The following is a 102,213-nucleotide window of genomic DNA, read 5'->3' as shown; positions in this document are numbered from 1 at the left end:
GCTGAAGGGAAATAAAAAAGTGAAATGTGCTCTTTTGTGACATTATACTCATAAATGTATAATTTAAAACAGCAAGAGAGAAATTCGTTAATTTCACTAACTCAAATATCACGCCTTTATTCATGAAAAGTGCTTTATCTGATCAATATGAATAGTTTTCAGAGGCTAAATGTCTCTAGTGTGGTTCTAGTGACCTTACCTGCATATTTTTCCAGTGTTTCAATATATAGTTTAGGAAAAAGTGACTTTGCTGAAGGATGAAATATATGAGGAAAAGACAAAAGTCAACAACACATTTTACTACATTTTATGAATCTGTTCAACAAAATGAAGGACACTGAATCTTGAAGAAATAAAAAAGTTCATTGTTGTACAGTGTGGTGTCTCATGATGGGACAGATGTTGCTCAGGCTGGATTTGAATGGGAAATCTCAATAGTCATATGAAGCTGTCTCGGCCCCCTGTGGCCCGCAGGTCACACTTTCCTCAGGAGTGCTCTGATTTGTCACATCCCACTGACCTTAAAGAAACTGGTCGCTGAGACTCGCAGACAAGTGACTCTCTTGTGCTCTGCAAGCCACGCTGGCTGTGAATTGATTAATTTCCAAGATTACACTCACTGAAATAAGCCTTGACATTATCCCGTTTTTCTTCTTCATCCACTTTCGTGTTGTGGTTTGTATTTGGTGGAGCGTTTTTGTTTTTAATGTCTGTCTTCTGCCCCACTTTTCTGCCTTGGATAACTGACTAAAATGTAAAAAGTAAAGTGGATTAATCTTCATATATATAGTTATATATTTATATATAATATATTTAAATTATATATTTTTTTATGTATTTATTTTTACTCTCCACTACGTGGACGCGCTCTCATCCAGCGTGATCGTCAGCCAAACGGAGAGAATGATCATTCAAGAAAACTTTCACCTTCCAGGGTTTCGTTGTACAGTCTGTTCTGAGAAAGTCATCTGCGCAATCCGCGGGTCACAGGCCGATCACATGCTTCTGCAGCCGGGCACGGGATGCAGCTTATCCCGCTGCAGGAACGCACATGAACGGACATCACAGGACGCAGTCGTCCGCGGGGCCTGTCTCTCTCTCTCTCTCTCTCTCTCCACACACACACAGGAATTTCACCTTTCCTGGCAGCGCAGTTCAGAACCTCCTGGTTGTGTTTCACTGGTCACATGAGATGAAGTTCTCGAGTCTTGAGTCTCAGCCTTATTAAAAGGAAACACAAGGGGGCGCTGTGACAGAGACAGACAGAGCGTGTGTTTCAGAATAGTGGTCCATTTATTGAAGCCAAACTAGAGTGCGCCCACATGATCATACAAGTCAGACTCTGGTGACAGTTGGACCATCTCCTGCTCCTCCACAGGTGGTGACAGTTGGACCATCTCCTGCTCCTCCACAGGTGGTGACAGTTGGACCATCTCCTGCCCCTCCACAGGTGCTGGGAGCTGCTCTTTGATCCTGCTCCTCCACGCCAGCACACCCACCACAACACACAGCATCATCAGGATCACAACACTCAGCTGCACCAACCTCAGCAGAAGGTGATCAAACTCTGGCTCTCTGAGCACCACCAGGGTCTCAGATCTGAACACACAGTGCAGACCTTTCATCACCACACACCAGAACTCTCCACTGTCCAGCAGAGAGACGTCCTCGATCACCAGACTCGTGTTAGACAGATGCATGTTGCCTGGTCGTCGATAATCATTGGCATTTACGACTTGACCTCCGGTCCTGTTGGACCTCATGAACCACAGAACGTAACGTATCTGATTCCAGTCGCCGCAGCGGAGAGTGAGGCTCTCCCCCACAGTGAAAGGCTCCATGGCAGGAGGCGCAGACTCAGGACACACAAAGAGGTAGTAATCCTCATCGTCAGAAACACTCAGTTCACAGGTGTAACTTCCGGAGTGGTCCACCGTCAGCGATGGAAACGTCAGTGTGGAGTTGAGACTCTCAGTCCCAGACCCCAGTGCGTTGTTCATCCTCCACTGGTGTGTTTGGGTTCCGTCGCCGTCAGAACAGTTCAGCTCCAGACTCTCTCCCACCGAGCGCAGGATCACCTCTGGTGGCACGGAGACGGAAAACCGACTGAGTAGGTGGCACCTGTGCTGCTGCTTCTCCAGACAGAAGTATTTGTTGTCCTCGGAACGTTGGCTGACAGTGAGCAGAAGAGAAGAATTGTTCTTCACCAGCTGGTGCTTGTTCCCTGGAGGGGTTTCATCATCAATTAAAATCAATTCACCTTCTCGGTCGTAGGCCCACTGAAGACTTTTGTTCTCTGTTCCCAGATTGTCACAGGTCAGCTCCACTGTCTCTCCATCTCTCAGGTACAGTCTCTCATGGTCTCTCATCTTCTGGTTGTCACATGTGAGGAGCGTGGAGTTGCTCTGGATGACCTCGATATGGACGATGGAGACGAGCGCCAGCAGCAGCAGCAGCACTCGTGTCAGAGCCATGTTGTCGTCTGTCAGTGAGTGAACGGCTGCTTTGTAATCTCACTCTCAACACCATCAGCTGCTTCATGAAACTAATGATTAGATCAGCAATACTTCCTCTTAGTTTCTTGAGGAGTGGAAATCAACATCAGCTCTTCATTTGAACAGAGAGACAGAGAGTCTGCATGTGTGTGTTGTCAGTCGGTGCCCAGCAGAGACATCCATCCTTTAATCTGACTGTATTTATCGTTGTATTGTTCAGTCCATCAAGATGCTGTCACAGATACAGCCACCAAATGCTCCACGGTGGTGTCTTTCCACGTTTTCTGCCTTGTTTATGAAGATAAATTGACATGTTTAGCCTGTGCAGAATGCCAAACCATCAGGTGCCTGCAGGTGTTTGAATGACCAGCCACCGTTCCACCATCATTCTCTCTACTGAAGGAAGTCTGTCTTTTCTTCGTCACAATACATTCTCGAGTCAGCCACATTACGCTGCGGGGACTGTGCAAGTCTGTTCTATTGAAAAGCTAATGTCCTGTTGTTTCATATCATATAGTGGCTAAAAATGCTCCTCCACTATTTTACTATAAATACAGCCCTTAAAAACAACTATTCATTGGCACGACCAAATGAGTTGTACCATCGAATCATTTATTTAATATCTATATTTAAATACTCTGTTTTTCATTGTATAGCACAATAATATAAAATAAAAAAAACGTTTATACAAATAGCTATATTTGAGGGACAAAAGATATTCACAAAAAAGCTATATATTAATGAAAAATGAGGTCGTGAAGGTCAGATTTTATAAATATAATGTTACATGCCCAGACAATAAATAGATAAAAAATATAAGATAAATCAGTCATTAACAGCAGAAGCATTTAAAAACAGCAATATTGACAAAAACTGGAAGCATTTCTTTCATTTCCTAAATACATATACAGCTTTGACGCCTGTAATGTGACGGCTGGACTAACTATGGGCTTGAACATGAGCACATCATCCAGAGTTGTGGTCATCTTTCTAAGGGCCTCTCCCTGCAAAGTATGACTAAATACCTCGACTTTTCCGGCTCTTTTCTACTTCATTTGATGTGATGAAGACAAAACAAAGCCCAAAGGCCTTCCATCACTGCGTAATGATATACGAAGTGAAGCGCAGCTGGTGCTGAGGTGTCAGGCTTCCAGAAAGTCAGCGACAAGATGACAGCTTGTCAAGTGGCGCTGACAGTTAACATGGCAACAGAAGCTTCTCAGTTTAAATGACCACGAGAGAGCAGCGGGGGAGTCGCGGGCTGCGAGACTGCATTGACATTTTATCAACTTCTCAGCGTTTAACCTTTTAATGTGCCGCAACGGCCGGCTGCCTTCCTTTCCTTGGCTCCTTCCCGCCGCCATCCACCCATCTCTCTGCCGGTTTCCATCCATCAATCATTCTTCCTTCCTTCCATCCCTCCATCTTTGTTTGTTTGCCTAACTAAATGACTTTCCTTGCGTCAATAAATCTGTGGATGAAATTGCTCTCCTTTTATTAGCACTTCGCTTGACTCCTGGTTGACTCAACGTCCATAAACTCAGCCTAATAATTCATTTTTTTTCTGACTAAACGATAAATAAACGCCTCCTATACTGAAGAGTGAAAGATTCACAGAAACGCATTGCTGTTCTAGCATTCAAAACAAACATGCTCATCCTAATTTTATGTAACTGATGCCATTTTTCCGTGGCTGTCATGCCCCCCATCTATCTGCCCTACTTAGAGTTGGACTGTCAAAGACTGTGACAAGCCTAAAACTCTTTCTATGTGTCTATGGCAACCATGGGTATCTACTGTTATTATGAAATGCCATTGAATAATTGATTTGCCGACTGTGACAGTGACTCTGTTGTGCTTGCGATTTGCGGAGGAGTGTGGTGAAGAAAGATTTCAGCCCTATAGATGCCTGTATGCTCATGTTTGTACACGACAAACGCACACTCTGCATGTATGTATGTATGATCGACTTAGGAATGACCACAATGTTTGAAAGAGACGGTTGCTATAGGACACATTCTGACGAAGCCCATGCACCAAATGGTGTCAGATCACATTCTTATAGTACATTATCGAAACAATATTACCCTGTAATAACACAACCCCAACTATTCTTTATTTCCCCACGGCATTGATCAGAGTTTGCTTTGGTGAATCCTGTGACAAACCACTGACTCTCGAAGCTAAGCGCTTCAGACAGAGTGTCTCGTACTATGAGGAGACAAAATAGTTGATTTCCTTTTTGTACAGAGAAGGGTTGTCATGGTAATGTCACCCCGGATCATTCCGGAGTCTCATCTGGTCCCAAAAGATATATTTAGAAAAATGAAAGACAGAATCTGACGTGACAGCACCCAGATCAGTCATTGACAGCTGCTTGTATTGGAACAATGGATGCAAGTAAGTTGTGATCAGGTCGTCCATAAACAAAAAAAAACAAAAAAACAAATAAAATAAACCAGAAAGGCATCCATAAAGATTAAAAAATAAATAAATAGAATAAACTAGAAAGGCATCCATAAAGATTATAAAAATAAAATAAAATAGAAATGCACTGTGATGACGCAAACCTCCACCAAACTGCTCCTATCTACTGTGTTTTTTTTCAACGCAGTATTATTGCCCTACATTTGAGCATATAATTCATGACCAAATGCAATGTGCTCAGTCGGGAAGCGTCACGGAGCTCATAGCGCGCAAATAGGAGACGTGAACAAGTGATCATGCTGCAGGAAGTGAATGAGAAACCTTCCAAACGTTAGTCAATCCACATAGTCACATAAAGGTTTCTATATAATAGTGACACAGTAGTATGATGTGTTTTATTGTAATGCATTCTCCCTCCTAAAAAGGGTACAGTTTCTCTAGTGAATCGCACCAGCCATCGGTGTTGCTTGTGTGCTTCCTGGCTCACTTCCACATCAACACTGGACTCAAAGCTGCACTAAACTGCGGTCGATATGTGATCAAAACGTCGGCTTTCTAACCAGAGATGGTCATGAGAAAAAGGTCATATTTTCAATGCACTTAAACCAAAACATACAGCCGACAGAGAGGAAGCCTGAGCAACACCTGCGAGTGACTAATCGATACTACAATAGTGCATCATTTATCTTTCCCCACTTGATGTCACTGGACCCAGTTGGTGCTCATAAGACCGTCACTCAATGATAAGTACATCACATGATCTAAAACATTGACAACGTGTCTGAAGACCTATTGATTAGATGCATCCATAGATGTGGCAGGAAGATCGACAGGGTCGATCAGATATGTAAATATCCACCCCGAGTCATTCAGGCCTGTCCCTCGGTAGAAGCACTGGGGTTGAGACCAAATGACAAAGTCCCACTGGCTCCTACAGGAGTGCATAACTCCATCATTCCATTTGTGGAATTATTGGTCCAATACGACCAGCTCAAACACAGCAGAGCCACTACACACCACCAGCCACCCGAAGAGGGACAGTGCCCCTCCCAGTCCTGAGGCCTCCTGCAAAGAATTGGACTGATCCAATGCGTTTGAGGAGCAGCTAGCAGAAGGCTATTCATTAGCATCAGTTAGCTGGTAGGAAGCTCTTTGCGGCCTGATATCAAAATGCATAAACTGAACAAATGTTGCAGTGTTATCCGGTTGGTTGCACACTTGTCCAGGAGGAGAGCTGCCAGCTTCTGTCCGACAGATCGACTGAAACTGGTTACAGTAGTTGAGGTGATGGGAATGTGCATATGTAAGCCACGCCCCCCGCTTTGAGCTGGCCTGTGATTGGTTACAATAATTCCAGATTATGCATCTTTTTCAAGCCTTGATCTTGCAGCCCACTTTGGCAGAACCCTTTAAGTACAGTATAATTTGAGAGTACAATAGAATTATGACTCAATGACGTGTAAATATTTGCATCAACTGAACCTCTAAATTTAGGTTGTTCTGAAAAGTTCTGAAAAATTCTTCCTCATAAACTGAATGATCCTCTGGGTCATTTAAAGAAGGAATGCCAAACCCATGTCCCAGAACACAATTCCATTCCATCTTTTATTAATCTCCCCTCATTCCCACGACCAGTGAGGGGCTGGTGAGGCTTCATGAAACAGTGTCACTTATTTTCAGAGCTCAGCAGGTTGAAAAATGATGGGAGGTTTAGTTGTAATTGTTGTTCATATCCGAAGGTTTTAGAATAGAAAGTGCCATCTAGTGGCTCTGAAAACAAGGACACTACGCTCTAAATCCCTATAACTGGCCAACACTCTTTCTAATAAAGATAATAAAAGATAAAGATCTGGAAGTGTAAAATGTGATCGAGACGCTCCAAACATTCCACAGCGATATATCTGAATTGACTGCAGGGACTAATAAGAAGTGTGTCAGCGTGAAACCGTGGCAGTTTCCTGCTCATTTGTTCAAAACAAGCAATGAGTGAAATGAACGCAATGGAGGTCAGGGTTAGTAAGGCTATCACTTCATCAGCTAAAGCTGCGTCCAGCCTGAAATTGTGTGGGAATTTGTCTGTGTCCTCGTGCGTGTGTGTCTATGCTCTTTTAATGGTCGACTAATCCCAAATGCATTTGGCTGGCAAATTAATCCAAGCCTTGTCAAGCTCTGAAATCCCACTTCTATCCCATATATTACCCTCTCCCTGTCTCTCCATCCTCCTCATGGCGACTCTCTATCACTAGCCATCTCCAGATGGTATCTTGGAGGTAGGTGTGATATCAAGAGAGACTCACAGAGAGAGGGAGAGAGACGGGAGAGAACTGGTGGGTGACCTGTGACGCGAAACTAGCTCTCTTATTGGAGCGCTTGGAGTCGGGAGAGTGAAAGAGAGAGAGAGAGAGAGGAGAGAGGGGGGTTCATTTGTTGCCATAGTGAAAAAGTAGATTAACCACCGCCAGCATGATGCTCTGATGGACGTGTGAGGGATGCTGTGTTTCTCCAAATCGCTCCACCTGTCCTGCACGCAAAGGTATGCAACTGTTTCTATTCGTCGGTGGGGAGTTTATTTTCTTCACGTGGCTGTCGAACACAAACACGGGCTCTGCTTTCTCCTCTGTCTGGCTTTGTGCGACACATTTCAATGCCTGTGTTGCCAAGTGTTCCATGTGAGACCAACTGAAACTGTTTGTATCTTGTTGATGGGCGTGAGTGACGGATGGAGCAGAATGTCGGTTAGCTGTTGATGTCGCTGGTGTGATCTCTGGTGTCGTCTTGGATCTTCTCTTCTGATGGCTATAAAACTTCAAAGGCTATCGATCTGCCCACCGCATCATTATCACAGCCCACCGTGTCACCGCTGAGCTCTGTTTGATCCCAAAGATGGAGAGACGCACTCTACCCTCAATGCACTCTGCTGACTGTCACTGAGAAAACCAATCGGCATGTATTAACCAAGCGTCTCTTTCCAGTCGATAAATCAGGATCAAGGGAGATGATACATAGACAGATAAACAGAGAGGGCTTTTAGACAAAGCTTGTCTATGCAAAGAGGTGGCTTTCTCATGTATTATTTTGCCTACTAATCTGTCACTATCTACTTCCTTTATCCAACTTTAGAGCCCGACACCCACCGCTTCCTCATCACAAAGGGGCAGTTTTTGTCTTAAGAAAGGTCATAGAAGAGGCTCCAGTATCTCAGCAAAGAAAATGTCATGTTTTGGCCAAACTGATTCTCTTTTCAGAGACTCAGAGTAGAGCCTTACATTACATTTGGACGTCATTTATTATCTTATTTTTAGGCTTCACAAAAAACGCACCTTCCAATCCAATAGCTGAGCGGACAGGACTTGGTGCAACCCTCTGTTATAAGACAGTCAACAGCTATATTTCACATAATAATATTATCATGAGCTGAACACGGACCCTGGGTTTGACATGGCTCATACAGAGACTGAATCATGGGTTCGGTACCACAAACTTCAAAAATCAAGATGCCAATTCGTGCAACACAAATGAATAATAATAATAATAATAATAATAATAATAATAATAATAATAATAATAATAATAATAATAATAATGGACATTCAATCTTGTTCATACAAAGGGAGATCAGGACTGTGATGGTTGTTGGGCGTTATGTTGGGTGGTACCGGGTATATGAGGTGAAAGCACCGAGTGTGTGTGTGTGTGTAAGTGTGTGTGTCAAAGAGCGGGGGGCTGGGTGGGACGGAGCGGAGAGGTGTTTGGAGAGACGCTCAGGTGTGCGTGACTGGAAATCGGAGGACGCTTTGGCGCTGCGCAGCGATCAAGAGCAGCGGCTGGGTTTGACATTGAACTCCACAGAAACATCCCGACGTGTCTTGGCTGCCATCGTAACTTGCCACCCCGCGTCACCAGCCGGACACATGAGCACAAACACGGTGAGTGCTGTTGGAATTCGGCGGGCGAATAGAGGCGTCTGAAACAGTCAATGGAGACAGTGTTGGACGGACTTGTTCTGAGCTATTTGTCGATGTTAGAGGACGAAGGCTCGTCCGAGTGCAGCGAGGGATCCACAGCTGGGCTTTTGACTCGGAGGAGCGTCGGTTTTCACCGCTTGTCATCCGTGCACGCGCTTGTCGAGCTCATTTCAGACGGTGTCTCTGTCATGGTTTCGCTCCATTTGCAATTACTCAACGCATGCTTGATGCTGTGCAGATGGGGACGCAGCCCAGAAGCGGGCGTCGCTGCCTGTCTCTACACAGTGAATCGCTCCTGGCTCTAAAAAGCGTGGTCGCGCGGGGAAATTCCGTCTATCAAGGATGTCGAGAAACCAGTAATCTGCCTCTCTCCTGTTGAAAGGTCGCACGGTAAAGTGATTTCAGGTCAGCGCTGTGCCTCTCTCTGTCACACCTTGTGTGACGCCGCAGCAGCAAGTTAAGTCGACACTGGTTCACACTGGTGGCGACAGTCCTTGTTCTATGTGTTGTTTAGATTCAAGTGAGGAAGAACATGTTCTGCCCTGTGTCGACAGCTATCTGACTTACCAGTGGCAATGATGACCTTTATTTTTGTTCATGTGTGACCTTGCAATAATAATAATATTTATTATTATAAGCATCAATTCTACTTTTCTTCAGTCACTATTTTGAACGTATGAGGTGGAGCTCACTGTGGACCAGCCACCAGTTCAATGTCCAGCAATATTTTCCATATTGTTTAAAGTGCTGATATTGAAAGGGCTTTGAATTAAAAAAAAGACATTTTTTGTGCCATATTTCTTGTACCTGACTAACTTTAACTTGCTTACTGCGTGAACGCTAATGCTTGCGATGCACTATAATCCTTAAGGCGCCAGTTTTCTTTTTCCCAATGAAATATTCGACTTTGATATTACCATTTCTAAAGGCAGTAGCTTGATAACTGATCACTCATCTTGTATATTATGACGTTTCTGGACCAGCCACCAGTCCAGAAACCAGTGCGAGACGTGTACAATGTAAACACACCACCACTCACAGTCGCACCTACAGACCTGTTTAGAGCCAAGAAATGAACCAAAAAATCAATGGACTTCATCAGTTTTGCTAATATTTTCAAACCATCTTTTATAGTGTTGCTGCATTGCCAACAGTTGTAGAGGAAACTGTCATGGTGCCTTATGTCACAAACAGAAACTCTGATTTTTTTGTTGTTTAAAAAAGTTGATTTGTGATCTGCATTGGAAAGTTTGAGGACTAACATATTTCCAGGTCCTGACTAAACTTGGAGTAAAGCACATAAAACATCCCCCCCCTATATTTGCATATACTGTACATTGATATTCAGATTTATGTCACAATATATGGTCAAGGTTCGATGGTGGAATTTGGGTATGTCATTACTTATTTGCATCCCACGGAATCTTGGCAGACAGACGTGTAGATGTGTGTGTTTTGCTTGCTAAGTTTGACGTTAAGGTGATTTAATGGCTGCTGCAGCGAATACCATTATTCATTTGGAAACATGCAGGTTTTATGAGCGGTCTTTTAAGTACGGCACATTCACTGCAGACGCAGATGAGATTGGAGTGGTTCACATATGTCTGTCATGAAACCAGACCTGACTCCCCCTTATGTTGATGCGCACACGTGCCATCTTTGTGTGTAATGACCCAATTTAATGTTCTATATTCTCACCCTACAGCGACTGCAGAATACATCACAATGAACATACTCGACCCATAATCGAAAACCTTCACCCACCGCAGCCCGGTCATTTGTGAAATTGGCAGTTTGGGCTTTGATGATAAAGAATAAATGAATGGGTTGTTGTCAAACTGTTTTAAGTTCATGTAAAATTGCAATTACTTGTGAAAATAAGAACCTCATCACTGGTTCCAGGTTCTAATGGTCCAGCAACATTTTACATATTTGGTAAAGTGCTGCTACTGGAAGGGCATCTGGTATATTGTGACATCACTGAATTACTTTTATAGCTTTTTTTCTGCTCCACTGGTGACACCGTTCCTCATGTCTCAAACAGCGTTTTGTTGCCTCCACTGCTAGATGCACTATATTTTTTTCTGCGTCTGCCGCCATTTCCCTGTTTTTTTTCTTCACATTCCCAGTAAGGAGTGTTTTGAGGCAATGCCTCTGCTACGTCCCCAGACAAGCAAAACTTAGACAGAAAAACGCCCACAAATATCTGCCATATATTTGCCGTCTGTGTGGGTAAACTACTAACAGCATCAGGCTTCATATTAGCAGCTTGGCTTGTTTAAATGCAGTTGCTTGCCATGAAGATGGTGCTTAAAGGGTTAATGTACTCTATTGATAAAGTCCTACCTGGAAATTTGAAATTGAGTAATCCAACCGATTTTATATCATGGATGTCATTACATAAAAACAACAAAAGTCGTGGTTGTTAAGAACCCAAATTGTGTTCTGGGCTTATTAGAATGGCCAGATTGTTCCCCTGAGACGTGTCAACATCAAACAGGAACCACCTTGCACTGAAAGATGAAGTAGCAAGAAGTAACTGTCCCATAGCTTAAGAATGTCGTGTTCTTACCGCAATTTTTCTTCTTAGCGAAACTACAATGTGATCTGAGTGTAGCACCTGCGTTTAAGGTGGGAAGGCTTTGTGCTCAAGGCCAAGGCATTTACAGTACTGTGGTGACTGTGGGTCGAATTCAGACTTGAGAGGATGAAAACAAAAAAAAAAAAAAAAGAAGCTTGCATATTTCCGTTTGCTAACATTCAGCTTCACATTTGCTGTCAATGGACTAGCCATGTTTCGTCACTCTCAAGAGAGAAGTGGAAGATATGTTGAGGTTTGTGTGCGTCTCTTTCCCGCTAGAAGCCTCCCAGACTTGTATTCTTCAGCAGTTGTGACATTTGGTGTCAGAAGTAGAGTGTTGTTGGTCAGACGTAGTGAAGGAGCCAAGGGAGGTGTTGCAGGTGGATGTTGGGACTTGCACTTGGGAGGAGACTGCAGTGTTGTGAAGATATCAATCTAAATCATGAACCAAACTAATGGCGCGGCTTATCGCACCTAGTTTCCAGACCTCTTGCCGGGATGTATTGTTTAACAGAGTGAATGAAGATGGAGCTGCGGGTCTTTTCAGCTGCTAATTTAGCGTTCTGTCACCCCTTCACTTGATTAGACTGGTTTACTATGCCCACGTGCTCAGTTAGGAACGGCACTGGAGTCCTAACAGCGCTGGAAGATGTTTGTTTAGATATTGGACGTTTGATTTCCTTTCAGCTGAAGTTAAAAGCCCACGCAGCAGCAGCGAGAGTCACAGAGGAGGGAGAACGACACAGAGACTCGGCATGGATGTGACTGCAAATGAAACTGTGGTTTTCTCTTTGGAGAGTGGGGTTGTGTAACATGGATATAGTTCTGTGTTCGACACGTGTGTTTGTCATAATTGGCTGTTAGCTCGCTGTCCTCTTGACACTGTCATGGTAATTACATTCAGCGAAACTTTGTCCCTTGTGGATGGATCATCTCACCATCTCCTGCTTCAGATCTTTCCCTCTCCGTCTTTCTCCGTCCAACTTTCCTCGTCTTTCACAGTTTTTTTTTCTGACCTTTTATGCCTTTGATCTTTCTCGATTTTTTTGCACACTCACCACTCACCATTTTCTTATCCCTGTGTCACCCCTTCCCCCACTCAGGCACCAGGCAACACCCCACTCACGACCTTGGTTCTGGTTTTCTTAAGCAGTGGATGCCGTACTTTCCCGTCTATATTGCTTCAGCCCGCTGCAGTGGACGGCCACATGCTTTGCTTTGTGTGACTTCACGCTTAAGCGAGCAATAAGACATGGATGCAACGGATTTGTACGCGGCGAGTTCAGTCAGGACGGTAAACTAATGTGTGGCGCATTGCAAAGCGCTATATGCCTTTAATAAGATGCCTCCTATTTGAATCATGAACTTGGACACACACTTTTTCAGAAGAAGATAATTTGCTTTTACATCACCTCTGTTTGCACTTCATTAAATGGATGCGCTCTATAATTTATAATAACAAGGCTCCGCCAATACTCTTCCCTCCGAACAAAAGGAATACAGAATGCTCTCCAATACTCATTTAATGCCTCGGGATATATGCCTCCTTTGTTGTCATGAAAACACTTGAGGAAGCTGGTGAACTCCCATCGGAGCTATTGGACAACTTTAAACTGATTTAGTGCAGACACATCTTGTTACGGTCGTCTGCTTGATCTGCTCCTTACTAACCAGCCATTGCATTCCACCATCCAGACATCATATTTTTTGGTCTTTCATCACGTGGTCAGACTGTTTTGTCGTTACATCTTTCCAAAAACGTTTATTATCACATCCTACTGTGCGTAAAAGTACTAGATTTAATCTGTGAAATGGATCTTAGAACCAAAATAGTACTTGGCTATCTTTTAGTAAAAATGTTGAACCTATTTCTAAGATATTTTATTGAAATACCGGCAGTTAAGACGAGAGTGTGCGCTCTGATAATTCTTCTTTGTGTGTTGCTCAAGCATGTTCAGGAAGGCTACTGCCACCTGCTGTCCATATTAGCTTATTTTAATTTAGCTGCTAATGCTACCATTTCAAATGCCAAAAAGTATCGGGTACTATAGATCGAACAGAGGTAAGCCATTTGATTTTGATCCGGTGGAGCTCACAAAGTGGGTGGTAAATATTTCCGCGGCGGAGGTCTGTCTTCTTTGAGTGCTTTTGTGGTTGTACATTTTCATCATATCCACAAGGTGGGATACAAAACTGAATGTATTTTCAACTCAGCACAGTGGACCTGCCTGCTGAGGGTCAAGTCCTTGACCTTCTAGGTCAAAGACCAGGAGCAGTTAATGAAATTCCAGGTTCTCTGTGTAGACTAGAAACATCACAGTAGACCAGGATCACATTCAGCCATGATTATACCCTTGAGTGGTACAAAAACAAAAAGAATCATGAGGCAAAGATGAAGAAATTCCTGGAAGTGAAAGCACAATGGATGCTGTGAAGCTGAGAGTTCAGTTCTGAGTTGGTTAGGTGTAAACTCGACAAACCTCAGAAGAAGAATGTCTTGGCGCATGACCAACGGACTATGAAGAAGAATGAGTAGTAATGTCTGAAGTCCTGTGTTTTTCAAGGAGTTGGTATTTGTGCTTTCAATGTGTCTGACATACATCTGACAGTACTATGATTATCATTGTTGCTGTGGTTATTGTCATCTTTTCTTGTGTGGTTGTGTACTGTATGTCTGAGACATTACATTTCACTATGAGTATTGTCCCTGACAGTTCTTCACATGGCCCCTTGGTTAAATTATTTTGCCCCGATTGCATCCTCTGCTTTAAATTCTTCCCTTAACTTATGGTCCGTTTCCATTGTATTGTTTTTTTGTCTTCCTATGCTGCTGCTGTGGCTGCTGACAACAGCAATCATGTGTGCAGCCAAAAAGCCAAATGCATTTGGACGGTTCTCATTTATGTTGCAGGGCTGCAGTCCAGATAGATATGTCCGCTTTAGCACCTCATATTAAAATGCCTTAGATCTCATTTAAAATGTCAAGGTTGGCTGAGACAAGTCCGATTATGCTTAGGACCAATAATTGATGTCAACAGCATCTTCAGATAATCTGATTTCAGATGTGAAAAAATACACTATTATAGTTTATGCTCGAAGGCAGGCTTAGCACAAGAGTCGCTAAGTACAGGTACCTCGGTTCTTGACCACAATCCGTTCCAGTCGGCCGTTCGAGAAGCAAATTGTTTGAAATCTGAATCGATTTTTCCCATTACAATGAATGGAAAAAGAGATAATGCGTTCCAAGCCTGAAAATAGTCTTTTGTAGGAATGAATGTAGAGTGTCAGCTGCAGGTGCGCTGTTCCTCTATGTGTGTGGCCGCTGCATGTGGGAGGGGTTGCAGAGTGAGTGACGTCTCTCCAGAAGTGAAGAGGTGCCCGGTGCGTGTCCAGCTCTGAATGTGCGCTTCTGTGCAGTTTGGCTGTGACAAAGTGATAAACCAAGTAACGCTCTGTCCCAGACTCGCCTCATCCCTGTCCCAGCTCCAGCCCACAACAGGACATCAAACCCTGGAGTGAGCGCTCCAGCCTCGGAGGTGTGGAGAGCGAGCACCTCCCCTGTGACACTCTACCAGGGTCCAGTGCGGAGACAGGAAAGGTTTTACACCTCAATATGAAGAAGAAACAGTCAGTAAATGTAGCTAACGGGACACGTCTGCACAATAACAAAGCGCGTTGTGGGTCAGCTGATCGGTCTGCGCACGTTATGTTTTTTTCTAGCTTTTTTCGGGGGGCATTCGAGTTCTGGATTTTCGTTGGAAATCAGAAGCAAAAAAATCTCTACATTTTTGTTCGAACTCCCATTTGTTCGAAGTCTGGGACGTTTGAAAACCGAGGTACCACTGTAGCTAACGTAGCTCTGTTACATACCATGAAATGACAGGGAATTCCGCTATTCAAGTCAATGCTGTTAATGTGAAGTTATTTTAACACACTTATAAGAAAACTTGAGATATTGACAATCCATTGACTTTATTGGATCAATATTTAAGGCTTAAAAATGTTTCTAAATCCTATGTGAGAACTTGATGTTCTAAATTTGGACAGAAATTTTTAGGCTGCCTATACTGTCAAATAGAGCTGTGTATTGGCTGGTATCTGGCAATGTCGGAGTGTCGGAGTGGTGATACGATATATCACAGTGTATTGCTGTACTGTAAGAAAGCAGACATTTTAGGTAAATAAATCCCATCCTATAGGAAACTAGCAATAATGTGTGCATAAAAATGGCTGCTCCATACATACATAATTCCGTTTGCAAGCTCTCCGCTTTCACTAGAAGCTGATGGGGGAAGTTCAATTGCAGATGCCTTAATACAACTGAAAACCACAAACGTGTATTTGGTAAATATCGATATAGGGCTCTTAAAATATGTATACAGCATTGTGCCATCAATATTTGAGTGCATCAATATTTTCTTCACACCCCTAGAATCGAGTGACTTTGCTTTCCTTTTTTCCATGCGCATTAAGTCATCGTGACTTTCCCTGTTTATGTGGTGGCTGCAACAAAACTGTTGTACTTATTAGCATCACTGTCAATAGAAATACATTATGCAGTCGTGTATATACAGTAAACGTATTCGGGCTTGTCCTTTTTTTGTTTACTATTTTTCAGGGAAGCAATTTCTCATTATTATTGGGGGAAAATACAGTCGGACTGAGTAGATTGTGCTTTTGTATTTCACAGGTGGCACAAGGGCAGCGATCGCATCAGCGGCACGGATGGTCCCTCTGTGAAATAAGAAGCAGAGAAAGACATCATTCCCAAATATCATAAAGAAATTGGAATTACTCTTACAATGGCCTGGAGAAGGCTTCTGGAAACAAGAAGTCACCTGAGACACTAACCTGAAGAGCTGCTTCTGCCCTGCTACCGTCCAGGACCATGTTTTGGTGGCTGCTTCTCCTGTCCGCTTGGGTCTGCCCTGATCCAACATGTGCTGCTCAGTCCAATGAGCGGCGCGTTGTAGCCCACATTCCTGGCGACATTATCATTGGAGCGCTGTTCTCGGTGCATCACCAGCCTCCGGCGGACAAGGTTTGTTTGGAGAGCTCTTAATTGTTAGAGTATATGTTTTAGCGCTGCAGACAAAGAGCCAAAGATCACAATAGTTTCCCGACATTGACATTTCTGTGAAGGTCTTTGAATATCAAACCTGCATAGCATTTCTAGCTCCTTGCTGACATTTCCACTTTTTCAGCTTGTTAGGTAAAATCACTCCGAGGAACAAACAAGACTAACAGCATTCCCTCCCACTGCATTAGCGCACTGTAACCAAGTCTTTTTCCTCTTCAACGCACAGGTGCATGAGCGCAAATGTGGTGCGGTGCGAGAGCAGTACGGCATCCAGCGGGTGGAGGCCATGATGCACACGCTCGATCGCATCAATGCAGACCCCAACATCCTCCCCAACATCTCTTTGGGTTGTGAGATCCGGGACTCCTGCTGGCACTCGGCGGTAGCTCTGGAGCAGAGCATCGAATTCATCCGGGATTCGCTGGTCTCCTCGGACGAAGCGGAGGAGTGGGGTGGAGGAGGAGCATGGGGCGGTGGCGGTGGGGGAGGTGGTGGCGCAACCATGAAGTGTTCTGACCCGTCTGCAACTCCGATGCGAGGAAAGAAACCCATCGTGGGTCTAATTGGGCCGGGATCAAGTTCTGTGGCCATCCAGGTCCAGAACCTTCTGCAGCTGTTCAACATACCACAGATTGCCTACTCTGCCACCAGTATGGACCTCAGTGACAAGGTGAGACTTCCATCTATTTGCAAACTTCAAACTGCCATTTGTATGATGACTACATGCGAGTGGGCCAGATGGTTTCAGAAGTCATCATCCAACCCCAAACTCTTGTGTCACTCTTCTGAAATTTGCATAAACACTCTCCTCAAGTACTCACTGCTCCCATTAGAAGCCATTCACTTCCCTTGAATTTCTAGCCGAACACATCGGACCTACAATCGCAGATGATCGAGTCTAGGACAGAGTCAAGTCCTTTTCAGTAAACCTCCAAATTGGTGAGGAATTACTTGACTATCGAAAAGAAAACCTGCATTTTGTGTCATCTTGAGACAAATCATAACTCTGTTCTGATTCACTGTTATGGAATAATAAGGTGCCACAAAAAAAAAACAAAAAAACATAACCACCTCATTGAAAGTTTCCATTTTTTTTTTCATTCATGAGTGAATACTAATACGGCACACAGTCTTGCTACTTTATTTCCCTTGGCACTGGATATCCACATTATTTACTGGCATCATTGGAGTATTTATGGCCTTTGGTTTATCACAATATAAAATATTCTCAGAACAAAAGGTTTTTAGCCAGTGATAGACTGTCCCTGACTGAAATACGGCACAAGCTTGGTCTTGCATCCAAGGCACGTAGTAAAGCTGCTCGGTTGATTAAGGATATGGTGTATTCTTGGCTCAACTGTCTTTGTTTTTGTCACTTTTCAGAGCCTTTACAAGTATTTCATGCGGGTGGTGCCTTCAGATGCGCAACAAGCGAGAGCAATGGTTGACATTGTGAAGAGGTACAACTGGAGCTACGTGTCTGCCATACACACCGAAGGTAAATTCTTATATCTGTTCTGACAAAAATCGATGGTACTGGGAGTTCGGAAGACCACATGTACCTTCCACCTGAGAATGCTGAATCACAGAAAATTGAAAAGAAAGTTGGTTATGGAAGTAAAACATTTTAAAGTAACAGCGCGTTCAATAGATTCTTGTTGCAGGGGTGTTTGAGAGCAAGAAGCATTGATTCTAAGAGGGTTGTTAAACTTCAACAGTTGTGTATGGCTGTGTGTTCTTGATAACATGCACTATTTTGCTCAAATCTGAAATGGAAGCACTATAAAATCTCACTGATACCTTATTTGTAAAGGCCTGTCACAGCAAAGGTGTCGCACTGTTACTTAGCTTCTGCCATCGGGAGGCGAAGGCAACTGATATTTAGCCACCAGCGCTCACCTGTAGGGGACTGTTTCTTTGAGTCTACTGTGGGATTTGGCTGCAGCTGAGGTGAAGCTTGAATGTGAAATTGATCAATAATAGAAGAAATGTAATTACAGGTTTACCTCTTTTGAAATGAGAGAGCCACCAAATTTTTTCTACCATTACTCTGGGCATTGACTGGAAGCTTGAGATCAAGCCAAGATACAGAGTAGAGCTTTTTAAGTCTCCATCACCACGTCTTGTGCGCCCTCCCTGGTCACTTCAGTTGTTGTCTTCCTCTCTATGTCTTGCCCTTTACTTTCATTTCCAACATTTTCGCCCAGGAATTCTCTACCAAGTCATATTCTATGTGAAATTGAATGCTTCGAGAAACCGTCAGCCCATTCACATAGAAGCCCCCGACTAGAGAAGCTTAGTGGTATAAGATGATTGTTAAATACACTTGTTTGTGAAAGTCTCCCAAAAACCTTTCTTGATTTCTCATTCTAGTAATTCCTTCGATTTCAAAGTTTCAACTAGTAAAGCGCTTATGAGGCTTCGCAAAACAGGGTCTTCATTTTCAGTGTCCACTAGTTGTAAAATCTTTAGACTTGAACTACCATTTCATTGGAACTCCTCATCATTTAAACCAAGAGCGCCACCTACTGAGCCTGGGAAGTCAGGACACTGTTTCATGAAGCCTCATCACTCAAAGGCCAAGTGTCAGCACTGAGGTTATAAAAAGATAAAGCTCATATTACTGTTGCAGTGGTGTTTGTTTGTTGCGGCTGGGTGGTCAAGAAGAAGCAATAAGCACTTGAAGGACTCTGACAAGAAGACTACAGAGCTACACGATACACTGAGGTATTCAGTTGCCTCTTCTCCACACTGTCGTGTGCCTTCACCGGTCGATGTGAGACGCCTCAGATAGTGCTACGAGTCCAGGAACCGCCGAACAATGAAAGTGTGTTTGTACATGTGTCTACTCAGGAACGGCTTTGTCTGTGATCAGAAGGGCTGAACACACACACAGACACACACACACACACACACACCTTCGCACTAACACACATTAGCCCACTTCTCTGTGGTCTGGCCCCTGGCAAGGCCTCCGGGTATTAGATCAGCTCTCGTAATGATGTATGAAATGTGCTAATGACATTTAATCTACGCAGCATCTGCACATGGCTTATTGATGCTATCTGCTCATTATGATGCAGTTATTGTATATTTTGCCTTTAATGAAGTGTAAACATGTCACATGTTAAACATTTTGTTATTAATAGCTCTAGTGGATGTATTTGTTTGCAGTCACTGTATACAACAGACACATACAGCAGCACTATAGTACTGTACAAATGTTTTCCAGAGTATTTAGTAAAGCGAAAAGACCCAGAAAATGAGGTGTTAAGCAGTGAAATGAGCTATTGATGGCAGTGTTTCTGGCCCAGCTTTCAAACTAAAGCTGGGAAGGTAGCAAGCTTGAAGTGGAGGTGAAGAGATAGAACAGAGAGGGTCATTAAATGAGGTAAGCAGGAGGCGCTAAGAGAAATTGATTTGGGTAAAAGAGCCTGTGGACTCTTTACTTCTGCATCGTTGGTTGCACAAACAACCTGCTACTCAGCAAAAACTAGTCGAAATGACATCTCCCTTTTACATGGCCAGTCAGCGGGATTCTCTTGAACTGTGGAGCCCCGCAGCACTACGTTCCGATGGTCACCATTATGTCAGTATTTCCTGAGGTAGATTTCTACTGCTCCTCTGCTTATAAAAGGATTGTCAACAGTATAGTCAACTGAAGGTCCTATAGAAAACTGGCCTATTAACTTAAGCCAACTTCTCTTAATTTGCATCTGAGAGTGTTGCACTGCATGGACATGTTTGCCAAAATATGCATCAGGCATATTGGCATATGGTTTGGCTCATGTCATAGCCCAAAAACATGCTTCGCTGAGGACTCAAAAATAGGGCTGTGCCGTGTGGCTTGGAAATGAACCACTTCACTGCAACGGTTTCGACTGCAGTGTGAATGTACTTCCTCTTTCACAGTACAGTGGTACCTCGGTTTTTGAATGTCCCGGAATTTGAACAAATCGGAGTTTGGACAAAAAAGATATTTTTTTTGCTTCGGATTTCGAACGAAAATCCAGAACTTGAACACCCCAGAAAAAGCCGGACCGACCAGCTGACCCACGACGCACTTTGTTATTGTGTATAACGCAGCCTCTGTATGCAGACGTGTCCCGTTAGCTACATTTACTGACTGTTTTTTCTTCATATTGAGGTGTAAAACCTTTCCTGTCTCCGCACTGGACCGTGGTAGAGTGTCACAGGGGAGGTGCTCGCTCTCCACACCTCCGAGGCTGGAGCGCTCACTCCAGGGTTTGATGTCCTGTTATGGGCTGGAGCTGGGACAGGGATGAGGCGAGTCTGGGACAGAGCGTGACTTGGTTTATGACTTTGTCACAGCCAAACTGCACAGAAGCGCACATTCAGAGCTGGACACGCACCGGGCACCTCTTCACTTCTGGAGAGACGTCACTCACTCGGCAACCCCTCCCACATGCAGCGGCCACACACATAGAGGAACAGCGCACCTGCAGCAGACACTCTACATTCACTCCTACAAAAGACTATTTTAAGGCTTGGAACGCATTGTTTCTTTTTCCATTCATTGTAATGGGAAACACCAATTCAGATTTTGCCACATTTTTCAATTGGAATGTATATTACTGAATCAAATGATGGACTATACATACATTTAAAAAACAAAATATTGTTTATTCTGCATCAGCATACTGCACACCCTTCAACTTTCTTTGGATAGCATTAACATTAAAAGCCCAAATCATTTTACAATGCATGACAACTATTAAAAGGTATTATATCCCATCGCACAGCTACAGAAGGTTTAAAGCAAAGTGAGTGATTGTAGTTGCTCCTTTTCACAATTCTCAAGTCCATTTTTCCTTTTGAGAGTGAGAACAAGTTTCATGTCTAGACGCAGTAATAGCGTATTGGAGATCAATTTAAGAGAGTTGTTAAATGGTCAGGCTTCGAGCGTCAAGCATTAATATTCTGAGGAAAACAACTGGGGTATTATAGTTTAGGCTGCGAGCTTAGATTTTGACTGACTTGCTGTGGTCAGATACTCAGGTGCTTTGTGTTTTTCTGTTTATTGACTTGGATAGTTTTATCATGATGTCATCAGTTAGTGTGTCAGATATAGTGCGGCCAATAAAAGTGTGTTCTTTAATGAAATGCCAGTCTTTTTTTTATTTCTATTGGCACTTTGGGTATAACTCATACCTCATACATTGGTAGAAGGTGTTTGCTATCATTTTTTTTTTATTTTTATGATTTGTTTTTGAGTGAGGAGGAAGTAGGGGAGAAGCTGGAGAGGTGGAGGTGCGATCTAGAGACAAGAGGAATGAAAGACAGTGGAAGCACATGACAGAGAGAGAGGCAGGAGGAAGGCTAAGGATGGAGGAGCTGTGAGTGATGCCTTTGTGTGTTTGGGAGAAATTGTCTTGAGTATTGATCAATAGTTGCAGAAAAGAGTGCAAGGGCGAGCAGTGTCTGAGGGGTCATAGAGAATACAAATTTGAGGTAGTACAGCTGAAGATATTCAGGTTCCCAGAGAGGAGTACGTCAGAGGGACATGGAGGCACCAGGTTATATGAAATATAAACACCAGTTTCTACATTGCTGTGTTTTCCTGAAGCGTTGACAGCAATTCACAAGACCGCTGTATCTAGCGGAGAATTTCAATACGTATTGGATTGAAGTCGTACTAAAATCCATAAGAGGAATTGATTTCATCAGCGAAACTGGGCGAAGAAATCAGCTTTGCAGCTTGTGAAATCTTGTTTTCAATGTGCAAAATATATCCTCTTGAGCTTTACTTACATGGATGATGGCAACAAGATTAAATACTATTCATTTCTCACTGGAGAATAAGGGCCAAGAGACACTTAAAATCTGGAAAAGGATGTAAAATCCGAACACTAGCCGGGCATTTTGTTACTTACTGCATTATGATTTGCAGCTTTTTCCTCTGTTTTTACATCACAATGGGTTTTCATTTGCAGCGTATGGCCGTTATGCAGTTACTGTTTATGGTGCAATGGCAGCGGAGGGAAGAAGAGAGCTTGGTAAATGAAGTTCCCACTGTGCTCTGTATGAATGAGAGGCAGTTGCTGTAAACAGAGACATTTGTAAGAGTGGACTGAATTGTGATGATGTCTTTAAATCCATCACAGCCAATCTGCAATTGGACAGTTAAGGTTTTTACTCGATTTGGCGCCCTGCAGGCAGTATCATTGAATGAGGGAGTAATGACTTTGACGGGCTGAAAAAAAACAAAAATAAAGCTCTTTTTTTAGGGCATCTGTTTATTCAGCTCCAGGCATGAACTGGATCTGTTCTTTGACTCAATATAAACGCAGTTGTTTCAAAAGAGCTGCGTGAAAATACGCCTTATTTCAGCAATAACATTTCACACAGAGCACTTCATGTCACTCAGAATAAAGTTTCAGTGGTAATATTTTGTTAGTCATTTCATTGGAACCAAACTAGTTTGATAAAAAGTAGCTGATGGTGCAAAGAGACCGGGGACCTTTTTTTAGTCATCGCTTTGCTTACATGGTGGTATTGACAGGAAGGATGTGGAGGGGGAGAACTGTGAGGCATCGTGTAATGGCATGTAACAGACCTCTGATAAGAGTGACAAGAGGATGAGGATGGTAATGGAGATGGATGGAGGAAGGCAAGGGGGGGGGTCTCTGAAGCCACCTGTCTTTCCACTCACCAACATGAAACAAAAACAGTGACGACAAAGATAAGCTTCCACACACACCAGCTAACATTAGGTTCATGTTAAGTCGGTGACTTCCGACGTCATGTTTTGATGTTTGTAGCACCAAGCGTCACTGTGGTTAGTGTCAAAATACAATTTCTGGACATTTATCATCTCTGCTTTCTGAAGAACACCTGTTGTATATTAGCATTGTTGGTGAGCTAGTTTCTGGTGAATTTTAAATAAGTATTGATTTTACTTTCAATCCAGCTTATAGCTCTGTAGCTCTGTTGGGCATTAAATTACTTCCTCCGATCTTGTTCCCATAAAGAGGGTACAGTAGATTTATCGCTGCATAATCACATTTGCCGACTAAAATAAATCAAAACAAGCGATCTGATTTGTGAAAATGGCTCTTGGGTTTGACTTCAGTCCTGTCTGTTTACATTAGTTGAGTTATTTAGAGGGGTGGTGTCCACACTTTCCTGGCTTGCAACCCACTTTTTAAAACAACACTGCCACCGTGATTTACCCAAACTCAAATACTTTTTAAACAACAGTTATTCTTATGCTGACACACACTGTTGTTGGATCAATGGGGTTTCACAAGCAGGGAGCTCCTCAGCCTTCACTATCAAATCAGGTAAAATATGTGTTTTTCAGTGGGAATAAACAACTACAAAAGGGAGAGTGAGTTGTGTAAACCAACAAGAAGCACTAAGGTGATAGTGAAAATGGACAAGGACAATAGTGGAAAGAGGAAGGTGAAGGATGCAATGCTAGCCGGAGCTAGCAAAGTTAGCCGCACTGATGCTAACCGTGACAAGTGGCAGGAAGATGAGGCAGCGGCTGATGTTACCGAGTTCATGGACGAGAACTGATACAAGTTTTGAGAAATAAAAGGCGTATTGGGTGCAAGTTGGTGTGCTAAGGTGAAATATATTCAAATTCTACGTCATTCGTCACCTTTTTTTAAAATGTACTTGCTTGTTTACATGGTCAGAAAGATGCTCAGAAGATGTCGGAGTTATATTCTGTGTAAATTTGCATTGAAATGATCACATTTGGGCTAGATTTAAAAGATTAAAAAAGAATAATCCAGACCTAAGTGTGAGGTGCAAAAGGAAACACCCAGAAAGGAGGGTCACTGAATGGACTGATGTTCATCCCCTAGTCTGAGGTTCAGTGATGCCAATGTTGTTGCAGAGGATTAGCTGTGGAATATAAATTGATACATTAATAAATGATTTATGTACAATAAAGATTCTTTTTATATTGTAAACTCCTTATCCTGATTGATTTATTAGAGCTGCACGATTGACTTTATTGATTCGCAGCTTTGTTGAGCTTCGATGAAGCTCGAGAAAACTCTTCCTTTTGAGATGTGCATTTTCTTCTGGAAAAAAGAAGTTCATGTGGGGTGCAGCGATCAGGAAAATAGGGCCGACTGACGTGTATTTGGTTGTAGCCTGCAGTCTTTCAAACAGTGAATGGGCCTGCGAGTGGGTGAGTTTTCGTTATGAAAGGTTAGGAGAATACTTTTATTTGTGAGTGAGAGCTTTTAATACAAGGTAGAATGAAGGCCGCTCGTATGTGTAGGAGAGATTTGGACGCGGGAGGTGAGCGATGGAGACAAATGGAAACGGGAAAGCAGAGCTGGAGAACAAAGAGGGAGGGAGAGAGATGTCTCACACATAAATCCCAGCTGGGACCGGAGTGAAGTAGGTTACAAGCGTTATCGATTTGGATGATGCGAAGAGTACGAGTGTTGGTGTTTGTGTGTCTACTGTAGGACTGTCTGTACCATCTGTCTCTCACGATGTCTTACTGAGACAGTTCTTACCGGGCAGCGCCGACGAAAATACACGTGTGAGCGCTCAACTTTCTATCACTTCACTGGTCATTGCTTTTTTTTTTTTATATGCCCTGGAGAGCTCAGATCCCGACTTCACTCCTGGAAAGCAGCTGCGCTTCCTCATTTGAAAACATCCATCATGTGTGTGACACACTAATCCAGCCTAATTGGCACCTATACTACATTTTTCATACCCACATTTTGTGCTCAGAGGTGAAAATAATCTTTTCATTAGTCCCCTCCCCAACACACGGCCCTCTTTTAAATCCTTTTAACTCCTCTGTCTCTCTTTAAGTAGAGCACAGACCAAAACGCTCTGAAGATTTTCTGATCTATATGAAAGAAGGGAAGACTCAAAAAAATACTATTAAATGACAGGCTACAAAAAAAAGGAACAATGAGGTTAGTGAAATATAAAAGGGGATTCCTATCATATTCCTTGCACGTCATTAGCATAAATTCCAGGTCACCCACTTTCTCTGGCAAGGAAATGGTTGCCACAGTGGGAGATGCTGTATCTCACTAGAGCATGAGCTTTTGTGTGTGGGGAGGAAAATCACGTTCGGAAATAAGCAGCTGAGTGTTTATATTATGTTTGGAGGCAAAATAAATTCAAATTCATCGCTCCTCTTGGTGATTTAATGACAGAGAACAGCTCCACCTTAACCTCTCCTCACCCTTATTTGTAGGCAACTATGGCGAAAGTGGGATGGAGGCATTCAAAGATATGGCAGCCAAGGAGGGAATCTGCATTGCACACTCGGGTAAGACATTTTTTCTCATAAAGCATGCTAGTAAATGGAAGAGTCTCCTTGAGAGCTCTGGCTCCTGTGGTTGTAAATTAAGCTAAGTAGGTCAAGAGTGGAGCGCCACCTGTGTGTTTCTTCCCAACACTTTGTTGCCTCCTTAAGGTTTTTTTTCAGTGTTTCACGTTCTCCACAGGCAAAATCTGGAGCAACGCTGGAGAACAGAGCTTCGACAGACTGCTGGAGAGACTCAGGGCTCATCTGCCCAAAGCCAGAGTGGTGGCCTGTTTCTGCGAGGGCATGACTGTTCGAAATATACTGATGGCAATGAGGCGGCAGGGACTTGTTGGGGAGTTCCTTCTCATCGGCAGGTCAGTAATACTACTGAATATACTTTGCTAGATTTATGTCCGAGTGCAGAGGAACATGTGTCTCTCACAGCGCTGAGAAAAAATACTGTCAAATCTGCCGGAATGTGCGTATCAGTCAATGAAAAGTTATAAAGCCGGTAGATATATTCAACTGTGTGAAGCGCTGGGGATTGTAGTCACTAGAAGATTTGGGGGGCAGATGGAGAAGTAAAGCTGTGTCTCACTGCTCTCTCCTAAAATAACCCTCTTATAGGAGCCTTTGATGATTATAAACCCACAGCTATTTCTGTGGAGAAATGAGAGCCAAAATATTCTAAACTCAGTTAGTGCACGAGATGCTCCTCCGGTGGCTGATTTGGAAATGCACAAACACCTTCAACGTACTTTTATTTGTCCAGTCCTGCTGCTTGTTCTCTCCCGTGTTGCTGTTTAAACTTCCTCCGGTGCTGGTGACTGACTCAGAGGCTTTCTTTGATCATTTCATCTGGGAATGAAAGGCTGGCAATCGTACTGTGCTCGCCAAACTTTGAAAGAAGTAGTCAAAACTCTCTAGTGCCACTGCGGACAGATAAACGTGTAAACTTTAATATGTGTTGTAAACATCTATAATTTAGAACGTTACTACAATGGATTTCATCTCACATCCACGGTGCCGTTTTCTTCATCTTTGCTTTGGTGCCTGTAGACTTTTATAATACGAATATTAATGCTGTCTGACCACGGAGGCCATTTCACTTTGAATACATTGTATAAATTACCATGTGATCACCGCCAACATGATTATTCATTTGAATTCTTCTCCTCCCACAGTGATCTGTCCTGTGTAACCAAATCATCGTTTTTTGTTGTCACTGCCACCTTGATGCTTGTTTTCATCCTGCCCACCACACTCATCATCTTCCTCTCCATCATCATCATTGAGCCTGAGGTAAAAAAAAGAGGAGCCTATCTCACACACAGTGTTTTGAAACATGTGCTCTTCTCCTGATCTTTGCTCAATACACTGTATGTTTTTGGTCTCAGTTACTGAACAGGGGTTTTCGCTGAGGAGCTGCTTACTTTTCTGCTTGAAAACTATTCTGTTACCTGTGATTGTAGCTAGTGAAATAGGTTCTCATTTTTCTTTATGGATTTATTTCATTTTATTATGAAGAATTGCGTTTGGTATTAGTCGCGGATGCTTTTTGTTTTTGTTAATATTAATTAATTAATTAATATTTAATTTTATTTTTATGAAATTTAAATTAATTAGACAAATCCAAAAAGGTTACTGTTCCATTTTTGGTCATAGTTAACTGACCTTCCTGAAAGGAAATATAATTTTGTCAGTTTTTTAACATCAAGGTAAAGTGGAATTTTTCAGAATTCTGCTGTATATTTGTATTGATATCAAGTTTCTGGTATGAAATACTATTTTTCTTTTTGACGTGGTCAACATATTGTTTACAGATCTATGTCACATGCATGTAACTATGATATAAAGACACTGAATTGCAAGGTATTTCCAAATACATTTTACTGATTTATTTGTAGCCACCAGAAGCAGTACAGAAATAGGGGTATGCTTTATATTAGGGTCTCATTTATTATGCATTATTAGTACATTCGTAAGACATCAGAATGCATTTAGAAGGCTTTTTGTAAGGTGTTATGTATGTTCATATGATGGCTTATAGCAATGTGCATTTGGTATTATAAGGGTTATTGGTCCACACGAACCAGGTTGTCGTGTCCCTCGCCCTCGACTGCCACCTAGTCCTCTTTGCACCCGACCCCTATGACTCCCTCTGCGGGTGGTGGGTCCACAACTCCCTCTGCGGGTGGTGGGTCCGCAGGAGGAGGAACCAGCTGAGGTGGCTCGGGCATCTGATCCGGATGCCCCATGGACGCCTCCCTGGGGAGGTTTTCCGGGCAAGACCGGGGAAGACCCAGGACTCACTGGAGAGATTATGTCTCCGATCTGGCCTAGGAACACCTCGGGAAGAGCAGGAGGAGGTTTGTGCGAATCGGGAAGTTTGGGCTTCCTTACTCCGACCCGACCCCGGATAAGCGGCAGAAGAAGAAGAAGAAGAAGGATTATTGGTTGTGAGTCTTTATGACAACATAATGTTAAGTCAATAATTACTTTACAAATATAAATCTTTTCATAAGTTATCATACATTCTGAACGTTCATAACGTGTTTTTCTGAAGCCTTATAAATGCATCATATCATATACAACTACTACTTCTACTACTACTCCTACTACTACTACTACTACTTCTAATAATAATAATGTATTATGAATGAGTGCTTAAAGCTAAGTGTTACCCAGAATACTTGCAAAATAAAATCTGTCTGTCACTTCTTCCTCGTCTGTTATGAAGGGTGTGAGTTGTTTCCAACTTAGTTTTGAATCAGTATATTTTTTAAACACGATAGATGACTAGCAGTAAATTTGATTGTTACCAGCTGTATATCAAACAGACAGATCATCTCAAAATCAAATGTAACATATCGACTTTCTACTTTCTTATAATCTTGCTATTGGCGTTTAAAATGGCCTCTGGAGGCTTCATGATTCAAATGAAGCCAGTCTCTTGTGGAGTTGTCCTTGAGCTTGTTGTACTTGCATCCAAAGAGGGGGGTGACAGATTTGGCTGCAGAGAGATTATTTTGTCTTTAGTTGCAAAAGATATTGTGATGCGTTTGCCAAGTTTATGTGGCTGAGGAAAGGGATGCTGCAGTCTGCTGTAGATAACCATCCGAAATGACATTCACACATCATTTTTCTGTGGGTATTTATAGAGAAAATGTTTCCTACACGTGGGTGTTTAATTCATTTGCTGGAATCTTTCTTGTAGCTACCGACCTGGTGAAAAATCCACCTTTTCTGGGCTGTTGGCGTGAACGGAACGTGGTTCGCAGGCTCCTTCGATGTGTTCTGGAAGCTGTCAAAGTAACTTTATAGTCATTAGCAGATGAGAATTACCCCACGAACAGCGCCCGCGTTCTTATGAACGGTTCCCACTTTGACCCAGATTTTGACATTCAGCTGTGTTTCATTGGCTTTAGATTCGAATGCATGTGGAACATTACGACAGCGCTGCGGTTTTAATAAGCCCATTATTTTCCCTCCTTCTCCCGTCAGTTGTACTTCAACAGTCGGTGCAGGTTTTGTCTCAGGGGATCCAACCATTTAAAGAGGCATAGATACATTCAAGCACTAAATGTTCATCATGAAAGAACCATAATAACTGAGTCACAGGATAAAAAGAATCCTGTTAAAAATACTGTATAGTTCCTGAGTCTTATCCAGAAACTATCTCATAATTCAAATCACCTTTCAATTCATGAAGCAAAAAAGACCTTTTTTTTAATGTTATATGAACATATGTTGCATCACTTCCTATTGTAAAAGCAATGTATCTTCATAGGTCTGTGACCTTCGGTGCTCATTGTGAGGCTGCAGGGATGTTTTCAAGAGGAATTGGTTGGAGTAGACTCTCGACACAAAAGCAATTACTCTGTCAGAAGTGAGGAAGCTTCTATTTCTGCTTTTAAATTCAGGAGAAGAGTTGTGTGGAATTCTATTCACTCCAACATAATAACAACAAAAAAGTCATCCATTGTTTATCAGCGAGATCCTCGGAGCAGAGCTTTCCAAATTACATGGGATCCTGGTGATGTTCTCCCAGAAGCTCGGTGCCACCTGGACTTGTCGTGTAGCCAGTGCTTTCATCAGAGTAGCTTGCAACTCTCAGGTGTCTTACTGAGGCTTCCACATATCCTAACATCGACCACGTGTTATATAAGTATTCAAAGCTGCAAGTTTGGAACTCATCCGGTTGAGTACGTCCTTTCTGGTATTTAAATGCATCCAGCATTCCTCCTGTTGATGGAAAATGTTCCGAGACCCCAAAAAACTTTCTTTTCACCCACATACACGCGAAGGGAGACAGAGTTTGGATTCTGGCTCTGATGGTATTGATCTCATCGGTCTCACTATTCCTCAAGGAACTCGCAGGCTACAGAGTCGGTAATGAAAAGCTTGGCCAAGATGAATATCTACTGGCCACGGAGCACAACCAGCACCTTTACATGGCAGCTCAGAAAACCGAATTACCGCGTCAGTCCGGCTGAGATCGGACTTTTATAATGCACCTTAGTCTGACTACTGGAGAGAAATCCGAATTTCTCACAGTTGCACTGTTAATAGCGCGACTAAGCTAGCATGTTGCCGAGTAGCTCAACGATGACCGGACTAGGTGATGAATACAAATACGTGGAATAATCACGGTCTAAAGATGTGTAATAACAACAAATAAATGGTGTGTGTAACCCGATGCAGTATGTGTTCATGGGTCTTAGCTGATGTCTGTCTCATTTGGTCCCCGTAGTTTGGTCTGACAAACACTTTTGCCTTCCGCACTATGAGTTGCGAACATAAGCTGTGAACGTTTGGTGTAAAACAGATGAAGTCATGAATTACCTTCACCTTCACCTTCTTCTGCCGCTTATCCGGGGTTGGGTTGCGGAGGCAGCATTCGGAGCAGGGAAGCCCAAACCTCCTCCAGCTCTTCCCGGGGGATCCCGAGGCGTCCCCAGACCAGACCGGAGACATAATCTCTCCAGCGAGTCCTGGGTCTTCCCCGGGGTCTCCTCCTGGTAGGACATGCCCAGAACACCTCCCCAGGGAGGCGTCCAGGGGGCATCCGGATCAGATGCCCGAGCCACCTCAGCTGGTTCCTCTCCATGTGGAGGAGCGGCAGCTCCACCCCGAGCTCCTACCAGATGACCCAACTCCTCACCCTATCTCTAAGGGTGCGCCCAGCCACCCTGCGGAGGAAACTCATCTCAGCTGCTTGTATCCGGTCTAGTCATGGATTAATGAAGTACTATTACTGACTAGTACTAGTACTAACTAGTAAGCTGTTTAAAAGTCTTTCTTATTTTGCAATGCAGTATCAGATATGGATCTTGTTTTGCATGCCATATTTGACAAATAATACACTTTAAAAACATTTGCCTAGATATGACAACTGTGTTTTGGTTTAAATTAAGATGAATTAAATCAAGAATTAGATTGTGAAAGCAAAAATCATAATGGGTGACACTGTAAAAGCCAAACAGGCCTTTCATGAATAACACCATTTTCCCCGTCATTATTTATCCTCCTTGACTAATTCCAAGTTCTTTTCCAGAGTAGCGGCGACTCCTTCCGTGTTGAAAGAATGGATTAACATTTGAATGAACTGAATATTCTGAATCAAATGTCAGGAATAAGGCTCTGTAAATCATCCCACACAAGTCTGTGCCCCTTCTGTCTGCTGTTGCCATGGCAATATCTGCAGCCATATTTGGACGAGACCAGCTGGGTTGAAATGTGGAGCACACTTGTGTGTTTACGTGTGCCTGTATGTGTCGGCGTGGGTGCACCTCGCTTGCTAATGTCACGTACGGAATGCTCATATCGAGGAACCGATAATTGCAGTCATGGCCTTTAAGCTACTGGAGTGAAGGTCATCTATTTTGCCTTGTGATCTCTCGCTGCTAATCTTGACCACAACTTTATTGATGTCATTTTTTCTTGCTGTCAGAATTCAGATAGAACCGTGCCACACATCACAAAGTATGAGCGGCACTCTGACCACCCTGGTGTCTCATCTTGCTGTGGTTTGAAACGGAGATACGTTTGAGAAATGGAGGGGTCAAGCTGTATCTTGTTGCAACACGTTCAAGTGACACCAAATGTCTCTTCACAGCCCGTCTTTAAAATTGATTTGGAGGGGGATGCACTCCCGTCTGCTGTTGAGAGGACATCAAAGATGTGGTTGAGTGGAGAAACCGGCGAGAATGTGCGCAGAGAAATAAGCTAGAGGAGGAGACAAGTGTCAAAACTGAGAGCCGGTGGTTAAGAGAATGACATATATATCAAGGATGAAAGTCGAAGATGAAAAAACTGCGGGGAGAAATGTGAGGTACACATCATTGTTTTCACCTCTGGGCTCGCTGTTGTGATATGTGTGTGTGTGAGATGACTTCGCAAATGTCCCGAGTGCCCATTTGGGAGTTGAAGTGTAGCTGTCTAATTTTCCCCTGCGTGGTTTTAATTTGATGTTGATTGAAGCAAGAGCTTGTCATTTCATTGTCATTTAATTGGGAGGAATAATGCGAATGAATCCGTCACTTTTACGACTTTGTTATCTTAGATGGCTCCTAATTATAACTCTTGAGATGTTCCAAAGAAATGGCGGTTGATCTGGGATGATTTTGAGGAGGCGGATGATGATAGACTTTAGCTGCGAATGTGCCGAGGGGCGAGCTGTTTTTTTTTTCTGAATTTATTCAAGCAGTTTTTCTGCCTTGACTCTGCGGGTTATTTTATCTGATGAGCACAATTTAAAGGACTAGGTTGTTAAAATAAATTGAATTGTGACTTAGCACTGCAGAATTTGACCTTCCATTTCTGCGGTAATATCAGGTGGTGTTTGGTCGCTGAAGCGTCCTCTCATTTTGTCAGTATGTTTACACGCCACTGTGGGCTCAGAGCTCTCCCTTACCTAATACTGTGCGCGTGTTTGTCGTAAACTGTGGCCCAATCCAGTCACGTTCGTGTTGTTGGGTGTTTTGTTCCATCGTCCCTGGAATTCTTCTGAGATTTCCGCTCCATCGCCTCTGTGAGATCATTATTTAATTAAAGAAAAGCGAAGGTTAATTAAATCACCACGGTTTCACTGTGGGCAGACTCCGTCCTCAGAGACTCTCATGGTATGTGCCGCTGTAGCTTGGACACATCTGGAAATATCCCAGCGGGTCAGAAGATGATCCGTCCAGCTGTCGGTGAGAACCATCCTTGGACAGTAGTTGAGAACCTTTTTAGCACGGTGGAGTTGCTGTATCTCTGTGGTGCAGTTGCTGTTTGAGATTATGCAGTTACAAAATTGTTGAGTTTTGTCACATAGAAGTTCAATGAGTTTGACATTGCAACGCTTCCGTCAAGGTTTACTCTGATCTTCTCTTCTTGATGTCATCAGTCAAAAGCAAATCAAAGCAGTGTTTCATGCCCCAACGTCGACGTCTGAGCCTGACATTTGTTTCACGATGTAAGGCAAGAACCTTCTCTGGCGAAAAGTACAAAGGCAGCACAGCTTACTATAGCTTTTTATATTTTAATTTCGCTGTACATGATTTTGTTTAGAGCGACTACCTGGAGCGCAGGTCATGGTTTGGACATGGAAGGCTGCAGAATCACAACACGCTCAAGATTTCATTCTCAGGCTCTCAGGGAAGACAAGAGCAATGCAATTTACCTAGGATCAATAAGGAACTGGAAAAGCGGTGTGGCGCAGTCAGCTCAAAATCAAGAGAGGGAGCTCAATTCCCTCGGCTGCTGGTGAAATTCCTCGGGCCTGAAGCTCCTAATTGCATGTGACAATGCGATGACATCCTGGAGCCTCTGCGTGAGAAGGATTGATAGACCAACTTCCTATCCACCTATGGCTCTGGTTGTGTAACAAGGTTTTTGCTGCCTGTGAAAAAAAAAAAAGAAACCTTTTCATTCCCTAAAACAGTCCACAGAAGCATTTAGCAGATTACTAAAGAAGTGTTGCAGCAAAGAGGTGGCCTTTATTTTATGTAACAAAGACATGTAACCCTATAAGCTGTGTTGACCTGGATTAGTGTGTCAAACATTTCTGTTAATTTCACAGGATACCCTGAAATGGAATTGGATAATTACAGAGTAATATCATTTCTGTCACCAGTATATGTTGCATTATTACTGCCACTCGATATTAGAGTTTTGATGGCATGGTTGTCGAACAGACCAGAACTTGGCTAGTAATACATTTTATGCTCCATTATATCTTGTCCTATGTATTCTACTTTAGAGTCGTTCTGCTTTAGAATCATAGTGTGGTCATAGTTCGAGAGGATATTTTGCAGTGAGGACAGTGCATTCCATTATCTTTTGAAAACTTGGATATATTGTTTTTGAGGATTCGTGTGGCAGAGAAGTGGATACCGCTCACTCTGTCAAGGTCAGTGCCGGCAGCTCTATTTTATATTCTGTGGTTTATGGGAGTTCATTTTAAATTCATTTTAAAAATATGATCATGAATTTACAAGTGATAAAGGAAAAACATACTTTTGTTGAATTGTTATTCTCCAAATTTCTGCTGCTTCCTGCGATCGGGTCTGTGCTTACTGACATTCTAGTCTATCGGCAACTTCAACATAAGCAAAAAAAAAAAGTGACATGTTCAGTGAACCTTTTCTCATTTTGAATGGCTGCTGACTGTGGTTCAATTCAATTCAATGTATTTTAATTCAGTGTTGTGGACTGAACTTAATTCATTTTCATGAAACTGTTCTTCCTTCCGATGTATTACTATTATTATTATTATTATTTTTTAATTAATTAACTTTTGTAATGCTAGATGTATGTAACTGGTCAAAAAATTTCATCTCTGTATATTGGAAAACAGCCTGTTATGTACTTTTTATTATTATTTATTTTTTTAAGAATCACAATTTTTCATGTGATCAATGTGAAACAGTACTTAAAATATGAATGAATGATTATTAATAATAAAAATATGTAATGGCTAAACTACCTTGGATTTACTCAGGACTAGCAGAGTGAATACACTATGACCAGGTGAAATCCTGAAGTGCACCTTCATAGGTGGACTTACAGAATACAGGACGCCCCACGCTTAGGACGCGTTTGCAAGCCTGTGAACTCGCAAGCATGAACGTGGCTAACAATGAGTAGCGAGAGTAGTGCAGGTGGACTTGCTACTCTCATGACCCACTATTAATGTTTACTTCCTCCAGTGAAATGCTCGCCCCACCACACCATCTTCAGACCCCGGGCAGGCCACACCTCAATGTCTTGTATGTTGTACAGTCGTACCAATGGGACATCCGCACGAGCAGCTTTGAAATTTACCCAGATTTGGTTGTGAAATGTGAGAATTTGTTTTTGATCTGGAGCCCTGTAACATGGCAGCTGTGTAGTTTACTCATGGCGTGATCATGAAATCAGATTGTGCAGCACAATACACAAAATAAAGTGGGGACCACATTTGGCCCGTGAGCCTTGAGTTTGACATGGATAAATGAGTGGATTGATCTTCGAGCTTGAAGTTGCGTAAAAGAGAAAAGCCAGTATTTGTGAGGTTGACCTTAAGATGCGAAGCTATTAGCTGCATTGTTTACTCGTTGAAACCTATGTGTAATACTGACACTAGTTTCATAGTTAACCAGGAGCGCGTTTCTTTGTTCACTTTCAGACGGACGCACGCTGAGTTTAAGTTGGACCGAATGGTTCTGCAATTTCACTGCTGTACTGTGCTTCCCGTTTATCTCTGTGCAATCCACTCCCCAATAATGACGGTTGGTGATTGCGGCACAGCGGAAAAGGGGAAACAGATTTGAAACGTCAAGGGCAAAAGAAGGAAGGGCTGGAAGTGCTGATGGTCCTGACAGCTTTTTTTTTTTTTTTCAATTTGAGAACCAATGATATACATGCGCGGACAACATGTGCAAACACAGCGATGCAGTCAGGCAGCGTACACACAATTACACCTGCAGTGATTTGCACATCGGCCGATCATGTGATGCACAAACAGCAAGCATGTTCTTACACACACACACTGAGGCAGGGGAAAGAGGCACACACACACACACGCTCACACACATACATATTCATCCTCTTATTGCTCTCCCAGGGAATAGTCTTATCCGCTTACAGCACTCCAATAGAAACATGGCTGGGAATTATGGAGCGTAGAAGAGAGGGACGGAGGGGCAAAGAGGGACAAAGCAAGACCATTGTGGCGCTAACTTCTGATATGCTGTCTCATTGTGTCCAGTATTTTTTTTAGCTGTGGGTGAAATCTGAGTTCAGCTTGTCGTTGCAAACAGGTCAAGTCAGAGTGGGTAGTTTATTAGAAGGGCTGAAGCCGAAGATTTATGAACACACTTGCGGAGGTTTTGCCTAAAATTTAAGGGGTTTTCTGTTTGTTTTTTATTCAATTTTTTTGTAATAATTGTCACAAATAAAGTCATGAATGTTATTTTATAGGCTAGAGCGACAATACCAGTTCTGATGTCCGGCCAGGAGATGAATCCAACTGAAGGTGAGATTTGCTTCACAATGACCCTTGCTGTGCCTCAGGTCTCAAACACCACAAAATGCTTTTCTCTTTTCCCAGCTTGTAGGGCTGGATCCATTTTGTAAAGATGGTTCTCTCCTTCCAAAGCTGTATGTCAGCATCACTCTCTTAGCTGGACTTTAAATCAATAGCCTCAGCAGACAGCCAGAAAGTCAGATTTTTTTTTTAAGCGAATATGAATCATCTTTAAGGGGCTCGATACAAATCCGGCAATGGACACAGATTTATATTTCTGCCAATAGCCAATTCATTTCTTCCTCGCTCACTCGCGTGAATAACAATCAACGTGCCCGCCGGGTGCTGAATTGTACATCTTCACACACAAAGGAGGATAAATACAGAACATATGAGGGATGATATAAAACAGGTTCTTACTTATATCCAGACCAATTATTTGCGTCACTCGTTCATGCGTAGCAGTAATTGGATCATCTCGCTGGTTCACTAATGGACTCTGTAATCTCTTTAAAATTGGACCAACGATGGAAAAACGCAATCATCTGTAACTTCTTCAGCACTTCTATCTAACTCACCTTGTCCTCCTTGGCCTCACTGAGCCTTCCGGAATCTAGTGTTTATCAATGTATCCTTTGACTGTAAGAGTTGAGCAGCGCAAGGTGTTCGCTTCTCTTGTTTCCATATTGTGACAGAACTTTCTTCTGACACTGCTGCATCGCTATCATCATAAAACAGGTCTGAAGCTGACTAGTATATCACTTAATGTTTGTCATGCTGATGTATTCTGGATTGAAATGCGCAGTTCTGAACTTTCATCATTGGTTTTACATTTATGAGTGCCACAAAAACACACCCTTCCAGATGCAGAAATGTGTTTAGCTTGTGAGATTTGGATAAAGTTCGCCACAGGTGCCGAAAAAACCCACTCAGCTGTGCTTCTATTCCCTCCAAACTGTCCGACACAAAGCCAAGTCATGCATTTTCAATGACGTATGGTTGAGGATTTCCTTCCCACAAAACACACACATGGATCCCTGTCACCTATTTATTCTCCGTCTCTCTTGTGTTCTCTATCTTCCGTGGAGCTCTGTGAGATGGGTGGATGTGTGCAGCTTCACAGCCCCCGCACAGCTTGTTACCATAGCAACACAGGAGACAGAGTGAGGAAGTTATAGAAATAGAAAGATTGAGGGTGAAAGTTAGGAGATGATAGATGGATGGTCACGTGTTTGTGAACTTGCTAGGTTCATCATCTGCAGCTCGGTGATTGGTGGCGGCCGCCTCTCTTGGAAACTTGCAAATGGAATTCTTGGTGGTGCAGGTCGCATTCATGGACATGCAAAGGTGTGTTGTTGCTGCCTGTTAAAAGGCAAACATGGTCACAGGCTCAGAAAATGATGTTTAACTTCACTTAAATTCTCAGTGAAGCACCGTGTCCTCAGCCCACTGACATCTCTATTAAAGCAGTAAGAGAGATGTGTCTTGAATAGAGAGTAGAACAGAAACCCCGGGAAGAAAAAGCACTAGATCAAAATGTCTTTTTATTTATAAATAATTAGTGAGACTGCTAAAGCATCCCAATCCTTGCAGCAGAAAAGAAAAATCTCTTTCACGCACACGCAGCATAATACCAGCCTTTCTGAAGCCAGATTGTCATGACCCCAAAATTGTGTGGAATGGTTTTATATTTTGAATAAAAAAATGAAAATAAATCTCTACTGTAGCTCCTGCATTATTTTGATCAGTTTTCCTCAAGTATTTTGTGTTGTCTCACATGAATATCGTTCACTCAAGTCTCCTTTTTCACACCACATTTTACAGTTATTCTGTCACTTATGGATTCCACTTCAGAGACAATTGTTTATCTTGATGTACGTTTGAGCGTTTAGTTTTGTATTATCGATCAAATCAATTTCATAACACTGTTTTTTTTTTTTAACCACAGTCCTTCCATGTTTTGTCTTTTTTTGGGGGAACGTCCATATCCATCTATTTACTTCATTTCTCCACAAATCTCCATACTTCTTTACATATTTTTCACTGAGTTTTATATACAGTGTATGTTTATGTGCAAGTATATCATCGTACTTTCTTTAACATAATACATGATCACAGTGAACATTGCAGAATTGAAGTTGACATTACTCATCCACATTTTTAAACTATACATTTTCTGAAAACTCTATGTATAGAACTGGGCTGTAGATTTTGTGTCATGACTTCTATGATATTCTCCTTTATTCACCCCTTCCTTTTCTATTCTAATGGATTACATATATATATATATATATATATATATATATATATATATATATATATATATATATATATATATATATATACACTTTTTTTTCTATTTGTTTTCTATTATTTGGATTTCAAAATAACTATAGTTTTCAACTCACTAAATAAAACTCCACTGGCTTCAATCCTTCAGTCGACAGCATGCTTGAGATAGACGGAGGATAGACATCCTTTTCCAGCCCCGTGGTTCTGACGACACACAAGAAAGTCTTTAAAGTCCAAAATACCATGCGGCTAATTTAGTTCAGATCCGTCTGGTACTTGCCTCTGACACACACACACACACACACACGCGATTCGGTGGGCGATAAGCAGGATGTCTGGTTACTGGGCATTAGCTGCACCTCTTCGCTCTAATCCCTGCTGTCACACAGACAGGCTTCTGGTATGTGTGTGGATGTGTGTGCAGCTAGCTGCCGTATAATTACTGCTGTAACGCGGCGAACAGCTCTGACTGCTGCTTCTGAGCTACGGGCCCATCATTAGGTTACACAAGACTGACCATTAATGGCTGTGCTTCCATTTGAACAAAGGCTGACGTCTGTTGCTTAATGCAAAATTAACTGATTATTTTTCATGACAAATTCAGGATCATTACTAGAATCCTTTCTCCTTTTTTATTTATTCTTATGAAACACACTTTTGCTTGTTGAGTCTGGAGAATATAAGGTTTAAAGCTGCTGTGTGGAAAATACAGTCGGAATAAGTGAGGTGACCAGATCAGTTTTCATTTTCAGACGTTGCAGAATATAGTTGATAGAGATATAACAGTACACACCTTCACCTTCCACCTTCTTCTGCCGCTTATCCGGGGTCGGGTCGCGGAGGCAGCATTCGGAGCAAGGAAGCCCAAACTTCCCGGTCCGCACAAACCTCCTCCAGCTCCTCCCGGGGGATCCCGAGGCGTTCCCAGGCCAGACTGGAGACATAATCTCTCCAGCGAGTCCTGGGTCTTCCCCGGGGTCTCCTCCCGGTAGGACATGCCCGGAACACCTCCCCAGGGAGGCGTCCAGGGGGCATCCGGATCAGATGCCCGAGCCACCTCAGCTGGTTCCTCTCGATGTGGAGGAGCAGCGGCTCCACCCCGAGCTCCTCCCGGATGACCGAACTCCTCACCCTATCTCTAAGGGTGCGCCCAGCCACCCTGCGGAGGAAACTCATCTCAGCCGCTTGTATCCGCGATCTCATCCTTTCGGTCACTACCCAAAGCTCGTGACCATAGGTGAGGGTGGGAACGTAGATCGATCGGTAAATCGAGAGCTTCGTCTTGTGACTCAGCTCTCTCTTCACCACGACGGTCCGATACAGCGACCGCATCACTGCTGCCGCTGCACCAACCCGTCTATCAATCTCACGCTCCCTTTTTCCCTCACTCGAGAACAAGACCCCGAGATACTTAAACTCCGCCACTTGAGGCAAGAACTCTCCACCAACCTGGAGAGAGCAAACCACCGTGTTCCGGTCGAGAACCATGGCCTCAGACTTGGAGGTGCTGATCCTCATCCCGGCCGCTTCACACTCGGCTGCAAACCGACCCAGCGCATGCTGAAGGTCCCGGTCCGATGAGGCCAGCAGAACAACATCGTCCGCAAATAGCAGAGATGAAATTCTGTGGTTCCCGAACCGGATCCCCTCCGACCCCTGGCTACGCCTAGAAATTCTGTCCATAAAAGTGATGAACAGAACCGGTGACAAAGGGCAGCCCTGGCGGAGACCAACATGCACCGGGAACAGGTCTGATTTCCTGCCGGCAATGCGAACCATGCTCCTGCTCCGGTCATACAAGGAGCGGACAGCCCCTAGCAGAGGGTCCCGCACCCCATATTCCCGGAGCACCCCCCACAGGACATCGCGAGGGACACGGTCGAACGCCTTCTCCAAATCCACAAAGCACATGTGGACTGGTTGGGCGAACTCCCATGAACCCTCGAGCACCCGGTGGAGGGTATAGAGCTGGTCCAGTGTTCCACGACCGGGACGAAAACCACACTGTTCCTCCTGGATCCGAGGTTCGACTATTGGCCGAAGTCTCCTCTCTAGTACCCTGGAATAGACCTTTCCAGGGAGGCTGAGGAGTGTGATCCCCCTATAGTTGGAACACACCCTCCGGTCCCCCTTCTTAAACAGGGGGACCACCACCCCGGTCTGCCAATCCAGAGGCACTGTCCTCGACTGCCACGCGATGTTGCAGAGACGTGTCAGCCACGACAGCCCTACAACATCCAGGGATTTCAGATACTCCGGACGGATCTCATCCACTCCCGGGGCCCTACCACCGAGGAGCTTACGAACAACCTCGGTGACTTCGGCCCGGGTGATGGGAGAGCCATCCGAGTCCTCAGTCCCCGCTTCCTGAGTGGAAGACGTGACGACGGGATTGAGGAGACCCTCGAAGTATTCTTTCCACCGCCCGACAACATCACCAGTCGAGGTCAGCAGTCTCCCACCCTCGCTGTAAACAGCACTGGTGAGGCACTGCTTCCCCCTTCTGAGGCGACGGACGGTTTGCCAGAATTTCTTCGAGGCCGACCAATAGTCCTCCTCCATGGCCTCTCCGAACTCCTCCCAGACCCGAGTTTTTGCCTCCAAGACTGCACGGGAAGCGGCACGCCTGGCCTGCCGGTACACGTCAGCTGCCTCAGGAGTCCCACAGGCCATCAAGACCCGATAGGACTCCTTCTTCAGCCTGACGGCATCCCTTACTTTCGGTGTCCACCACCGGGTTCGGGGATTGCCGCCGCGACAGGCACCGGAGACCTTGCGACCACAACTGCGTGCAGCCGCACTGACAATGGAGGAGGAGAACATGGACCACTCAGACTCCATGTCACCTACCTCCCTCGGGATCTGGGAGAAACTCTCCCGAAGGTGGGAGTTAAAGACCCCACTGACAGTGGGTTCCGCCAGGCGTTCCCAGCAGACCCTCACAATACGTTTGGGCCTGCCCGGTCTGACCGGCTTCCTCCCCTGCCAGCGGATCGCACTCACCACCAGGTGGTGATCGGTTGACAGCTCTGCCCCTCTCTTCACCCGAGTGTCCGAGACACGTGGCCGAAGGTCAGATGACACGATCACAAAGTCTATCATAGACCTCCGGCCAAGGGTGTCCTGGTGCCAAGAGCACTTATGGACACCCTTGTGCTCAAACATGGTGTTCGTTATGGACAAACTGTGGGTGGCACAGAAGTCCAGTAATAGAACACCGCTCGGGTTCAGATCGGGTAGGCCGTTCTTCCCAATCACGCCCCTCCAAGTCTTGCTGTCATTGCCCACGTGGGCGTTGAAGTCTCCCAGTAGGACAATGGAGTCCCCGGTTGGGGCACTGTCGAGTACCCCTCCCAGTGACTCCAAGAAAGCCGGGTAGTCTACACTGCTGTTCGGCCCGTAAGCCGCAACCGCTGTGAGACACCTGTCCCCAACCCGTAGGCGTAGGGACGCGACCCTCTCGTTCACCGGGGTAAACCCCAACACGAAGCTGCAGAGCTGCGGGGCTATGAGCAAGCCTACGCCAGCCCGCCGCCTCTCCCCGCGGACAACTCCAGAAAAGTAGAGGGTCCAGCCTTTCTCAAGGAGTTGGGTTCCAGAGCCCAGGCTGTGCGTGGAGGAGAGCCCGACTATATCTAGCCGGTACCTCTCAACCTCCTGCACAAGCTCAGGCTCTTTCCCCCCCAGCGAAGTGACATTCCATGTCCCAAGAGCCAGAGAATGTCCACACGAACCAGGTCGTCGGGCCCCCCGGCCTCGACTGCTACCTAGTTCTCTTTGCACCCGACCCCTATGACTCCCTCTGTGGGTGGTGGGTCCGCAGGAGGGACGGCCCATGTCATTCGTTCGGGCTTGGCCCGGCCGGGCCCCATGGGCAGAGGCCCGGCCACCAGGCGCTCGCATTCGAGCCCCAACCCCAGGCCTGGCTCCAGGGTGGGGCCCCGGCTGCGCCATGCCGGGCGACGTCACGGTCCTCGATGTTTTTGGTTTTGTCATCGGGGCTTCTGAACTGCTCTTAGTCTGACCCGTCACCTAGGACCTGTTTGCCATGGGAGACCCTACCAGGAGCATAACGCCCCCGACAACATAGCTCCTAGGATCATTCAAGGTACACAAACTCCCCCACCACGATAAGGTTGCAGTTCCAGGGGGGAGTAACAGTACACAAAAACACTAAATTTTTGCTTTGGAGCTTTTTTGTTACAACATTTGAACATTTGGTGTCTGCCTTTTCCTCTGAAGTGCAGCACTAGTAACCACGAAAACTTTTGTATTCCACCAGCTGAACACAAATATTTGTCCACTCTTCACATTGCTGATAATGCAGAGAACATTGCCACTGCTGCCTCTTCGCTCACTTTTATAAGTTTGGTGTCCCAGCTCTGTTATGTGGCGGTAACATCACTTGCCTGTCTGTTTTTCTGATAGAAGTACATGAAATTATTTCTGCGTGTACTTCTATCAGCCGACCGGACTGAAGGCTTGTACCAAAACTGTCCGTCCGAGAGTGTATACTGTTACACCCTGATAACACTGCTTAAAAGATACATGTGGCTATCATTGGTGGTTTTGGCCTGGAATCGTATAACTGATAACACAGTTAAAAATAGGTCATCGCTAAAATATGATCAGCATTTTTTCCGTATGGGGAGTTCATAAGTTTATTAACCTTGTGTGTTTCCTGCTGATTTCAAAGAGATGCATCAATGTTGGAAATGCAATTATTCTATCACTTCATTACTCTTTTTTTTCCAACATTGTTGGACTAATAACCGACCTGCTTTGTCGGTCTCTTTCTGAAAAACTTTGTGGCGGCACTGTGGGGTGCTGGGGTCTTTGTGAGTGTGTAATAGGAAAAAAGGGGAGTGCTGCGACTGGAGGAGGAGACGAAAGTGCAGAGGCTTGTAAAAACAGAAATGAGGAAGCTCTGGGAGTGAGAGACCGAAAGGCCACGGTGGCGATAAAGATAAAGAAGAAATAAGCGCAGCCCGCAGCCAGAGAAATGTTACATGGGTGGCGTATTACCTCAGTGGGTGATATAACAATGTCTGCTGAGCTGCATTTAAGAGCTGACACTTTTATGTGAGAAGCAATAAAGAGAGATGAGGCTGGACCAGGAGAACTGGACACATGGAACCTATGGTTAAAGTCTCATTTGTTGAATCTTCGCCGCTGACATCATCGTGACCTGCTGATTCGCACATCTTCACCTTAACTTCCTGACAGTGCAAAACAAGACGCAGAGCTGGGCGCCGCTAATGTCCACACGTTCCCCTGTTCTCATCAAGGCAACCTGTCGAGTTAAGATAAAGACAGCCTTATTCAGTCCTTTCTCACCATCTCAGTGCTTTCTCTTTGCAGTCTGTGATCAGTCTGCCTTGTGTGGTAATCCACAAGAATCAAACTTCAGCACCTCCGGACTTTGTGATGCTGGTAACCTGGGTGGTTTTGCTGATTTGTATCACTCCGTCCTCTGTTTCCTGCCGCGCTATGCAGTGCCTTCACCACAAACCCCCAAATTTCACACTGCTGATGTCAAATGCTGATCATATTGGGATATTAACACATTATTGCCTCCTCTTCTGTTGTACTTTGCCCTGCTTATTGTGATGAAGCTCTTTCTGAGGTTGACTCTGGACTAACAACCTAACCATAATGCCATAATGTTGTGGATCTGCATAACAACACAACTCTCTTTTACTCACTCTCACATATCCCCAGAATAAAACTGCTAGGTTTGTGTTTTTCTGTTGTCATTTTTATTTTATTTTTCGGCCCAATTGTGACCACCATTACTATTCAATTTCACACACTGTGTAATTCAGACTGAGGAGGAGAATAGGTGGAGATGACTGTCAGGAGTGACCTGTGTTCAAAGAGTAGGAGCTAGAGTGAAAGGGAGAGTACTAAGACCAGCCATAATGTGTAGGTAAGAGACAGTAGCTCTGACACAAAGACAAGAAGTAGAGTTGAAAGAGTTGAAGATGTTCAAGGTTTCATTGCGAATGACTTGAGCAGAAACAAGTACAGTGGTACCTCGGTTCTCGACCACAATCCGTTCTAGACGGCCGTTCGAGAAGCGAATTGTTTGAAATCTGAATCCATTTTTCCCATGACAATGAATGGAAAAAGAAAGAATGCGTTCCAAGTCTTAAAATAGTCTTTTGTAGGAGTGAATGTAGAGTGTCTGCTGCAGGTGCGCTGTTCCTCTATGTGTGTGGCCGCTGCATGTGGGAGGGGTTGCCGGGTGAGTGACATCTCTCCAGAAGTGAAGAGGTGCCCGGTGCGTGTCCAGCTCTGAATGTGCGCTTCTGTGCAGTTTGGCTGTGACAAAGTCATAAACCAAGTAACGCTCTGTCCCAGACTCGCCTCATCCCTGTCCCAGCTCCAGCCCACAACAGGACATCAAACCCTGGAGTGAGCTCCAGCCTCGGAGGTGTGGAGAGCGAGCACCTCCCCTGTGACACTCTACCACGGTCCAGTGCGGAGACAGGAAAGGTTTTACACCTCAATATGAAGAAAAAACAGTCAGTAAATGTAGCTAACGGGACACGTCTGCATACAGAGGCTGCGTTATACACAATAACAAAGCTCGTCGTGGGTCAGCTGATCAGTCAGCACACGTTATGTTTTTCCGCCTTTTTTCAGGGGCGTTCGAGTTCTGGATTTTCATTTGAAATCCAAAGCAAAAAAATCTCTAAATTTTTGTTTGAACTCAGATTTGTTCGAATTCCAGCACGTTCGAAAACCAAGGTACCACTGGATATCAAAGGGACATATGGAGAACTTTGGAGACTCAGACGGTTGGCAGAGAACAAAATGGTGGATGTTGGATGAACAATATTAGAATTGGATTAGAATTAGAATTGTGATGAAGGAGGACAAGAAGACATGACCGGGGAGGACGAGCCATGACAAGCCACGAAGCTTGCGACTATGATAGTGAGGAGGAGCCACTACACACAAACACATGACAATATAATATTCAGCCAGTTAAAATATTCTAACCTTGATGTGCAAAGATGAGGCTCTGGGTCCCACCCAGCCCACCATGGCCTCTATTTTACAACAAGGAAGAAGACAAAATGTCTCCTCACAACGTCATTCCATCATCCCACGAAGATACTAAAACCTGCTTCTCTGGTGTTCACCTGTGTTGCTGTGTCAAAGCAACAGCAAATTAACGTTCCCGTCTCTTCATTCTTTTTTTGCCTTTGCTGAAAACCCCTTTACGTCTCTGGTCTGACATGCCTCCATGGGGTATCAGCTGTTTTCCCACCTTTTCTCCACACATTGGCGCTTCGGTCCTCTGAGTTTCTTTTCTGTATCTTCCTCCTCAGGTCCTTAATTTAATTTAATTTAATTTAAACAGTTTTCTCTCCAGACAACAGGGAACCTTTGTAAGTGCAGGAGTTCCTGGTCCACTGATCACACTGATGCACAAGACACGTGGCAGCTAGGATGAGAACAACAACAACAAACATGGAGGAATCCCTGAACAAAAGCAAACAGATGCTTTTGTTTGTTTTTCACTACACAATGGCCAGGGTTTCCACTACTCTGAATGTAATTCTTATAAAATTGAAATTCTTATACAAATATTTTCAAGACATGAAAAGAGCTTTAGTTTAAATAAGGTGATAGAAAAACTTGAATATAGACACCGTCGTGATTTATTGTGCTATTGTCAAAGTGATGCAAAATAAACAATATTTTGTTGTTTAAATGTCTGTATGGGTCCATCATTTGATTCAGTAATATACCAAATTCATTCCAATTGAAAAATGTGGCTTCTTGTGGCAAATATTCTTACACCATTAAAATTGAGATTAATGAATCACAAATTCTATAATGAATTTTTACAATTGAATCCCACCCCTAGTTTGTACCATTGCCTGTGCTTGTGCCGCTCAAAACCTTTCTTAACATTGGGAGGGTCAGGTCTTGTGTGTGTGATCCATCTGTCTGAGATGTTTCTTGGATTGGGTTTTACCAAGCAATTAGAAAACGCTAGCTAACAATTTGGGTTGATGCGCACTTCCTTTACTTATAAATGAAACTTCCTGCATTAACTCTGGGATACTGCGTCTAATGAATGCTTTCGCTTCTCGTCTGACGTCTGCAGCAGTGTGTGAGTGTCTGCACGTGGGTGTATGCGCCCAGTATGTTCGGTTGTAAGCAGCAGATGCTCTTCTGGAGCCGCTGCCAGGTTTCCATGGCAGCTAGAGACCGGTGGGTTGGGGCTGGGGGCATGTTATTATTGGAGTCAGATATTAATCACTCGTGTGACCTATGGGTGGAGAAACTTTGAATCAGAACCCAATGTTTTGCAAATAACACGGATTAAACGCCACAGTCACGTTTCCTTGGTCAGAAAGGAGTTTCTCGTTGTGTTAGCCGCTGTCTCCGTGTCATCCTTGTCAAACCTCATGAATGTCCCGCAGCATTGTGATAGGATTCAGCAGTAATGATGTCAAGTGGAGACAAAGTCACAGGCTGCGCATCACCAAATCCTCTAGCGTCATTGGCAACCGACTGACATGAATTATTTTACAAGACTGTCCTTGATTAGCCTCAGATGCTTCATTTGTGAGTCAAGACATGAATTATTATCATGCATCTCCACCGCAGGCGTTTCAATGGAGTTCTGTTCTGTTGGGCCAAATGCGCCAAAGCCTTGGTGCTGGTCTGCAGTGTATCGTCACCTGCTGTTATCCGGGGTTAAAAGCCTGCATTAGGTTGCACCTGCTATCAGAAATTGTCCCCTAATTTGAGTCAAACACAAGGCCTGTGGGCCAAATCTTGTCCTGCCATTTCATTTTACATGGCCCGTTACAGCTTCCAATTGAAGGCTCCAAATAAAATTCACCAAAAAATGGGCTACTTCTAACACATGTCGATGTCATGGCTATTACTGTCTCTAGTTTTTTTCTTGCAAGCCGAGATCATAAATGTCAACGATTGATCTGCAACCGCCCCAAAAATACACGCGACTCCGAGGGAATTTGATGTTGACGCTGCAAGGAAGTACGAGTGTCTGCTGTGTTCTGAGTGTGTGTGGGAAGAGTACAGTCGCTGTATTTTGACACTCACCACAGAGAAGCTTTACACTGTTGCACACTTGTGTTTCATTATCCCATGTTTAAGGTAATAGACTCTTCGCTAAATAGTAATCTCATCCTTCCCATGGCTTTGACGTTTTGGCCTTGGTACTCCATAATGTTGACAAGGCTCAACTGAGAAAACAGGACTGAATGCAATGCAGTATGGCATATTACATTATGGACGTGTGTATGGTTATGTCAATTCTGCACTGTAAGTAGACAAATGAAGTGGACAAGATTTTGACCTTCATTCAAGGCAGAGGTGCCCATTACGTCATTCGTGATTTCGTGATCGTGCAAGTCATAGTTATATTCGCAACATAATGTGCCAAGGTTAATTTTCATCTCCCATTTTAAAAACCAGTTCATAAGTGATGTCTGGTATCCCCATGCATTTTTCACGGAATTCACTGACCTTTCTACAGTGTAGACTGCACCGCTGCACCTACGGCTTACAGACCAGTGAATGGATTTGCATTGTGCGAGATGGGTGGAAGTCATGCGCCTGCAACCTCCTGTTTTAAAAGAGTTATGTGAAGAACTGTGAAGTTCTATTGCTCTTTTGTTTCATTATTAAACAAAAATAGTTTAGCTTAGCCGCAATGTTTATAGTGTCTCTGCTGCCACATTGTAGCCTCTTTTTTTGAACCTGCTGCAGAGTGAGAAGAAGTAACTAACAAGAACTATATAGAATACTCTATATCTAAATATACTGTATGCATTTTTCCAGTAAGGGGGTGGTTAAGACGGGTGCCGGTGGTGACGTCCGACGGGTTTAGGCTTGGAGATGTTTCAATTCTGGGTTCACTGAGGTGGATGTATGAATAATGGGATCTGCAGGTGTTGTCCACTGACAATCCCGTCCAGCTCTGATCTTTCTTTTTAGTTTTGTTTGGTTTACTTTAAGGTTTAGTTTCGTTTGTCATTGTTTTACTTTTAATCCATGTCTCACTAACTTTGCTCACAACTTCTACAGTTATTTTCTTAATCTGTTCTGTAAAATAAAAATAATATTTCAAGCATCAATTTTTAATTAAATTCCCATTTAAAAATCATGATCTTGTCATGTTAATGAAAGAGATGTGTCCTCAAGTAGATTTCATAAATCAAGCACTTCAGGAAATGAAGTTAAAGGAAACTAGTCCAAGATACCTGCCACAGGTCCTGATAATAGATTTGCTATTAAATCAATGACAGCGCAAAATATTCAAGTGACTGTTCAGCAGAATATAATCAATTCATGACCTCTGAATGTTGTGTGAAAGTGAACTTCGAGGGACAAGAGTGCATTTTAATGTCAGTTTCCATCACTCGGCTGGGAGTCTGTTGAAATGGATTTCAACTCATTTTAACATCAAAGAATGGTATTAGTTGCGCAGAGCATCCATCACACACATCCACAAGTTATTCCTCAACAAATGAGTGGTAGCAAGTACAGTGGTGCCTCGGTTTTTTTGAATGTCCTGGATTCAAAAATTTTGAGATATTTTTGCTTTGGATTCCGAACGAAAATCCAGAACTCGAACGCCCCCGAAAAAAGCCAAAAAAACATAACGCGCGCGGACCGATCAGCTGACCCACGGCGCGCTTTGTTATTGTGTATAACGCAGCCTCTGTATGCAGATGTGTCCCGTTAGCGACATTTACTGACTGTTTTTTCTTCATATTGAGGTGTAAAACCTTTCCTGTCTCCACACTGGACCGTGGTAGAGTGTCACAGGGGAGGTGCTCGCTCTCCACACCTCCGAGGCTGGAGCGCTCACTCCAGGGTTTGATGTCCTGTTGTGGGCTGGAGCTGGGACAGGGATGAGGCGAGTCTGGGACAGAGCGTTACTTGGTTTATGACTTTGTCACAGCCAAACTGCACAGAAGCGCACATTCAGAGCTGGACACGCACCGGGCACCTCTTCACTTCTGGAGAGACGTCACTCACTCGGCATCTCTCATCTGACAGTGTGAATTTTTGCATATAGAGTTTGTGATATTTTGTCGTATCATGTGACAAACAAATGTGCACTTTCTATTTCGTGTCTCAATGAGGTTGGGCTGTAAACTGTGGTTAGAAAGCATAGAACAGATGAATATTTTAACTAAGTTTTCCATCATAAACATTGCTTGTTTTCCTTCAAAATCGTACCCTGGCTAGCTTGGCCAGTTGACTCCAGGTTTGCAGTCTTAAATGCTGCTTTCATATCCATACAGACTGGTAAGCTCAATTCAGGAGAAAGTGTTAATAATTCCAGACATCTCTGCGTGTTGTCTGTTGTGATAAATGAATCCACAAATGTCAAAAGGTTTTGGTTATATTATTACTCTTACCAACAGTTGGCCTTTTCATGCTGCACAGGGCTTGATTTTTAACGTACTGCGCTGGACTAGGACGCCAGCTGAGTTCGCTATTATGCAAATATAACTCGGCGTAATGGCAGAGACAGGCAAGCTAATGTTAATTGAATTGTGAATAAATAAAATAGAGTGCGCTCTGAGAGCATGTTTGTGTCTATGTATGCGCTTAAATTCCAGCGAGCACTAATGAGACACAAAGTACAGACAGCAGGTTGAGCGTGGGCTGGAAACCATGGCGACGGCCTTGGGCTCCTTGATATGGAGAGATGGAGAGCGAGTGATAACATAAAATGTGATCGTTGTTCAGACCATTCGATTTCATCAACTAAAGATTGGCTCTTATACCTGGCAGCTCTTTTATGGACCGTTTTGTTTGATGGAAAACAATGTCGACGTGCTTTTTATTTGGGTTCAAATTGCACTCGAGGAAGCGGAAAGATGCTTCGTTCAAAAGCTGTGGCATGTTACATTATGTTTTATGCCTTTCTGTTCAGACCGACGTCATCAATTCTTTAGAGGGCTGAAGAAAATGAAGTTTATCTGATGTATATTTTGCTGTAGAGCTGCAGCTGCTCAATATGTTCATGGAAAGAGGTCGGAACTCACTGTGCGTCAAACCATTGTCCAAAACAGCCATTGTTCAGAGGAAAATAATCCTGGGACCAGCCTGTCCTCCTTCAGTCATGGTCAACAGCAGCATCTCAGCCACTTTACTGGCTGGTGTGCTCCTTGAAAAAATGGCTTGTGTTTAAATTAAAAGCCATTCTCACAGTAACATGAATCTAAGGTGCTTTTATGTCACTAGCGCCTTCTACACATGACCCTGACTCTCTTCCTATAGCGTGTCCTCCCACACATGTTTACTATGAAGAGAGACTTGCTGCACAGCAGCGCAAGTGCAGCTCTGTACTGCGCCTTGTATGTCATGTTGGAAGAATGAAGATAGACCTTCATACTGCAATTGTGTTTCGATTTTGTTGCAAGGAAAAACATTTCTGGCATGCTAAAAATATAGCTGTTACATTTTTTTATGATTTTGGAACCAAGATATTCTTTCATGATATTCGATTTAAATATTATGTGTGATAAATTTTTTTTTAAGAAATTTGAAAACTTCCAATAAAATAATTCAAATGTGCAGTTGTTTTTAGTTTATGTAATTATGAAAAAAGCTGTAATGGTACTGTGTTAATTATGATTCATTAGATAAATAACATATGAACTTTCTTTCACTGCACCAGTTCCAGGTCCACTGCACTAAACAATGTGATGTCATGATCAGAACATTCACGATGATGCAGAGTAAATGAGACTGTGTTGATGGACATATAATTTAGGTTTAAAAAAAAAGATTAGATTAGATTTTGTTTTCATTGAGTCACAAGAAAAAAAAAAAATCATTTTTAAAAAAGTGTTTAATTTGTGTGGTCAAACTTGGGGACAAGAACTTTAACAACTACTTAAATTATTTTGTCAGACATTTTGTTGAATTGCATTAAAAATGGAGTGATTTACAAGGAAACATTTACAGAAATGGTATTAAAAAGATAGAATAAAGTTTAAACTGTTTGTTCACACTTACATATTGAAATCAATAAAATAGTTTCCCTGATATTAAAGGTATGATTGATGCCATAAAGCCAAATTAACATCCTCAGTGTTTGCATTGGTCTGTTATTCTCAGAGCAACTAGGAATAGGACAAGACTCACTGAAAAAAAGAAGAAAAAAAGAAGAAAAAAAAAGCCCTGTAATATGTGGCAAGGGATGAGAGTTTGGATTCAGTGAGACCTGTGTGTAGTGAAAGAAGAGCAGACGTCATGTTGACCTACAACAATGTGAAATTAGGAGAATGAAAACCGGAAATAGGCTCCAGGGAACACTGGGGCTTTTCAATTTGGAGGACAAAGAGATGGATGGGGAGAGGAAGCAGCTTGAGTAGAAAAAGAGGAAGAAATCTATGGACCCTGCTGATCAATGCTGATGGATTGTTACTTTGGGACCTGTCCGACCAGCATATTTGAGCTTTGCTCATTGCCACGCCAGCTCAACTGGTTCAGTCATAGGGAACGTTTTACAGTGACCCAAACAATGCAGCTCCCCCTTTCTTCTTAGCACAGCCTGCGCTGCTCGAAACAAGAGCAAGCAAAGACAAACAAAAGTTAGGGGGAGTCATCAGATTGCAGCAAGAGAGAAATGAGTTTTGCTCTCCGGATGATGTGAGCAAAAGACCAGGAGACAAACAAAGAGGAAATTATGAAAAGGAAATGATTCTGATGGTAGATTTCTGGGGAAAAGCAGAATATCATTGTCTGTCTGGAGGCCATATTGGCGGCAGCGCAGGGAGGGAAGATTTGCTACTCACATTCATTTCTCCCCCTCCTCTTTTTATCTCTCCCTCTAACAAAACTCGCTCGCCAGGCCATCTGCGCTTCCTTGAGGAGCAGTAAACTCAAGTCTTCAGGAAAATGCAAACTGCGAGTGTGTGCCTCACTGAGAATGTGCCGTGTGTGGTAGCAATATTCGTCCTGCAGCGGGTCGGGGCTGCCCTCACCAGACTCAATTTGAGATGTCTGTGCCAACATCGTGTGTCAGCGGGCTGAGCTTTGATCTCATTTGTCAGTTATGTTATACACGCAACTGATGCCGCCTCATTCTTCTGACACTCCCATCATTCCTTCTGACTTTTTCTTTTGCCTTTTGTCAGAAATGCCTCATGGGGGCAAAAATGATCTCTGTTTGTTTACATTTCTTGTATGCTAACATTTTGCCAAGTATGTTCTGGTTCTGGCTTTAATGGCTGAGCCCACTTGTCAGGAAACAAAATAACGGACTCACTGGAAGTTTGCATGTACTAAAGCAAGTGCAAAACTGTTTGCTTGTGCTACAATTCGTGCAAAAAGAATGATGGATGTATATATAAGATGATGTAGTGCACAACAGAGTGCACATTGATCATTGCTGCAATGAATAACAGACTTTTTTCGTCGCTTTGTGAGGTTCCTTTGGGCAAATTGAGGATGCCCTTCTCGACCTTTAGCACAAATTTCAATATGTTGTTGCTCATACAATAAAGTGTGTGCATTTTTCATCCTTGAAATTTATTAACTTATCATCCTTTTGTTCTGCGAAACTGAGGCGTGAAACGCTGCGTGCTGCTTGACTACTCATCTCTGCTGTTGCAGCGAGACTCACCAATTCCAGGTGCACCACATCATACAATGTGATGTCTTAGCCAGAACAAAAATTCTGTTTGACAGACATCAGTATAGAAGACACAAAACAAATGAGTTCGCTCATCAGTGGACAGATTCGACCTAAATTCGATCAGTCTGCTGTCAAATATTAAAATGTGATTAATTGCAATATATATATATATATATATATATATATATATATATATATATATATATATATATATATATATATATATATATATATATATAAAATTTAGTCCCACACTCTCACGCTTAAGATGTTGATACCTGTAAAGTGGATATTTTTCGTATGGTGACGCCTTCCCCGTTTCATGTTGATGTTTTAGATATTTCGGTAGGTATTGAGTGAAATGTTTCCCCTCCTCCTGAATCTCGTAACAGAGTGCTGGGGGTTAGGATGAGAGCAGGGGTGATGATCGTGAGCTCTCCTTGTTACCTTTGATGTTACTTTCTAGCTATGTGGCACCACAAAGCTAATGAGATACTATGCATAAGTGGGAAGCAGAAATGCCACGGGAGTGGAAACATTTGATTCTTAAGGTGTCAACATGCGACGTGGAAGGCTGACATCTGGGAGGAGAAAGTCCTCTTGATAACCATTAAATTGTTCCGCCTAAGTAGTGAGAATGTGTTGTTCTCATTGAAAGTAAAACCTCATAAAAGATCATGCAGCAGCCGACGGTGCTTCTCATTTAATGTCTATCAGTACAAGCATTTACAGTATTGTTGAATCAACTTGTTAGAAAATACTGATCTCGAATTCATTGTTTTTCATGACCCGAGCGTTGTTCAAGCAATTTGTCAGAAGTGCTGTCTGAGGTCCTAAATGCTGTGTTGCTGGTGGTGAGGTACAACAAGTTCACTTCATGGACAAGTGTGTCTTATGCTTTCATTTTGTGCTATTGTCACTCCATTCTCATCACGCTGCAGACATGCGACCTCTCATATTCTGTGAAGGGTGGCTCTCTAACTGTTGGAGGTTGTGTACTATGTGCAGCACTCATGGTCTGTGGTTGAGGCCCCTGTGCCAACCTAGTCCACTCATGTAAACTGGACTCTGAAACGGCTCCTTAATTTCTCCTCCACTTTAGTCTTGGCGACTGCTCTGCGTCTTCATGTGCTAAAATGCTCTTTTCTCCAAGAGCTCTTGACCCATTCCCATTATGGGTCAAGAGCTCTTCCAGGAGTCACCATGGAGCCATGACATTCAAAGTAGTTCAACTCTTCAGGAATGCACTATAAAGAGCGTTTTTGTTTTCTTTTTCTGAAGAAGTTGTACATTTCAAACCATTGTATTTTGACTATAAGAGTGTTTACCTGAAAGTAACAGTCCAACGCAGTACATTACCTGTATCGGACACACACACATGAGCACACTCTTTCACGAGCTGACACCTGCCAGCTGAAGTGCTCTAAAGGGATCTGAAGCCCGATCTGTTCGTCTCCGCATGTAATAATTTAAATTCACAGTGCACACATTATCAAGCTGATTATATTAGGAAGGTATTAAGTCCTGTCGCGGCTGGCCCTCACCCAAAACCTCCACACAGCTAATTAAACTTTGGGAGTCGGTGCAAATATTCACGTGACTTGTGCACTGATAAGCCCAAAGTCTGCTCTTTTAAATTCCTTGAAAGGAAATATACCTACAGGAACCCACATTAATTGCTTCCTAAATTGAATTTCCGAGGAGGGAGTCAACTAAAAAGTGAAAACTGTTCAAGTGGAACTGTATAAAAAGGACGCTGCAGGAGCTGGAATATGATTGAGGGTTCTCTCCGTTGCTTTTCCAGTGATGGCTGGGCGGACCGCTACGACGTGACGGACGGCTACGTGAGAGAAGCCGCCGGAGGCATAACCATCAAACTCCAGTCAGCTGATGTCAAGTGGTTCGATGACTACTACCTTAAACTTCGTCCCGAGAACAACCACAGGAACCCCTGGTTCACCGAGTTCTGGCAGCATCGCTTCCACTGCCGTTTAAAGGGATACCCGCAAGAGAGCAACAAGTACAATCGCACCTGTGGCAGTGAGTGTCTGGCAGTTCTTTTCCTGTGCGCGTTCTTCCTTGTTTTTGTGATGGGCTACTGAAGGTGTAAATGTCACAAAACTGAATGTTATTGGAGAGATGCTACCAAAGATCAGTTTACAAACCAGTAAAATTCCATTACACAGAGGTGGAGTCTGTTCATGGGCCTGGTTTCTTGGGCTTTGGGGAGGGTTTGCTTCATGACTGCGTGGTTACTTACTCAAGTTATGTGCCTCTGTTGGCATTTTTTTTACCCTTTGATCCAAATTTAGCTCAGTCATCTCTGAGAGATCAAGTATAACAGACTCATGGAGCAGTACTATAGCAGCTTCATCATTCGCTGAAGACTCAGACTACGTCCACTTGGAGCCAAACATTTTCCTCTTCAAACATTTTTGTGAAAAAGAAGCCAAATCCACTGATATGGATTGGTAACAGTGTAGCACAGACTGTCGTGGTGCTGTAATACTTCAACAACAAATGAAGAAGTCAGCACTGCTCATGTGCACAAAAAACTCGGGAGGAGACGTTTGTGTTTACTGATGGCGCGGTTTAGCTTTTCTTGTGGGTCAACACTGGACCACAGATCGCCAGTCAAATGAGCCGCCGGCAGTCAAGCATTTTTACCGTCACTGTGGTCACCTGCTTCGTGCTCAATTGACTCCAGAGGCAATAATCGGCTCCAATTGCAATTCCGTAAATTATTTTTTGAAAAAGAAAATTGTAGCATGATATTTTGAGTTAATATTAACAGGCTGAACAGTTGAATGTGCACCACAGTAGTGCGCCTGCTTTGGCGACTTTCCGGGGAGAACTGAGGCAAACTGAGCGGTGATATCATTTTCAGATATCCACACAGTATTCTGTGTTTTAAAAAGCCTATTCTCTGTGGAACCTGGCAAAAATGATCAGTTACAGTGAATTAAAATCTGTGTGGATGATAGGCCTTTCCGACCCAGAACTACAAGTGTGGAAGAAATGGAGCTACAACCTTGTGTCTCGGTGTATGTACCTTCAGTTTAGTCTTACATAAGCAGGCATTTATCGTGCAGTAATCAGGACAGTGAAATATACTCTGTTGTCGGGCGAGAAAAATGCATGAGACTCATGAGAGTGTGTAATGAGCAAGGGATCCACAGAAATATCTCGAATAGTTCAACAAAGAATTGCTTTGACTTGTGAAAAGATAAATAAGTTAGCGTTGCCTGTGGACCAAGTTCCCACGCAACAACAAGATCACAGACTTACTGCCTCGATTCCAACTCTCTGTATGATTCCACAAAGTCATCCTGCAGTTGCTCTTCAACACACAACACAACACAGGTGTAAACAATAAGGAGAATAGATGTAATATTTGTGCCTTTTGGTTTTCCTTTCTTCATTTTAAAGGAACAAAATGAGAATGACTGATGGCTTGCTTCTCTCCTTCCCCTCTGCTACAGAGAGAGAGTCTCTTCGACAGCAGTATGCACAGGACACTAAGATGGGCTTTGTCATCAATGCTATCTACTCAATGGCATATGGGCTCCACAACATGCAGCGCTCGCTGTGCCCTGGCTATCAGGTAGCTCTGCTTCTGCTGGATGGGTTTCCTCCCTTGGTTCTTCCTGTGTAATGTGCACATTCTTGACCGACTGTGCCTTGAACGAACAAGCAGGAGAAACTGAAGTGACACTCGTAGATAGAGACTGTAAAATACAAAAAAATATTTAGTAGTGTGAGTCCAAAAATGCATTGGAAATTCGGGTACACAGTATTGTCCTTCTAAAGCAGGCAATGTCTAATGGATCCCAAGGGCAGCCGAGGATGCAACTCAGCTGTTGCTCCTTAAGAATATCAGGTGATGATCTGGTGCTGTCCGTTGAGCAGCAGGGTGATCAGCTGCCTGCACATAAGATAAAAGCAGCAGTGATCAGTGTCTTATCCTGTCTTTCTCAACAGATGAGCAAGGCAAAATGAGTGTTGATGCCAATAAGTTTTGTGCAATAGTCTGTCACAGCAATTATTGATATCAACTCTACGATCCAGATGAGGTTTTATCAGCTGTTTTCCTCTCTGCCAGTTCAATAATTCATATATATATATATATATATATACTCAGCCTTGCTGAAACTAATTTTATGGCTTTTGTTCTTCAAGGGTCTGTGTGATGCCATGAGACCTATAGATGGCGCTACTCTGCTGGACTTCTTAATGAAAACCAACTTTACTGGAGTCTCAGGAGAGGGAATCCTGTTTGATGAGAACGGAGACTCACCGGGAAGGTAACTTAAATCTCCCGAATGGGTCCCCAAAAAGAAACACGTTTTCATATGTGCAGGTATGAGATCATGAATTTCAAGAAGATGGGAAAGGACTACTATGACTACATTAACGTTGGCAGCTGGGACAACAGTGGCCTGAAGATCGACGATGATGAAATCTGGCCCAACAAAGAGGCTTTTATCAAATCTGTTTGCAGTGAACCATGTGACAAAGGACAGATCAAGGTGATGTCAGAAGATATATATTTTAAGAGTTTGATGTTGTGATGTTGCTATATGTTGTTTGTGGGGGAAAATATTCTGGCATGTGATAGCAACTAGAGTTTACCAATAGTTTTTCCTTTTTTATGTGTGGTGGTTTTCGTAATATAGAAGTAAATAGTGTTGTCATGGAACAGACCCAGTAGCTGAATTGATGCGGGTTGACAGAAGACTTGGGAGTAGTTTATTATTAGTAGTTATTCCACACACGCGGAGAAACAGAAAAGGTGAGTTTTAACAAACGCACTCACACGCGAACAAACAGCAATAAGCGATTAACAGAAAACGGAGCGACCAGAGTAGACGAAGGAGGCGGCTGAAAGAAAATCAAGCACGGACAGAATAACCAGGAAGCACAAGAGAAAGGAGGTTTCGAAGGAGTTTTACCGTGAGGACGCTAAGCAACCATCTGGCGACGCGAGCTTGCATCCAGGCTTCGCCAGTGTTTCCTCCAGGAGAGGAAACACACACAAGAATAACCGGAAGTACGCAAATAAAAGCACGAGGAACAAACGAAACATAACAAATGTGACGACTCGCCTGCAGGTGATCCGGAAAGGCGAGGTGAGCTGCTGCTGGACGTGCACTCCATGTAAAGAGAACGAGTTTGTGTTCGACGAGTACACCTGTCGCGCCTGCGAGTTGGGTTCCTGGCCAACTGATGACCTCACAGGTTAGTGTTTGTTTCCCCTGAACACAGAGGAGAACCAGAGTCCCCCCCTCCTCCTATAGTCAGCTTCCACAACCTCCAGAGACAGAGACAAAAACGCCTTCCAATTGTCCTACTTTTATGCCGTCTATCGCCACCTCAGCTTCTCATCTTTAATATTTCAATGGCAGTTCCTGATGTTATATTCTTCTTCATGCTCTTGATCGTCTTGTTTCTGCCACTTCTAACTCTGCTTCCTGTCTTTCTCTCGCGCATTACCCAGCAAGTTTCAGTGAAAGTGATCCAAAAAGCAGAGGAATCATTCAGTTGCTTCACAAACATGATCTTGTGTTTGGCTTCAACCAGAGTTGTGTGAACAACTGTAACATGTGGTTAATTAGAAGACAACAAGCCGGCCAATTTGGGATACATCCTCTGTTTCTCTGCTGTTGCTGCAACAAGATTTCATAGACAGAAAAGTGAAGTGCACCGTTAATGAGCTGATGTGTGGCCTGGCCTGACACACACATGTCCACACGCACACATGAACTTAAAGCTACTGATGTAGACTCAAAAGCTATAAATCGTTTTAAGGGTTTTAGTTCAAAACATGAACTAAAACCCTTAAGTTCCAAGACAAAGTTTGGCATCAGTCAAACATGGCTGGTCAGAGAGGTGTATACTTCTCCAGTATACTGCAGATCTCCGGTCAAATCAGCACAGGACGTTGCAATGTTTTTGATGCGGCAAATTGTGAGTCATGATAATTTGTTTTCAAGGTCCTGAATTTCCATCTTTTCTGACCCGTTCTCCTCTTCCGGAGTGCTATTTTCCCTGTACACAATAGGAAATCTCATTGAGTGTTTTATTAGAAAAAAAAAAACCAACAACCCTGAAATGAGCTTGACTGAGCCCCGGTAGCTTCACCTGTTCTCTGCATGGTCAGTGAATAAATGAGGCTCAGCAGAATTAGATAATGACCGCCCCGGCTGTAACAAGCCTAAAGATCCCATTATTGCAAATCCCCAATCATATCGTGACGGAGAGATAATATCTGCATCCCGTCCTCTGGTCCCTCCTCCTCCTCCCTTGTTCCCTCCTCTGCTTTCATCCCCGCAATTTGTTCCCCACGTAGTCACCTATGTTTTAATCATTCTGCATCAAGAGCAGCTTACAATGCAAATAGATTTCAGTGGTATTGAAGGTGTATTTCCCCTCCACTGCGTCGAGCTGAATAGTTGCGCTTTCACGGGGCTCATTATTCAGCTCCTCAGCAAGTGGCATGATTAAAACATGAATCCCGTCCTGCTGAAAATTCAAATGGAGCAGCGGCGCCAGAGACAGTAGCATCAGCGGCCAGTGTGAAGGGAGAAACATAAAAGATTGAAGCCACGGCCCGGCAGCTTTGTTGCTGCGTGGAAATGCAAATGTTGAGTCATCTAATGAGAATTAAGAAGTTTTTATTGAATCGTAATAATGAGGAGGAAAAGACCTGAGGGCGGCAGAAACTGCAAAAAAAATGTTTGTGTGTGGAAGAGGAAATAGCTGAGAATAAAAGTGACTCAGAAGTCGTAAAAAAGAAGCGGAAATGTGTTGGGAAGAGGGGGCGTGAGGAGGTTGAGATGAATGGACGGCCTGTCAGAAGCAGTGAGAATGGAAGGAGCAGTAAAGGGGAAGGATTAGGTTTGGGATTTCAGCCTCTTCACTGGTCGGGAAGATCCACTGAAGTAGTTCGCCTCCAAACTTTATACGCACTGAGCCATCAAACGGCCTCTTTGGGTCGGAGCCTGCGCAATTTCCCGCAGGTTGTGTGGGTTAATTTAGTTTTAAATGACAAATATAGTCAGCACTTCTAGACTCCACTGAGCTACTCGAACTTTCTCAGAAGTCAGATCCATTTTTGGCGTAGAACAGTTTGTGGGGGCAAGAGCGAAACTGATCAATTCCCAAATGATTCACACCTAAATTCAATCACACTCAGAATACTACAACTTTAAATGGTACGACCTGCTGATTTATTTTGACCAGTTTTCATAAGCACCTGCAAAAACAAGGTCAGAGAGCATTTCGAAATCCAATTCAATACACAGATAGCGTCTCTTCTGTGGCTTAGCAATGTGTTTGTCACCGGTTAAATTCCTGTGGAACACAGAACCGGCTGCAATGAGCAGTTTTAATAGATGATACTGTTGATGCCTTTTTTTTTGTTTTCACTGCCTCCTTGCTTTAAGTCCATTAGTCTTGTTTATGCCCAGAGACTGGCCGGATCATTGATTCAATAAACTCTATCGACCACCCTAACAAGAAAGCCATTAAATCACTATGGTGCTTCTCATGATTTCTCTTCTGACTCTAATGATCTTGAAATTGAGTTTCTTTGCTGCTAATGGAGAAAAGGAAGAAAAAAAAAAGCGAGAACAAATTCAATATTTTGTGTTCAGCATCTTTTTTTTTAAATATAAAGAGTAGTTTGTTCAATTCAACCATTAGTTCCATCCAATTTATTTTCAAAAACAACCCATTCAAGATCTTACCATGTTTGCTTTATCACGTTATTGAATTCCTATTTGAATCTGGACGCTGTTGTGTGTTGTAAGTGTTTTTTATGTGTTGTCTTGATGGGAATTCAAGGTTGGACGAGAGGGTTAGTTTATCTTTTGAGCCACGGATCAACATGTTGCAACCCGTTGTCACTCCTAAGGCGTCACATCTTGACAGTGGTCAAGTTAATTTTATCGTCCCAGGGTGATGCCGGCGTCAGACTTTTGTATTTAGGTGGATGCATTGTGCTATTCAATTGAATCTGATATTTCCCATCCTATGACATTTCCTGACACCATAGGTAACAGGCTAAAAAAAAGAATGTTTGGTGTGAGGCTGAAGACATTGGGAGGAGCTCCATAAGGTTCCGATGTTGGTGTGCGTAGTTGCTCATTTCACCCCCACATAAAGCACTTTATATATCACACATCACAAGTCCCATAACAGTGAGTCCTCATCCTAACTACAGCTATTCTTTTTGAATGGTTACGGTCAGTTGGAAACATCTGATTTCAAAGCCTAATGCTTCATCATTCAGTGCAGATGTTTGTTTTTCAAATTCCTTTTTAGTTTGACTTTTTTGGAGTGTCATTTCAGTCATATATTTTTGTTTAAATTAAATTACCTATATAACGTTATGAACACCCAATGAATATTTTAAAGCAGTGTCGTGCTCTCGTGCATATCCTCACTTCTCTTTACTTACACAGCTGCCAAACAGAACCTGAGGAACACAGTACCACCTCAAATGCAATTGATGTCCTTTTATCACCCTTTCAAGCTCGGTGCCTGTGATAAACACCACGCAGTTTTGGTTGTATACGCTCAGACTAGTAAAGTAGCTTGCCCTGTACTGTTATCCCCTCTTATTCCTGGAAAATAAAACAAGCCCTGAAGCTTTCTAAACCTACATTTTAAGTAAGACGAGCCAAAAAAGATGAGTGAGCCCTCGGGAAAAAGAGTGTTTCAGTTGGAACAATACACATATTTGTTGGTCTTTTATACGATGTAGCCTGGACACAATGAGAACAGGAGTAAATATTCCACTTTCTCTCAGGCTGTGATCCAATCCCAGTGGAGTATTTGCGGTGGGGCGATCCAGAGCCCATTGCTGCTGTGGTTTTTGCCTGTCTCGGCTTAATGGCTACATTTTTTGTCACAGCGGTTTTCATCAGGTAAAATTCTACCTGTTCAAAATATTTGTTTGCTGCTGTATTTCTGGCTGACGTTTTTTTTTTTTTGCTGGATGCTTCAAGGTTCCGGGACACTCCTGTGGTGAAGTCCTCCAGTAGGGAGCTCTGCTACATTATACTGGCAGGCATCTGTCTCGGGTACTTGTGCACGTTCAGCCTGATCGCCAAACCTCACGTCATCCACTGCTACCTTCAACGGCTGGGGATTGGTCTGTCGCCTGCCATGAGCTACTCAGCGCTTGTCACCAAAGTAAGACGTCACTTAGTGAAAAAGTGTCTACATTAGACCACGTGACTGCTGTGATGTCATTCTTCATGGAAAGTGGAAAAGCAACTACTGTGCGCTACTGATGACAAGGTTTTAGATGGAAAATATTTGTCTTCCTGACTTGTGTGTTAAAGTATGGATATATAATTCCAGACCAATCGTATCGCTCGGATCCTGGCTGGCAGCAAGAAGAAGATCTGCACCAAGAAACCTCGATTCATGTCAGCCTGCGCTCAACTCATCATTGCCTTCCTGCTCATCCTGTTGCAGCTGGGAATCATCGTGGCTTTGTTTCTCATGGAGGCCCCTGCGGTACGAGAGTGTGAATCACGCTGGGTTTGCAAATGACTCTGTTTAGCTTTTTATGAAAGCCTGGGAAATTAGGCAGGAGCTCAAAGTTCACCTGCTAGGTTCAGTGTATATTCCAACCATGCGTCTGAGATTTCTCTTTGACCATATATTTTGTTATTGTTGATTTTGTTTTTGTCAAACATTATAGTTTTTCACCGCAACGGTTCTCTATTTTTTGCTGGAACTGTCTCACAGGTGATCAATGACTACCCCAGCATCCGCCAGGTCAACCTCATCTGCAACACCACTAACCTGGGCGTGGTCGCTCCCCTGGGGTACAACGGCCTGCTCATTCTGAGCTGCACCTTTTATGCCTTCAAGGTAAAACTAGTGTCATCTTGAAGAGGGATTGGGTCGGAATGTTTTGATGACATATGTGTATTTTTTCTTCTTTTAGACTCGCAACGTTCCTGCTAATTTCAATGAGGCAAAGTACATTGCCTTCACGATGTACACCACCTGCATCATCTGGCTGGCCTTCGTCCCAATCTACTTTGGCTCCAACTACAAAATCATCACCATGTGCTTCAGTGTCAGCCTCAGCGCCACTGTGGCGCTCTGCTGCATGTTCGTACCCAAGGTGAGACCCATCGCTGCAGGATTGCACAGCAATGCCGCGGCTGGATGATGATATTCATGGCTGTAGTTGTTACTTGTAGTCATGCACTATCTATCTTGAATGGTTGCCTTCAGTTGCTGAAACTGGGGTCACGTCAGGCTTTTAACTTGGAGGGCGTCTGGGTGTCTGCAAAATCTGAAAAAATGGACACTCGATTCTCGACCGTAGCTCGGACGCCAGATGCTGCCATATTGAGAATCAGCCATTTTTTATGTTTTGCAGACGCCCAGACGCCCTCCTAGCTAAAAGCCTGGGTCACGTACATTGAATGAAAGAGGGATTTGTTCTTTAATTCATGCTCTCATTTCTCTTAAATATGACTGTTATGTTCCACTTTGTATTAAGATCTTATCTATGATGGATTTTTAGTACATTCTTAAGACATTGTAGTGCATTTATAAAGCTTTATAGAAGATGTTATGGTTGTTCATAATAGTGTATGGCAACTTAAAGCAGTGTTTCTTGAGTATTAAAAGGCGTAGGGGTTCTTGAGACTGTATAACTAGATTAAGTTAAGTCCCCAACTTGTATTTTATAAACCTTGTCATAAGTTCCCATACATTATTATGTACATTCATAACATCTTCTATGAAGCCTTAGAAATGCCTGATGATGTCATATGAATGTACTCATAATGAGTTATGCTTAAAGTAAAGGGCAACACGTTGTGCCATCAGAACAGGACATAAAAGTCCACTTTCCTAATGTCAGTTTATTATGCCATGGGAGTGAGGATGGGTGTCATTGAAGAGTCATTGATCCATGAACAGAATGAATGTTGATCACAGACTTATCAATAGCATGTGCTCCTTGAAAATGCCTGAAAGAATGTCATCATTTTCCTTTATTATGACCAGTGCAAAAACAACAGGTGAATAAAATACACAGGTCAGAAAAGAATCGCATTTGTCCATGTAAAATTTTGAATAAGACAAAACGTTGAGCGCTTTGTTTATAATTCTTCCTTCGTCCACCTGTCCAAACAGGTCTACATTATTTTGGCCAAACCTGAGCGCAACGTGCGAAGTGCCTTCACCACGAGCACAGTGGTGCGCATGCATGTCGGTGACGGCAAATCTTCCTCCGCTGCCAGCCGCTCCTCCAGTCTGGTAAACCTGTGGAAGCGTAGAGGCTCAACTGGAGAGACCCTCAGGTAAATCTGTGTGAGCTTTCACACGTGTATTCACAGCGATGACTTGTTGTTCGGGTTAACACGAGGTTACTCTTCACTTACAGTCCAAGCCTTTCAGACTTTTGCTGTTGCATTCTTGATTGTTTGTGGGTGTGCAACTGTGTGTGTGCGAGTGTGTGCGCGCGAGCTTTCTCCGAGATTGAATCCTGAACTCCTCTGAGCCAGCCTGACTCTTCCTCTGACCCCAACATGAACTGCACACAATTACCTAATGGAGACATGGCGGAGAGGGAAGGAGGGAAGAAGAGAATAGAAAGAAGGGAAATAATCTGAGGGGAAAATCAGGTGGTGGCGGAGAGTGAAAAAGCGAAGGTGATTTCTTGGAAAGATAACATGAAGCTGAAGGATTGATGTGAAAAAGAGGATGACTTTTACTCCTGGAACACGTCCCCTCCTCCCTCCGAAAGTATTCATCTGCAGCGACGAGTACGACGTGACGCACAGCCACTTACCCGCGATGAAAAGAGCAAAAAAAAAAGAAGTTTAATTTGTCAGCAGGTTTCATGAGTTCACGCTGCTTTCCATGGGAGATTTGAATGTTCTCATGACGACAGGAGTGTTTCCATCTTTGTCTCCTTTATTGCTCTCTTCCCCCATCACCAATCTCTCTGGCAGTGCTGGTGACTGGTGGGTCTCTATCTGCTTGGTGCAGTAGGAAGCCTGTGATGTGATGCGGCCATTGTGTAACTAGACAAAGGCGGAAATTAAACAGTCACCAAAATGTGGCAGGATTTTGAAAGTTGCATGCTACTTTTCTTTCCATTGTAATGTTCACATTTTTGACTGTACATGATGCAGTATCATAAGATCATGTGACGCCATGGTGGTGTAACTCACCACTGTCACCGCTGTATCATATTGCGTGGCTATACATAAAGTTTTCAATTCAAAATAGATGTAGTGGGTCAATCTACAAAACCAGTGCAATTTCCAGTATTTAAAAAAAATATTCTAGGACAAGCTATCATGAAGGCAGTCACGTTATGTAAGACATTATGCAAGTCATAAGAAGAATATTGGACAATGAAACGTATTTAATAATCCCTTCAGTGTGTGTCAGAAGAGTCGCAGTGAGATCCGTGTGAGTACGACAGAGTTTGTCCGTCAGTTGTGCTGGTACTCACTTGAGCATGTAGGTGTGGCTAGAAAGAGGAAAGATTTGTGTTCCAACATGTTGTCGTTGTTGATTTATTGACGCGAAAAGAGCGAATCTGTCGATGTCACGCCAACTCGACTATAGGAAGTGTTCTGTTGCACACAATACTCAGTCAAATGGGAGCAAAAGTGTGCAGTCGCAGCAGTAGATTCCTGCACTAAACAACACTTGAAATCCTTTTGAATTCATGTTTACATTACGTTGTTGTGAGGTCATGAATGGCACTGGATTGATTTTTGGTCAGTTAAACAGTGATGCACATTCAGGATTCTGTTCCTCATCGAAGTGTGAAGGAAAAGGGATGTACATCGAGCGACGCTACATTTTTTTGATGCGTTCACTGACTCTTCTTCATGAGACGGAAACATTAATCACTCTAGTTATCTTGACAAAAGCAAGATAAATGACGGAAACTGATGAAGAAAAATGACATACAGCACCAGTAAAAATAGATCGTCAAATCTCATCTGCGAAAGCGAGCATTAAAGAAGTGACTGGAGGGGCCAGGCCTGAAGAAAGGAATTTGTTTTTATCACTATTGAAAACATAGACTTACAGTAGACATATTCATTCTTTGTTTCAGTAAGACAAACATGTTGACATCGACTGCACGTTTTTTCAAAGTCTTGACCATGTTTTCCTCCTCCTCCTCTGTAGCTCAAATGGGAAGTCGGTGTCCTGGGCCCAGACGGAGCGCACAGGCTCTCGGGGGAGTCACCTGTGGCAGAGGCTCTCCTTCCACATCAAGAAGAAGGAGAACAACCAGACGGCTGTCATCAAGCCCTTCTCCAAAACCTCAGAGGAACGCTACAGCGGGGGATCGGACCTCCCCCCGCACATGCCTCTGCCCTCTCTGCCCTCCATGTCCTCTCTGCCCTCTCACGCTGACGGCGGCGCTGACAAGACCCTGTATGACCTCTCTGAGGCGGAGGAGCAGTACTCCATCACGTACAGGCCTCAGACGCCCTCCCCTATCAACACGGTGAGTCAGAGGCTTGGAGCGGGGTTCGTGGAGGAGTCCCAGATGAGCGGAGCCCCCAAGTATCCCAGCAGCACTTGCAGCGGCGGGAGCGGCAGCAGCGGAGGACCCACCAGCAGCAGCTCGGGCGTGACGGCGATCGACGGTCGCTTGATCGTGGTGGACGAACACGCCAGTGGGCCTCAGAGCTCACTCATGGACCAGATCAGCTGTGTGGTGAACCGCTTCACTGCCAACATCACTGAGCTCAACAGCATGATGCTCCTCAACTCTCCCTCACACAAGCACGCCTCTCCTTCTCAGCACCCGACTGACCCCTATCTGTTACCACGCGAACTGCAGGGCCACCAGACCCTCACCACTTACGCCGACGTCCAGCCTCACAGCGTCGCTGAGTCAAGTTTAGGCGCTCGGGGTGGCTGTCCCATTCACTCCTTCCCGCCTCACCAGTCTCCATACCCCCTGCCCCCGCCTCACCCGCAGTCATCCACGTCCCTCTCCCCAATGAGAGGAGGCCAGGTCACCTGTCTGGACTCTCCACTGAGGCGGGTGGAGATGGAGGAAGAGCTGATTGCTCTGACGCCCCCGTCACCCTTCCGTGACTCTTTGGCATCCGGCAGCAGTTCCCCCGTCTCCGAGACAGAACTGTGTCTTCCGCCGGTGCCCTCCCACCCTCCCCCGTCCCCTCCTTCACCGAGGTACAGCAGACTGATTCTCAGAAACTACAGCCAGAGCTCATCCTCACTGTGAGGCAGCGGTGCCGAGTTAAGAGCGGGAACGCTCCAAAACGTCACACGTCCCTACGAGAAGAGGCGACGGAAACAATAGGATCCAGAGTCAAAAACGGAGGAAGTTTGTGAAGACACCAAACAGCAACAGGAAGCTGTCATTGTGTTTACATGTCTGCGGTGGAGGCCTTGCTCACGTCGTAATGTCATAGTTTCGCCCTCTACAGGTAAGAAGAGAGAGCTGCAAAAATGGCCACCACGCCTGTCGTGAAGCCAGGAACTGCCGTTGAACTCTTTTAGATGGTTAGTGGCCTTAACATAACATGGCTGTCAACTAATTAGAGATTGTAGGCACGTGCTGTGTGTGCTTGAGAGAGTGTGTGCACTGGAGTGCGTTGTTGCTGTCGGTGCAGAGCAGTAAAGCCAATGAAGTGGTGGAATTGGAGCAGCTCTGAAGAACTGAACGTTTCCCGCTCATAGCCACAAAACACACACACACACACACACCAATATATATATATATACATATATATATATATATATATGTGTAAAAGGGAAAAACTGTGTATATAAAGAGGGGAGTTTTTCTCCTCGGTAAAACTCTTCTGACAACGGTGCAGTTTGTCAACAAAGCAGAGAGAAGAAAGCCGTCTCTGTGTTTGCTTTCCTCTCGCTTGTTTTTAGCCCTTTCATTTTCTACTCTTCCATGATGTTTTGGTTTTAAATAGGGTTGAATGTATACATATATATATTTTGCTTATGGAAGCGTTTGGGACCAAACCACGATACCTCTCTATTTATGACTTGGGAATGAGGGAAAGTAGATTCTAGTACAGTTCCTTCAGTTCGCCACAGTCTAAAGCAAGACCAGGTTTCTTTCGATCCATCCAGAGGCTACACGCTCGACCTCTTAGGGTGCTTTCACACAGACTCACCATTTTGCTGATGGATTTAATGCAGACGTGAAACTGACCTTTTAAATGTAAACCGACTACCGACATGAACGTCACATTAACACTAGATTCATGTCAGGCATAGTAGCATCTGACGTGCTTTTGTCGTGTTCCTCTGTCAAGGGTCAATTTGGATGGCCGGGTGTGTGCTCCCCCAAAACCGTCTGAAACAGACTTTGAATAAGATTTTCAATGAAACATTGTTATGAGAATTATAACCTAGCATGAGTGGTGTGAGGGCGTGGCCAGCTAGCCTAGCGTTTGTTGCTATTTTTAGCACACACCTTGCTGATTTACTTCAGTACATTGGACACATTTGTTTATCTGAGCAAAACAAACCAATATGAATTTTTGAATATAGCATTTGCAACACAATCACAAAGATTAGTGCCTTCTTAAATATGTTTAAATAATAACAGTAACAGATCAAATTTGTTTCAAAACAATATACATTTTTGGTCCATGTTTGTGTGAAAGCGCCCAAAAGAGGACACAAGAATTAAGACAGTATTTGAAAGTTTTATTAATATTATTATTATTTTTTTTTTTTTTTAAGAAAAAACTCTTCATCATCTCATCTGTCCGGCGCTTTGCTGATAGTCAAAATCCTCCCCACTTGTATGGCGTTCCTGCTCAACGGTAGCCAGCAAGACCAATCTCTGAGTGATTCTGTAAATAACAAGGGCATGCAACAATGTTCTGTTTTGTTTCCGAAGAAAATTATTTATTTACATATCAACAAAGAAAAAAAACAAGTTTTGAATTATATCAACTGTACAAGTATGTACTTTAGAACTGTGTAACTATGAATGTGTGAGTGAATATTCCAATTCAAATGTAATGTAATTCAACAATGTAATAATATAAATTGTGCCAAATGGGTCGGGGAGGGACTAGCTGACTAGTTTGTGGGTTATTATGTGGTTTCATATAAAGAGTTGATATGAAGAATAGAACTGTTTTTATTGCTTTTGAATATTTTCTATATGGTTGATCCACTTTTACCATTGTGAAAGCAATACTATGGTGCACATCTGAGCGTTTTCTAAACTCTTTCATCGTCTGGAGGACAACTCAGTACCGTGGCCGAGATGACGTCTATGTTTGTATTGATATCTATTTTAAAAAAAAAGTGGTCCTTTCTAGTCCAAATTACTGATATTAACTGTGCTGTGTGATAGACAACATGACATGTGCCAATGATTTCCTTAAGTGGTTATTTAGACTGGGACTCTGGTGTAGTTTTTTTTGTCATACTGTAGGTGGAACAGAAACCAGGAGAACTCCATGTCCAAAGTCAGACGTGCTTGTTCTTCAGTCGACAACACTTGTGCCAGGATGGAGGAGCGACTAGGTAGGATGTGGGTAATCGGGTTTTAGGCTTGGTTTTTAATTTGCCGAGGGAGAAACGCTGGAGCTGCTTCAGCACTTCAGCGGCGTGTTATCAGCCCCCCGTGGGTGCGTCTCGACAGTTGCGCTTGCCTCTGCAGAAAGAGGCAGAATCAGCGCTCACATCTTCGGCTGTCTTGTCCTGTACATGCTCCCCGTCTTGAGAGATCGGCATGAATTTGAGTCATGTGACGTTACGCCGCGCACAGCTGCTGCTTGTAGTCCGTGTCGTGCTGGTGATGGGAAATAGAGCGTCTGTGACCTTGTGTGTTGTTGTCGATCATTGTGGCCAGTTTTCTGTCTTCGACTGATGACCATGTTTTGTGACACGTTCTCTTGACTTATTAAGACGCACAGCAGAACACGTTGAAATAGATGAACCTCACTTGTTTGTCATATATTTTTATTTATTTATTTATTCATTTAAATTAAAAAAAATCAAGATGCATTTGTGACTAGTACCAAAAGTACCATCATTCATTTAGTATTTATCTAAAATTAAGTGTATTACTAGATGAGATTTTTTATTAACTCCATCTCATGCTACATGATGTTCACTGTTTAACTTTATTTGCTGGTTCACATCGACATGTTCATGTTAACAAACCTCATATGCTTCAAACATATTGGTCGTCACGACACGTTCATGTCTATTCAATGCAACAGTTACTCAGTGGGGTAAAATAACACTCAGAAACTGTTTAAAGTGAATTGAAGCAATTGAACTGACCTGGTGACTGCAAACTTTGGCTCGGTCGACCTTCATCTGGTTTGATTTTAATGTTCTGTTGTAGGTTCCGGAGCGCTGACTAAGCGGAATTATAAATTGTGTTTTAAATAGAAATGAGTGTGTTGAGGGTCCTACTACTTTAAAAGAGGTGTTATATAAGTACTTGGGTATTTATACATGTTTTAAAAACAATCATAGTAATACATTTGTTTCATGAAATATATCAGAATTTAAATTCTATTTTTGTGATGAGTATATAGATGCAGACGATTGTCATAGTGAGGGAAATGTTTACATCCTGGTCCATGCCAGTCTCATTGAACGCAGCCTGATGGTTTCATTGTCAAATTTCTCTGCAGCACTGAGTCGGATGATCCGAACAGAAAGAAAGAAGTTATTCCAACATGACTCATCTGCATATAAATGAGCGGTGTTGTTGTTGTTGTTGTTGTTCCCCTCCAACTCTTGACTGGAGCAGTTTCCTGTGTGAGGTAAAAAAAAGAATGAAACAATGACGCGCTCTCACTTTTGTTATAACTTCAATTGACTTCCTGCGTAACGTCTAACTCGACTTGGTTTTGTGCTCAGCTCTTCCTCTCGGTGCTGGTCTCATAACGTTCTACATCAAGTGCTATTTCTTCTGAATCATCTGTGGTGGATAAAGGCAGAAATAAACATGCTGTGAATTAATGATAATAAATCTTCCTCGGCTCCAGTTTCTATTGAATATACAATTTTGGTGTTTTGCTTTTCCTGATGTTCAAAAGAGGTGAATGTAATTTGATGCTGTCAAGAAGTGGATTTTTTATACTTTGGCCATTTATTTGAATATCTTTTCCAGTTTTTTTTTTTTTTTTCCACACAGTTTGAGATTATTCTGTAATATTTATTTTGAAATTACTTTTGATGCTCACATGAAGAGTACACCAAATTATCCAACCAAGAGTTTAAAAAGAGCATCACATCAAGCACCTGTCACGGACGATTAAAATTAATATTTGTTTTGCTTTTGTGAGAAAATGAAAAATATTTTTCACTGCATTATTAAGTGTGTACATTTACAAAAACATAAAAAAATAAAGAAATGTGTTTTATACTAGAGTAAATGTATTATTTAAAAGAAAAAAATCATTTTGCAAAAGTGGGATGTTTTCATAAATATGAAAGCACCAAAGCTATTACAATTATTAATTCATTTTGGGGCAAATTTCAAATCAAAAGGTGATCAAAGGTGCGCAGAAACAGCCAATAAGTCATCGAGTACAAGATGAACATCAAGTCAGATGCAGTTGTTTTGAAGTAACAACAGCGACGGTTGTATTACTACAAGTTCAATTCTAGAGTAGTGGAGATGAAGTGCAGGCAGGGTGGCACAGGAGTGGAAGACTGGCAGGATGCAGGAGGAAATCACAAAATGTAAATATCTGCAGAGTTTAACTCATCTCTGCTCCAAATAACGTCTGAGATATACGCCATTCTTTTTAAATAAATGCACAACCATGGCTCCAAGATTACGGAGGACAGGAATCCGAGGATGCTATTTAGGTTCAGCTGTCACCCGAACTCTGGCTTCATGCTGCCTGAGAATACAAATAGGATCAGTGCAGTGTATGGATGCACAAAGCATTTTCATGTGGAGATGTTTGGTGCGAGCTGTAACAAGAGTGTCAACAGCAGCAGCATTTGTCACGACCTGCTCCTGGTTCAGCTCCTCCGTCCCCTCTGTGACAAGCCTGACTCCCGAATAGATTTTTTTTTATCTCATCCAAGGATCCAGAAATGACACTGACTTCAGACTGTGACTCGGCAGAGCACGCCAGAGCTCATTTGGCTGCGCTGACGTTTTCTAATATCCACATTAATGAATCTTTCTCAGCTCGTTCCAAATTGGCTGGTGAAGCTGTCTCTCTGGACTGATTTGTGGTCAGTGGAAACACAACAACAAGCTGCGCGTGGGCAGCAGCCGAATATCTGTGAGGTGGGATTGTTCAGCGTGTTGCTTGGGAAAAAAAATAAAAAAAGAAAAGCTCAGATTTGTTGAAGTTTGTGTGATTAAGCCCTGGGAAAGTTGCTTATGATTCTCCCACCACTGGCCCACTTAGCTTCTACTTCTGTTCTCCACACAGTGTCAGAAGTGAGGGACTGACAAAATGCATAAATAAGACATGAGTCTGTGGGAACAAATGAGACTGCATCGGTGTGACATGCATCCATTCTGTTCCGCACATGTACAATGTGGAATAAATGACGTTGGTACTGTGGTATTTTCTATCATTTGGATGTGACATGTCTAGAAGTCGCCAGTCGGTTGGAGACATTGTGTACATGTAACTTTGAATAATTGTTAATAAAAAATAAATAAATAAATAAATAAAACAATCTTGTCCTTTTTTTTGCTCCAGCTTATTTTTGAATATCTATAACAGCGCGTTTCAATCACTGACATTCTTTCTATACACTCTACTGTGGCGCTCCAGTGTGTTGATGCGCTGATCTGTCGGTCAGTCAAAGCAGCGCTGCTGTGGTGCGCGGCGCTCCTCTTCCCACACACTCACAGAGAAGAAGCCGCTCACATGCGCAACTTCCAGCTGTTTTTAAACCCGATGCGCCTCTAACTTGACCACACACTTTCACCACAGCACCATGGAGGGAGTGATCCTTGTCGGACCCGCGACGCCAAAGACTGTCTGCACCGCAGAGCTAACAGAGCTAACGTGACGTCTCTCTTCAAAACTTTATTGATACTCATGGACTGTCAAAGTTTGCTTTGTGGTTTAAAAGTTGGCGAAAAACTAAATGCACAACAAAATAAATGCGCTTCAAAATTTAAAGTCAGAAAGAATAATTGTTTTCATGAAGCAAGGATTTATCTGGAAACTCAAAAGTACGATAAAATCATGCAAAAGAGAAGTGATAAAATCGAAACAGTTATTTAAAGTGAGTAAATAAAAAAAAATCAGGATGTATTTTGCTATATTGCCCGTCCCTATCTAGACACATTTGAAACAAATACATTTTCTGCCATTTGAATAACCTGGCAAAATAACAACCGAGTGTCAGTAGCTACAGTTTTTCACAACTGAATCAGGATTTTCTACAGGACTTTAAGCACAAGTGCGTTTGGTCGAGGTTCCTTTGGTGGTGAGTCTCAGGATTTGTTCAATGAACCAAGGTTCATTTGAAGGTTGAAAAACACGAATCTATAACATGTCCACTTGAAACAATTGGAGCGATCCACTTGTCACGCACGCGCCACTTGAACTTGTAAAGAGCAGCTCATCAGCTCTGAATTGCAGCTGTAATTGCTACGTTGATTGTTTTGGCTGTTCCCATTATAATCAGCACGCAAGTGCGAACAACAAACTTTTGTTCTCTGCTTTCTTGTTAGCCGCATCACTCGTGTGTAACTGAATCGGAAGTCTGTTCGTCCTCTCCTCACACTTGGCCTCAGTAAGACGTGCCACTATATATTCACACTTCAGTCCAAAAACACAAATCCTGCCTTTTGTTATGCGCGACACGCAGTTCACTTTAAAAGAAGCCTTTTGACCGTTATACTGTATTGTGCCCGAAATACACTCTGGTGTGAGTCATAAGCTCCGCGCCGGCTCCTTCTCACATGCAGACAAGTCACGGCGCTGCAATGAATCATCCCCCGAAAACATTTTGTTCACTTAACCTTCGACATGCAGGCTCCAGACAGTGCTGTCACCCACCGACTTCCAAGTCACGACACAGGCAAATATCAAAATAAATAAGTATATAATCATAAAAAATATTTTACAAACTAAAAGTGGGTTTAAAAAACGAAACAAACACCAACCTTGTTTCACCCTCATAATGTTACAGTTTACACAAGCCAGTGTGAAATAAGTTGGCAGCTGAAAGTGAAGGTCTCGCACACGTCAATGTATAGAATATGCTAATGTGTGTGAGTGTGAGTGTGAAGCCTCTCCAGAGTGAAGTGGTCACATTGACTCTGTCAGGAGTGTCCCCTCCTACACCTCCACATCAATGAGCAGCTCATGAATACTCATGTTCGGCAAGGACACGAAAGCCAGCGCTGGCTTTAAAAGTGACGACCAGCTGACACGAACAACCGCCTGGTTTCCGCTCATGACGACTCAAACTGGATCGAGAAAGATTAATGCACATCCTAACAGCTTCCTCTGAGTCTGTTCGACTGGTTCTGCTGTTGCCAAATTGATAATCATAATAATTTTGGAAAGTGAAAAGCAACTACTGATAATGAAAGTGGAATATCTTGACAAATATGGAATGAAATTTAATACAATTTCCAAGGCGTGCAAACATTAGAAACCAATTTGAAAAAAGGAGGGAGGGAGAACAGCAAACCTGAGGGGCAACAAATATATCAGGGGTCCATTCGTGTAGTTACATCAAGAAAAATTTGCCGGATCCGCGCCCCAGCCACTGCACCCCGTGGGCAGATACATGACCTACATGTGATCGCCAACTTCAAGGGCATGGTGTTGTCGTCAAGACTGTGTGGAGAGCAGAGCACGCAGAGACCAAGACCAGTGAGGGGGCGAGAGCAAACTGAATACAGAAGTCTATTAGTCATACCGGCACAAACTTATGTTTCTTACTGCAAAAACAAACTGTTTTCCAAAATAAATTTCAATTTCAAACGCTTTCATTGGAACAAACTAGTAGTATTCAGCTTGCTCCGGAAGCCGGGAAGCCGGTCACATGTGCAACTTCCAGCTGTTTTTAAAACCGATGCGCCTCTAACTTGACCACATACTTTCACCACAGCACCATGGAGGGAGTGATCCTTGTCGGACCCGCGACGCCAAAGATTATCTGCACCGCAGAGCTAACAGCTAACGTGATGTCTCACTTCAACACTTTATTGATACTCATGGACTGTCAAAGTTTGCTTTGTGGTTTAAAAGCTGGCGAAAAAGTAAATGCACAACAAAATAAATGCGCTTCAAAATTTCAAGAAAGAATACAGTGGTACCTCGGTTCTCGACCACAATCCGTTCCAGACGGCCGTTTGAGAAGCGATTTGTTGGAAATCTGAATCGATTTTTCCCATGACAGTGAATGGAAAAAGAAACAATGCGTTCCAAGCCTTAAAATAGTCTTTTGTAGGTGAATGTAGAGTGTCTGCTGCAGGTGCGCTGTTCCTCTATGTGTGTGGCCGCTGCATGTGGGAGGGGTTGCCGAGTGAGTGACGTCTCTCCAGAAGTGAAGAGGTGCCCGGTGCGTGTCCAGCTCTGAATGTGCGCTTCTGTGCAGTTTGGCTATGACAAAGTCATAAACCAAGTAACGCTCTGTCCCAGACTCACCTCATCCCTGTCCCAGCTCCAGCCCACAACAGGACATCAAACCCTGGAGTGAGCGCTCCAGCCTCTGAGGTGTGGAGAGCGAGCACCTCCCCTGTGACACTCTACCACGGTCCAGTGCGGAGACAGGAAAGGTTTTACACCTCAATATGAAGAAAAAACACTCAGTAAATGTAGCTAACGGGACACGTCTGCATACAGAGGCTACGTTATACACAATAAAAAAGCGCGCCGTGGGTCAGCTGATCGGTCCACGCACGTTATGTTTTTTCCTTCTTTTTCTGGGGGCGTTCCAGTTCTGGATTTTCGTTCGAAATGTTCGAAAATTTTTTGTTTGAAGTCCGGGACGTTCGAAAACCGAGGTCCCACTGTAATTGTTTTTATGAAGCGGAGGTTTGTCTCTGGTCCTGACTGCAACACTCCCAGGTACTGGGTGTCCAGACTCATGTATGGCTTGGACATGAAGCAACAAAAGGGAGGCGAGTGAGTACAAACGACAGCTTAATTTACGACTTGAATATATTAAACTGATCATGAGAAATAATATGGCACCCGTCCAAGCTGTGTCTAATCACCGAAAATCAAAATCCATGTCAGACCAGCGCCGGCAGCCTGATGAAGCGCCGCACAATTAATTAAAGAATCATTTAGTTGTTCCGGCTTTTTGTGATGTCACACTGAAGAAACGCAGCCTGAGGTGGGGTCGCATCAACAGGCCGCAGCAGTTTCCTTAATTTCATCTGTTGGCGACTCACATTTTATTAAATACCCATCTTATCTAAACTGACATTTTTGGAAATTGAACTTGAAAAGAAACGGAAGACAGAGCAGACTGTTGAGAGCAGGTAGATGGGAAGAGGAAGGAGCATCAGTGTCTCCACACTCACACACGGTGGTGGGGTTTTTATTACATTTGTGAGGGCGGTCACGGTCAGCTGACATCAGCAACACCTTCATCTCACACTCTCTCACACACACGGACATTATTATAGCTAAGCTACTGCTGACCATGTGACCTCTGCATGCCGAGGTGATCTCTTACGCATATCCTCCTTACACTTCCTGGTGTGGTGAGAGGCACATCCAGCTGTGATGTTAGTGGGTGGTTAGACTGCTGTTTACCGCCAAGGAGTGTTCCGCGTATGGAGCTCTCTGTAGCTAGCAAGACGACTGGCAGAGCTAAGCACAGATTGCAATGAACATTTCAGGAAATGTTTATATGCTGCTCGATGATTTTATTTTGGAGGTGCTGAGGGTCAGATCAGACATGGGGCCACATGTGGCCCTGGGTTTCATTTATGTGGCCCTCAAGAGAACAGAGCAAAAGTACAAATGAAATCACAAATCATCATGTTAAAGTACATTTTTTAAATATGTAATTTCCATTTCAACAGTATTCCTCATCCTTTAAAATAAATTAAAGATATTGAAAAAAAAACAAAAACTTGCTTGTTGCTAGTTTTATCAGCAACATATTCACATTTGCATCGAAGGAATTGAATAGAATCAACAAACACATATTAAGCATGTGTAGCTCATGTTAAACTTTTGCTCTTCTGACCTAGTTTTACAATAATAATCTCTTCCTTCTCTTCCTTCTGCCCTTGTGTCTCTTAGCTTCACAACCCCTATGAACAACTGCTACATTCAGGACAATTGCAGGAAAAGCTGACTTTGACTGACACACTATTACGCTGTAGATGCATGATCAGTGAGTATGTACTTATTTCAATCTCCTCTGGTACATTGTAAATGTCTTAAATGACATTTCACCTATGTCTGTGTTGTCAGTCATTATTGTGTTGCCTTGTTTCTGTCATCGGTTTGGAGGCGACAGTCAGTTTTTTTGTGTTTGTGTGAGCTCGTTTTTTTGTTTGTTGTAGTCCTTTGAGTGTAGCTAACCTTAACTGACTTGTGATCATTCAAGTCTCCAGAGTAATCTAGGAGTGACTGTGTCAGATACATCTGTTCAGGTTTTTCATTTTGTTTTTCAAGGAAAAGATCCACGTTGTCATTCCCACTGATGCAGTGTACATCGGTCTCGGTGTGGTTCTAGCATGTGGTTGGTAGAAGTTCCCTCTTCTTCTCTTCAGTAAGAAAAGCCCATGAATTTAGTATTTTTCTACTTTTAAGGAGAGTCTATTGACACATTTTCTTCATCTCCACTTTTCTGGTGTCAAGTAATATTTTTAGATTCTCTTCACTGTCAATAAAATTTGGGCAAACACTACACAGTTCATTCGTTCTGCCACTTCACAGTTATCAGGACTATACAGTATGAACAATTTGATATCACACTCAATGGTGTCAAGCGTTTTTTTTTATATATATATATATTCTAACAACTGCTGCTGTTATGTCATCTATACAACAAAACCATGTCAATAATGGTGGTGCAGGTCTGCACTCTCTGAGTGCTTGTCCACTTCATTGTAAATATTCGAATGTGTCTTTGTTGTTGCTCCTCTCTACTCTCCAGTCTGAGACACCATTGTCTCACTTGGCTTTTATTTCCAATATATTTACGATTACTTTCGCTGCGATAATGCAGAGGCATTGTTTGACTTTATTTATTTGCATTTATATTGTCAGGTATCAACACACACACTGGGGCCTGCACATGTTTGTCACACTCGTGTCAGTCATGATGGACATGAGAAGGAATGTAGATAAAATGAACGAATTAGACTGCACAAAGTGCAGCTCCATGTAGTGGTTTAATGAGTAACTTTGCGGAGGTTTCCTAAAGAATCCGAGGCATGTTTAACTGGACACAACTTTATCAGGAGTTCACGTGAAGTCATAGTGAGCAACAGTGCAGCAGGAGTTTCCACTTCAGGTCAACGGAAGCCAGAGCAACATCACAAACATAAACTCAAAGTTTGGGACTCCTGACTGTGAAACAGCTGCAGACGTGAAGAGAGGACTCATCACCCTCCAACACTCTTCTCTTTGACAGTCAAGTCAGGACGCTATGGCTGGCACTGACTCACTCAGGCCACTCACATGGTCATGACTCAGCGCTACCCTTCTCCATGTCTGGTCTGAAGGCGTCAGTGGTCTGCACATGGTGGACCTTCTCTTGCCCCTTGTTGCTGGGAAATGGCCCAAATACCATCAGTAACCACTTCCTGATGTTCAGAAATGTGTCACGCCACAAAACAAACACATATTTTTACTTAGTTTTGTGTACTGCATTGTAATCGATTTCTAATATTCAATGATTATATTACGAAAACACTTCTTGCGCAGCTGCACTAATCACGTGACATTGCCAGTTCTGCCAAAGGTTACTTTAAATGAGATGTCAACGTATCTTGCTTCCGGTTTCGCTTCATGCACGCGATTAAATTGCTGCGATTGAGCTTGGTAGCGGCATTGGTCTTGATTTAACAACCCCGGTGTGAAGTTTTATTGACGACTATTACTTAATGGACAGTAGTTGCTCATGACTGACGCGTACATCGTGAGATCGTGTATAAAACAAGGAAGCTAATTGGCTAGTCAGTTAGCTCATTGTCCGAGGTCGCTGGTCGCAGTTGGGCGGGGACCATCTTGGCGTCGGCGTGTTTCTAAAAGTTTCACTAGCATAAATTGGAAACGAGGGAGACTCCGACCAACTCACTCGAAGCCCGGGTCAAGATGAGGCTGTGGACTGTCGCTCTGTGTCTGACCCTGGTTTGGGCTCAGCGGACCGGCGCTGATACGCCAGCAAACTGCACCTACGAGGACCTGCTGGGGACCTGGCTCTTCCAGGTGTCCAAAGGTGGCCAGGACAAGAGCATTAACTGCTCTGCTCAAGGTACTGAACTCCCCCAAACACTTGCAAATATCAGCGGTTTAAACCCCCAAATCTCGCTTTTCATGTGTATCTGCTGCCTAGTGTTTGTAGGTTATTTATACTCTTATTATTGTGAGCGTTTCTCTGTAAATGTATATTCTTCTATTTCCTACTTGAAAATCTCTGAAACAAATTCCCTGTGTGTTAAAACATACTTGGCAATAAAGCTGATCCCGAGTGACTCGAAAAAGTAGACTTCGAAACTGAAAACCCCAGTAATGAGGAAGCTTATAAAAGAACCCATGTGACTCACCCTGTTGCTGCAAAGGTGAATCACGGTTACAAATTTCATTGGTCAAAATTCGGTGTATTTTTTTGGTGGGTCGGGTAAACCATCCTTGTTTGCCCCCCTCATTATCGCCTACATGTGCTGCACCAAGTGTGATGCACTAGGTCGCTGCAGAATCAACTGTTCTTCCTCCCTGCAGCCATGGATGCCAGTGCTGTGGTGGTGAACCTGGACAAGTTGTCCGTCGCCACAGACCAACTGGGAAACAGCGGCTTCTTCACCCTCATCTACAATCAGGGCTTCGAAGTTGTGATCAATGGCTACAAGTGGTTTGGCTTCTTCAAGGTACAGTTGGAGTTTGGCCATTGATTCAGTAGAACCACTTTGTCTGTTCCATGTATTGTTCCTGCACAAGCAAAGTTCTTCAGACCTTTGCCTTCATGAAATGTTACACAGCACTTCACTGCTTGGACGTTCGTGATCACTCATTTTTTGCATCCTTCTTTAGGCATTTAAAACCGCAGGTGTCAGTTTCCATTTGTGCTGATGTTATACAGGAAACCTGCTGCACTTGCTCTGCATTTCCTGTGTAGTCTTGACGCGACTTGTTCCCTTCGTGGCGATTTGTCGCCACCCTGACTTGTCTCCAGTTACTGTTCCTCATTTTCAGTCTTCTTGACCCTTTCAGTTCTCTGAGGAAGGCACCAAGGTGACCAGCTACTGTGACCAGACCCTACCAGGGTGGGTCCATGATGTTCTGGGAAACAACTGGGCCTGCTTCATTGGAAAGAAACTGAAACCCATCCCACCTCAGGTCGACTACAAACCCTTGTACAACAGCAGGTACATGGCTAAAGTGTTTGGGCTTGTGGAATTATTCACATGAAAGAATACATTTTTGCGTGGCAGTGGAGTCAGCACTTGTGTTTGCTTTGTTTTCTGCAGGCTGCTGCAGATACCGTACAAGCGAAACCTGGAGATCATCGATTCCATCAACTCTCTTCAGAAACATTGGAAGGCTGTTTCCTACCCAGAACATGAGCAGTACACTTTACAGGAGCTGCTTTACAGAGCTGGAGGTCCGGCCTCTCGTATCCCCCGGTGAGTTCTGAAAAATCTTTTCATTCGCCAAAACTAAATCCTAAATCTAGCGTCTGAGAGGTGGACTTGCATTATTTCATCAATCTGGTTTGATTCTTGAACCCTTTCTTTGCAGGCGTGTTGGCACGTTTCCTGTAACTGCTGACACGGCAAGACTGGCATCTGCGCTTCCTGATCACTGGGATTGGAGAAACGTTAGCGGCGTTAACTTTGTGAGCCCTGTCAGGAATCAAGGTAGTCTTTAGGAATCTTGAGTTTTTCCATGTTTTCCCCTCAAAGGGTGACCACTAAAATGCAATCCTCACCCTGTGGTGGATATGGACGATTTGCCAGTGGTTCCACAGTGACCCTTGGCGATGTCAGCAGGAGCAGACGCTTGCCTCTTTGCTAGCAAGTGCTGCTTCCTGCTCTTGTTTCTTCACCCAACTCGGAGTGGAGGGATTATGTGTGTGGCACTCGAGTGTCTGAGAGGGCCTCTGAGTCGCTGTGTTTAAGGGGCTGGAGTGTTTCCCTTGAATCCCTCTAAGCCGCCGCGCTTCAGGCCTGTATTCTCTCGTGACGTATGAGGCAGGTGGATTTGGCCGCCTTGCTAAATTGCAACATCAGAAAATTGCCTTCTTTTCATGCGAGTCGTGTCAGTGCCCCTTTTCAAAATGGGGAAGAAGAAAAAAAACATTTGGTGTTTTTTACATATATATTTTTTTAAATAACCCAGATGTTTGCTTAACCATTGAAAAGCTATTATGCCCCATATTTTTAAGAGTTACCTACAGTGCTGTCAAAACTTAAGTGTGAAAGTGATATTTCAAAAATTCAGAGTAATTTTTTAATGACAAACATGGATGCCCTTTAGCTTGCAGATCTCATTAGTCCTTTCATGTTACACGCAAAGGATCATGGGTGTGACAAGGCGCTCTCTAAGTGGATCCACACAGACTTTTAGCTGACGCAGAGAAACATGTTATTAGTCTTCCTCTGTCACTGAGGTGAACATGATGCTGTTCTGCAAACGCCACTTCTTTCAATGCATATTGCTCCCAATAGTGAGGACGAACATGCACTGAAGGGGCAGTCAGTTGGGAGTGTGGCGTCACGTTGTTCAAACATGAACACCAACTTTTGCTGTTGAAATGCAGCAACATGCTTTATATCGGTAGTCTGCAAATTACCTAGGGATTAAAAAAAAAAATGCATAAACACGAATCAACTAAATAAAATCAGAATGTGCAAAAATTGTGAGAATCAAGTGTTCACTTTACATTTAAATGCAAAACCAATAACCAGTCTAAGTTGTTGCTACTTGATCCTCACAGATGAACAGCTTTTTTTTTTTTTTTTTTTTTTTTTTTTTTTTTCCTCCCCAAATAACACTGGTAGAGTTGGCCGACCATAACTTTAGTAAGGATTCGACTTCCCTGTACTTCAGTCTGCATCCTCTAATCAAAGAAAACACGTTTGCATCATGTCAGGGAGCTGAAGGCAGTTGGCTGCGGCTGATGGCTAATAACAAAACAACCATTACTGCGGCCCTCCAGACAGACTTATTTTAATACAGTATGGACGTTTTAGTGTCAATACTTTTGACAACCCTACTTCATATCGCTTTGAAAATGTATTGTATTTAGATGCAAATGTATTTGGGATTCACTTCTTGCAGAAAAACAATTGGTCACCTTATCTAAGCAGCAGCTCTTAAACTCTGCAGCTTTGTGGAAAATCTCCACAGAAGATGATTGATTTTATGTTCAGTGTGATTTTGGCTTAAACTGAGTTCCGTGCACTGCTGAAAGAATACACTCTTAATGTGAGCATGACTCACTTGGAACTCTGCAGCCTTCTGTCCTGCTTTCCTTTGTTTACTGAGTCTGAAAGCGTATGAAATGAAACTCTTATTTGGGCACAGTTTATTAGTGGTGGCATGTTTAACCAGTGTTTGCGTCCTCCAGCCTCATGTGGGAGCTGCTACTCCTTTGCCACCATGGGCATGCTGGAGTCTCGCATCCGCATCCTCACCAACAACAGTGAGACCCCCGTCCTCAGCCCCCAACAAGTGGTGTCTTGTTCACAGTATTCTCAAGGTAAACGTTTGTGTACTGCTGCCTCTACACTTCTCTCTCAGTATCGCTGTGCCACTTGAGCTTAACTGGATGTGTAACCGCACAATTATAGTGTTTCAGCAAATGTCTCCTTTTAAATGTTTTCCCTCAAGCCAGCTGTGATCGTGTCTCCAGGTTGCGACGGCGGCTTTCCGTACCTGATCGGAAAGTACATCCAAGATTTCGGAGTGGTGGATGAGTCATGTTTCCCGTACATCGCCAAGAACTCTCCATGCGGAGTCCCCAAGAGCTGCGGCCGTGTCTACACTGCAGAGTACAACTACGTGGGCGGGTTTTACGGCGGCTGCAGTGAGGCGGCCATGATGTTGGAACTGGTGAAGAATGGCCCCATGGCAGTGGCTTTTGAGGTACTGAGACCAGAACTGCGAGTTGTAATTGTTTTAAGGTGCAAATTGTTGGTTTGAAAATAGCAGGTGGTTCTTTGAGCATACCACATCCAACCTCACTGTTTGTAATACCTGCCTTTTGTTGGGGGTTAAACCTAAGATGCTTGTCGGCAGGTGTATCCTGACTTCATGCACTACAAAAACGGCATCTACCACCACACTGGGCTCATGGACCCCTTCAACCCTTTCGAGTTGACCAACCACGCCGTGCTGCTGGTGGGCTACGGGCGCTGCCACATGACTGGACAGAAGTACTGGATTGTCAAGAACAGCTGGGGAACCACCTGGGGGGAGGACGGCTACTTCAGGATCCGCCGTGGCAGTGACGAGTGCTCCATCGAGAGTATTGCGGTCGCGGCCATGCCCATCCCGAAGCTGTAGGCTGAACTTGTCAAGTCATGATGTTCTCACTGATGACAGTGTTGGAACCTGATTTTTAATCGGTGAGCAAAAGGGATCGACGCCTGATTTGAAGTGGTTGGTCATGTCAAGTTTTGTGGCTTTAAAGGGATCACCGTGCACTTTAGTGACACTTTTGTAGAATTGAATTGCTCTGCATTTTCCACTTCAAGTTCTCTCTGCCTAAAGTAGCAGTCGTTGGATGGGATACGACAAGATGTTTCACTCAGGGTTTTTCTGTACATGGAAATGTGGAAGTGTTTCTGCTGTCTGATCAAAGAGGGATGTGACTTCATGACTTTGATTTACCTGTCGCCATGGACTTGTGATTATGTGCACTGACTGGCCAAGAATAAAAGTCTTGCAGGAAAGTTTTTGAAGAATTTATTCCATTATTGGGGCTTTGTATCAAAGTCGACCTGATGTTCAGGTACATGTTCACACAAGCTTAATGCATGCGGCCGACTTGTATTTTCAAACTCCCCTCAAACAAGGACAGCTGAACACTACTGGCAGCAGTAACAACACAAACTTGTTTCTGTCCCTTTTCACCAAGTTGTATTTATATTTCTGATCCTCGGAATGCTGGGTCTCCGGCTGACATGACCAGTTTTCAGTGGCCTTTTTGTGATCTGTTGACATGCTCCTTTGACATGATCAAAGTATCCAGCGGTTGGTGGAAACACTCTGTCTTGCTTCTGCAGGCTTCTCGCAGAACCTTCAAACATTCCACATGACACTCAAATCTTTCCAAATTTCCGCTCTGGCTAGTCCTAAAGGCCAAGTGAGTCTTGTGAGGAGAAATGCGATTCCTCCTTTCTTCTTCATGTTCAGAATTCTTTATCTCTGTGTGTGTGTATATATACTGTATGTATATATACTTTTGGAAAAGTATATATACAATACTAATACTAAGTTTGGACAAACCTGATTTTTTTTCAATTCTACTACTTTCTTCTTTGTAGATACTTACTGAAGACATCAAATATACAGTATGAAGCAGGATGTATGGAGTTATGTAGCAAAGAAAGAAAAAGTTGAATAAGTCAAAGTAGCCACCTTTTGTTAGCAGTGCTGCGATCCCTTGGCCTTCTAAATGAACTTCATGATGTCGTCGTGGAAAACCCTACGTTGAGTAGTTACACACTTCTTTGTTCACTACATTATTCCACATTAAGAAAATTCTTTAAATGAAAAGTGTGTCTATATATATATATATATATATATATATATATATATATACACACAGGGTCAGGGTGTCCCAATAATAATAGTGTATTTGTAAACTTGACTTGATATTAGAATTGTCACGCTTCTAAAATTTCAAGCTTGATAGTCGGCAAAGTACTCTACAATTTTCGATACCCAGGGATTAAAAAATATTGCATAAAAAGCAGAACAGATCCATTAAATAAAAGTATAGAAAATGCATCAGTTCAATGAAATCAGAAAATGTGGAAAAAGAAAATAAATACGAGACAATCAAGTTTTCAATCTAAGTTGTTGCTACTTGGATGAATGGATGACTTTTTTTCAAAGCTCTTTTTTTTGCCAAATCACACTGGTAGAATTGGCTGCAATTGTAAATGTAGGTTTGGTAAGAACTCGACTTGTCAGTACTTCAGTCTGTATCCTCTAATAGAAGGTAGTCAAAAGTGAGCAAAGGAGTTGTCAAAGTGTGGCTGTTTTTCAATTCTTCAATGCAATTCTTGTTGAAATCATCTCAAATTCTCATTTGATATTTTTCTCCAGTTTTCAAGACAACATTTGCTCCCAAGTCATTTTGAGACTTGGTATTTGCTCACACAGTCACCCACGAAATCTGCCCCATAATAAACTAATATAAAAGCCCTAAGCTGTTGAATTTCATTGAGCCGGACTTAATCGTTTTCAAGATAATTTGTAAGAAAAGGATGTCAATTTAACACAGTTTCATAATCATATTAAATGTAATAAACATGAAAGCTTCGACAGTGTGTTGTAACGTCAATGGAATCCCACCGTGCTGGAGGCCTTTCCCCAGCAGCTCTGCTGCGTCGGTCACAAGGTCCAGGCGTGTTAGTGGCACACAGTTCCCTCCCCGTCCATCCCAGCTCTGCCTTCACTTCTCCCCGCTCCTGTGTACTTCCTCCTCTCCTCCTGGCTCCCCTCCATGCCGGTGGCTTCATGCGCAGCTGCCGCCTTCCTCCTCTTTGCTCGCCATGCAGAACAACCACACCAAGGAGCACCTCTATAAGATCCTGGTGATCGGCGACCTCGGAGTCGGCAAGACCAGCATCATCAAACGCTATGTGCATCACAACTTCAGCCCCAACTACAGAGCCACCATCGGTGTGGACTTTGCTCTCAAGGTGCTCAACTGGGACCAGGAGACGGTGCGCCTCCAGCTCTGGGACATAGCAGGTACTCTTCTTCACTCACTCACAAACATTTCTCTCCAAAATCTTCCGTAATATCTATCATGTTTTAGAAAACACTTGCGTCTCTGTACTACTGCGTCGTAGTATTGCCAATATAGCCACGTGCTTTAAGAACATGTGTGAGATTTAACAGCATATATTTCATTAAAACACACATCTGTATGTTAAAGGCTGGAGATATTCGCGTGCCTCAATGACAAGCGCTGAAGGCGACACCAGTCTCAGCTCACATGAGTGTCTGCTGAGGTTTTAGAGGACCTGCTGCTCTGGCCCCTCCTGTGCTCCGTCTCCTGTAAGCGGTCATGTGTCTGCCGCTCATGTGAGGGAGATTTGAGGCCTGATCTGTTGTTTACAGAAAGATCTTATTGTTTCGCCGCCCCCTTCTTTGACATTAGCCTCGATTTTATGAAAGCTTTGAGGTGTGAATGGTTTTTATTCAGCGCGATTACTGTTTCTGGGAACGACAGTACAATCGGCCCTTATAGTCGCTGTTGTCCTGAGGTCTTGTCGATCTCGACCCAGCCGTGTCGCCTTTCGTGAAGCTTCCACTGACTTTTTGGAGGTGAACTGCGAAAATCTAGTAGAAAAATAAATGCAAGACAAGAAGCAGGTTTCATAACCAAGGTAGGGATTTTCCCTTTCCCAAACCACGTCTGACACGCCTCTGTCACAAGGGTGAAAAAACCCCCACCAAGGGGCTGGAATTTTGACGGGTGTTCTCCATTCTCTGGAATACATGGTGTCAGAGGTGGGATGATCATGTTGGGGCTCGCGTTTGATCAATAGGCCTCATGTGTGAGTAAAGGGAAGCAGGAGTTTATGGGGTCGGTGATCAGGGAATATAAATGAGCGAGGGAGTGAATCTTCCAGAGGGGCTGACTCCAAATGGCCGGAGCCAGGAGCAGAAACAAGACTGTCGTAACACAACACCAGGAGAAAGTATATTATTAAAGAGTTGCTACTGTCCATAGTGATTCACTTGCAAGCAACAGAAAAGCTGGATCACTGTTGAAATGGATCGCTAGCTAGATTAGATCAGAAAACCTTTATTTGTCTAACAGTGGGGAACTACGGCAAAAGTACAAGAATAACGAAATGGTCAGAGGTGAAACACAAAGTACCTAATACAACACAACAGAACAAGTTTGACAGTAGTAGTGATGGGCTGATGAGGCTTCATGGAACAGTGTCCTCGTGTCTGGAGCTCAGTAGGTGGCGCTCTCGATTTAAAATGCTGTGAGGTTTCAGTGAAATGCTTGTTCAAATCCCAAAAGTTTTAGAACGGACAGTGCCATCTAGTGGCTCTGAAAATGGGGTCACTGTTTCATGAATCCTCATCAGCATCTAGCTATCATGTATGAAAGGAGTTGGTCCACTGCATGGCTCAAGACCATAGCCATGAGAATTAAAGAGCTAATGGTTAGCTTCGTCCTGGCTCAGCTCACTTGCTTTGTCACACAATTGAGGTCAAACAAATCACTGTTATGTGTCTTCAAATCATCCAAAACTTTTTGCAACATCTTTGTCTTTCTCTTTAGCACATTTGTCTACGGACATCCTCCCAGTTAACAACATTTCTGTCTGCTTCTGAGGCTTCATGAAACAGTGTCCTGCTCTTCAGTGCCCACTAGATGGCACTGTCTGCTCTGAAATCTTTCGATTTGCTCAACCATCTCAATGAAATACGACATCATTTTTGAACACAGTGCGCCATCTCTGAAAATAAGGACACTGTTTCATGAAGCCTCAATGGCCCATCAGTACATAAAGTCTAGCACATCAACTGCCTGGTAGCTCAAACACACATGTTTGTGTGTGGGTAGTGGACGATGACGTATGAAGCTCCTCTCTTGACACAAGTGCCATCAATCACCTGCTGTGTCTGGGATTTAGCCAAATAAACAACTCGGGACGTTCCATTTTTGTCCAGAGGGTCATGGGGTCTGTCACACAGCCCGTGCTCCGGTCCAGTTGGGAGCTGCTTCTGTAGATTTGCACTGGTGACAACCATTGAAATCCTTTTGTCATAGAGATTCGCAAACCCTTCAGTCAAAAATCAATTCACTCCATATTTCGTCATTTGGTTTGGAAGCTTTGATGAAACATTTTGTCCACAGTCTGAAGAGGCTGCATGGATGAGTGAATTCATTGATGGGAAAGCTGTGCGGCTACAACATTCCGACATGGCTTATCAAATGAATTTTTCACCCTGAGGAATTTTTATGAGTGTTACGTGCTCACAGGCAGCAGAATGGAGGGAAACAGTTGAGGGTCCGGCAGGGACTCTGAAGCACACGCATGTAAGAAGGACAAATGCAGTACTCTTTTCTCCGGTGTGTGTGGCGCAGGTCAGGAGAGGTTTGGCAACATGACCCGCGTCTACTACCGTGAAGCCATGGGCGCCTTCATCGTCTTCGACGTCACGAGGCCCGCTTCCTTCGAGGCCGTCACCAAGTGGAAGGAGGACTTGGATTCCAAACTGACTCTTGCCAACGGGAAACATATAGCCACCGTGCTGCTGGCTAACAAATGTGACCAGGGCCGCGACGTCCTCACCAATAACGGATTAAAGATGGAGCAGTTCTGTCAGGACAATGGCTTCGTGGGCTGGTTTGAGACGTCGGCAAAGGTGAGGATGAAGCTGACGCCTGCTGCAGGATCTGGCACCCAACTTTGTCTCCCACTCCAAATCATTTCGAAACTATCCTCAAACTAACTTTAGAGATGGAACATTCTGTCACACATGAAATTTAAAACACGGTGAATAAAACATGAACGAAAGCTTAAGAGACTCCGACTCTGAAGGGGGGGGGCGTTTCAGTTCACTATTACAGCGTTAATGTAGACAGGAAGAGAAAATATTTGGGACCAAAGATGAGCGCCAAATCATCACCCTCCTACACACGAGCACAGTGACACACCGGCACCTGGTCCGGATATAGCTGCTGATGTGGAACAGGAATCTCACAGCTGAGCGGTAAGACCACTGAGCTGAGGGGGACGTGCACAGACTCACAACATCTCCACAGCTGACTTTTCAGTTTGGTTTCAAGTTGTGGTGGCCTGTAAAGGTGCTTTATTATTATTATTATTTTTATTATTACAACAATAATGATCATCAGCAGTAGAGCACCCAAATATGTAACTGCAATTTTCTTTTTTCTCATTTAATGCACAATGACAGGGTCCTGATGTTTCATTATTTGACGCCGCTAGTTGAAGATATTTTCCAACGAGTCATGTTTTCCTACCTTTATTGATGAACAATGATGCCACGGACTATGTGCTGTTTCACATACTTGTATTTTTAAAAAAATAAATAGATCTATGTATTTTAAGTATGGGTTAGACCAATAAGAGGAGGAATGAAATTCATGAATGAATGAACAAAAAATATACATGTTTTAATAATAATAATAATAATAATAATAATAATAATAATAATAATAATAATAATAAACAATGAAATATTTCCATTTATTTTTCCTCACTTCCACGTCAACCTTGTCTCTTGCTCTCATCGCTTATAAGCGTTTTTAAATTTTGGTTTTCCTAAATAGTTTCCATTATTGGCTAAATGTCAATGAAACCAAGACTGCCCTTTAGTGAGCTGTTGATGTTAACCACTGAGAGTCAGTACTGAATGTAGCACAGAAGTTGAGCTGTTCACAGCTCTGATAAAATCACTGGAAACCTGTGTGGCGTCGACGATGATGATGATGATGATATGTTGCCTCTCTAGCTTCCTGTTGAAGTTTGTATCGGCTTTCAGTGTCTCGCGGACAGTTTTGTTTCTGGTATGTCAACAGATGACAATGTCCAAAATGTCCTCCTTCCTCCAAACCCGATTCACGGTCCTTATATCTACACGTTTTTTATTCTTCAGGAAAACATCAACATCGACGAAGCCGCCAACTGCCTGGTCAAACACATCATCGCCAGTGAGAACGACATGCTCCAGTCTGAGGTCTCCGACACCGTCACCCCACAGTTGGAGAAGGACAAAGGCGGGACATGCGCGTCCTGCTTCAAGTCCCAGTGACCCGCTCTTGCAGGCCTTTTTTTTACGTCTCATCAGGCAAAAGCAGTGGCTACTCTCCCCGTCTCAGATTCTAAAGGGTTAACAAACAGCCGAGAACATAAACAGAGATGGACATGGAGATACAGAGGAGGGACGTTACCATGGAGACCGGGTCACTGGCATGCAAAAACCAAAGTTTAGCTTCCGCTGTTGCATCAAACCAGCGTTAGAATTTCTAATATTTCAGATCCCACCCTGGCTCTGTTGAGCCACATCTGTTCCAGCGATTGCTGGTAGTAGTTACATTAAATTTTAATACAATTACTTTCCCCAGATTAATGAATAATATGCTGAAGTAACAGGAAGTAAAGAAACCTGAGCCTTAGTTTAAACATGAACACGTGGCATTAGACAATGTTAGTTGCCTAAATTTGAAGATATCTTGTGTGAAAGTGTGACAAACTTGTCCTCCACAACCCTTCTTTTGCTTCCACCTTATAGATGACGAAGCCCAAAGAGCCTTTTTATTTATGTATTTATGCGCCATGACGGTGGTTCATGCTGGACTGTGTGTTCGCTGCTGCTTTGTGTCAAGTGTCCCTGACTTACCTCCGCACACCGCAGTGTCTGTCCACGTCTCAATCCGGAACAAAAGTGAGAAGCCACAGAGCGGCAACACTCTCACTCAGTGGTCTCACACTTGAATATAAGGTTTTCTTTTTCAGTCTGCAGCTCTTTCCTTCCTGCTGCGGTGTGAACTGCACTTCATGCTCACAGACTGGACGAGTGTCCCTCACAAGAGTGATGAAAGCTGACTTATTTTTGCTCAAAAAAAAAGAAAGAAAAAAAGATCAGCCTCCTGCAGCGTCCTGCTGAATAATGGTCTGATCCAGATCCTCTGCTCTGAAGGTCTCTCTGGAGGTTTTGTTTCATATGTACAGATGCACATACTAATTATTTGCATATAAATGTTCTTGAATAAATGTCTAACTGAATGTGACAATTCCATTTGAGGAGAGGAAGAATCAAACCCTGCTAATGTTTTAAGAAAGCTAACGCTGTACGGCACACACCGTGAAAACATCTTCCAGCAATGATGTATCCTGTTTCCACTGTGTTGACATCAATAAACGCTGACTTTTAAACTGGTCTGTGTTTAATTTAATGTCGCTTTTGCTGGTTATATATATATATATATATATATATATGTGATCCAGTTGCTTCAGATTTTGGCATGTCGTCTGATGCCGTGTGTTTCTGGTCAACCGCACTAATTTGTTGAAAATCCAGTTACACAGACGTCGCGCTTTGATACTTTCTCCCAGTGAGACACGAGGTGTCATGTGACTGCCTTTGAGTTCATACAGTCTGCGCTGCCGCGTGGTGTGTGTGGTGCGCGCCTGCCGCAGCTCGCTCTCTGGTTTGTGACTGAAGAGCACAGCGCACCCCAGTGTGTCGCATTCGAGCAGTCAATGGTCTGTCAGGCAGGTGCACAGAACCTTGGAGCTTCCTGATCGAAGAAGGAGAAACACTTGCGCTGTGTGTGTGTGTGTGTTATTGACTATGCGCCTCTACATCAGTAGAAAAGCTCTCGGAGAGCACAAACCTCTGGCAAACAGCATCAGTCCAACCCCAAACAAAAATTTCGAGATATTTTTTGCTTCGGATTTCGATCGAAAATCCAGAACTCGAACGCCCCCAAGTGTATTTTGGTTTATGACTTTGTCACAGCCAAACTGCACAGAAGCGCACATTCAGAGCTGGACACGCACCGGGCACCTCTTCACTTCTGGAGAGACCTCACTCACTCGGCAACCCCTCCCACATGCAGCGGCCACACACATAGAGGAACAGTGCACCTGCAGCAGACACTCTACATTCACTCCTACAAAAGACTATTTTAAGGCTTGGAACGCATGATTTCTTTTTCCATTCATTGTAATGGGAAAAATCGATTCAGATTTCGAACAAATCGCTTCTCGAACGGCTGTCTGGAACGGATTGTGGTCGAGAACCGAGGTTCCACCGTAAATAAATAAATAAAAAATCCTGGATCCACATTCCAATCTGGCACAAATGCTGTGCAATGCTCTGAAAATATCCCAATATCAAAGACAATCTATTGAAAAATTCCCACATCCAGGCGGTGATCCGAATCACTCCAGAGTTATTTATTTTAACATATCACTGCCGTTGATGACATATTTACTGGATATTGTTTTACTTGCTGGCATATCTAAAAACAGTGCTGTCTTCAAGAACTCCAGTTTTACATTCTGCATTACAGTGCCCCTACAGTCCTGGCATATGTACTACATAGTTTCAAATCATTTCCCCTTAACCCGACCATTGCCCTAAGTTGCCTGCTGGAGTATTTACTCCCCTTCTTTTCTTAAAAAGTAATGTAATTTTTAATTTATTGTATTCATTTATTTTTTAGACAAAAAATGTCAGTGATGGACTTAAAGGCGCTTAAACATCATTTCGGAGAGTCACGTAATTATGAGAACATTTGTCTAAAGGATCTTTTGAGTTTTCAGAATAAGTTTAATTCAGACCGCAGAGTGAACACAGACAAAATCCTTGGTGGGTGAGGAACTGACTCTCCTGTCATGACTCTCCACATCTCACTAGAATGACTGCAGAGTGAATCCTTAAATGATGAATGGTTCTTTTCCACTCTCTCTTTGTAGCTGCAGTAATGAGACATGCCAACAAAAGCAGTGCATGTACAAACACCGCCGGCAACATTAGCGCGACATCTCCACAGAAACAATGGAGGGGGCTCCAGTAACTACAGGCCGCTGTAAATGAGGTTCATTGAGAGTCTGTCCTCTTCACAGGGCTCCACCGCGCGTCTATTCTCCGCTCGGTGATTGACACTGGCTAAGTATCGCCCATCTGAGATCACATTTTACGGCTGGTTTGGCGGTGCGCCGGCTTTCCTTTCATTGATAAACATTTTCTCTACCAGCCAGTAGGAGCTGCTCTCTGTGGTTTACTTTGTTCTTTCCTTGGTAACAGAGAAAAAAAGAAAGGCATCTGAAACAGAACGGTTGAGACTTTTCTGCAGTCACAGGTGAGTCATAGCTTTCAATATTAAATTATGTTTTTGCTGCAGCGTGTGTCCTGTATGTGACTCTCTTTCTGTTCATTGTAGAGCAGTTGTTGTTGCAAGTGTAACGGTGTGCGTTGGAAATGTTTGTGATCCAACCTTGCATAAGCTGCTGCCTGACCAAACAGGAGGTGAACAAGATCAAGAGCTGCCATTTTTATTTTATTTTATTTTATTTTTATTATCTATGAAAGAAAGAAAAAACACTGGTTATTGATCAACAAGCAATAAATAATTTTCACTTTTGTTTTACATATGGAACCACACTAAAATAAAAAAATATATATTAAAAACACTATTTATTTAACAATGTAGGAAATGTGATGGATGTATCTTCTGAGAGCAGAACACATTGGCGAACCACAAAATAGCTCATGTTTAAGCTGGGAATAAAATGCAAATTATGTTTTTAAATATTAATTTACTTGCTGCCCACCAAGGTCAACTGAAAACCTTTGCAAATGCCTGTTATTGCTCTTCTAAAATAAGCTTGTGTCGGGCTCAACTTTAACTGCAACACAAAAATGTTCCCCAACATTGACAGCTAGCAACGTGCTTTTGGGTCTTCATGAAACAGGTGCCTCATTTTCAGTGGCCACTAGATGGCGCTCTTTTCTCTATTATCTTTGGATTCGAACTACCGTCTCACTGAAACCCACATTTTTAAACCAAGGGCGCCACCTACTGAGCATGACAGCGTTTCACGAAGCCTCATCTGTCAGAAGTGAGATCTATAAAACACTCACCCGTGGAAATCTACCGGAGATGGAAAATGAAAGCAGAGACGAAGCGAGGACAAACGAGAACTGAGGAAGCGGCTGAAACGGAATTCAAGCACGCAATAACTTTAGAATATTCAAGGGAGCTTTAGCGAGAGAAGAGAGTCTTAGGAGAGTTTACCATTGGAGTGTGAAGAAACCATCTGGCGACACAAGCTGGCGTCGAGGAGTTGATATCCATGGAAGTCTGATTACCAAATGCACGCCAGCTGTGTCGCTCGGAAAGCTAGAGAGAGAACAGGAAACAGAGACAAAGGAACAACCGGGAATCACAAAAATAAAAGCATGGAAGAACAGGGACATAAGAATGACCATACAAACATGGAGAAATGCGGACGTGACATCATCTGCTCATCACTGTCCGCACTCTCTGTTTTGACGTGTTTGTGATGTCATGGTGAAATTTGAAAACCATTTTTACAACATTTTCGGAGAGTCACGTAATTATGAGAACATTTGTCTAAAGGATCTTTTGAGTTTTCAGAATAAGTTTAATTCAGAGTGCAGAGTGAACACAGACAAAATCCTTGGTGGGTGAGGAACTGACTCTCCTGTCATGACTCTCCACATCTCACTAGAATGACTGCAGAGTGAATCCTTAAATGATGAATGGTTCTTTTCCACTCTCTCTTTGTAGCTGCAGTAATGAGACATGCCAACAAAAGCAGTGCATGTACAAACACCACAACATTAGCGCGACATCTCCACAGAAACAATGGAGGGGGCTCCAGTAACTACAGGCCGCTGTAAATGAGGTTCATTGAGAGTCTGTCCTCTTCACAGGGCTCCACCACGTGTCTATTCTCCGCTCGGTGATTGACACTGGCTAAGTATCGCCCATCTGAGATCACATTTTACGGCTGGTTTGGCGGTGCGCCGGCTTTCCTTTCATCCCAGGAACACAAACACATGCGCTTTGCTCAGGCTCATAGTAGTGGTTCAGAGTCCAGGTCATGAACTAGAAAGGGCAGGGTCGCTGTCTAATTTGTTGTAATTGTATCTGATTTTCAGAGGGGAGAGCGGCGCTCAGGCGTGTGGGAATTCTTCTTCACTGTCTAAACCAACCCCCTTCTCAGAACATCGACCCACACACTCACACGGTTGTTTCTCTGTCGACACGCTCCATGAAGTTTTTATCTACCGCAATTTCCGGACTATAGAGCACACTGGAATATTAGCCACACCCACTAAATTAAAGAAGGAAAATAGATCTTGTTCACACATAATCTGCACCGGTCTATAAGCCGCAGGTTCAGTGTTTATGTCTGCGCTGTGACAGGTCAGTAGAGCAAATAAAAAGGCTTTTCAAAACTTGTTTTGAAAACGGGGTCCAGCATCGAGAGTGTGGTCATAGCGGAAACAAGCAACTTTATTGATCCACGCTGCTCTCACAATAAGTTGAACACTGTGAGAGAGATTACTGACGATTGAGAAGGTTTTAATCGGTGAAGTACAGATCCAGATATCAGAGATGATCATTGAGTAGTCTGGTGATCTTCCATTCCGGGAGTGCTGTGCTTGCGCTCCTCTGCAGCCCCCGGCTGTACACCTTAGTGTTCAGGGAGTTTACAAAGTTTTTTTCTGATCGATGTAGTGCGCCCAGGCAGCGATCAGACCCTTTACTGCCCGGCATTTATCATGTTTGTGTGGAGTCACGCTGCACACGTAGTTTCCGGCGTCTAGCGCAGAGTCCCCTGAGGTGAGAGGCTCACCACCTGTGGAGAGTTTCAAGGTTGAGCTCCCCAGCTGGGATCAAGTCAGTGGCCAAAACCCGACTTGCTTATGTTCACGTCGGACTTTTGAGCCAAACGCACTTTGTCTTGAGACCGCGTCTCACATCTTTTATTCACATTAAAGCCCTCAAAATGGTTGTTTTCGCCCGCATACCCAAAGTTCGAACACCATTGCCGGTCTCAGCGGCTGCTTCTGGATTCCTGACCTCCAGAAGATCTACTCAGTTGACCGAGCTCTGGACACGTGGGCGAAAACAGCAGATTTTGAGTGCTTCAAGGGTAAATAAAAAGCCTTGGATTTCATCAATTTTATATTCATCGCCTCTGATTGAATCTGATTGCGTGTAAAAATCCATATATTAGCCGTGCTGTTGTATAAGCGCCGGGACTCAGACCGCGAGAAAAAAGTAGTGGCTTATAGGCCGGAAATTATAGTAGTTCACTTGGTTTCTGTCTTGTTTTTTGGACTTTATCTTTAATGGTTTTCACAGTTGACAGTTCTTCCTCAGGCCTTCAGTGTCTGTCAAAGTTGATTTATTTATTTATTTATTATTTTTAATGAGAGCAGTCTCTTTCTTTCATTTGATCTACTTGGATTAGTTCATTAGAATTTTAGCAAGTCTAACTCTACACATTAGGGAGCCTACTGTAAGTCTTCACCTCCCCTGGTTCAATTGGTAATAAAATGAATGTCTGTGGGGAGAAAAAAAGAAAAAATTCTGCTCCATTTTGCCTCATGCTCTGGATCACACGTGTGCAGTACCTGAATTTAAATGATAAATAATATGACTTTCGACTGTGTTTGTCATGTGATTTAAATTTATGGGCGGGGCCATAGCCATGCTGTGGAGCATCCTAAAAAAATAGTTTCATGAGTCGTACCCTGAAAAAAAACTGTTTAAAAAAATCGAATTATGCATATATTAATTGAAATAATGTAATGGATTGCATTTGATCATGAGTATGTTAAAAGACATATTAGCTCGCTCAACATAAATGATGCGTCTAGCATCAGATAACACTGTTTAATGCAATAAATGAAACACAAAGTTCAGTGGAAAGTGGTCGGTGCAAACTGGGGGTTATTCACAAAAGACAAGGCTGTTGCTGGAGAGATTTGCCAATGATGGGCTGATGAAGCTTCATGAAACAGTGTCTTCATTTTCAGAGCTCAGTAGGTGGCGCTCTTGTTTTAAAATGATTGGAGGTTTCACTGAAATGGTTGTTCAAATCCAATAGATTTTAGAGCAGGGAGTGACATCTAGCGGGCTCTGAAAATGAGGACACTGTTTCATGAAGCTTCATGAAGCCAAGCCGATGAATGTGTCCGACTCTAGTTTCAAGAGCATAGCTTAATTCTGGGGAACATGGCGCTTAAAACACCAGCTGGTAAAGAAGTAGTCATTTCATCTGGTCACAGTCAATAGAGACCTTGGTGACATGTTCTGCTGCTGTCTGGACAAGAACCTTCAGAGAGGTGTGACGCATGCAACCGTGTCTGTCTTTATGCCCCACTGGAGTGTAGTCAGCGCTCAGTGGGAGAGAGTTTGAACTGCCTCTGACGTCAGCATGTGGAGGATGTTGAATTCAGGGTTGGAGGATAAAGTGAGTCACCACTGCACATTATGTTTCTCTGATGCACATCATCAATGAACTGTACACACAGTATGTCTGACACAAGCCTGGTGAGCATGAATCTGGAAGACATTATGAAAGACTGTCAGAGTTGGGATCATAGTGACGTGTGCTGTTGTCGTCATGGCTGGACTCTGGAGTAGAGCCCAGCCACTGTGGAGGAACTAGAGAGCACTTCAGACCATCGGCAGACTCAAACTCTCTCCTGGTTTTCTTTGTCTTCACTGATTCTCAAGTCTTGACTTCTGTTTTCATTGAAGTTTCAGACAAAGCGGCAACTTATTTAAGTTAATTTACGAGTTAATTTTAAGTGTTAGACACCAGGAGGAGGATTGTGTGTGAGACCAGCGATTTCCATCCTTCATTCTTCTTCTCTTCTTCTCTGCTTTCCTGTCCCCACATGCACACACTGGTGATCAGATTTCTTTGAATTATTTTTTCGGTCTCTATGGCAACAAGCTGATCTATAAGACAGACTTTCGTTTGTATTTCCCTAACATTTTCCTCATGCAGGTCAGGGACGAAAGCACGTCACGTGACTCGGATCACAAGAACAGTCTTGTGATTTCGGGATAACCTCTCTTCATGCACATACCATCGTTTCTGTGAAGAACAACAAGTGGAGGTCTTGATGTTATCGTGAAGATGTGTGGGCTGGCAGATAAGGAGAAGAGAAATAATGACACAAATGTGTTTCTCACTGTTTCTAAGGACAGATAAGACTGTTTGGGTGGCTCTCTCCACTATCATGGGGAAGCCAGTTGAGGTGGTCTCATCAAAGGAACTTTCATCAAAGTAACCTCTAAAATATGCAGTGTCAAGGCAAAGGATCATCTACAAGTTACATTGAATATTTCCTCAGAGTTTCACTTTCAAGGTTAAACTATAGGCTCTCTCATTATGGAGGAGAAAGAAGTATGTTTGCACGTGCTATGTTCATTAACTTGGTTTAAAAAAAAGGGGAAGTCTTGTTCAGGGTTGCAGCCATCTTCACTTTCCATCCTCATTACTGTGCCGGAATCCGATCTGCCCGTCACTCCTCTCCACTTCACTGACATCTGCATCCAAGAGTTCATTTCCTGCCTTCTTTTGAAAGGCATTTCTTCTTCATTTGGCTCCCACTCACTTTTCTTTTAAATGTTTCTTCCTTTTTTATGCAACTTCACAAGACGTGATACTGTGGCTTAATAGATACATAAAATAGAAGTTTGTTGGGTAAAAATCTACAACTAAATTACCGTAAATTTTGACCAATTTTTTTGCAGTGCAATTGTAGTAGTAAAGTTGGATCTGTTTGGTAATTCGGAACACCACTAAAATATAATGGCTTTTTTCTCGCCCTTTTCATGTTTGAAATAGCGGCTCATAACGTTTCAAGCTTTTTGCTAGCAGACAGAAAAAAAGCTGCTGAAGCATAATCTCCCAGGCGGCGGTAATATTAAACGTGTGCATACCTAAATTTAAAGGAATTTCTGGTCCTTTGTCAGCAACGATTGCCTTCTCAACACACTTCCATGGAGTGACTGACATTTCTGGAACCATGAGCGTCCGTAAATCAGCACCCTGGACAGCACCCAGCGAAGCGTTCACTCATTGTTCACTCTTAATTTCAGGGGTCAAGCATGTGTGATTCCATTGTGAGTGTCAAACCCTCGGGTCCGGTATTTCCGTACTTCGCTTTTGACTGAAGGCTTCAGTGAATTTTATTTCTTCAGGGCCGAGACATGGCAGACAGTGGGATTTCTCTACTGGTCATGAGGGAGACGGCCTCCCACTCAGAATTTACTTTGCTAGTCAGTTACATACTGTGGAATACAGAAGGATTAGACAAGAAATATTGAATTTTTGAAGCCGTGGTACTTAAATGCAACACAGAAATTGAAATGGCAACAAAGGTTTTTGACTCTGTTTCACTGTGCTTTTCTGCGTTGTGCTTGTTGTGACAGTGTTTGCGCTCTCCCTTTGCCTTGGCAGACAAAAGGCTGGGTGTAATTTGTCAGAAATGCCCTTCTGCTTGGTGCCAACTTTCTCCACCCAAGTGGATGTGTGTACAGCTCCGGTACAGAATTTTAATGTGTGTATGACCTTGTGCTTGCTGTATTTTTAATTTGCAAATATGAAAAGTGATATTTGAGTTGTTGTTTTTTTCCTACTGGCTCATATTTGCTAATAAATCCCAGGAATCTGTGGAATTTATGTTGAAGATCATTTGAGTGTGCGTTTCGGTCACATGAACACAAGTCAATAAATGCACAATAAAACAAGAGATGGTATGGTTTCATTTCAGTGGGACAATTCATTCGGTTTTAAGCACTAAAAATGGCAAGGAATTACCCTTCGAGCTCGTATTTGACACACATTTGACCCTGAATTCTCTGAATGGATGCAAGTGTTTTTCACGATCTCCCTCTGAGAGCAAGCCAGGGGCAAAAGCTGCTCTTTTCTGGGAGAGAAAACTCAACTCGGAGGGAATCTACTAGTTGCCCAGTCAGGTTGAAGAATACTGAGAGAAAAAAGAGTTTACAACACCAGATCACTTCTGAGAAGTTTTTTCTCCACCATGAATGTTCAATTCGTGGGGCTGTTTGACTCCTTTCGAGGGGGCAAAACACTGGCTCTGCATGTGGGCGGAGTTACAGGCTGAGTCAAGGTGAATGGTGGATAGATGGCGTCGCATTGACCCCGAGATGACAAGTAGAGCTCTGTGTGATCACTCCAAAATTCACTGAGGGATAGTTTGAACGTTGCCATGGCAACAGGTGCCTCCTTATTCAGACCTCCCGAAGAATCAGAACAATCTTTCTCAAATGCTTTAAAATGCAAATGTACTTTCTTTCAATTCATTCAGTTTTTTTTTTTTTTTTTTTGTGGCCTTTGGCCTGCCTCAGAGCTCCTCCTCTACTCTCCACTTTCCCACAGCAGCCTGATGTATAAACAGAGGTCATATGTTGCGGGGAAGCTGCCAGGGAGCTCATTACTGTGCGGTTCTGGAGTCGTGCCGAGTACCTGTGTGGGTGCAGAGGTGACATGTTCTGGTGCTCGCATACATCTTAACCTGCCGCATGCAGGTCAGGCTTTAGGGCAGATGCATCAAAACCTAATGACGCGTGTGATGTGGACAATTATTTTGGAGCTGTTTAACATAATGACCTGTTTAAGGTATGACTACATATTTATTACCAACCGCTAAAGATGTCATGTGACTGTGCGAGTACTTTCGCCAACACAAACCAATGCTGCGTTCATTTAAACTCTGTTGGCAAATCAGCAAATTCATGATGTAAAAGCCCCTCACTGCCAAGGGTCACATCACAGTCAGGTCATGGATGAAATTGACGGCGTCTCCCAGCTTACATCTTTCCATTTTGGTGGTGGATTGCCGTCTGGATCCAGGAGTCATTTGAATATTTTCTGATCTCAGTGTGAGCTGCAGTGCTTCACTCCAACTGTGTTGTAAGTTCTGACATGCTACTGCCACCTGCTGTGCCTCGGAGCTCATGGCTGCCAACGATAGCTCATATGCTTAAAAAACAATTCCCATCTCAGGTGGTTTCAAAATGACATTAGATCCCAGTGTTTTTTATTTTCATTTTTTAGTGTGTTATCTTAAATCTAACATTGTTTTTGCATTTTAAATACGTGTAAGGGAAAAAAAAAAACAAACAATAAAACATATATATATATATATATATATATATATATATATATATATATATATATATATATATATATATATATATATATATATACACTTCTGATTGTTCAGTGTTGAGTGAAGATTTTGAACATAACTGTTTCTCATCTGAATAACTTCTTCTGTCTTGGCTGTTGTGACAGTTGTGAGTTTTCCTTTAATAATATAATTATAATTCTTTAGTAATATCACTATTACGATTAAATCTCTACACAAGAAAAAGTGAACTGAGTCAAAACTGAGTCTTGGATAGCGGTGCACTACAGCACTAACTATTTGTGCTTGACAGCTAGGGCCTTAGGATCAATGTCACATGATGCTAGAGGAATGTTTTCCAATCTCTGTCCAAGGTTCACTCTGTCTCGCGGTCAGGTCCCATAGTCGTGTTGACATCTGTTGTGTTTGCTGCCCCCTATCTGCGCGACTTGCACTTACTGCATTAAACTAATTACAAAACTACAACCGGAAAAGAAATCAATACTTACTTAAATTTTATGTATTTATGTTTTGTTTTTTTTTATTTTGGACCCAATAAACAATAAAATACAACAGATATTAAAAAAAAAAAAAAAAAAAAAAAAAAAAAAAAAAATATATATATATATATATATATATATATATATATATATATATATATATATATATATATATATATATATATATATATATATATATATAAAAGTCGAGCCCTACATCATGGAAGATCTATCTTTTTGATTTCAAGTGTGAAACTTAATTTTAATACGCAAAAGGCGGTCTTAATTCAGTTGAATGTTCAACGTATGTGGCCTGGTTTGAGTCTTGTTCATGCACTATTATGAGGTGTTAAGTATCGTATTGCTGGCACTTACCTGTAGGTGGCATCTTT

General features: G+C 43.2%; 3 protein-coding genes across 4 annotated transcripts; all 3 read left to right on the top strand.

Annotated features, from left to right (window-relative positions):
* The first annotated feature begins 7,244 nt into the window (after positions 1 to 7,244).
* grm5b (glutamate receptor, metabotropic 5b) lies at positions 7,245 to 72,875 on the top strand. Of its 2 annotated transcripts, none has more exons than XM_053872193.1 (18): positions 7,245 to 7,455; positions 16,159 to 16,509; positions 16,775 to 17,218; positions 17,932 to 18,046; positions 25,754 to 25,828; positions 26,007 to 26,181; positions 55,052 to 55,287; positions 56,730 to 56,851; positions 57,427 to 57,551; positions 57,608 to 57,776; positions 58,359 to 58,485; positions 62,060 to 62,177; positions 62,259 to 62,445; positions 62,617 to 62,775; positions 63,010 to 63,135; positions 63,212 to 63,394; positions 64,420 to 64,586; positions 66,439 to 72,875. In XM_053872193.1, the coding sequence occupies exons 2-18, from the start codon at positions 16,357 to 16,359 to the stop codon at positions 67,508 to 67,510; spliced, it is 3,753 nt and encodes a 1,250-aa protein (XP_053728168.1). In that variant the 5' UTR covers positions 7,245 to 7,455; positions 16,159 to 16,356; the 3' UTR covers positions 67,511 to 72,875. The 2 variants fall into 2 exon arrangements, with proteins under 2 accessions (XP_053728168.1, XP_053728169.1); XM_053872194.1 differs by lacking the exon at positions 7,245 to 7,455 and adding an exon at positions 8,728 to 8,848.
* A 6,401-nt stretch (positions 72,876 to 79,276) lies between these two features.
* Positions 79,277 to 84,309, top strand: ctsc (cathepsin C). The gene is made up of 8 exons (XM_053873038.1): positions 79,277 to 79,677; positions 80,145 to 80,290; positions 80,634 to 80,788; positions 80,891 to 81,046; positions 81,162 to 81,280; positions 82,993 to 83,124; positions 83,278 to 83,510; positions 83,664 to 84,309. Exons 1-8 carry the CDS (start codon positions 79,518 to 79,520, stop codon positions 83,928 to 83,930), a joined length of 1,368 nt encoding a protein of 455 aa, XP_053729013.1. The 5' UTR covers positions 79,277 to 79,517; the 3' UTR covers positions 83,931 to 84,309.
* Positions 84,310 to 86,070: 1,761 nt separating this feature from the next.
* Positions 86,071 to 91,517, top strand: rab38a (RAB38a, member RAS oncogene family). The gene is made up of 3 exons (XM_053873099.1): positions 86,071 to 86,351; positions 88,717 to 88,997; positions 90,255 to 91,517. The coding sequence occupies exons 1-3, from the start codon at positions 86,150 to 86,152 to the stop codon at positions 90,408 to 90,410; spliced, it is 639 nt and encodes a 212-aa protein (XP_053729074.1). The 5' UTR covers positions 86,071 to 86,149; the 3' UTR covers positions 90,411 to 91,517.
* The last annotated feature ends 10,696 nt before the right edge of the window (positions 91,518 to 102,213 follow it).

The sequence above is a fragment of the Synchiropus splendidus genome, chromosome 8, assembly GCF_027744825.2.
Source record: "Synchiropus splendidus isolate RoL2022-P1 chromosome 8, RoL_Sspl_1.0, whole genome shotgun sequence".
Lineage (NCBI taxonomy): Eukaryota > Metazoa > Chordata > Actinopteri > Syngnathiformes > Callionymidae > Synchiropus > Synchiropus splendidus.
The sequence above is the reverse complement of the archived record's forward strand: the minus strand, read 5'-3'. Positions and strand labels throughout refer to the sequence as shown.

Excerpts from the sequence above, each read along its gene's own strand:
- grm5b (XM_053872193.1), top strand. The coding sequence starts at position 16,357 with ATGTTTTGGTGGCTGCTTCTCCTGTCCGCTTGGGTCTGCCCTGATCCA. Across the intron at positions 26,182-55,051 it reads GAGTTCCTTCTCATCGGCAG|TGATGGCTGGGCGGACCGCT; the intron begins GTCAGTAATACT and ends TTGCTTTTCCAG. Across the intron at positions 55,288-56,729 it reads GTACAATCGCACCTGTGGCA|AGAGAGAGTCTCTTCGACAG; the intron begins GTGAGTGTCTGG and ends CCTCTGCTACAG.
- ctsc (XM_053873038.1), top strand. The coding sequence starts at position 79,518 with ATGAGGCTGTGGACTGTCGCTCTGTGTCTGACCCTGGTTTGGGCTCAG. Across the intron at positions 80,291-80,633 it reads AGTGGTTTGGCTTCTTCAAG|TTCTCTGAGGAAGGCACCAA; the intron begins GTACAGTTGGAG and ends TGACCCTTTCAG. Across the intron at positions 83,125-83,277 it reads TTGTTCACAGTATTCTCAAG|GTTGCGACGGCGGCTTTCCG; the intron begins GTAAACGTTTGT and ends TCGTGTCTCCAG.
- rab38a (XM_053873099.1), top strand. The coding sequence starts at position 86,150 with ATGCAGAACAACCACACCAAGGAGCACCTCTATAAGATCCTGGTGATC. Across the intron at positions 86,352-88,716 it reads CCAGCTCTGGGACATAGCAG|GTCAGGAGAGGTTTGGCAAC; the intron begins GTACTCTTCTTC and ends TGTGTGGCGCAG. Across the intron at positions 88,998-90,254 it reads GGTTTGAGACGTCGGCAAAG|GAAAACATCAACATCGACGA; the intron begins GTGAGGATGAAG and ends TTTATTCTTCAG.